Below are 144,179 nucleotides of genomic sequence, written 5' to 3'. Positions count from 1 at the left end.
CAGATTTGAAAAGTGGAGAGGGAGGTGGGAGTGATTTGGAGCGACTGCGGGATGGAATTCCAGAGACCAGAAATCCTACAGGATTTACTGTAGCTATAGTGACTGTGGACAAAAACCGGGTGCGTTGGGATGGTATTTTAAGCAAAGTTTGAGCCTCAAAGCGAACATTTATGAAAATCAAATCTCTTTTTTATATACGAGAAAAGAAGCATTCGAAATTGAACCCACTCAAAAAACAGAAACCGTTCCTAAGAGACAGGACAGGATTCAGCTTTGTTGATGCCTCCAGCGTGCTGGTTGTTATTGTACACTGCCAGAGAGATGTTTCATCTCCTTAGCCTGGGGAGACGTTATGTAACGGCAAAGTGGTATACGAACATTGCTTAAAATTACACAGTGTTGTAGCTACAAGATTAGATTGCTCATGACAATGGCTACAGGCTGCGACATCAAAAACTACAAGAGTTACACTTGCTCACTTCTTTGATATTCCCCCAGTAATGCAGCATTCGTTACAAATTGGCGGTTCGCTTACCGGAGGTAATAATCCCTCCAACAACAATAATAATAATAATAATAATAATAACAACGTGGTCACTCAGTCCACGACTGTTCATGCGACACTGCTCTGCGCAATTGACTGCCACGTTTTGCACACAATTTACAGTCACTACACTTTACAGTATTTTCTGTGAAGTGCTTTAAGACGTCTCAATGACGTGATAAGACGCTATATCAAATGCAAGGATTATTATTGTTATTAAATTGCCAAGGCACTATATTAAAAATTGTTGCGTTATCTTTCGGCCACTCAGCACCCACAAGCTGCACCTCGCTCACCAGATCTCTTTGACTAGCTTCTTCTCTCCCCACCTCCTTCATAACCTTCATTTAAAAAACGATCTACTTTAGCCCCACACTGAATAAAATAAAAATAGTCTCCTCTATAAAAATGGCCACCGGCTAATGTTTCCAGGTCATTGGGTCCTTGCTGCTCTCACTAACTGTGCAAGGTGTTGGATTGCCTTCTGAAATCCCATCATTTTTTTATCTCCTTGGTGATGATGCAGAGTTAATTGCAAACTGTGCATTCGAGATGGTGAAATGGATTCTGAGATAGCTAGTAAGCCTCAAATTAATTTCTGAAGGTTAACTGCATACATGCAGGGTATATTTAGTAATGTAAGCCTTCAACATGGCTTTTAACCCACTCTGCAAAATGAGATTTGCTTTCAGTATGAATACCATTTGCTCTGTCCTCATCCTCTGTGTGTGTGTGTTTGTGTGTTTCCCCCACCCCTCACATTAACTTTCAATCCTAAGACATACTGGAAGTCTTCCGCTGTATTTTCCTTTTTAAAGGATAATAATTAAATAATAATAATAACAATCTGTGCGTTTGATATAGCTCACTATCATGTCGTTGAGAAGTCTCAAAGCGTTTCACAGAATATACTGTACTGAATATAGTGGATTGCCTGCATTTTGTGGGCAAAGTGTGCCAGCTAATTTAGCGGCCCATGTCGTTTTGATATCTCAAAGTGCTTCACAGGATACGCTGTGAAGTGTAGTGACTGTCTATTTTGTAAGACAAACCATAGCAATTTCATGCATCTGGATTGATTAATGAGCCCAAAGGGCGGATGGAGATCAACAACAACACGTTATAATGGGGCCCCTGACTGTTATCGCACATCTGCTGCATCAAAACCCTCCTGGGAGCGACCGAGACTAACACCCGGGGGGGAGTGGGGTTTCCTGGTGGTGTGATAAACCCAGAGTGACGCCGCTGTAATGCAGGTCAGGTCAGGCACCTTTGCACCGTTGAGATCTCTGCAAATTAAAGCCTTTCAAAACACCATTGCTCCGGCTCTTTGAAGCAAAGGCAGAAAGGGCTGAGGCCCGGGCGAAGGAATGCGTTCTCTGTCAAGCCACATCCTTTGCAACGGATCCAAGCCCATGTTTAACAGGTGGTAATGCTTGTTGCCACAACAGTTCAAGTAATCCCAGTATACCGCTGTCCAAGGCCTTCCCCACTGAGCCTTAACAACCCAGCTCGCTCGGCTTAATCCTCTCCTAAGACACATTAGCCCCACGTGCTGACAGCCTGTAATTTGCAGTTCGCTTGTGTAGCCTCTATTTACTGAGCGGAAGTGGCTCCCAGAGTGTTAGTCACCGCAGCTCGCACTGTGTTTTTTCCCCTTTTCCATCGTTTTACCTCCAACTCCCTCCTGTCCATTCAATAGGTGTCAGCCTGGCTTACTTAGTCAGTAGCACTCTCGCCTCCGAGTCAAAAGCTTATTGGGTTTGAGCCCCAGGTCAGGACTTTGAATTCACAGTCCAGGCTGACACTCCAGTGCAGTGCTGGGGGCGTGCTGCTTTGTCAGAGTTGCTATCGTTCAGATGAGGCGTTAAACTGAGATTCTGTTGGCCAGTTCAGGTGGACGTTAAAGATCCTGTTTCATTACTCAAAAAGAGAAGGGAGTTGACTGTGAGGTGTAGTGACTGCATTTTGTAGCCAAGCCCGACAACCGATTTGCACAGAAATGTCCCACAAACAGCTGATCAGACTTTATCTGGGGGAATGGCGGAACAGGCTCGAGGGGCGAATCAGCCAACTCATATTTCTATGTTCTATTCTCTCTTTTCCAATAACGTCACAGGATATTTACACATCCAACTGGAAGTCCAATTCTGGCAATGATTTGCTCTTTCTACTCCACTATCCTTCCCTCCTTCCCACCCGCCCACACCGTGCAAAAAAAACAGGGCTGCACTGATGTTGGGACTATCATCTTATAATAATAATCATTGCATTTGATATAGCGCCTTATCAATGAGACATCTCAGACAGCTTCGCAGAATGTACTGTAAAGTGAATTAACTGTATATTTTGTGGGTACAACTCGGTAGCCAATTATGCATAGCGTTGTCCCACAAACAGTCGCGGATTGACTCAAATTATCATTATTATTTTTTTGAAGGGAATATCGGTTTCCTACTTACTGCTGGCTTAACAAAGGTGTGTGGAGTAAGAAAACTTGCCATGGTTTCGCCCTGCCCAGGAATCGAACTTGGGTCCTCTCGATTGCGAGGTGAGTGATCTAACCAATAATAATAATAATAATAATAATCCTTGCATTTGATATAGCGCTTTTCACGTCTGGAGGACGTCCCAAAGCGCTTCACAGAACACACTGTAAAGTGAATTGACTGTATATTTGTGGGCGAACACGGCAGCCAATTGCGCACAGCAATGTCCCACAAACAGTCGTAGATTGAAAATGACCAATTTATTATTGTTTTTTTTGTTTTTTTGGAGGGATTATTATTATTAGGCATGTGGAGTAAGGAAACTTGCCCAAGGTTTCGCCCTCTGCCTGGAATTGAACTCAGGTCTCTCACTTGCAAAGCGAGTGCTCTAACCACTGAGCTACAGGACTCCAATACATGACAGGACTCCACAAAGTCCCTCCACAAAGCTTAAAGTCCCTGACATGGGGGCTTGAACCTACAACCTTCTGCTCAGAGACGAGAGTGCTACTGACTGAGCCAAGCTGACGCTCATTAAGCCCATAATTCACAAGCCTATTCCAATCAGATGCTTAAGTTCAGAAAAAGGCAACATAGCGTAAAGCAATATTAGCAGTCACACAGCCCTGCTAGAGGCAGTAAATGAGTGCCCGAACGCTAATCCCTTGTAGTCGGTTCGTCATACCACGCGGCAAATTCTGCATTGCCCAACTCATGCAAAAAACGTTACGGTCTTTTCTTCATTACATTATCAAAGGAATTTCTCTCAGGTGCCATTCCCATCATTACAATCCGTGGTCTAGACTGGACCAAGGTTCTGTCTATAACATCATCATAATAAGAATAATGATCATAACAGTAATCTTTGCATTTGATGTAGCACTTTTCACATCGGCAGGACATCTTAAGTCACTTCTCAGGATTTTACTGTAAAGTGAGTGCAGTGACTGTGTATTTTGTAAATAAACGTGGCAGCCAACTTGAGCACAGCATCATCCCCACAACCAACTATGAAGTGAATGACCAATTTTATCTGAGGGATCTTGGGCCACGGCATCTGCGAGAAACTCCCTTCTCTTTTCTGATACCAGTGTGGGATCTTTGACGTCACCTGAACAGGCACAGACTAGGTTTAACGTCTCATCCGAAGGACGGCACCTCCGACAGTGTAGCACTCCCCCCGGCACTGCAAGCAGTTGCAAAATCACTGCCGCATTTGCCTCCAAAATGCACAGTAACTACACTGATCAGAAAAAAGAAGGGACTTCCTGCCGGCATCCTGGCTACCAGTAAAATTGGTCATTCACTTTGTGGCTGATTGTGGGATGTTGCAGTGCGCAAACTCTCTGTTAGGTTCCTCCACAAAACAGTCACCTCACTTTACAGTATATCTTATGAAGCGCTTTGAGAGGTCTTTCAGACATCAAAGGCACTACATGAAATGTAAGGATTATTATTATATTATTAAAACTCTGTAAATCCCTTTGAGACATTTCAACGAGATATGGCGTGGCGTCAATTTCAAGCATAATAATAATAATAATCCTTGCGTTTGATATAGTGTTTTATCACTTCATTGAAACGTTTCAAAGTGCTTCGCAGAATATACTGTAAATTGAATTGACAGTATATTTTGTGGGTGAAATGCCACAGCCAATTGCGCACAGCAGCGTCTCGCAAACAGTCGTGGATTCAGTGACCAAATTATTATTATTATTATTTTCTGAGGGATCATTACCACTGGTTAGCAATCCACCAATCGACCAGCAACCAGGTTCCCATTTACTGCTGGGTAAACAGAGGCATGTGGAGTAAGGAAACCTACTTAAGGTTTCGCCCTGCCGGGAATTGAACCTGGGTCATTTCGCTTGCGAAGCCACTGCTCTAACTTATATACTACAGGAGTATTATTATTAAAGAATGAGTGTGGGGGCGGGGGTTAGATAGCTCTGCTGAAGTGGTTACAACACTCAATCTACGTTTTATTAATAAAAAAAAATGAGACTTGGCATTCCCCCTCTCCGCCTTGTCTGCCTCTTTACAGACTGTGGTTAGTGCTGTTGGTCGACCTGCCTGGTATGAAAAACTCATTTACTCCTCCCGGTGGAATTATACACCTGGTGAAAGCCCAGTCTTAATAGCAGTCAGTTCACAGCGCTGGAAGGTTGGGAACAAAATGCGGATTAATTTGGAGCTCACTTAATATGTTTCTTTTGTCCCTCTACACTGTCCCTTTAAGCAGGAATTCATTCGCCAATCCTGACGGGAATTTCCAAAGGATGTTGGAAAATTCTTCATTTCAGTCTTCATTTGGGAGGTCACTTTTTCGCAGAATTAACCAAAAATTGTGCCCGGTCTTAAGACGGAGTGTAACACTCTGGCTTTGAGGCTAAAACCATGATAAATTTAATGGTGCAGACACACTCTTTCCCCATCTCAAGGCAAGATGATGGAAATTTAACACATTGAATACTCCAGTAATGTGCTGGGGGGCGGGGGGGGAAGCGATGCATTGTCAGAGGTGCCGTCCTTCCAATGAGACATTAATCTGAGGTCTCGTTTCTGCCTGTTCAGGTGGACATTGATGTTCCCATGACAATATTCGAAAAGAGATGGGAGTTTTTCCCCTAGTGAGCTGGCCTACAATCCCCCCAATACAATTGGTCACTCACTGTTCATAGGACATTGCTGTGCCCCAATTCGCTGCCGCGTTTTCCTACAAAATACAGTCAATCCAAGCACTTTTAGAGGTCCTGATGTGATAGCCGCTGTCCCAAATATAAGTATCATTATTATTACAAAGAGGAATAATTAAGACCGAGCCTGGAAAGGAGTTACCAGGAAAGAAACGGTTGAGGCCAGAAGACCGCACACATTTAAGAAACAACTCGAGCACCGGGTGCACTATAACTATTCATAATAAATAATCCTTGTATTTGCTACAAACGCCTTCAACAGCGAAATGACACAAAACGCTTCACAAGGAATCACGGTCGAGGGTAGTCTCCGCGCACGTGTGGGCAGCAAGCTTCCACAAATAGCAATGATGTAATGATCAATTTACTTAGTTGATTAGAAGAACGTAATTTCCTGTTACCGGCAGAAGTAGCCGACTCAGATTTCTTAATTAAGATATCCCGCAAAATAGATCCCGGATCATTTTTTTTATTGTGGTTCGGATGTAATTGGGCCAATCACTAAATAATCACAACAATCCTAGACATAGTATCTTTCACATCAGAAGCACATCTCAAATTGCTACATAGGATACAGTGAGTGTCAGTCTAGATGGTGTGTTTTCCAACTACTGTGGTGGAACTTCTTTGCATGAGGGCCTGGGTTTTGGGAAGGGGGAGCTTTCAACGAATACACAAAGACTAGGTTTGAGGGGCTTTTTGCAGTGAACACATGAGTGGAGAGCAAACGCATTGTAGGTCAGAATTGTATTTTAAAGGAAATAACTTGCAGGAATTTGGAGTTTGGCTGAAGCAAGGGGATCAAACTAAGTGCAACCAAGTATCCGAACGTAGCCAACACACTTGTCTGCACTTTGAGTTTCGGAGCAGAAATTAAAGTCAGCAGAAAACATAGGACTTTCCTAATGATTGGACCTAAAAACCCCTCGGTTGGCTGGCATTGGAGTGCCAGTCAGTGGAATGTCGACTTAACTGCGATTAAGGTCTCAGCCAAAAGACTGCAACCTCCACCGGCAATGGAACTCCGTCAAACATCAAATACCATACTCTGCGGTCCTACCACTGGTAAATGCAACAGCTGGCTTTGGGACTAACCTTGGGATGGAGTCGGGAGGTAGGGAGACAGGCGAGGGTCACCCCGGGAATCGGTGGAGAAAGGAAGGAGTCATATTGTGTCGCCCGTCTCCTTGGTAAATCTTTCACCTCTGGGTATTTGGGCTGCAGGTTCAAGCCCCCCCCCCCCCCCCCCACACCACATCAGGATTTTAACTTACAATTTGGGATGACACTCCAGTGCACCCTTGGGACATTATCATAAAATAATAATACTTGCGGTTGGTATAATGCCTTATTACATCGGAAAGATGTCTCAAAGCACTTCACGGGATTTACTGTGAAATGGGTTGACTGTATTTGTAGGCAAACACGGCAGCACAACACAATACTGCACAGCAATGTCCCACAAACAGCCACGGAGTGAGTGACCAATTTCATCTGGGAGATTGTTGACCAGAACACCTGGAGAGAACAAAAATCCCATCTTTTTTCGAATAAGGCCACAGGATTGGTATTGGGGTCGGTATTGGGACCACTGCTCCTTCTGATCTATATTAATGATCTGGACCTGGATATAGGGAGCACAATTTTCAAATTTGCAGACGATACTAAGCGAGGAAAAGTAGTTAATGGTGAGGAGGATAGCACCAGACTCCAAGAGGACTTAGACAGATTGGTAAACTGGGCAGAAACATGGCAGATGAGGTTTAATGTGGAGAAATGCAAAGTGTTTCATTTTAGTAGGAAGAATGAGGCGAGGCAGGATTAGCTAGATGGTACAATCTTAAAGGGGGCAAATGAACAGAAAATCCTGGGGGTCCACATAAGCAAATCTCTGATGGTGGCAGGACAGGTAGATAAAGCTGTTAAAAAAGCATACGGGATATTAGGTTTTATAAACAGGGGTATAGAATCCAAATGTCAGGAGGTTATATTGAATATTTATAAAATGCTTGTTTAGGCCTCAGTTGGATTACTGCGTTCAGTTCTGGGCACCGCACTTTAGGAAAGATGTTAGGACATTGGAGAAGGTGAAAAAGAGGTTTACCGGGATGGTACCAGGAATGAATGACCTTAGTTATGAGGAGAGGTTAGCGAAACTAGGACTATTCTTCCTAGAGCAGAGAAGATTAAGAGGGGATTTAATAGAGGTCTTCAAGATCATGAGAGGATATAATAGGTTGAACCGGGAAAAAACTGTTTCCACTGGCATGTGGGTCAGTAACCCGAGGACACCAATTTAAGATAGTTGTTAAAAGAAACAGAGGAGAGGTTAGGAAAAAAAATTTCACCCAGTGAGTTGTTCAGATCTGGAATGCATTAACTGAAAGGGTAGTGGAAGCCGATTCAATTGACAACTTTTAAGAGAGAAGTAGATGGGTATTTGGGGAGGACAAGATTGCAAGGCTATTGAGAGAAAGCGGGCCAGTGGGATTGAGTTAATTGCTCTTTTCGGAGCCGGTGCAGACACGATGGGCCGAATGGCCTCTTTCTGTGCTGTATGATTCTATGATTCTATGATAGAATTTTTAACGTCCACCTGTGTGAGTTCCCAACGTGGGGCTTGAACCCCAAACCTTCTCAGTGAGAGGCGAGAGCGCTACCAATTGAACCAGGCTACGTTTAGAATCATACGAGCGCACTTTGTAAGGTTCCTTAATTAGGGTCAGTGGAAAGTATCGCAGTATTAATCATTATTGCATTTTGCATTGTTTCATGTATAACTCAACAATTGATGGTGTAATACACTAAACAGCCACGAGGTGATAGCGATCCATCCCAGTGCAATGACTCCCAACTCTCTGCCTGGCATTTTTTTTAATGTGTGTTTTGTTTATTTAACATTGCAACCGCTGAAATATATTGTGAGTCATTGTGTAATGGTTCTTGTTTTCTGGCCTGGATGCGGTGGAGAATGGTGAAATCCACACTCTCCTCCAAGGAAATTTTCACTTTTGATCTGGAATTAAAGGATGCCAGAAACAAAACAATCTCCCGGATAGAACTGGTCATTCACTTCATGGCTGTTTACGGGCAGTGGCTGTGCGTAAATTGGCTGCCGCTTTTACCTACAAAAATACACAGTTGCTTAACTTCACAGTAAATCCCGTAAAGGACTTTGAGGCATCCTCCCGTCATGAAAGGCGTTTTATTTCAAGATCCTCATCCTCACCTACAAGACCATTCACGGCCTTGCTTCCTCCTACCTCTCCAACCTACTATCCCCCTACCTACCTGCCCGTACCCTCCGTTCCTCTGGCTCCGGTCTGCTCCACGTCCCCCGCCCCAACCGCCCTACCATCGGTGGTCGGGCCTTCAGCCTCTCAGCTCCCAGGCTCTGGAACTCCATCCCCCAGTGCCTTCGCCTTGCTTCCTCCCTTTCCTCCTTCAAGGCCGGTCTCAAAACCTTTCTCTTTGACCGTGCCTTCAGCTCCCCTCTCGACTCTCTTCCCCCTCCTCGCTCCCTCCCTTCCCTCCCCTCACCCTGACCATTTCCCCGCTCCTCGCTCCCTCCCTTCCCTCCCCTCACCCTGACCATTTCCCCCCTGCTCGGGTCATGACCCAACTGTGCAGCGCCTTGGGACGTCCTCCTGACGTGAAAGGCGCTTTATAAATGGAATCTTGTTGTTATTGTTGTTGTTGTTGTTTATCAAATGCAAGGCTTATTATTTGCCTACAAACAATCACTACCCTTTACAGCAATTCCTGTGAATCACTTGAGACATCTCAACAACGTGATAAGGCTCTGTATCAAATGGAAGGACTATATAATGGCAGTTAAGTGTAGTGACTGTGTATTTGTAAGCAGCCAACATGGAAATATAAGATCCCTCAAAGAGCCTTAGCCAGGAAATGTAGGATTTTCCTAGAAGATTGCTGGTCAGAAACTCCTTTCTGTTTTTGCAAAAGCAAACCTAGAATCATACTTTAGGATGTATCAAGGTAGTAGAACAAGAGGACACAGGTTTATAAAGGGCAATTTCAAGACTCATACCAGGAAGTTTTTCTTTATGTCGGGAGTAATCAACAACTGGAACAGAGTTGTCAGGAAAGATGGTAGTGGCCAGAACACTAGACTTATTTATAAAGCTAATGCAGTGTTTGGGAGGTGGGAGGGGGGGTGCTTTCCGGAGAGATGAGATCAGACGGGCCAAAGGGCCTTCTTCATCCAGACAGATCCTATGTCAACAGGGATTTTAAGCGTTCACCTGAACAGGCCGATGGACTTGACATCACACAGCAAACCCTTGACAATATCGCCCACCAAATGCTCCCTTGGAACGTTAACCGAGACTGTGAGATCAAGGACCTTAATGTAGGGGCTTGAACCCACAACCTTCTGAGCCAGAGGCTAGAGCGCTACCCACTGAGCTAGTCCCAAGCTACAACTCAGCTCGATCGGGAAATGGACAGGGTGAACAACTGTACAGTAATCGAAGGGTTACAGCAACAGACATTAGCTTGACAATACAGAACAGCACAGCTCTGACATTAAATAACTCTGCCAATATTTCAGACCACAACTATGTGAGGAACGCCACAGCGAAAAAAANCGTTAAAATAACAATCAGGAGGGGATAACCTCTCTCTCTCTCTCGCTCTCTCTAATTACATTATGTTTTTTTTTAAAAATCTGATAAAAGTCAGGAAAGCAGATGTTTTGCGTTGAATAAAAAGGATTTTTTTGTTCAGCAAAAAAACACTGCCTCCGAATCTGTAGGGAATGTGGAACATGCTACGTGACACCGCAGGATTTAAAACAAAATAAAGACTGGGCAAGGAAAGATGAAACCAAAGAGAGTGGAATATGTGTAGGTTATGAGAAAGGCACGGGTTTAGCTGGTTCAAGGTTCCCATTCCATTGCTTCAGTTAGTTATTCCCTTCTCCGTCTCATCAGTGTTACACGTATACAAACCACTTCAGGTGTCAGTCTGGCTCAGTTACTAGCGTTCTTGCCTCTGTTGTTAGGGTCTGGAATGCACTGCCTGAAAGTATGATGGAAGCAGATTCACTAATAGCTTTCAAAACAGAATTGGATAGGTACTTAAAAAGGAAAGATTTGAAGGTCCATGGGGTAAGACTGGGGGAGTGGTAGCTCTTTCAAAGAGCCAACACAGGCACAATAGGCCGAATGGTCTCCTTCTGTTCTGTAAGACTCTTTGATTCTATGACTCCGTAGGTTGTGGTTCAAGTCCCCGGGGTTGGGATTTTGATCTCACAGTTCAGACTAATGCTCCAATATCGTGCTGGGGTGTCGGATGAGACGTAAAGCCGTAGTCCTGTCTGTCTCTCTGTTCAAGTGAACATTTAAGATCCTGTAGCAAAGTCTGAAAGGAGAATAATTTCTCCCAGTGTCCCAGTTGACAATTCCCCCTGATAAAACTGGTCATTCATTTCATGGCTGTTTGTGGGGAATTGCTGTTGCATTCTCCCATAAAACAATAATAATAATAATCCTAACATTTGGTACAGCACCTTTCATGTCAGGAGGACGTCCCAAAGCTCAGGATTCGCTGTAAATCATTGTGACGGTGTGTTTTGTGGGCGAACGGAGCAGCCAAAATGCGCACAGCAACGTCCCACAAACAGCCATGAAGTGAATGACCAATTTTATTTGGGGGATTGTTGGCCTGGTCTCTGGGGGAAAAACTCCCTTCTCTTTGGAATAGTGTTGTAAGATCTTTAATGCCGACCTGAAAAACAACCAATTACATTTAGACAGCACTCTTCAAGCAGTGTAGCATCACAGAGTGCTGTAGAGAGGTGGTGGGGGGTTGGACACTGAGCAAGGGGTTAGGGTTAGGCATGGTCAAAGAGGTAAATCAAGATGGAAATTAAAGATAAATAAATAGAGGGTAGATATAAATATAGATGATACAGGTAAATACAGGACCTTATCATTACATCCTGGGCGGAGCTAAACCTTAAGCAAGTTTCACACTTACTCCACACTCCACTGTTTACGTAGCAGTAAATAGGAACCCAGTTGTTAATCGATTGTCAGATCGCTTTCTCGGGGTAATAATCCCTTAACAAAAATAATAATAATTTGGCCACTCGATCCACAACTGTTTGTGGGACATTGCTGTGCACAATTGGCTGCCGCGCTTTGCCCACAAAGTACAGTACATTCTGTGAAGAGATTTGAGACATCTCAATGACGTGATAAGGCGCTATATCAAATGCAAATATTATTAGCATGTTTATTAATAGTGGACCCTATGCTCCTGAGTCCCAAAGCTCATCTAAGTAGGGTGCACAGAAAGAGACCCGCCATCCGTGCTTTTCAATGGTTTAAAAAAAAGTAGGACTGCAAATTATTCGGGAAGTCAAATATTATTTTTTTTAACTCAAGGTGTTAACTGAGGAGCTTGTCGCTCAGATGCGCTTCATTGCATTACCTTGGTTGCAAGTGGGTCAGCAGTTTTATTTGTAATAACTTGTAGGATTGAAAGCCTCTAATCTGCAGTATCTCCACTGTACGAAAAGAGAGTGAAGCCAAGGAGACAGCTGCTGCCGAGTCAAAGATAAACAAAGCGCACAGGGCCCTAGGCCAAGTCTTGTTCGCTCAGTCCAACTGAGCATCTTGCCTTTTATTATAGTTTCCAAAAGGCTTTGGCACTGTACAGTACCTGACCGTGTCCTCCCCCGTGCCTTCCCAGCAGTTAGTTTGTGTTGTTTTGTCCGTGTCTTTCTCGATAGTAAATTAATTGCGGAGTCCTGCAGTGTAGTGGTTAGTGAGCCTGCTTCGCAAGCGAGAGGACCCGGGTTCGGTTCCCGGGCAAGGCGAAATGTTAGCTAAGTTACCTTACTCCACACACACCCCTCTGTTTATCTCGCATTAAGTAGGAACCCGATTGTTAATTGATTGATGGCGGATCGCTTTCCGGGGATAATAAATAAAAAAACAAAAAAACTCAATCCACGATTGTTTGTGGGACACTGCTGTGCACAATTGGCTGTCACATTTTGCCCACAAAATATAGTCATTTCACTTTGCAGTCTATTTTGTGAAACGTTTTGAGACGTCTCGATGTGATGAGGCGCTATCAAATGCGAGGATTATTATGTTCTAAAGTAAGCTTCCTTGGATCTCAACTTTCTTCCTTGTTGCCAGCCTTCCATCCACTTCCTTTTTTAAAAAGAATTGACAGACTCTGTGTCAAACAAACAACGACAAGTTTATCGATGCCTTCTCGCATTGGATAACCTCTCGGAGCGGTTAGGAACATAGGAATTGTCTAAGGCCATCTTGTTCTTTTTCTACCATCCTGGTAGTCACATGCTACAATAATGGAGAAATCACTTCCATAGGAACTCCATAGTTTCACGGGGATGGGGTTAGACATCAAATGAGAGAGAGGGAGGAAGGCGTGAGAGATGTTGCCATTGGCAAGTCCAAAGAGGTAGGATTTTAGACGAAACTTAAAGATGGGGGCATGTAGACAGAGAGGTAGAGGAAGGAAGTTGTAGGAACTGAAGGCTTGGTTACTGATGGTGGTGAGGAAGGACAGGGCAAGAGTTAACTGAGTATATTTTCTGTGTGAAACGCAGCAGCCAATTGCGCACAGCAGTGTCCCCAAACAGTCGTGGATTGAGTGACCAAACTTTTCTTTCTTTAAGGATTATTTTCGAAAGGAAAGCGATCTGCCAAATGACTAACAACTGTGTTCCTATCTACTGCTGGGTAAACAGAGGCGTGTGGAGCCAGGTAACGTGCCTGACATTTTGCCCTGCTCAGGAACTGAACCCAGGTCCTCTCGGTTGCGAGGCGAGTGCTCTAACCAATACACTTCACAAGTTGTTGTTGTTGATGTTGTACTGGACTGTTAGTCTGTCCCAGGAGTTCAAAGTCCCTGGCGTGGGTCTTAAACCCACAACATTCTGACCAGGAGCCAATTTAAAAATCCTTAATTTCATAAGTGAAACCAATCACCCCTGGCAACGTCCCAGCCATCCCAGCTTCTCAGCCTAATGCCAATTGCCCTTTTGCATGACCACATCCTACGTAATGCGGAAGAACCTTGTTTACGTTGGTGCATCATCTGAGAGACGCCAGGTTTTCCTGCGGATTCCCACGACTGTTAATCTACGATGTTCTCCCCAGAGTGCCTGTGTTGAGAGACTCGTCACGGTTGCTTTACCAACCTCCATCACCTTTGTGTTCCAACGAGGGCCACACAAACGGCTCAGGGTTTGGGCTCGAAGGAACTTGGCACTGGACCGGGCTTGAGCAATCCATATTGGGGTCCCACGTCAGAGCATCAAAAAGAGCACAAGTGGCCGTAAACCACTGGCAGACGCTTATAAACCCACTGAAGTAAAAGTGGTTTATGGCCATCAAAGACAGGAAAGAGTTTACGTAAGAGAGATTTTTGTTTTAATCTGAGGGATCGTTTGTCTGTCACTGTTGCAAATGAACGGGATGGCTTCAGGGATGGGACACACACATAAAGCTAGAAGCCAGTAAGCAAGGTCACATTGCTACGTTGGGAAATCTTGCAAGGGTTTCAATAAACAAGGCTCACACGAGACCGACAGCCAAGAATAGGCTTCTCCTTCAAAATATTTGTGTGGTTATAGAGTGACACAGAGTTTGAACTTCAGGAGGAAAACGTCAATGATCAGTTTTGACGTCGGTGGATGACTTGCCTCTCTACAACGGGCTCACAGTGTGACAGAGATCTCTCGCACACCTGTCGAAAGTCACCGCTGTCTCACTACGTTCCCAACCACCCCCCACCCGACCCCACACCCACCACTGCTCCACAGCTCAGCAGAAAACAAGGAACAACAGCACCGGTTTATAATAATGATAATAATCCTTGTATTTTTTTTCATACAGGGCCTTTGACATTGGGAGGATGCCTCAAAGCGCTTCACAGGTTTCACTGACAAGCGCAGTGACTGGTCGTTTTCAAGCGATCGAGGCAGTTAGTTTGCTCACCGCAGCCTCCCACAAAACAGCCATGAAGTTTTATAACAGCAACAAAAAAAACACGGTACTCAATCCACGACTGTTTGTGGGATACTGCTGTGCGCAGTTGGCTCCCGCTTTTCACCCACAAAATACATAGTCAATCCTCTCTACAATATAACCTGTGAAGCGCTTTGAGACGTCTCAACAACGTGGTAAGTGGCTACATTCAAATGCAAGGATTATTATTACTCTTATAAATGCAGGAATTTATTTTATATCTAGGTACATTTGATTTGGTTGTGAAGATCTTTAATAGAACGGCACGCACCCTGCACTCCCTTACCACAGGCCTAAACTCTACCAACGCCTCCGCATTAAATTCACCCCAATTGAGCTGTCCACCCTTCCGAGGTATTTGAGGACAGACAAAGACGGATAGGATAGGTCAGCATTTAATTGCAATGCTCAAGAGAAACACATTGCTGTGTGCAAATTATCTGCCAAGTTTTCTTGCAATAAATGCAGTCACTATATTTTAAGATGAATCCTGCGGAGCACTTTGAAGTGTCCTCCTGAAGTTAAAAGGTGCTGTATTAAATGTAAGGATTATTATTATTAAAATCTGACAAAACCACATAAATCTGACTCATGGCAGGAGGCCATTCAACCCACTGTATCAATGTTAATGTTTGCTTTTCCAATGAAGCAATCCATCCTAAGCTTAACTCCTGCTCTTTCCCCGCACCTTCTAATACCCTTCATCCACACGTGTTTTCTAATTCCCTTCTAAACGCATCTAAATCCCCAATAGTTCATCATAATCCCTAATCCTTGCAATTTATTATAGCACCTATGATATCGACACATTCTAGGCAACTACACGACATGTCACCTGCTGCAATCGGGAAAGAAGGATAAGATTCCTTTAGAAGGAGTTTATTGAATAATCCCTGTCTAAAATTTACGTCATGTCAGCCTGGCTCAGTCAGTAGTGTTCTCCCCTCAGGATCAGAGGGTTCAAACCCCTACATCTGGAATATGTCAGTGAGCTTCTTAGTCATCTCATTGCAAGGGGGAGGGGAGTTAGAGGTGTTGTTAGAGGTGCCATCCTTGAGACATTAAACTGGGGTTCAGAGTTCTGCTCGGCAACACACTAGATAAAATTGGTCCATCACTTCATGCCTGTTTGTAGGATATCTCTGTTGTGTTCGTCTCCAAAACAAACAGTCACTCCAAATGATAATACTCCTTACCACTGTGTATCAGCCTGGCCCAGTGGAAGCACTATTGCCTCAGAGTCAGAAACTTGTGGGTTCAAGCCCCATGTTGGGACTTGGAATCAATATAGTCTAAGCTGACACTCCAGTGCAATGCTGAGGGTGTGTTGCATTGTCGGAGGTGCTATCCTTTGGATGATAGGTTAAACTGAGGTCCCATCTGCCTAATCAGGTGGATGTTAAAGATCCCATGGCACTATTAGAATAAAGAAGGGAGTTTTTCCTGGTGACCTGGCCAACAATCCCCCAAATAAAACTGATCACTCACTCCATGGCTGTTTGTGGGACATTACTGTGTGCAAACTGGCTGCCGCAGTTTACCCGCAAAATACAGAGTCGCTCCAATTTACAGTGTATCCTGGGAAGCGCTTTGAGATGTCTGAACAATGGGATAAGCTGCTATATCAAATGCAAGGATTATTATTTTTACATTTGGTACAGTGCCTTTCATGTTGGGAGGACGTCTCAAAGTGCTTTACAGAATTCACCGTGAAAACAGTGAAGGGTTTCTGTAGTCACTGTATAATTTGTAGGCGAATGCGGTTACAATTACTGTGTCTGCGGCAGGGCTAAAGGGGATGTAAAAGGCGCTGAATCAAATGCAAGGATTATTGTAGTTACACATAGCACAGTCGGACTCTGCCGCAGAGATCGGCTGTCGCAAAGCTTACTTTTGAAAGAAAATATCCAACACTCGGGAGATTGAAGTGGAAAGCAGATGGAGGATGTGACTCATTGGAAGGCCTGTCTTTCAGGAAACCCTTCACTGCTTTCTCAGCTCTCTTACATCTTTCAATGGGATCCTCTAGGAAACTTGATATGAAAGGGGCACTCTCCTTTGAAATAGTCCTCTTTGGAATGAAGCCAAAATCCACACAGCCTTCGCCAGAGGAGAGCATGCGTGAAATCACACAGAGAGAGAGAGAACTGATTCCATCAACGTCACTGTCGGAGCACGAAAGAGTAACTGTTGGGAAAAATTGGTCACTCACTCCATGGTTGTTTGTGGGACACTGCTGTGCGCAACTGGCTGTCACATTTTGCCTACAACTTACGGTATATCCTGAACCCTAGGCATTTGTGGAACTTTATGGCGTGCATAATTAGCTACCGCATTTGCCTATACAACACACAGTCACTACACTTTTATAGTAAATGGTAGGAAGCGTTTTGAGACGTCCTCCTGTCGTGGAAGGCGCTGTATCAAACGCAAGCATTTATTATGACAGTCAGTAGTAACCGTGCAAAGAAAAAATTGCAACAAGATGATAATGAGCGATTAGATACGCTACAGGAACTCCAGACAAACTTCTGCACTTCTTTCCCCTCCCCCACCCCCACCCCAAAGATAAATATTCCGGCATCTGTCCCTGATAGCACACGCAGTCGCCCATTGTTTCTTATCTGCGTCTCGGCCGACAGCCACTCAAAAAGGTTTCATCGTAAGCCGAGCAAATCGGCTTTGTCCTCGTGTTCCCTGAGGCTCTGATAACACAGCATCTGGAGAACTCCTTTGACCCATTGTTTGGGGTTTGATGAGTAGCGCTTTTTTTTAAGGGATTATTACCCCCTGAAAAGCGATCCGCCAAACAACTGACTACCAAGTTCCTACTTATTGCTGGATAAACAGAGGCGCGTGGAGTACGGAAACTTGTCTAAGATTTTGCCCCGCCCGGGAATCAAACCAGTGTCCTCTCAAATGCGAGGCGAGTGCTCTAACCAATACACAACAGGACTCCACTTAGACTCTACATAGCCCCTAAGCTTTACTCAAACTACTACAGTAAAGTACTTTGAGATGTCCTCCTGATGTGAAAGGCACTGCGTCAAATGCAGGATGATTATTGTTTTTATTGTTATTATAAATGTAAATTGTCATCGTTGTTGGATGGCACCCAGAGTCCTGAGACCTCGGCTCCCAATGATTGGGAGGCAGGGTTCTCTAAACACCATTGTTTATTTAGGTAAAACCAGCTTATACTAACCCAAATGCAAGTTGTTTTTGCTGAGATTTCAAATCCCAAACTCTTGCTTTTCATTTAGTGCTATGAAGCGAAAACAGCTTGAAGCGTTTTTGCAGGGAATTGCTGTGAATTTCAGTGCATTTGTAGGTGAACATGTCAGCCAATTTCTTGCGCACAGAAAGATTTCACAAACAGCCATAAAATGGACGTTCAACCTTATCACGGAGAGTGGCAGAATTGTTGGCCATGACCCCGGGAGAAACTCCCTTCTCTTCTCAAATACTGTCAGGGGACAGTTCTCGATTTAACGTCTCGTCTGAAGGAAGGCACCTCCGACTATGCAGTGCACCCGGACAGTTGCAAGCAAGACAAGACAGTTGCAGCAAGAGTTCAAAGCAAGCCTCAAACTGTGTGGAGAAGACTTGGCTCCAGTTCAGTTCAGTCCTGAGCTGACTCTGTTCAAAGATCACGTTACTCTATAATGTAGCCGCACAATATTTTTAACACATCAAACGGGTTTGTGATTGATTCAAGTGCCTTTTCTCTCCTCCCAGCTGTCAAAGCACGCAACCTCTTCTCCGTTACATCGGGTGGGTTACAAACAGTGCTTTGGATTACTTAACGTTAAAAGTGTAAAGAAAAAAATCCTTTTCCAACATTCCTAGCCTGGGAGTCCAAGGGAAGAACACAGTGAAATGAGGTGGATGTATAGGTCACGGTTATGATCAAGGGAAATCACGAAGCACAGTCTGGGGATGGGCTAACTTACTGCAGCATGTTTTATTGAGTAGAAGCGAATCACAGGAGTGGAGGAGGGGGCCATTCAGCCCACCTGGCCTGTTCCACTGTCTTATTTGATCTTTAACACACTTTGAATTTGATACAGCGCGTTATCACATCATTGAACCATCTCAAAGCGCTTCAGTGGGTTCACTGTAAAGTATAATGACTTAAGTGTTTTGCAGGTGAATGCGGTAGCCAATTTATACAAATAAATATTCCATAAACAGCCATGGAGTTGATAACCAATTATATTGGTTAGGACACCGGGAGAAACTTCCTTTCTTTTTGAGTACTGCCATCAGATCTTTAACATCCACCTGGACAGAACAAGGACAGACAGGACCTCGGTTTAATGCCTCATAATAATGATGATATTAATAATAATCCTTTCATTTGATATATTTGGGGGATTGTTGGAACACCAGGATTAACTCCCTTCTCTTTTCGAATAGTGCCATGGGATCTTAAACGGCCACCTGAACAGGCAAACGGGATCTCCATTTAACTTCTCATCTGAAGGATATCAGCTCCAACAATACAACACTTTTCCAGCACTGCATTGGAGTGTCATCTTAGACTATGTGAGTTCAAGTTCTAACCTTCTTGCTATGATCTACAAGCGACAATAATAATGTTAATAATAGCAATAATCTATCAATGGGTAAAGCAGGGTCTCCTTGGAGCTGAATTGGCTCCAAGGTGACATTTTTGGCCACAGAATGTCAGAATCGAGCCAGCCCTCTGTGACGGTCTCGGTAGTTTGGTTACTGAGCCAGGCAGGTCCGCAGTATTCCAGGGCATTCCAGCACAGCCAACCTGGCTCATCGGCAGGACTTGGAAGGCCCGACCAGTCACTGTGGGCATGGAATCCTTCCACTGCCAGCAGGCTTCAATATTGACAACGGGCTTTAATACTGCCAAAATTAATAATAATAATCCTTGCATTTGATAAAGCGCCTTACCACATCTTCGAAACGTCTCAAAGTGCTTCATAGAATATACTGTAAAGTGGATTGACTGTATATTTTGTGGGTGAAACACAGCAGCCAACTGTCCCACAAAATTGAGTGACCAAATTTTTTTTTTGGAGGGATTATTATCCCCTGAAAGCATTCTGCTTATTGACTAACAACCGGGTTCCTACTTACTGCTAGGTAAACAGAGGCGTGAGGAGTAAGGAAACTTGCTCAGTGTTTCTCCCTGCCCGGGAATTGAACCCGGATAATAATAATAATAATAATAATAATAATCCTTGCATTTAACAAAGCGCTTTTCACGTCGGGAGGACGTCCCAAAGCGCTTCACAGAATATACTGTAAAGTGAATTGACTGTATATTTGTGGGCGAACGTGGCAGCCAATTGCGCACAGCATTGTCCCACAAACAGTAATAGATTGAAAATGACCAATTTATTATTGTTTTGGTTTTGGAGGGATTATTATTAGGCGTGTGGAGTAAGGAAACTTGCCCAAGGTTTCGCCCTGACCTGCCTGCAATTGAACTCAGGTCTCTCACTTGCAAAGCGAGTGCTCTAACCACTGAGCTACAGAACTCCACAATGGGCTTTAATACTGCCAGTGGGTTTTAATAGCTTCTGATAGGAAGAAACTCATGATTTTTTTTCCCAAAATAAGGGCTTTTTTTTAAATGTTTCCAGTTTTACAGGATGTTAAGTTCCTAGAATTTCCTTTAAAGTTGCTTTATAAGTGGATCAAAGCGAATTGCAAGCCCAATTTTCATGTGGTCGGCATTCTTGCTTCGACAAAGAGCACATTGAGGTTTCTCTCCCAGAGTCAGCGTGAGGGTATGCTGTGGGCACCCCGAGTGTTAGGAGGGTGGGGGATGGGTTGTGGAGGGAGTGGGGGAAAAGACATTATTGGAGGTTATATGAGTGCTTTCTATGCCCTATTCTTCCATCCCCACAACTGATGTAAAATAAATCCCAGCCATTCACCCTTATGCTGTCACGTAGTGGTTAGAACATTCGCCTCACAAGCAAAAGATCACGGGTTTGATTCCCGGGCAGGACCAAACCTAAGCCAAGTTTCTTTAATCCAGGGGCTTCTGTTTACCTAGCACTAAGTAGGAACCTAATTGTTAGTCAATTGGCAGATTGCTTTCCAGGGGTAATAATCCCGAAAAAAAAAAAATTTGGTCACTCAATCCACATCTGTTTGTGGGACACTGCTGTGTGCCATTGGTTGCCTCATTTCACCCACAAAATTTACAATCAAATCACTTTAAGGTATGACCCGAAAAGCGTGTTTAAAATTAACAAACGACTCCCACATTAAATCTGTTACAAAACCTATTCCTAAAGATAGACTGTGTGGAAAGACTTGAATAACCTGCCAGTCATTAATTCACCATCTACTGACTACCATATATTGACCGCTGTATATTGACACACCGAATATTGGCATACAGTATATTGTTGACATATATTGACCCACCGTAGGTTGACCCACAGTATATTGACACACCGTATATTGACACACCAAATGATTCACCTTACATTGTTGACCCATCATGTATTGACACACCCATATATTTTTGACCCACTGTGCATATTTCCATTGTATATTGACTCACCGAAAGGGTGCCGTACACTTGGACAGTGTTCTGAGATTCTATATTTGTAACGTTAATGAGTTAAATGTGCCAACTCTGCTCAGAAAATATGAGGGCACTGATTACAAACCTCAGACTCCTATTAAAGCGCGTAAAAAGAAATTACATGCGGAATCAATTTAGCTATTAATAGCATTTCCAAAAGATTAGGTTTAATGGCATTTCAGCCATTAAGGGCCAATACAGGATTTTCCACACATTAGGAGCAGTTAGTATTATATTGCCTGCGATGGTGTTATGCTATTTTTAGCTTTGCTTTAACTCCACATGTGAACTGCTTCAGGCTTCGTATTTTGCTCCGTAAAATCTCTGGAAAATAAGTTCTCAAATTGTGAACAGGATTGGAGGTTATGGAGTTTCATATTGGATTAGGGTTGGTAAAGTGCTCATTGGGAAATCCGGCAATGTAAACTGTGTCACACTGGGACTTTGAAGTCATCAACCAGGTGATGTTCCAGTGCAGTGTTGGGTGGGGTTGAGGGAGGGGAGAGGGAGGAGCACCGTATTATTGGAACTGCCATGTTTCAGTTGAGATGTTAAATCGAGGTCCCCTCTGCCCTTGCTTCAGCTGGTTATTAAACATCCCCTGACTCCCTTTGAAAAGAAAAGGGAGTTTCTCCCAGTGAACTGCCCAACAATCCCCTGGATAAAATTGGTCACTTACTTCTTGGATGTTTGTGGGATATCGTTGTATGCAAGTTGGCTGCCACATCCACAAAATACACAGTCACAGATAAGTGATGAGAAGAGGTTTGAGACATTTGAGGCACTCTATCAAATAAAGGATTATTATTATTTGCTTAAAAACACTTAAGTCACTACACTTTACCATGAAATCCTGTGAAGGGCTTTGAGATGTCCTCAACATAAACGTTGCTATGTGAAATGCAAAGATTAATTCTAATCCTTGCATTTGATATAGCAGTTTATCAGTCATTGAGACATTCAAAGCATTTCACAGGATATACTGTAAAATGATTGACTGTGGATTTTGTGGGTAAAATGTGGCAGCCAGTTGTGCACAGCAGTGTCCTACAAATAGCCATGGGATGAGTGACTAATTTTATTATTATCCAGGGAGGGTAGCAATATCTAATAGCTGGTTTGTAGGATAGATCCTGCTTTCTCCTTAATAGTCCTTGCATTTTCCTTGCATTTGATATGTCGCCTTATTATGCATTGAGACATCTCAAAGCGCTTCACAGGGTATACTGTGAAGTGGATTGACTTTGTGTTTTGTGGGCGAAGCAATTCATGCTGTGTCCCACTCCACAGCTTGAATTACCGCAGACTAACACCGTAATGACTATCACAGTGCAAGCATTGCCAGCTGCCCTCTTCCTAGGTCCGTGACCTTCATTCAACAGCCAAGAGGGAATCTCCCAGAACAAAAAATCCTTGTTATCAACGTCAGCGTTTAAAAGTCTTTGTTCCGATAATGGGCGTCCCATTGCCAGCTCAGATGACTTCCCGTTGACTGGGTGGCTTCCTCTAGCTAATGGCCACAGGAAGAGCGATGAAGCATCTCCTTAGCATAGGGGGGATGGCTGGGAAGTAGGGAAACGCAATAGGAAATCCTCATCCAGGGCTCAGACCATCCCCCTACACACGAACAATGTTCGTCACTAGCTCCACTGCCCTTAAATAATAATAACCATAATAATAATCCTTGCATTTGATATAGAGCCTGTTCACATTGTTGAGATGTCTCAAAGTGCTTCACAGAATATATTGTGAAGTGCATTGCCAATTGCACCCAGCTGTCACCCACAACAGTCATGGATTGAGTGACCACATTATTATTATCATTTTTGGAGGTACTATTATCCCTGGAAAGCCATCTGCCAATTTGTAACGAATGCTATATTAATGAGGGAATGTCAAAGAAATGAGCAAGTGTAACTCTTGTATTTTTTGGTGGGGAGGGATTATTTCTCCTGGAAAGTGATCCTCCAATTGACTAACAACCGGGTCCCTACTTACTGCTAAGTAAACAGAAGCGTGTGGAGTAAGGAAACTTGCCTAAGGTTTCGCCCTGCCGGGAATCAAACCCAGATCCTCCCACTTGTGAGAAGAGTGCTCTAACCACTACACTACAGGACTCCCGGTGTAAACTTCAACTTATCCAAATCTCTTCTCATTGCATCGTCACCTGTACCAACCTCCGCAAGCACATTACCCCAGTCATCGCCAGATTCCACTGGCTCCCTGTCTCAGTGGATTTCACTGTCCCCTACAAATTCCTTAGCACCTTCCTATCACTCAGATCTCCTCCTACCCCACTCCTCAGTTCGCCCCCTCTGCCCGCTTAACTCAGGCTTGCTGCATATGCTTGCTTCGCCCCCTTAATCTGTGAAGCACTTTGAGACATCTCGATGACGTGATAAGGCATTATACCAAATGCATGGATTATTATTTTTATTATTATTTAAGCATTATCTAGACGAAACTGATTTCAAGAATTAGACGTAGGGAGAACGGTTAAAAAAAAAGTTTCACACAGAGGGTTGTTAGGGTGTGGAATGCCTTACTTGGAACCAGGTTTGGGTCAGAATTCATATTAGGTTTTAAGAGGGAATTAGATAAATATCTGAAAAGAAGTGTATACATGGGGAAAGAGGGATTGTGACTGAATGTATTGCTCTTGAGGAGAGCCAACACTGTCTCATTGAAGATTAGTTTTACCCTACTGATGATGTAGTGTTGCAATAGTAAACCCACTCAGTACAAGAGGAGCCACAGGTTCAGACATTTAGCATTCTCAGGAGGAGAATATCCTCCTCCTGTGCTTTAAATTTCTATGATATCTATGATGGTGTCATTGCTTCCATTGTGCTAAGAAGTCTGGACGTCATATTCGGAGTGCGTGTAAGGAAATTGGGCAAGGGAGGAAGAGGATGCAGTGATTCAGTGAGAACCAGTGTGTGGCAAGGGTGCCAACTGCACACGAGGGAAGAAAGTTCTTTCACGCCCATTCAACTCAATGGTTTAAGTCGAGTGCTGCCTGTTTCAGGTGGATGTTAAAGATCCGGTGGCACCACTCCAAAAGAGAAGGGATTGTTGGTGAATGTCCCGGCTAACACACAAATTTGGTCATTTACTTCATGACTATTTTGTGAGACATTGGCTGTGCGCAATTTGGCTGCTGTGTTGTTTGCCTCCATAAACATGTCACTACGCATTACAGTAAACACTTAGAGATGTGCTCCAGATGTGAGTGGCATAATATGAAATGCAAGGATTATTTGTTATTGTAATTGACAGCGGTCGCCACGCAAAAGCTTTGGGACGTTGCTGACTGTAGACGCGGTGTAGGCGTACAAGGATTAAAAATAATAAGAAGAAAGCTTACATTTGATAGAGCGCCTTGTCACGTCGTTGAGAGGTCTCAAAGCACTTCACAGAATATACTGTAAAGTGGATTGACTGTACTTTGGGGGCAAAACAAGGCAGCCAATTACGCACAGCAGTGTCCCACAAACAGCCATGGAGTGTGTGTGACCTATTTGTGTTGAGGAGTATAACTTTAGCTAGGACAAATACAATTCTGTGTTAAGGCATTTCCCACACGGAAACACACCCTCGCTCCCTTCCACACCTTCTCGAGATCATATCAGACGCAAAAAGAAAGGTAGCACCAAGTGAGTCAACACTTATTACAATACAGAAGCATGGGAATATTGGGCCTCCACAGCACTCAAACTTCCAGGAGAGAGTTTTGGCAGCCAGTGCTGCCCAATCATTGTGTAAAGAGGGTGTGGGATTTCTGGCTTCTCCCACACTGAAGCAACAAGAACATTTCCCATGAATAATAATAATTATAGGTGACAGCCTGGCTCGCTTGAGTCAAAAGGTGGTGGGTTCAAGCTCCACATTAGGGTTTTTAAACTCACATAGTCTGGGATGATCAGGGACTTTGAGCTCACATAGGCTGAGGGGAGCACTGCATTGTTGGAGATGCCGTCCTTTGGATGACATGTTAAACTGAGGTTCTGTTTACCTATTCAAGTGGATGCAATAAACTAAGTCTGCCTGCTGCCTCTGGTACAGCAGTCACTCCACTCCCTCAAATCCCAAACCCGGCTGCTCAAGCTCAGATGGCAAAAACCGGCCTCACGGTTCATCGCCAACTGTGCTCGAGCATTTTCATACCTAACACCGCTCCACAACTATTTGTGGACACTGCCATGAGCAATTGGCTGCTGCATTTCACCCATAAAATTCACAATCACTCCACTTTACATTATGTTCTGTGAAGCGGTTGAAATTCACAGTCAATCCACCCACAGTATTCACTACATCAAATGCAAGGATTTTATTATTATCGTAATCATTATGTCAGGTCGCCCTTTAACCTTCTCAGCTCCAGTGCGGGGTGGGGGGGAAAGCCCCAACTTCACCAGTCTCTCTTTGCAAGTGGCAAATGCTCCAGGCTTTGGCCATTCTCCTCTCGAAGCCTTGATGAACCCAGGGTGATTTGTGCATCTCTCAATTGTGCATTGGTTGCATTCAGAGTGAAGTGGGATGCAGATATCAATCGCAGTAATGAGTGGTGTGATAACGCACCTCAGGCTCCCTTCCTACTCTTCTGCTTCTCTCGTGCCCCCTCCCTTAAGATAACAGGATTTGAACTCAGGTCATTGAAAGCTTATTCCGATGTTTGATTAAAATCAATAGAATTACGCGTTGGGCTGGGACGGTGGTAGGGCGGTTTCCTCTTGAGAGGCGAAGCCGGTGGTCACGCTTGCTTTCTGATGGCGGGCCCAGCATCCCGGAGAGATTGCCCAGAGCTCCCATTTCCTGGTTGAAGCCAAGAGGGTCGCAGCCTGCAATGTGCGCAACGGGCTTTGTTTCTGCAGAGGTGCAGGAAACGCTGTACAATATTCAGAGGCAAAAGCATACATTAAAGGGATCGCAGAAATATCCACAGCTCAGAAAGGAAACCAACCATTGACCTATTGTGTCTGGGCTGGTGTTCTCTCCCCCACTGGAGCGCTCAACGCTAATCCCCATTCCCTGTTCTATCCCTGTTGTGTCTGTACCGGAGCTAACTAGCTCCCCCATTCTGGGAACGTATCCAGTTCTCTTCTGAATGAATATAGCAATAATAATATGATTCTTGATATAGTATGAATAAACCATGTGGAAGAGAACTGTATAATAATATTAATCCTTGCATTTGATAAAGCGCCTTTTCACGTCATCGGGACTTCTCACAGTGCTTCACAGAATATATTGTAAAGTGAATTGACTGTGCATTAAGTAGGTGAAATGCGGCAGCCAGTTTGCCCACAGCAGTGTCCCACAAACAGTCGTGGATTGAGTGACCAAATTCTTTTTTTTGGAGGGATTATTACCTCCAGAAAGCGATCTGGTAATTGACCAACCGGGTTCCTAATTACTGTTATGCAATCAGAGGCATGTGGGGTAAGGAAACTTGCCTAAGGTTTCACCCTGCACGGGAACCGAACCTGGGACCTCACCCTTGCGAGATACAAATTCTGAGCATGGGGGGAGCATTTGTGTCTGGAATAGAATGCACTGGAGGGTATGTCTGCAGGGAGGCGTCCTGCTTATCTAATTCCGGAAAGTATCAGGCACAGTTGAGAGGTTTGGCGAGAGCCAAGACTTTGGGGATCTCAGAGTGTGTTTTGGGGTAACTGCTGGAGTCCAACCTGCCAAAACTGCTTAGCTTGCCATTGCGAGTGCCTTCTGGTAAGCATCCCGCTGCTTGTCCAGCTAGGACCACCCTACCCGTTAGAGCTTTGGCTTGCAGGGTGAACAAAAGCCGAGTGGGAAGAATTCCTGTTCTCAGTGATCCTTGTTGCTGTGATAGGGAGAATGTAGGATGGGTATTCTGGACATTAATCCTTACATTTAATTTCGCGCTTTTCACATCGGGACCACGTTTCAAAGCGCTTCACAGGAGATACTCTAAAGTGTGTGTTTGGTATGCGAGCACTAACAGCCTTTTGCACCAGGACCTCTCGTGTGATCGTGCATTGTGGAACCAGTGCTGCCTTGAAGCGTTGCTAAGATCAGGCTAGCAACCAATCTCCCTGCACACTTAGTGGGTAGTCTGAAAGAGCTGGGAGAAGGAGGAGGGGAGGCAGATATATATGGAGCTCCTAATCTTCATGAAGAAACAACTTTTGTCAGTAATCGCTGGTCGGGTTTAACCCTTGAATCAAGCGGCAACAAAAAACACCATTTGAGCCACATCCCTTCGAGTGTCCGTTATGTGGGGCTTAACTCTGGAGGAATCATTCAATCAAATTGATGTCGAAGGAAAAAACTAACATAGAACTGGGAAACTCGCAGAATTTCCAAACCAGACAGTGGAATCCACTTGTAGAGTCCGTCTCACAGTTATTACAAACAATGAATTAGAGGAGCAACAAAAGCGAGACGTTTAGCAGACAACACCAGGGGTAAACACACCAGGAATTTCACCCCAAACTTCAGCTCCACATGCAACCCAGCCCACAATGGCACATGGACAGGATTATTATACACAGTGTGGCACTGACTGGAATGGATGGCATTCGCTGGAATGTGAAGCCTTTAACTTGTTTGCACGCACGCATGCTTTAACAAGTAACAAGCGTTACTTGTTAAATTGAATCAGGGCCTTCTTCACAGTATCCAAAAATCTCACCTAGTGCTCGGCTGTAAGACTTTAGGTGTCCGTCTAGCTCAGCTAGTTGGACTCTCACCTCTGAGTTGAACTGTTGCAGGTTCAAGCTCCCACGACAAGGCTGACACTTCAATACAGTGTTGGGGAAAGCATGGCGTTGTCAGAGGTGCCATCCTTCAGATGTGATGTTAAACCAAGCCTCTGGCAATGTCTGTTCATGTGATGTTAAACTGCAGTACTATATGAAAAGAGAAGGAAGTTTCTCCTGGTGTCCTGGCCGACCATCCTTCAGATAAAATTGGTCGTTCACTTCACTGTTTGTGAGATATCACTGTGCGTAAATTGGCAACCTCATTATCCTACAAAACCACAGGGAATCCGGTGAAGTGCTTTGAGACCTCCTCCCGATGTGAAAGGCACTATTATCAAATGCCCAAATTATCATTTCTTATTCCTATTTTGCGAATTGTGGAAGTTTTCATTTGGAAGCCAATTTTCTGCAGTTCCTAAGAGCAGTGGTGTAGCTAGGAATGGGAACTTGAGTGAAAACCAAATTATGGTGAACGGAAAAAGACTACATTTCCATTCCTAGCTTTGCTGCTGTACCATACCTCCCACTCCCTCTCTTATCCATGCGTGGTGGGGGTGGGAGGGGATGAAGGGGAAGAGAGCAAAATGGTGTTCACATCCGAAATTTGGAGAGTTGAGCAGATTTGATGTAAGAATTATTGTAAAATCAAACCAGGATTTTTTGTATCAAGACAGAAGTTTTCGAGCACGGGAATCAATCAATCAGGATAGGAGTTGTCAACGAACGACAACCTGCACACTCCCAGTTTTATTACATTTAATTGCCCATGGATTTGCTTGGCAACAAGAGTGTTTTTCCTGGGACGGTCTCATCATTGCATGGGAGTTTGTTTTATTGTGGGTTTTTTTTCCAAGAGATAAGATAAAGCACTATACTGTAGTTGGTTAGTCACTGCATAATATCAGAAGGTTGGTGTAAAAAAAGTGTATTGTGCAGTGTGGTTGCACGCTTAGCATGTTATGGTTGGTTTTGTTGTATTATTTGGCAAGGCTGTACATGAGGTAGGAAACCAAGAGAGCCCACTTGAAAGGCTTACAATACCAATCTTAGCCGGCGAGACTATTTTATTTTATCTTAAAATTGACCTACACTAATAATAATAATCCTTGCACTTGGTACAACGCCTTTCATGTCAGGAAGACGTCTCAAAGCGTTCCACAGGACATACTGTACAGTGTAGTGACTGTGTGATTTGTAGGTGAATGAGGCAGACCGTTTGCATACAGCAATGTCGCACAAACAGTCAGGAGGTGAATGATTAGTTTTATTCAGGGGATTGTCAGCCAGTTACAAGCCCTCCAAGACTCTACCCTTGTGTTATTACTTTTGTTGCTGTAATCCCGAAATGCAGCAAATGCATTTATTCCCATTCACAGTGACAGAGTAGCCAATATTGTGGGAATACTTAGTTCAAACAAGAACACATCAAGGCTAACCATTGCAGGTGAGGGAGCAGAAGACCCTTACAGAAATAGAGCTTAAGGTTATTCTTGAAATATTGGACATGGGTTTCAAGTCTAAAGATGGTAGATATTTCAGCTGTCTGGTTTCCATGAAGTTATTGCCCTGGGAAATAAAGCAGAGCTCTGCCTTCTGAATCTCAACAGAGATCTAGATAGAGATAAAATAGAGAGAGAGAATGAGTGAGAGAAAGCAAGAGAGAGCGAGAAAGAGCTAGAGAGAGCGGAAAGAATGCTGCAGATAGACAGAAAGAGAGAAAGAGAGAGAGCATGCTGGAAAAAGCTAGAAAGTGCGACAGAGATAGAGAAAAAGCCAGAGATAGAAAGAGTTAGAGAAAGAGCTGGCGAGAATCATAGAAAGGAAGAAAGAGAGAGAGCGAGAGAAAGAGAGTTAGGGAGAGAGAGAAAGAGAGAGAGAACACTGAGCTTTCATTTTCATTAGAAAGAAACAAGATTGAGGGCAACATAACTCAAGTCTTTTGAAGCACTGAGATACAACTTGAATTGTCTATGTTTTATAATTAGGAAATTTGTTAAGAAATAACTTTGAAAAATATCTTTGTAGTGACAGGAAGTATTCCCAAATCCACACAAAACAAGGAATGGCCACAATCCATTGCTTTTTACCTATTTTTAATATGAAGGAAATGTTTGTGGTTTGTTGGTAAATTAGAAACAGGCTGTACAAAAACAACCTGTACTAGAAATTACTCAATAGTGTTGTTGGTGGATCTTTGTAGTCAAACAGAAACGTCAGTGACATTGTGCAATGGTAGAGAATGTTTTCTGAACTTTTGGAAACTAACTGATCATTGCTCATGGGCCCAGTGATACTAGATTTAGAGTGTGGTCACGCAGCCTTCCAAAGTCAAGATCCAGTGCCCGTGATACGGTGGGCAGGTTGCTTCCCCTGGCACCAGCACTATTTGAAAAGAGAAGGGGGGTGATAGCGCCCTTCAAGCGGGTAGCGTCTTGGAGCGGAGTCACAGTGACGGAGTCTGACAATGAGCCGGGGGGAGAGGGAGGGGGGAGGTTACCGTAAGCACGATCAAAAAGGCAGATCTTCAGGCTGGGATTTGAAGGTGGAGAGGGATAGCGTGGTACAGGCTGACCAGTGCAACTATACACCTTGAGCATGATTTCTGGGGCATCTGAAGTCAACTGATTCGAAAACAGAAATAAATTCAATAAATAAAAAAAATATTCTGTGGAGGTCCTGGATTTGAAGGGCTGGCACTGAGGGAGTGCGTTCAATGAACTGAGTGTTCACACAGGCAGAGGGAGGAGAGGGTCATGATGTGTACTATTATTTGTCCCCGTGCTGTCCAAGTGGGGGGCGTTAAGGAATTTGCAATTTTTTTTTGCTAAATTCTTGAAATTCTCCTCATTGTGGTCTAAATCAGAGCAGTGCAGAGTAAAGTGGAATAGTTTGAGGAGACTGTTTGAGGAAAATAAATCAGGGTGACAGCTCCCAGAAGATGCCAAGGAGCTGTATGTAAACAACAACAACTTGCATTTATATAGCCACCTCACACAAGGTAGCGTCCCAGAGCGCTTGACAGTGGTGGATCACCACGCCGAGACGGAGGGAAGGGGAGGTGACTCGAACCACGGTCAAAAAGGAAGTTCTTCAGACATGATCTGAAGACAGGGAAGGAAGGAGCAAAACAGAAGGTTTGAGCGAAAGTGTTCTAGAGATTCGGTAGTGGCTGAAACTGTGGCCACCGATGGTGGAACGGAGTGCATGAGGGACAAGCAGGAGGCGGGAGCCAGTTGAGCAGAGGCAACTGGTAGTGGATTGAGGAGTAAGGGGGTCAGATATTGAGAGAGGCAAAGGTGGGAGGGGGAGATGACTGGAGGCGCAGTTGAAGCAGTAGGCTTTTTGGATCGGAAGAAGAAGAAGAGGAAGAATCCTTACATTTGATACAGTCAGAAGGACGTTCCAACGTGCTTCGACGGATACACATTATTGTAAAGTGGAATGACAGTTTGTTTTGGGGGCAAACATGGCAGCCCTGTATCCCACAAACATTTGTGGAGTGAGTGACCAATTTTACTTGGGGGATTGTTGACCAAGACACCGGGAGAAACTTCCTTCTCTTTTCGAATAGTGACACGGGATTTTTAACGTCCACCTGAACAGGCAGACAGGGCCTCGGTTCAACGTCTCATCTGAAAGACACGACCTCTGACAATTCAGCGCTCCGCCACACGCCCCCCCCACCAACACTCCACTGGAGCGTTAGCCTGAAATGATAACAAGGAGGTTGAAACTGCAATCTTCTGATTCAGAGTGCGAGAGTGCTACCTACTGAGCTGAGCAGACACCTGCTAATGTGCCTCCAGGAGTTTCCTCCAGGAACGATTAAAGATTTGTTGCAACAAGGAATTTGTTGTGTTATTTGTAATAACACAAACCGCACTAAGTGAGCACCGGCTGTTTGCAGCTGCATTGAGATCATTGGACATATCCTAAGAAGTGGAGGAGATTTATTACTGCAACCAAGGCGTGTAAAAAATGGTTTGAAAAGTCTTATGAATAGTTCATTGAAGCTGAGAAGTACTCCTGAGGTGTAATGGTTTGGCAAACTGCAGGGAGTTTGTGGAGGAAGTGTCAAGGCCAAAGCTCTGAATCCCAATGACAAAATGCATAGGATGTTTCCATGAGCGAATGCTCGGAGTGGTGCCAGTCACTTTTGTTGTTAGCACATGCACTGACGGATGTAACTTCAGGAAAATGGCATTGACCACCTCCTGCCCTCCTAAAGGGCAGATATTCCACCCGGTGCGACTTTGGACCCTCTGTGTGGCAACGTGCTTTGATACGGAGCCAGTAACAACAAGCAAAGGAATTGGTTGCATTCCCTTGAAATCTTGCACTTGCTGGAGGTTAAGAGTTGGCCTGTACCCTCTCTTGGTTAATTAGCCCACGTAAACATTGAGCTAAATCCTCGCCAGGAGGAATTCTGAACAGATGACCCTGTACGTTCCTGGATGTGTGACTCTCTTGATCTCGGTTTGAATCTGAGTTCAGAATTCCACAAAACCGAATTGAAGCATTGCGGAATTCCAAACTGAGATCCTGGTGTAAACCACCCAAACCTACCTTACTGGAATCTCTCAGTTCCACTGGGATATCAGGAGCCTCGTTGAGCCTGGTGAGGACAGGAGCAATGGGAGTGGGGAGCCTGGTGAGGACAGGGGCAGTGGGAGTGCAGAGCCTGGTGAGGACAGGGGCATTGAACATGTGGAACTTGGTGAGGACAGGGATAGCGGTCGTGCGGAGCCTGCTGCAGAAGGGGATGATGGGTGCAGGGTATTGGCAGAGTGTTTCTCTGCATATCCCTGGCCAACAACCTCCCCAGGTAAACTCGGTCATTCACTGGTCACTGTACTGACTGCTCCCAACAGTATGTACCTAACTTCACAGCACCTGTGAATATCTTTATCTCCTGAAGTATCTCTTGTTGAACCGCTGAGACAACGTGCCAATTTCTACTTATCTCTACTGTAAATCAAAGATTCTACTTGTCTTCGTCGCCTACAAAACACACAAACATTCCATTTCATAATACGGGCTTTGAGACATCCTCCCTTGCTGCGAACGTCACGATACCAAATGCCAAGATTTCTATTATTATTCAGAGGAAACTTGATACGTACATGAGGGGTACGGGAGAGTGGATTAAGTGCATGTGGAGCCCAAAACACCAGCAAGGCCTAGTTGGGTCGACTGGCCTGTTTCTGTGATGTAAAGTTCTGTGTATTTCTATACACTTCATGACTGTTTGTGGGCCATTGCTGTGCACAATTTTTTTTTGCCACGTTCGCCTGCAAATGCAGAGTCACTACATTTTACAGTTAACCGTGAAAGGCTCCATGCGAGGATTACCAAACCAGCCGACTGCATTTTGCTCAAAAGAGGTGGCATTCCTGGACTCCAAAATCACCTCCAAAACATCCAGATGTTCAGAGAAGCTCTCACCGATCTAATCTAAATAAACTAAGCATGTTACTCTTGAAAGATTTGCCAGTAGTAATCTCATTAGTTCCTGGAATGTTCCTGCGGAAAATCATATGTTCCAAATAGCACCGCAGCAAGTACCTTATGTGCAACATTTGTGTCTGTCAAGTTTTCAGTCTACCAGGAGTAAAACTCTACTTGCCAATGGTATCCATTGTCATGGATACAGCATAGGAAAAAAAACATTGATCTCTGGCTGGGAGGTCCAGTGAGTGATCTAAAACAGAGATGTCTATGTTTTAACTACCAAATCTATGATCAACAGAAAAATTAGATGAAACGTTAAACCGAGGTCCTGTTTGGCTGTTCATTAAAGATTCCATAGTGCTATTCAAAAAGTGAAGGGAGTTTCTCCAGGTGTCCGCCAACAATCCCCCAGATAAAATTGGTTGTTCTTTTCGCGGCTGTTTGTGAGACATCGCTGTGTGCAAATTGGCTGCTGAGTTTGCATGTAAAATAAACAGTACTGCATTTCATATTAAAATCCTGTAAAGTGCTCTGAAATTTTTATAAATGTGGAGACCTGTAGCTCAGTGGTTAGAGCACTCGCCTCGCAAGCGAGAGGACCTGGGTTTGATTCCCGGCAGGTCGAAACGTTGGGCAAGTTTCCTTACTCAACATGTCTCTGTTTACCTAGCAGTAAGTAGGAACCCAGTTCTTTAGTCGATTGGCGGATCACTTTTTCCGGGGGTAATAATTCCTTCAAAATAAATAAAAAATAATTTGGTCACTCAATCCACGACTGTTTGTGGGACATTGCTGGACACAATTGGCTGCCGTGTTTCGCCTACAAAATATACAGTCGATTCACTATACAGTATATTCTGTGAAGCGCTTTGAGATGTCTTGAAGATGTGATAAAACACTGTATCAAATGCAAGGATAATTAGATTTATTATTCTGTGAAGCGCTTTGAGGCATCTCGAAGATGCGATAAGGCACTATATCAAATGCGAGGATTATTATAAGGTATAAAATTAAATGCAAGGATATTAAAAAATAATTCTTGCTTTTGGTATCATGCCTTTCACGTCAGCAGCATGTTCCAAAGTGCATCAAAGGATATATTGTAAAGTGGAGTGACTGTGTGTTTTGTGGACGAACATCACAGCAAATTTTGCACACAGAAATGTCCCACAAACAGTCATGCGGTGAATGATCAATTTTATTTGGAGGATTGTTAGAGAAGGAGAAACGCGCTACTCTTTTCAAATAGTGCATGAGATCTTTAACAACAACAACAAGATTACATTTGTATAGCGTCTTTCATGTCAGACGGGGCTTCGATTTAACATCTCATGCAAAGGACAGCATCTCTGACATTGCAGATCATCCTCACACTTCATTAGAGCGTAAGCTTAGAGTATATGAGTTCCAAGTGCCGACGTGGGTCTTGAACTCACAACCTTCTGATTGAAAGGCAAGAATGCTACCACCTGAGCCAGCTTGACACACAAAGCAGAAGTATTTTAATATATACAATGCTTGCATTTGATGTTGTCCCTATAATGTCAAAATGTCCATCTTTTGTTGACTACCAAATAGATGATCAACAGGGCAATGAGATAAGATGTTAAATGGAAATCAATGCACTTTACAAATCTAGGCAGAATGCGGTAGCTAATTTTGATAAAGTCCCAAAAAGAGCAATGAAGTGAACGAATAATTTATCTGGGGGATTGCCAGCTAGCCTTCACAGGATCTTTTAACGTCCACCTGAACAGGCAGTCAGGACTTCAGTCTGATATCTCGTTCAAAGGACAGCGTCTCCAAATAATTATGCAGCGCAGTCCTGCTACTGCGTTCGAACATGAGCCTATTCTGAGAGCTCAAAGTCACAATGTGGGACTCCAAAGCTTCACTGAACCAGAGAGATCAGGCATACTGTCAACTGAGCCAAGCTGACACCTAAGCCTACCCGTTCTCTGTATTTGCACTGCTCTGCTCCTGTACTGCTACCAGTGTGTGCGTGTATGACGGGAGCCGTTGTTAATTTGCTAATTTTAGCCCATGGTTTTTGCAACTCAATGGGGACCAGACTCCCAACTGTTCCCGTTCTGCCTGTGCCACAGCTATTCCTGCTGAGAAGCTATATGTGAAAAGTGGCCTGCGTTCACTTCAGAAGGTTGCACAAAAAACAGACCCAGTTTAACTAAAACATAGCAGCAGAATTATATCCATCAGCTGTTCATTTGCAACTATAATTGAATCTCCTCACAACCTGGTCCAACACTTCACTCAGTTTATACTCTGCAGGCCAGACATGTACTCAGTCAGATGACACAATGCAACCCATTAAAGTGAGAGATCAGGTGAGATCAGCCAATATTCCTTCACAAAAACCCCAGGCACTGCAGAGGCAAACTCAACTGGGGAGTTAAAAATAAATATTGATTAATACTTGGGGGTGTATAAATATACTGGGTGGTGAACATGATTGATGTTGGTGATAGGTTTCAATGGTATTGGGTGAAGGGTTCTATTGACATTGATTGATCGGTTTATTGGCATTGGGTGACCTGCACTGTTGCACTGTTGACACTGGGAGATCGATTGGCATTATTGAATGACTGGCAATGAGCTTTAACTAAAAACGTTCAGTACATCGAACATCTAAAAAGGAAGGCTTCATTCAAAAGAAATAACAAAGTTGCTCTGAGAAGACAGCAGGCGGCTCCATTTAATAGCCCGCTGTGTCGCATTCCCCAAGGTTGTCTTGGGCTCTGATCAACAGTGTGCATTTGTACACGTGGAACCAGCCACACAAAGCAGATACGTTGAAAGGTGTTCCAGGTGGCAGGAAGGGGCCCTGTTATCAAAACAAACTGGTCCTGTCCATTGCCACCACAGCTGCTGTTAATGAGGTTTCATTTCAGTTTAGTTTGATTTATTTTATGTTTTTATTTATTTTGTTTTATGTCAGACTTCTTTTTAACGTCATTATAACATCTATGTCCTGCCTCCGATCTGTTCACATAAATACACGTGGACAGGTGGAGAGCTGTCCGTCATTTAAAAGAAAGGCAAACTCCCAAGTGATTTTGAAGCAGGATTCAAAGTTGAGGCAAGCTGCAGTGAATGAGTGATTTGATGGTTGTGTAGAATGGTTTGCAGACAAGTTCATTAAGTGGTACAAACTGTGTGCCAGTGGGTCGCCATTTTCATTGACAAAATGCTGGTGTGTTTGGCATTGTACGGTGTCATTTTGGCTGATTGTGCTCTTCTCTGTGTGGTGGAAGGTTGTTTGTTCAAACGCACATATTGAGACTTTACACACACAGTCTACACCAGTGCAGTGGGGGGCAGACTCAGTGCAGTGGGGGTGCAGACTCGCATCATCAAAAGTGCTGTCCTTTGGACGAGATGTTCACATACCACAAGATTGGTTTGAATGAAGAAGGCCCTGATCTCGTCCCTCTAGCATCCCACCCTAGTGTCCTCCCATCAAGTGTTTTTTTAAACAGGTCCCAGTACGCTCAACCACCTTTCCTGGTAACCCATTCCAGCCGTACAGAAATACTTCCTGGTGTCTGTCCTGAAATTGCCCTTTGCAACTCTAAACCCATAATCCTCTTGTTCTATTGATTTCATGCAATCCAAAATATTGATCTGGGTTTACTTTTTAAATTCCATTCAGAATGCTATGCACCTCCTATGAAATATCAAGTTAAGCAAATCTTGCAGGCTAACAAAAAGTGAAAAGTCATTCACAACTTCATTTATCTGCGAGTGTTTTTCTCTCCATTCTTTTATGTGCTGTGTTTTTTTTTGCTTTCACTAAATTATTTTCCAAGTTTGGTAACTTGCTCTCCCAAACGTTGGTTCCCATTTGGTCTTGTGTTATAATAGCCGTCTTTCCCTCTGTTTGTAAATAACCTGTGAGGGGACGAATACTCTGACAAGGCCAATGGAAAATATAAAGTGTGCCCTGCAGCTCAGCCACAAATCTTCTAAGTGCATATTTTTAGCAGTGAGTAATCGTATAAATAATGCATCCTACCTTAATGGGGGCCTTGGCAGTTTACCCATGTTTAGATGAAGCATTCTGATATTTTTTCCGGCTTATGTGGCATAACACTCTAATCTAAGAGAAGCTTTGCCCCAAGATTTAAGCGTTTCACAGCAAAGGCATGTTTAGCGATATCGATCAAAGCCTTCTGTTCTGAAGGGTTCATAGAGTTAAGTCTCTACTTGGCTGTGCAGCAACTTGCATTCACCAAAGAACCACAAGTTTGGGGGTCAAGGCAAAGAGGAATTAGCAATTCTGCTGAGAAAGCGACTGGACTCCACTGCACGCAACTTAACCCAAAATAATTTATGTTTATATAGTGCCTTTCAAGAAAAATATAAACATAATAATCTGCATTTTCATACATCAAACATGGTTGAGATATCTCAAAGTGTGATGAACAGGATTTTGCTGTGACTGTGTATTTGTAGGCGGACGTAGGGGGTTGAACCCACAAACTTCTGACTCAGAGGCAGGAATGCTACCACCTGAGCCAGGCTGGTACACAAGCTAAACATCTCTCGAAGCAAGAGTGAAAATTGCAAACGCGGAGGTTAATCTGTACCCACACACTCCCATGAGATTAATTTGAATTTGAGGGAATGGGGATGAATAATAATAATCCTTATGTTTGTTGTAGAACCTTTCACACTGAAATATCTCAAAGTGCCTCAAATGATACACTGTACTTCAAAGTGTAGTGACTGTATAGTGATTGTAGATGGATATGGCAACCAGTTTGCGCACAGCCAGTTTGGGTGATTGTTGGGCAAAACACCGGCAAAAACTCCCTTCTCTTTCCGAATAGCACCATGGGATCTTTAACGTCTACCTGAATGGGCAGACAGGACCTCAGTTTAACGTCTCATCCGAAGGACGGTACCTCCGACAATGCAGTGCTTCCCCAGCACTGCATCCGGGTCTCAGCATTGACTATATGAGTTCCAAATCACAATACGGGGTTTGAACCCGCAACCTTCTGACTGAGCCAGGCTGACATAGTTTCCACACCCCTCATTCCCCAGTCCTTGCTAGGCTCCACTTGCTCCCTATTGCATAACAGATTGATTTTAGGACCCTCACACTCACGTATAAATCACATGCCCTAGCATCTCCCTTTTTGTCCAACCTGCTTACACTCCACTCCACTCCTCCTTTTCTCAACTGGCTCTGGCTTTTTGCACATGCCTCATCCCCTCTGCTCTCCGATCAGTGGCCATGCTTTCAGCCACTACACCCCAAGACTCTGAAATCACCTGACTCAATCCCTAAACCTTGCCCCCTCCTTGTCCGTCTTCAGTTCCCACCTGAAGACATTCCTCTTCGACCGTATTCACGGTCACCTCCCCTCTCTCCCCGGCTTGATGTCAAGACCTGCCAATTAATTGCTCTAAGACTCTACCCTGTATGAAGCGAACTATGTAAATACAAGTTGGTGTTGGTCATGTGAGATGAGTTCATTGTGTTAATTATTGATTCCACCACTTCCCCTTTCCTCCAGTCACAATGGTTGCAACCTGATGCCACATTGGCTTTCCGGGTTGGCATTGGACTACCAGTTGTTGAAATCTCATCTGAAGTCACAATTTTGGGTTCAGTTCACCCAGTGTCCCTCACCAGTCACTTGTCCAATGCCTGGATCCACAAGCCAGAAGATGAAACCGAGTTTTGAACATGCACAATGTTAGAACAGATTGCCAGCAATACAAAAGTGGAAAAAGGTAATCTACACCCACACACATCTCTCAGCCTCTGCAATGTTTACCCACATGAACTCAACCTTAACCACCAGCAGCCTCATGGACCAATTTGCCTTAACTAATAATAATAATAATCCTTGCATTTGATATAGAGTCTTAACTTGTCTTCGAGACATCTCAAAGCGCTTCAAAGAATATACTGTAAGGTGAATTGACTATATTTGGTGGGCGAAACGCAGCAGCCAATTGCGCACAGTAATGCCCCACAAACAGTCATGCATTGTTTGACCAATTTATTATTTTTTGGGTGGGGGGGAGAAATTATTACCTCTGGAAAAAAAATCCATCAATCGGCTGACAACCAGGTTACTACTTACTGCTAGGTAAACAGAGACGTGTGGAGTAAGGAAACTTGCCCAGTGTTTCACCCTGCCAGGAATCGAACCCAGGTCTCTCGCTTGCGAGGTGAGTGCTCTAATCACTGAGGTACAGGACTCCACTGAGGTTCTAGATCAGTGCTAGCGGGTGATCTGCATTGTCGGAGGTACCATTCTTCGAATGAGATGTTAAACCAAAGCCCCTCCTGTGCCTGTTCAGGTGGACATTAAGGATCCTGTGGCTCTGTTCAAAAAAAGTAGAGTAGATCCACTGGGTTAGTTCCTGTGATGAGGGGGTTGACCTATGAGGATAGGTTGAGTAAACTAGGCCTATATTCTCTAGAATATAGAAGAATTAAGGGTGATCTTATAGAAACATATAAGATTCTTATGGGGCTTGACAGAGTAGATAGTGTGAGACTGTTTCCCCTGGAAGGAGAATCTATAACTAGGGGTCACAGTTTTAAGATTAAGGGTCAGTCTTTTTGAACAGAAGGCTACCCCAGAAGGCTGTAGTTGCTCAGTCCTTGAACATATTCAATACTGAGAATGATAGATTTTTTTGAAAAAGAGAGATTAGGGGATATGGGGATAGGGCAGGTAATTAGAGTTAGGTCTGAAGATCAGCCATGATCTTATTGAATGGCGGGGCAGGCTCGAGGGGCCGAATGGCCTGCTCCTGCTCCTAATTCTTATGTTCTTATGTTCTTAAAAGAGAAGGGAGTCTTTTTCCCTGGTGGCCAACAATTCCCCAGATAAAATTGGCTGTTTGTGAGACACTTGCTGTTCGCAAATAGGCTGACATGTTTGCCTACAAACACAACATATGCTGTGAACTGCTTCAAGACGTCGTGGGACATCTTTCCGACGTGAAGGGCGCTATACAAGTGTAATTTGTTGTTGTTGTCCGCCTCCCAATGTGAAAATATCAAATGTAAGGTTTATTATTAATATTTCTTTTTGTGTTGACCCTCTGCTACACTCTCCACCAGGCTGCTTTTATTCATTACAGCAGTGTTATGGATGATGTTTAAATGGATTAATTTGAGACAGGAAATTAGCTAAACCCTGTTTACTAGCTCAGGCATGTGAGGGGCTCCCAGCCGATGTCGTCGGATACAAGGAATGAGCTGCAGGTGCATGTTCCATTCACTCAGTGCCAGCACTGGTCAGGGAGAGGTGACTGATGTAAACACAGTGAGCTCAGGCCAGAGAGCAGCCAGTCTCTGTGGCTTCATTTCCTCAGAACTCAAATCAGAGGCCCGAAATTCTACCTAGTCTTATCCTGTAGGGAGTCCCGTAGTGTAGTGGTTAGCAGACTCACCTAGATAGAATTACAGGCTCTAGACTTACAGGCTAAGACTAGGAGAAAATAATAATAATAATAATATTCCTTTGATATAGCGTCTTATCACGTCATTGAGATGCCTCAAAGCGCTTTACAGAATATATTGTAAGGTGGATTGATTGTGTATTGTGTGGGTGAAATGCGGCAGCCAGTTGCGCACAGCAATGTCTCACAAACAGCCATGGACTAACAACTGGGTTCCTACTTACTGCTTGGTAAATAGAGGCGTGTGGAGTAAGGAGTCTTGCCTAAGGTTTTGCCCTGCCGGGGAATCAAACCCGGGTCGTCTCGCTTTCGAGCGCCCTAACCACTATGCCACGGGACTATGCGCAGGAAATGATGCTAACTGTACTTGCTGCATGCAATGAGCAGGAAGTCACAGCAGCGGTTACCTGACAACCTGGAAGTCGTCCACTTTCTTCACGCTAGGTTTGTGACCCAACTACTCAGATATTGACCCCAGCCAAGCGTGCTGTAACAGGGTTGCCCTGTTGTATTATTACCATTATTTCAACAGGTTCTTTGTGTATTGGGTTTGACCCTTTTCCAATGGCGCAAGCGTTCTAAATCCTGCTCAGAGTGGTGTTCCGACATTGCCCTTCCTGAAAGCCGCACCCTGCCAAATGCTGCTCCCGTGCACTCAAGCCATGTAAATCACACAGACCCAGCCCCCACCCACCCTTCCTGAGGTGGCCTAGCCCAGCCCGTTCTGTCAGTCTCACAGCAACCTCACAAACTCCCACACACAGCGCCCTTCCTGTCAAGTCAATCGTTGCCCTGCTGGGCAAGGCTCAAGTCAGTGAGAAGAGTTGGAAACAAAGGTGGTGTCTGGCTTCCGACTGCAATAATTCCCTTCCCCTTCAGTCAAGTGTTTAGGGCTAATGGCTCTTCCTGTGGATCCAATGTATTGTTTCAAGATCAGTGTGGTCCTGAATCACCTTGCTGGTTAACTTTGCCTTTTCCTTAACAATTTCCTACTGAATGAGATGGCACTTCTTCCTATTGAATTTCCCTCCACCCACCACCTTCTTCTGCTGCTGCTCAGTTGGTTTGAGAATTCAAGAGCGGAAAAATGCGTTGTGTGATGTGATAATTAGCATTTCCCACACCTCAATCTTGATTCTATTGCAAATCAGCTCAGTTGGTAGCATTCTAGCCTCTTGGCTCCTGAGATTGTGTGTTCAATCCCCCCATCAAGGCTTTAAGCTCTCAGACCAGGCTGACATCCCAGTGTGTTGCCAGCAGTGCCAAACTTTGGATAAGTTGTTAGCTCAAGGTCTTGTCTGCCTATTCAGATGGACTTTAAATAACCTGTGAAGCTATTCAAAAAGAGTTTCTCCCAGTGTCCTGGCCATCAATCCCCAGATATACTTGATCACTCACTTTATGCTGTTTAGGGAGACATGGCTGTGTGCAAATTGGCTATTGTGTTTGCCTACAAACACACAGTCACTATACTTTACTGTAAAATTCTTGTGATGCACTTTGAAATCTCCTCCTGACATGAATGGCGCTGTATCAAATGCGAGGACCATTTTGTTTGTATCGTTTTGGATTCAATTCCAGGTGCCTGACCTGAAAATAATAACACTAGTATTTGATGTAGGGCCTATAGCATCAAAGGACACTGTTAAGTAAAGTTCCTGTGTATTTGTAGGTGATTGCAGAACTACACAACAATACCCCACAAACAGCCATGAAGAGAATGTCCAATTAATCAGTAGACCACAGAAGCTTACAGCACAGAAGAAAGACATTCGGCCCATTGTGTCAAAGATGCCGCCTCTTTGAAATAGTTATCCATTTAATCCCATTTAGCTGCCTATTCCCCATTGACTAGAACTTCAGGAGAAAATCTTTTCCTTCTCAAGTGACATCGTGGGATCTTTAACATCCACCTGAACAGGAACAGCAAACAGGACCTCAGTTTAAAGCCTCATCAGAAGGATGGGGCCTCCGACAACGCTACACTGGAGATTCGGTCTGTATCAATCCCTCGGCGAGACTGGAAAACAGAAGGGATGTGATTCAAAACAACAATCCCCCATATAAGATTGGTCATTGACATCATGGCTGTTTGTGGGACATTGCTGTATGCAAACTTGGCTTACAAAATACAAGTCACTTCACAGTAGGAGTTTACAATTTTACACTGTTCTTAATTGTTTCTACTTAAATATTTTTTGACTAAGTAAGATTCTTGTTCACACCTTATCTCACATCTTGCCCTGGACAACAATCCCCCACTTAAGATTGGTCAGTCACTCAACAGCTGTTTGCGGGGTGTTCCTGTGCACAAATTGGCTGCCGCGCTTGCAAATACACAGTCATTACACTTCACAGTAAAATCCTCTGAAGTGCTTTAAAATGTCTTGACGATGTGATAAGGCACTGTATCAAATGCCAGTATTATTAATGTTATTATTATTATTATTATTATCATGCTCTCACAGTCCCAACGGGACCTCAAACCAATAACTTGCTGCCCCAGAAGCAAGAGTCCTGTAGCATATTGGTTAGAGCATTTGCCTCGCAAGCGAGAGAACCCGGGTTCGATTCCCAGACAGGGTGAAACCTTAGGCAAGTTTCCTGACTCCACATGCTTCTGTTTCCCTAGCAAGTAAGTAGGAACCCAGTTTTTAGTCGATTGGCGGATTACTTTTCCAGGGGTAATATTCCCTCCCCCAAAAAATAATTATAATAATGATTTGGTCAACTCACGACTGTTTGTGGGACACTGCTGTGCACAATTGGCTACTGCGTTTCGCCCACAAAATATACAGGCAATTCACTTTACAGTGTATTCTGTGAAGCGCTTTGAGACGTCTCAACGATGTGATCAGGCGCTATATCAAATGCAAGGATTATTATCATAAGAACGCAATCTACTGAGACAATCTAAAAGAGATGAACAAGAAATGTTCTCTCCTTGTTCCTCAGCTCCACTGAGCACGGAAACAGTTTAAGGAATCGTCAAGAAGGGGTTAAAGCTTCCAGCTTTGTGTATTTTGGTTTTTCAAGCTGTTTCCTCCTCTTATGCAAGGCACTCAGCATTTCCAAAGATCTTGCATTGCTCCACTGAGGAGGATGTGACCTGATCGCAAAGATAGTGCCACGGGGGAAAACTAGAAAATGAAGTCACATGTGCACATGCTATATTGAATTACAGCACTAATGTTTCCATTAGACTTGGAGCAAGTCCTGGACTCACAACCATCTTTATCCTGCTTCACGTCAATAGCATTCAGTGTCGGCCTTGCTCAGTGGGACGCGCTCTTGCCTCCATTTGCCGAACTTTTGTGGGCTCAAGCCCCACTGGGGGCCTTTGAGCCTCATGCTCTAGGCTGGCGTTCCAGTGCAGTTCTGTGTCAGTAGGAGGGAGGGGTCAGGCAACCGTTCAGCACCCAGCAACGTTCCCCAAGGCCCCTTGAGTTGGATGACCAGTTTATCTGGAGGATTGTTGACCACAACATCGGGAGGTAGGCAGAGTCTCGTTGCTGCTGAGCTGGCTTTCCAAAGTGACTTGTTTGGCAACGGAATGTCAGAATCGAGTCAACTCTCTGTGGCGGTTGCGGCAGTCCAGTTCCTGAGCCAGGCCACTGTTGGTGACATCCCAGCCAGCCTGACTCATCATCAATAATTGGAGGGGCAGACCATGAGTTAATATCACTGGGAGCAGGGATTCTTCCCAGTTAACCCTGCGAGCCAAAGCTCCAATGGGTGTTGTGGTCCAAGGTAGACAAGTAGCCGGAAGTTTGCCAGACAGTGCTCTCAATGGCAAGCTATGTGGTTTTAGCTGGTTAAACTCCAATGGTTACCCAACATACTTGCTGGGGGTTCCCAAGCTTTGCCTCTTGCCAAACTGTACTTAATACTCTCCAGAATTAGGTAAACAGGGTGTGTCCCTCCAGTTTCATTCTAAACATATGTGAAGGTGTTATACACACAGGGGTCCTGTAACATAGTGTTTAGAGCACTCGCCTCACAAAAAGGACCTGAGTTCGATTCCTGGGCAGGGTGAAACCTTGGGCAAGTTTCCTTACTCCATCCAGCTCTGTTTACCTAACAGTAAATAAGAACCCGGTTGTTAGTCGATTGATGGATCGCTTTTCCGGAGATAATAATCCCTTCAAAAAAAAAAATAATAATTTGGTCACTCAATCCACACTGCTGTGCACGATTGGCTGCCACGCTTACCCCACAGATATACAGTCAATTCACTTTACAGTATATTCTGTAAAGTGCTTTGAGACATCTAGAATATCAAATGCAAAGGATTATTATACGTGGAACTCAGTCTGGTTCGAACACTGTTAAGTATGGTAATTGGTTTCCAGATGTATCAGACACCTGGCTGACCAAAACAAAGACACTATTTAAACCTCCCAGCTGTTTATAATAGTCACGGGATCATTAACTTCCACCTGAACAGACAGGACCTCAGTTTAATGGCTTGGCCAATGACACCTCCAGCAATACAGAAAGATCCAAATCGCAAGCAAGCTGACACCCAATACATTTCCAATGACAGCTATTGCATGTCTGAGAAATACATTCTGGCGATGCACAGCACAAAAACGGTACACTCATTGGCTGTCAATGAGCCTGAGCAGTGGTCTGGGGTTACCTTTTAAGCGCTCTGAGACGCTACCCTGAGTGGAGGGCGCTCTTTAAGTGCAAGTTGTTGTTGTAGCACCGAAAGGAAACTCCTTCCTTAGCCCAGATAGCCTTCCAAGCTTCCAGACAGTAATGCCACGCCCAAGACATTGGTCACATCAACAACACAATCAATGAATTGCCTAAATCTTTTTCTGATGACTGTTCAAAATCAAGCTTGGTTGGACAGACAACAACAGATTACATTTATAATGTGCCCTTTACTCAGAATAGCATCTCAGAGTGTTGAACAGTGTTGGAGTTGGAAACCAAGCAAGTGGGGAGGGGGAGATGACCACTGATACAATTGAAGAGGCAGGTTTGAAACTACTGCACATCCCTCTTATTACACAGTTCTAACCCCTTATCTTTTCAAATATCTCAATGTTAGACATCCCCTAATACTAACCTGAAAGGAGGGGAATTTCTCCCAGCCAACTAGTCCCCTGCTCAAAAACATTGTCTGTTCTATAGAGCACTGCTGTGTGAAAATCAGCTGCCATATTCACCTCCAAGTAAATATATTATACAATAATCCTTGCATTTAACATAGAGCCTTATCATGTCATTGAGACATCTCAAAGTGCTTTACAGAATATTGTGAAGTGAATTACTACGTATTTTGTGGGCGAAATACGGCAGCCACTTGCACACAGCAGTGTTCCACAAACGGTCATGGATTGAGTGACCAATCTTTTTTTTTGAGGGATTATTACCCCCGAAAAGTGATCCACCAATCGACTACCAAATGGGTTCCTGCTAGGTAAACAGGTGTTTGGAGTCAGGAAACTTGCCTAAGTTTTCACAGTATACAGAACGACACATCCCATTAAGTGCTCTGAGGCACTTTGAGACCTTTCATAGACTTGCATAAAATTACATAGACTCTACAACGTGGAAACAGGCCATTTGGCCCAACAAGCCCACACAATCGTTTATACTCGCAAGCCCCACTCTTCCTATACCCCTTCCATTCTCCCTCGCGTTTCGATATGAAAGTGTTACCCCAATGGTGAGGATTTATTATCTTCAAACGTTTTAGCCTTGAGATTGTTGTATTCGCCAACGGTTGATGAATTCAGAGATAGAGGAGGAGGGAACACTCAACTAAATCGGTAACTTTAAGTTCGCAGACCACTCCTGGTTATCAGCAATAACTATAAAGACAGATGTGCGCCCAAGAGACTCATTACTTCTGCTGCTAACATGCTAAATAGTGGGCTTGTTTGTCCTGTGGGTGGGGAGGGGAGGTGTTGTATCCGGCGAGATTGATTAAACAGGTTTTTTCAATCTAAGACGGGGGGTTGCCTCCTGTTCACTTTCCGTTTTTAGTTCCCAAACATTTTTCCCAGGTAAAACAGACGAGAGAAAGTGTGTATAGTGTGTACTGTAGTAGCTAACGACTGGAACAGGTTGCCAGGAAGAGTGGTTGAGGCCAAGACACTGGGGCCTGATTCCATTTAGGTTTGATGCTGTGATGGAAGGAGACAGAATGATTGACCTGGCAAATCCATGGCCCAGTAATAGATCTTAAGAGATGATAAGGTCAATCGTGTCTGTGCCACTGCTATCCATTTTTCTAAGTCATCTTTTTTTTAAGTCAACCTCTCTTTCCAGCTCTTACTCCACGCCCCTCAGTAGTTCCTCTGGTGAATGGTGAACCATAAGGGTTTCTCCCACAAAATACACACTGTCGCATCACTTCACAGTATATCCTGGGAATGCTTTGAGATGTCTCGACAACATTATAAGGCGCTATATCAAACGTATACAAATCAAATGTATCAAATGTGCTTCACAAATCCTCTTGACTTGAAAGGCATGGTATCCAATGCAAGGATTGTTATTGTTTATTATTAATAATAATAATACTTTGGGAGCCGTTTTTCTGTAGATTTTAAAAGAACGCTCAGAGAAATCGAGTTCACAATTAAAGTATAATTTAAGAATATTCTCAGGCTTGGACTCTCATTCTGAACGTTGTTTTAAGTCTAGAAACAGGTGGAATTTCTGCCCCAAATGTGTTTACCAGATCCAAATCCACTGTACGTCAGAGCACTGCCAGCTAAATCCCAAATGATGAAGGGAATTATGTTAACATTCTCTTCACAGCTACATGCTGGAATAGGTTTACTGATCACAATCAGGTCTAAGCACACAGTCAGGTCTAACTGCACAGTCAAGTCTAAGCACACACAGTGATCTCCCAATCATCAGCTGGACTGTAAATGGTTGAAGGTAAGATTTTCCCCCAGGGAAAGGCAGGCAGTCAGGACAGGTTGCTTTGTATGCAAACACAGTTGTCTGCCGCACTTCAGAACAATATTTTCAGATGCAAGAAGACAGAGGTACAAAAGGACACAAGTTTAGAGTTGCAAAGGGCAATTGAAGGGCAGAGAGACACCAGGAAGATGTTCTGCACATTCGCCGAGCAGGCATTGGGGTGGGGTGGGGGGGATGTGAGCAGGAGAGTGAGACTGGGGAAGATCGCAGCGGTTGGGATGGGTGAGAGTGTGAGAGGATTTGTAGGTGAGGGTGAAGGCAATAAGAACCCTTGCATTTGATATAGAGCCTGATCATGTCATGGAGATGTCTCAAAGCATTGCTTGGGTTGTACTGTAAAGTGGTTTGACTGAGTATTTTAATAAAAGGAAATTTGCCTAATAATGAAAGGAAACCTGCCTAAGGTTTCGCCCCGCCCCAGGAATCGAACTCGGGCCCTCTCATTTGCGAAACAACCACGCTAACCACTATATGCCACGGGACTCCAATATCTGATTTTGAAATAGATCTGCACTGCAGTGGAGAGCATGTGCAGTTGCTTGCTTGTGGTTCAATAAGCGGATAACAGAGTTTGAGTTGAGCTGGATCAGGCTCCCGTCTGCCTGTTCAGTCACACGTTTAAGATCCCATAATATTATTTAAAAAGAGAAGGCAGTTTCTCGCAGTGTCCCGGCCAACAGTCCCCCAAATAAAATCAGTCATTCACTCCGCGTTCGTGGGATGTTGCTATATGCATATTGGCTACTGCTTTCCACCCACAAAAGAATGTCACTCACTGCATTAACAGTGGTTATCTGTGAAGTACTTTGAGAAGTTTCAGCATCAGAGGTGCTGCATCAAGTCTACGGTTTGTTATTATTGTAGGAATTCCGTGATATTGAGAATTTGTATGAGTTAAGTCTAACCATAAGCGCAAAACCACATATAAATGTCAGGGTTTGGTATTTGAGAAATCTCTCAGATATTGTCGCCAACAACAGGTATTATGATTGGAGCTGAGACGCATTCTTATTCAGTTGTTTGCTGACATTTGAATGTGTCCTCACATGCACTCTCACACAGGCACATCCACATACTTACTCACACAGAATGCATGCACTCACTCACACGGACATGCACACACACACCGACATGAACATTCACACAGAGAATACATACAGTCACTCACTCGCAAAGATGCACGCGCACACACAAGCACACACACACATTCATGCAGACACACACTCATTCACACAAATACATAAACAGACACTCACAGAGACATACAGTCACTGACAGAGACACACAGTCATTCACACAGAAACACACACACAAAAACAGATGCACACACATTCATGCAGAAACACAAATGCACACAGACACAACATAGAGATAGACATTCACACAGACAGAAACACACACACATGTTGTAATTCCCATTAGTGTACGAGTATTAGGTGTAAGACATTGATATCAGATGATTCTCAAGGTTGGACTCAGAACCCTTGCTGAGTTTAAGCAGTGCTGAAATTGTAAATGTTTTCTTCACTTGCCTGAACAGTTGTCCATTGATGATAATTATCATACCACCGAAAACTGTGATCCAAAGTTGTTTTCAACAATTTTGCTCCTTCCTTCCCACCTACCCAACCCCCGTGAAACACTGAAAGGAAAGAGAAGAAGAATAAGGCTCAGATTCACTCCTCTTTTCACCTCCAACCAAACATTAACATTAACTACATATCTCTCCTGTTATCAGTCCCATTTATAAGACATTGCTGTGTGCAAATCGCATACTGCCATTTGCCTACAAATATGCTGTAACTTCACTTTACAGAAAACATTGAGATGGTGAAAGCACTATATAAAACACAAGGATTATTTTAAAATTTATATTATTATTATAAAAGGGAATGAATTTTGCCGGGTGTCCTGGCCAACGATTCCCTGGATAAAATCAGTCACTCCTTCATGGCTCTTTGTGGGATATTGAAGTGTGTAATTTGACTACTGCATTCGCTTACAAAATGCAGTCACTACGTTTCACAATAACTCCTGTGAAAAGCTTTAAGACACCATCCTGAGATGGAAGGTCCTATATCAAATACAAAGGTTATGACTGTTGTAAATTTGAAAACAAAATGGTGTCATGGACTGAGACTAGGTGGAATTTGGTGCCTCAGTCTATCAACCTTACGGCTGAATCCTTCCTGGCTCCACCCTACCTATCTCTGCAACCTCCTTCAACCACACCAGTCCACTCAGTGAACACTGACCTGATTAATGACCCCAGTTCAATCCGCTCACCATCGGCAGGCAGGCGGACTTTCAGCCATTCTGCCCCCACTCTCTGGAACTGCGTCCCAGAGTCCCTCCACCACACCCATCCCTCCATTCATTATAATAATAATAATAATCCTTGCATTTGATATAGCGCTTTTCACGTCAGGAGGACGTCCCAAAGCGCTTCACAGAATATACTGTAAAGTAAATTGACTGTATATTTGTAGGCGAACGCGGCAGCCGAACATTGAAGACCCACCTCAAAATATACATCTTTGACTATGCTTTCAGTCATCTTTCCCTCTCCGTGACCCTATGAGCTGCTGCCCCCAACTCAGCTGCTCAGGCAGCGATTTGATCCGTTTGCCCTTCCTCCCCAAAAATGAATGGGGCTGGGTAAATGTACAATTAATTTTACAGTATAGTCTGTGAAACACTTTGAGACATCTTGAAGACGTGACTGTCCAGCGGATTGGGATGTCTCCCCAGCGTAAAAGGAGCTATGCAAATGTAATTTTTTGTTGTTATAAGGCGCTATATCAAATGCAAGGATTATTATTATTATAAATGTAAATTGTGTTGAATCACCTGCTCAAATGATTGCCTATTGGTGTCTTCGAACATCAGATATACAGAGAAGCATTGAAAATGGGTTAAGTGGGAACAGACCTGAGAGATTATTAGGACCATTTGTTATTCAGCTTTTCCTTTACCACTTGAAAAACCTCCAAATTCCTCCCCAACTGTATTTTTTTCTTCTTCTCTCTCAAGGCAAATTGGGTTTGAGACGCTGTCTGAGACCACTTAAACCATGCTCTGATTACCTCACTGTGTGGTTTTTGTGTTCAGAATAACAACTAGGGGCCTGCTTCATCATCAGAATGTCTGCCTGCTTTCTGCACTCCACGCACTTTCTTTGAACGTTTGTGGCCAATTGGGGCAATCATGAGCAAATGAAAATCGTGTGTGTATCTGTGTATGTATGTGTGTGTGTGAGGAGACGCATTGTCTATTCAGACATCGACTCATTACGTACTAGATTTCTGCAGTAAAGCACCCTTGATCCAGTGACATGGTGGACTCATCCTTGACGTAGAGTCCTGTAGGGTATTGGTTAGAACGCTCGCCTCGCAAGTGAGAGAACCCGGGTTCAATTCCCGGGTTGGGCGTAACCTTAGTCAAGTTTCCTTACTCTGCACATCTCTGTTTACCAAGCAGTAAGTAGTCGATTTGTGGATCGCTTTCCAGGGGGTAATAATCCCTCCCAAAAAAAAGAAATTTGATCCCTGAATCCACAATAATATTAATATTAATTTGGTCACTCAATCCACGACTGCTTGTGAGACACGGTTATATGCAATTGGCTGCCACAATTCGCCCACAAAAAACAAAGCCAATAAAACAGTCAATCCACTTTATAGTATATTCTGTGAAGCACTTTGAGTCGTCTCAACAATGTGATAAGGCGTTAAATCAAATGCAAAGATTATTATTATTATTATCCTTGTTAGAGATCAGATCCCCAGTCACATCTCGTTCCCAGATGTCACATTCAACAAGCTGTATAGTGCTCCAGTTAGGCCTCACCTGAAGCTCTGGTCAACACAAGGGGCTGCCCTGGAGGCAGTGTCAAGGAGTGAAGTGAGGCCAAATACCCCAGTTTTTTTGAGGTGGGGGAGGGGACTAGATAAGCTGGGGTTCTTCAGGTGTAAAAATAGCCATCCCTTAAGGAAACCTTGTAGAAATATAACTAAACTAGAGCGAAAGTGAAATGTCAGCACGTCTCAATGTGCCTCACAGGATTTATTGTAAAGAGCAGTGACTGCGTATTTGTAAGTGAAAGCGGCAGCCAATTTGCACACAGCAACTTCCCGCAAACAGCCATGACCAATTTTATCTAAAACAAATTGTTGGCAGGACACCGGGAGAAACTCTATTCTCTTTTTGAATAGTTTTGCAGGATCTTTAACATCCATCTGAACAGACATATGGGAGTTTGCTTTAACGTCTCATTCAACTACAGTAATTCTTCACACCCCCAGCACTGCATTGGAGCACCAGCCTGAACTGTGAGCTCAAAGTCCTGACCTGAGGGCTTTAACCCACAACCTTCTGACTCAGCGGGGAGAGAGTGCTATTGACTGAAGCAGGCTGACAAATCAACAGCATCAATGTATTTCAGAGGAAACATGTTGCATACATGAGCGAGAAAGGAGTAGAGGTATAGTCGAGGGGAATAGGAGGGGTGGAGGCTCATGTGGAGTACTACCTGCAGCACAGACTCGTTGAGCCGAACGGACTGTTTCCGTGTTCCACGTCTACATAGTTATATGTACAACCTGATAAACGTATGAATTCTTGCATACCAAGGTCATGACAGGAAAACATTCCCGCAGCGGATTTACAGCCCAGTAAACGCGGTTTAATTTTAGGCTATAAGCCCAGAGCAAGGCTTCCAATCTGCTTTACCCCTCGGGTCGGGCTCTCCCCTGCCTGTAATCAATTATTAGGCACTTTTCCCTGATCTGCAGGAAGGGCGTCTCACTGTTATGTGCCAGCGTCCTGGGAACAAACCCTCTCTTATTTCCAGGCAAGCCATTGGGTGCTGCTCAAGGGATTCTTGTGAAAGCAATTATGCGCCAATCCACATTCGTCCAAATTCTGCGAAATGTTCACAAGATCACAAGATCGTTGCGGGTGAAGAAGGCCCCTTCAGCCCAATCTAATCTCATCCTTTCACCCTCCCATCACAGTGTCGAGTTGTGTTTTTTTTTCAAAAATGCATCCATGTCACATGCTAAGAAATCTTTCAAAACACACTTAAATAAATAATATAAACAATCTTGCATTTGATGTTGTGCCTCATCGTGCTGTTGAGTCATATCAAACCACTCTGTGGGATCCTTTTTTACTGTAAAATGTAGTGACTGCGCATTTTTGTGGGTGAAAATGTCGGTAGGCTAGGACATTAGTTTACGCTTCAATTATTATTATAATAATAATAATGCTTGCATTTGATACAGGGCCTTATCACATCTTCGAGACATCTCAAAGCGCTTCACAGACTATACTGTAAAGTGGATTGACTGTATTACTGGCTTTGCTCCTCTGTTTGGCCACAGTCCCCTCGTAAGTGCTTCAACTACACTGAGCAGTCTTTGGTGTGATGTGATGTGTCAAACAAACCATTACTCACAGGTCAAAAATCCAAGATGATATGACAAGCTGAAGCATCTTGGAATGTTACAATAAGTGTCAACCTGGCTCAGTTGGTAGCACGCTAGCTAGGGTCAGAGGGTTGTTGGGTTCAAGCCTCACATCGATACTTTGAACTCACAGACTTGGCTTGACATTCCAGTACAGTGCTGGGGGGAGAGCACTGCATTGTTGGAGGTGCCATCCCTCAAACTTGACATAATAATGATAGTAATACTTGCATTTGATGTAGCGTCTTATCATGTTGTTGAGAGAGCCTCAAAGCCCTTCACGGAATATACTGTAAAGTAAGTTGAATGCATTTTGTGGGTGAAACACGGCAGCCAATTGCCCACAGTGGTGTTCTACAAACAGTCGTGGATTGATTGAGTGATTACATTTTTTTTTGAGGGATTATTATCCCTGGAAAGCAATCTGCCAATTGACTAACAACCGGGTTCCTACTTACTGCTAGAATAAATCTTGACATTAAACCAAGGTCCCATTTGTCTGTTCAGGTGGTCATTAAAGGATCCTGTGCCACCATACTATACAAAATACAATTCAAAATTACATTTGTGGAGAGCTTTCCAAGTCGGGAAGACGGGGGAGAGAGAAGGGAGTTTCTCCCGGTATCCTGGTCAGCAATACCCCAATTGCGGGATCCCAGCCCCAGGATCCATTGCTGTGAAGCGCTCTGAGACGCCATCCGGCGTGCAGGGCCCTATATAAATCCAAGTTGTTGTTTTTATTGTTGTTGTTGTTGTGAACAAATTAAATGTTAATTACCAACGTTAATGGCTCACCTTGAGGTCAAGTAGTTCCCGAAATAGCGAATGAGCCAATGGAGCACTATGGGATGCAAAGTCTCTGTGAATCCAGCTGTGGAGAGTGGAGTTCAGGGAAAAAAATGGTCTTGTCACAAACATTTTTTGGGAGCAAGTTAAATTGAGCACAACTTGGACCAAAATAGCAATATTAGATTGGCCCCAAAGCTATTACTGATGTTACAGTGTGTCCGTCTGTGTTTTAAGCCTCCTCCTTAATCCTCCCGGTGACCTCTGTGCTTTTCAATAATTCTTCCCTCCTTATGAGCGCTAAAACATCTCAATGCACGCTGCAGGGATCGACAACATCAAGCATATTGTCTGTGTATCTGTAGGGGAGCACAGACAGGTAATTTGCGCGCGGCCAGGCTCGCATTGGTGTGTGACTCAACTTCTATCTGGGGCGATTGCTGGCCAGGACTCCGCAAGAGAAATTCTCTTCTCTTTTCTAATACTCTCACAGGTTCTTCAAAATCCACCTAAAGAACAGCAGACGGATCTTGGGTTTAACATACGTAAAGTACGAGCTTCAGTCAGGACGAACATTCCATTTTGGTCACTAACTATACCAATCGGATGACTGCCCCACAATAATGTAATAATAATCCTTGCATTTGAAATAGGGCTTTTATCACATCATCAAGATGTCTCAAAATCCTTCACAGAACATGTTGTAAAGTGAATTGACTGTACATTTTGTGGGCGAATTGCGGCAGCCAATTGCGCACAGCAGTGGCCCACAAAAAGTCATGGATTGAGTGACAAATGTGTGGGGTTTTTCTTTTAGGGATTATTACCCCCGGAAAACAATCTGCCAGTCGACTAATAACCGGGTTCCTGCTTACTGCTGGGTAAACAGAAGCGTGTCGAATAAGGAAACTTGCTTAAGGTTTCAAATGGCCCATCCCCACTTCTCACCCCCTCCCATGTTTTCGGTCATTTTGCTGTGTAGTACAGTGGCCTCCTCAGATCCCCTATGAATTGTGCTCAGCAAACATTCAAAAAAGGGATGCTTCTGAGCAAGAAAGATTGCTGGAAGCGCAACCAAGGCAATCACACTGTAATCACGCTGAACATTGCCTTTCTTGTACCCTACAAGACTCATTGTGACTGAATTTATCTCATTACATCAGAACCATCAGGAGACAGACAGCCCTTTCAGAAAGCAATACAAAAACTGGATTTGCTGAAGCCCCAGGGCAAGCCGTACGAACATAACATTATTAGTCCTTTTTCCTACTCAATTACAGTAGCATTTTCCAATAAACAAGGCCTTCCCATCTGAGGCAAGTGAGGAAGAGCAGTGCTCAGCAAGTTTCCCATTGGAAAGTGTTGAGCAGCATATATTTCAACCTGGCTCAGTGGGTAGCACTCTCTCCTCCGAGTCAGAATATTGTGGGTTCAAGCCCCATAGCAGGGCTGACATTCCCGTGGTGCACTGTATTGTCAGAGGTGCCGCCTTTTAGATCAGATAGTCAACCTCCCTGTGAGGTGACCATTAAAGATCACTTGACATTGTTCAAAAAGAGAAAGGAGTTCCGCCTGGTGTTCTGGTCAACAATCCCCCCCAAATAAAATTGGTCATTCACTTTATTTACTTTGTGGGGTATTGCTGTGTGCAAATTGATTGCTACGTTTGTGTACAAAATACACAGTCACTACACTTCACAGTAATACTGTGAAGCATTTCTAGATGATTTGAAACACAAAGATTAATATTTATTATACACAAGGGCAATAAATTTCCAGCAAGTTTCCATTCTTAAGATTTATTCATAATGAAATGTATCTGCATTTCACACAATCTTGTCACTTGAAAATAAGTATCATAATCCTCTCAGTGCCTATAACATCACAACTTCTTCTCAAAGTGCTTTGTAGTTAATTATTGTGAAGTGCAGTGACAGTTGTAGTCCTGGCCAACAATCCCCCAAATAAAATTAGTTATTTACTTCATGGCAGTTTGGGAGACATTGCTGCGTGCAAAATTGGCTGCCCTGTTCGCCAATAAAAATACATTCACTACGCTGTATAGTAAATCCCATGAAGTACTTTGAGCTCTCCAAGACTATGTGAATGGTGCAAAGTAAATATAAGTTGCCATTGCCCTCCTGTTATGGAAGGTGCTATGCCAAATCCAAGGGTTATTATTAAGATTAATAACGTACCAGCCATGTTACACAGAAGAAAGCCCCACAAATCGCCATGAGTTGAATGGCCAGTTTATCTGAGTGTTGGTCAGGCCACCGGGAGAAGCTCCCTCCCCTTTCTGAATAGTCAGAAAGTTGTGGGTTCAAGCCCCACATTGGGACTTGGAATCACACAGTCTAAGAAGGTGCCGTCCTTCTTTCAGGTGGACGTTAAAGATCCTGTGGCACCATTCAAAAAGAGAAGGGAGTTTCTCCTGGTTTCCTGGCAAACAATCCCCCAAATAAAATTGGTCACTCACTTATTATTATTATTATTAGTGCGATCAGATCTTTAGACATGAAAGGCGCTATACAAATGTAATTTGTTTTTGTTGTTCAACATCCAGCCGCAGAACAGGCAGACAAGAGCTTGGGTTATCATCATGTCCAAATCACCATGCGGTGACCTGCCAGGTTTTTGCACCAGACTATGAGCTCAAGATCAGAAATGGGGCTCGAACACACAACCTACTGGCCAGTGTGCTGCCGATTCAGTCTAGGGAGCCAGCCAACAATCCCCTCAAGGTAACAATCGGTCACTCACTTCATAGCGGGCAAATTACTGTGAGCAAAAATTGGCTGGCGCGTTCATCTACAAATACGCAGTCACACCACTTCACTATAAAATACTGTGAAACATTTTGAGGCATTCCGACAACAACAACAACAAATTACATTTGTATCCACCTTCCACGTCAGGTGAACATTCTAAGGCCCTGGACAGTCAGGGATTTGGACCCGAGCAGAGGGTTGGGGTAAGGGAGAGTGGAGGGTAGGGAGGGTAGGGGTAGTAGGGTGACCTAAAGCGCAGTCAAAGGGAAGGGTCTTGAGATGTGCCTTGAAGGAGGCAAGGGAGGGAGCAAGATGAAGAGACTGTGGGATGGAGTTTCAAAGGCTGAAGGCCCAATCACCGATGGTGAGACGGAGGACATGGAGTGGGCCACAGCCTGCTTAGTGGAGAGAGCGGACAGGTTGGTATGGGGTTAGCAGGTAACAGAGGTAGTAATGAGCAAGGCCGTGGAGGGCCTTCAAGGCGAGGATGAGGATTTTGAACTCTATCCTTTGCGGGGACGGGGAGCCATTGGAGCCGGATGAGGGTGTGGGTGATAGAGTCACGGAGCCTGGTGTGGGTGAGGACACGAGCTGCAAAGTTCTGGATGATCTGAAGCTTGTGCAGGGAAGAGTTGGTAAAGCCGAAAAGCAGGGAGTTGACGTAGTCGAGTCTAGAAGTGCTAAATGCATGGATGAGGGTTTTGCCCGGCTTAGGAGAGAGGCAGTAGCAGAGCTGGGCAATGTTTCGGAGGTGGGCGAAGGCAGAGTGAATTATGGTATGGATAAGACATATATCATATTTCAGGAGTTCCGTAGAGTAGCGTTTAGTGCATTCTCCTCGAAAGTGGGAGGACCTGGATTCGATTCCCGGGCAAGGCAAACCTTAAGCAAGTTTTCTTGCTCAACGCAGCTTTTTATCTTACCTTATAGTAAGTAGGAATCCAGATGTTAGTCAATTGACGGATCGCTTTCCGAGGGGTATGACACTGCTTGTATACACTAGACAAAATACACTAGACAAAATATACAGTCAATTCACTTTGCAATATGTTCTGTGAAGCACTTTGAGACGTCTCGAAGACGTGATAAGGCGCTAGATCAAATGCAAGAATTATTATTATTATTAGAATCCCTTAAAAAAAATATGGTCAGTCAATCCATGACTATTTGTGGTTCCAATTGCGCGCAATTTGCTGCTGCATTTCACCCACAAAAATACACAGTCAAAAGACTTTACAATATTTTCTATGAAGCGCTTTGAGACGTCTCAATGATGTGATAAGGCACTATATTAAATAACAAATGCAAGGATTATATCAAATATACATCAAATGCAACGATTATTGATATTAAAATTCTGCTTGGCTTTCCGCTCCTCATGGCTATCTAATAATTCCTACCAGAAAGTGATATCAATGAAAACTAAGATCCTGCACAGTTGTGATTCACAAATGAGGTCCAAAATTTTCCCTCGCCTTAGCCCAGCGAGACAGTTTGACCTTAAAATTTGAGATGGCTCAGGATTGCAGACTCTTAAATTCATCCTTTATTTGGAAGCTGTTCTTAAGAGGAAACCATCTCCCAAATTAAGACTGAACCTAAGATTTTTGTTTACCCCAGTCTCGCTCAATCTTAAGTTTAAAGGAAAATCAGTCTCGCAGGCTAAGACTAGGTGGAATTTTGGAGGCCTCTATCACATGCTGGGGACTGAACAAGAGAGGGTCACGGATATGGGGCAATGGTCTACACCACAACACAAATATCAACAACAACAACTAGCATTTATATAGTGTCCTTCAAGCGGGCTAAGTTTTCAGAGCACTGAAACCACTGGCTCCCCACCTCCGAACAGATTGATTTCAAGATCCTCACACTCACTTTCAAATCCCTTCATGCCCTGGCACCTCCCTATCTCTCTGACCTGCTTACCCCCCAACACGCAACCTGCTGCCTCCGCTCGACTGGCTTCGACCTTCTGCATGTCCCTCGTGCCCTCCGTTCCACCATTGTTGACTGTGCTTTCAGCCACTAGGCCCCTGAAATTCTGGAACACTCTTCCTCTGTCTCTCCACCTTGCCCCTTCCTTCCCCATCTTCGGATCGCGCCTGAAGACCTTCCTATTCGACCGTACCTATGGTCGCCTCGCCCTCCCCCCGGCTCGGCATCGTGCTCCGCCACTGTCAAGCTTTCTGGGACGCAGCCCTGCATGAGGGGTGCTGTCCAAATACAAGTTGTTGTTGAAACTCAGAAGTATCTCAATTCTGCCCTGAGAGAATGGGACAATGCAGAAGTCTCTCTGGCCTCACCCAGTCTGCACAAAGCAGTACTTGTATTTCTGCAAAAAAGAAAGAGAGGCCAAAAGGAACTCTACTAAAGCCATGAATGAGAGGGAAGAAAAAACTGTAATCGGGCCCATTGGCTGAGGGTATGACACTGCTTGTATACACTAGTCGCATCGAGCTGACTTGACTATTACACAATTCCAGCATGTGCGGAGTCCTGGCCTCTCAACCAGAGCCAAAGTACTAGATAAGAGCCCTTTTATTTCACCAGATTCCTCAATCGGAGCTCTGTTCCCGATCCCATTTGTTTCCCTTCCTACCCCCGCACCCCTCCCCATCCCCCATCCTCTCCCCACTTTAAGCTCCATAATTATTATTTTCTGACATCACAATGAGAAATTATTATTGAACCATAGATATTTACAGCCCAGAAGAAGGCAATTTGGTCCATTGTGTCTTTTAAAGACAGATCCATTCGGTTCTGTTTACCTGCTGTTTGACCATTCCCAGTGGCTGACACCTTTTATAATAATAATAATCCTTGTATTTGATATAGCGCTTTTCATGTCTTCGAGAGTTTCAAAGCGCTTCACAAATTATACTGTAAAGTGAATTGACTGTATATTTGTGGGCAAAACGCAGCAACTCCAGAATTATCATCAGCAACAAGTTGCATTTATGTAGCACCCTTCTTACGGGGAGTGCTTCGCGAAGACTGAATTTAAGGATTCTCCACAATTCTGCTCCAGTTTAAGAGCTCCGAGGCGCTAATCCACATAAGTGGACAGGATCTCAGTTTAAACGTCTCTTACATAGGACAGCATCTCCGACCATGCAATACCCCACCCCCCGTCTCCAACATCTGGTTTAACGTCTGGATCAGACATTAAACTGAGGTCCTGTCTGCCTGTTCAGGTGGACATTAAAGATCCTCTGGCATTATTTAAAAGAGAAGGGAGTTTCAACCTGTGTCTTGGATGACAATCCCTATATGAAGTGTTAGGAACATCAGTTTACTCAGCAGCTACAGTCAACCTGGCTCAGTTGGTAGCACTCTCGCCCCTGAGTAAAAAAAAAGTTGTTTGATCTATTTGGTAGGCAAACGCACAGGCAATCTGTGATCCCAGTGAGCAGGAAGGACAGGTTTATCAGTGGTGGGTGGGGTTGGGAGGAGAGAATGTTGGCACCTCCAACAGTGCAGTGCTCTCTACCATTGCACGTGAGGGTCAGCCTAAGCAGTCAGTTTAAGTTCAGATGTAGGGCTTCAACCCGCAACCTTCTGGTTCCCGTTCCCTCTCCCCCCAAGAGCGCTACCAATTACAAAAGGCTGACGCGTCAGAGTGCTATCATATTCCAGACATCCTTGTTATAGTGTAGTGGGACTATGAGATACGTAGTCCGGTGCTTCTAGCTGATGATTTAGGGTTGACGGGAAGTGGTGAACAATTCCCCTAGAAATGTATCAAATTGCATGGGGCCTGCTCCTGACTTGACAGGAAAGCTCATCCAGACAGCCAGCATCAATCACCCGCTACAAGCTTCTGGATACTTTCAACGGCAAATGTACGTTTTTAGTGTGTCATCCTGACGTACTGGCAGCAATTTTGACTCTGAGTCAGAAGGTTGTGGGTTCAAGCCCTACGTCAGGACTTGAAATCAAATACTCTTAAGAGACACTCCAATGCATTGCTGGTGGTGTGTTGCATTGTCGGAGATGCCGTCCTTCGGATGAGATGATAAACCAAGGTGGCAGCTGCCTGTTCAGGCGCATGTTGGAGTCCTGTAGTTCAGTGGTTAGAGCGCTCGCCTTGTAACCGAGACACCTGGGTTCAATTCCAGGCAGGGTGAAACCATGGGCAAGTTTCCTTACTCCTCGTGCCTAATAATAATCCCTCCAAAACAAAACAATAAATAAATTTCAATCCACGACTGTTTGTGGGACACTGCTCTGCGCAATCGGCTATACCGCGTTTGACCCACAAATATACAGTCAATTCACTTTACAGCATATTCTGTGAAGCGCTTTGAAACGTCTAGAAGAAGTGAAAAGTGCTATATCAAATGCAAAGATTATTATTATTATTATTATGTTAAAGATCCCACGGCTCTATTCGAAAAGAGAAGGGAATTTCCCTCTCCCCATGTCCTAGCCAATAATCCCCACAAAATCGTTCGCTCATTCCATGGCTATTTGTGGGACATTATCGTGCACAACTGACTGCCATGTTTTCGCCGACAAAATACACTGTCAATCCATGTTTCAGTATATCCTGTGTGGCACTTTGACACGTCTCAACAACATGATAAGGCACTGTATCAAGTGCAAGGATATAATAATATACATAATATATAATGCAAGGATATAATAATTCGAGACGTCTCAAAGCACTTTCACAGAATATACTATAATGTGAATTGACTGTATATTTTGTGGGCGAAACGCGGCAGCCAATTGCGCACAGCGGCATCCCACAAACAGTCGTGGATTAAAGTGACAATAATAATAAGGATGATTATTATTATCATCATCATGTTCACTAAATTTCCCTTGACTGCTCCCATGATTTCTGACATAAATTGACAAGCCAAATCTGCAGCCCTAGTTATTAAGATTGACTTGGCTTCCAGAGCTCCGTCTGTAACTCATCCCTGATAACGCTTTGTGGAAACCTAAACCTCCCCTGCCTGAATACTCCACCCTGGCTCCCTGAGAGGAAATAGCCAGCCAGGGTGGCCCACTAGCAACACAGCTGCATGTGTGGCTACCGAGCCTTGGGCTGGTTCCGATACAGTTTTAATTGGAATCTGATATCTTCAGGGTTGAAAGCGCAAAAAAAACATAAGACTTCAGAGGCTTTCTTAAATTGTTCAATGCTCCAACCTCCCGCTTCATTTCTCCCTCTCTCACACACTCTCTCTCTCTCTCTCTCTCTCTCTCACTCTCTCCACTCCCCCTCCCTGAGACTACAGAAAAAATCTTCCGCCTCTGACTGTTGTGCAAATTGTGGTTGGCTTAACGGCCAGTGAGGGGGTAGGGGGATAGGGAGGGAGAACGAGGGAGAAGGAGGTGGTAGGAAGAGATTTTTTTGGTGGGAGGGGGGTGCGGAGGGCTACCTGACGCATGTAGAAACTCATCACTGTGCTTAAGAGGATCCAAGCCAAACTAAGAATTTCATGCAGTTTGGAAATCCCAGAGATAGATTGTTGGAATGGAATGAGCACTCTCTCCCTGGAGGGACACATCCTGCTTTACCTAATTCCAGAAAGTATTAGGCGCAGGTAGGCAGGAGGCAAAGCTTGGGGACCCCAGGGTGTACGTTGGGGTAACTGCTAGAGTCTAACCAGCTAATACTGCCTAGCTTGCCATTCATAGCACTGTCTGGTGAGAAGGAAGAGAGGTGAGTTGGCTGTTGGCTGTTGGACACCTCAAATCCGTCCATCCATTTCCCGTCTGTCTGCCACTAGAGCCTTCATCTTGATGGTTTTCCCACATGTAGGCGATCGGGATTCTTAAAGAGGGTCAGTTAAAAACGAAGGGGAAACAATCTGAACAGAGAGTCCTTTATTGTCCGGAGGGCTTTCAGTCGTTCAGAGTTTTTTAAGGAGGAAACGGAGAGCTCCAGGCACAGAATTTGGGTAACTCCAGTCCAAATGCTTCTCCCCTTCCTAGCTCAATCGGGTTGCACTCACACCTCAGGCTCAGAAGGCCGTGGGTTCGAAGCCCACCACTCATCTCAGTGTCCCTCACAGTGCAGCAGAGGTTCAGTTCTACAGGGGAGATATCAAGATCCCAACCCTTTCTACCGGATTAAAGATCCCACAGTACTATCAGAAATGAGAAGGAAGGTTTGGTCCGGGGTCCTGGCTGACAGCCCCCAGGATAAATTGATCATTCACTTTATAGCTGTCTGTGGGACCTTGTTGTAAGCAAATTGCCCAATGACTACTCTAGATAGCAAGTCCCTGTGAAACACCTATCTTACAGATGCTGTATCAAATGCAAGGACAATTTAGCATTGACCAAGACGAGGAAGGACAATTGAAAACTGTGTACATTGCAGAGGTGTCAGTGTTTGGTAGCGCTCTCACCTCTGAGTCAGAAGGTTGCGGGTTCAAGCCCCAAATTGGGCCTGTGAAATCATATAGTCTAGATAGGGTGACACTGCATTGCATTGTCCGAACTGCTGTCCTTTCGATGAGGCATTAAACTGAGATCCTGTCTGCCTGTTTAGGTGAATTTTAAAGATCCCATGGTGCTGTTCAAAAAGAGAAGGGAATTTCTATAATAATAATAATCCTTGCATTTTATATAGTGTCTTATGACATTGTTGAGACATCTCAAATCTGTATACTGTAAAGTGGATTGATTGTATTTTGTGTGCGAAGTTTCACCCAATGTCCCAGTAAAATTGGTCATTCACTTCAAAGCTGTTTGTAGGACAGTGTAGCGGGCAAATTGGCTGCGATGTTCGCTTACAGGACACACAGTCACTACACTTTACAGTAAATCCCGCGATGCACTTTGAGATGTTCTCCCGAAGTAAAAGGCATCATCTTGTTTTTAATATCCACCTTGTTTTTTCACTATTTCTTCACTCTAATTCATCTGTCACACACGAGTCATTGATTCCTCCAACTCCCTTCTCCTCTCCCTCCTCCCTGGACCAATCTCCACAGCTGTTTAGAACAACACCATCTGGGGTGTCCTTTAGCAGTCGGGGACTGCAGTGGAACAGAGCCAGAGTCTTTCACATGCGGAGTAAGCTGATGTGGGGGTGGTATTTGTGAAGTAATCGAGCCAGTTGCTGAACGTGTGTACAACAAACCAGCTGCGCAAATAGGAAAGGGTGAACCGCACCCCTGTGTCACTGAGGCCGGGGCCAAATAGAGCAGAGACTCACAGAAACAAGAGCAAGGCAAGGGGTGCGTTCCTGGCAACAAGTCACCCAGTGCCAAGGGCATTAGCTGGATGGTGCCCTGGCAAAGGGGTCTACACACTCATAATCATAACCCTTGCATTTGATAAAGTGCCTTTTCACATCATTGAGACGTCTCAAAGCACTTCACAGGATACACTGTAAAGTAGATTGACTGTGTATTTTTGTGGGCAAAACGTGGCAGTCAATTGCACACAGCAGTGTCCCACGAAGAGTCATGTGAGTGAGTGACCCAATTTTATTTGGGGGATTGTTGGCCAGGACACCGGGAGAGAGAAACTCCCTTCTCTTTTCGAATAGTGCCGGGTACTCTTGAAGCGCTCTGGGACCCTACTCTGCGTGAGAGGTACCATATAAATGTAAGTTGTCGCTGTTGTAATGTCCACCTGAACAGGCAGACGGGACTTTGGTTTAATGTCTTATCCAAAGGGCGGCACCTCTGACAATGCAGTACTCTATTGGAGTGCCAGCTTAGACAATGTGATTCCAAGTCCCGAAGTGGGGCTTGAACCCACAACCTTCTGACTCAGAGGTGAGAGTGCTACCACTACCCCAGGCTGACATGCTGTGATGTTCTTTGGAGAGGAGATACTCCAAAATGGATTGTATCAGCATGGCTTTGTCTGAGGCTTGAGGTCCCAGTCTAGGCTGAACTGCAGTTCAGTAAAGGGGTCGATGGGGGTCATGGGAGGGGCAAGGGGTAGATCCAGGTTAAAGATCCCACTACTCAATTCGAAAAGAGAAGGAAGTTTCTCCCAACATCTCTGGCCAACAATCCCCCAGATTAAAAATTGCTTGTTTGCTTCCCGGCTGCTTGTGGGACCATCGCTGTGGTCGGACCGACTGCCACGTTTGCCTTCAAAATTGGCGATCACTGTGGGTTTACGGTGATTATCTGCTATTATAGGTAATATAGGGAGTGCAGGGATTATCATTACAATAAGTAAGAACTTTAAACTTGAGGTGAACGTCTATTTTACAGTAAGTAGAGAACGATTATTATAAATATTTTTGTTTGTGGGCAGGGGAATGAAGGGAGGGAAGCTAAAAAAATGACAATTTAGCCAGTGGGTTGGGTGGTAGGAATGTCAGACACTTGGAGAGATTCTCATTGACTATAATAAGGGTCTGACATATCCTTTAATTAATAGTACACCTAGGAATTGGAAGGAAATAAGGAGGAATAGAGATTTCAAAATGTTTTCTGGGCTTGGGTACATGTTTCCACTTGTTTTTATCGTGAAAAGTATGGTCTAGGGTACATCATTGTCTTTTTGCAGAGAAAGGCTTTACCAAGAACACAATGTGTTTTTCAGAGAAGATTCTCAAGTAGAAAAGGCTACAAGCAGGCTTGTCTCCAGTGTTCTCTGAAGAATAAATCTCAGAGCTGTAACCGGAAACAGATGCAAGCGGTAATCACATGTTCGAGCACTTATTGTGCAAGTGTGTGACTTGTTATTTATCGAGGAGTATACTGCTTAGTTCAAATACCTACGTCGGGTCTTTCAGACCGTACAGTCCATGCGGACTCTCCAATGCTGGGGTGAGGGGATTGGGGGGTGGCGGGGGAGTGGGGGGTGGCTGGGTGATGAAGATCCTTGCATTTTGATCCTTGCATTTGATATAGCACCTAATCAAGTCACTGAGATCTCTCAAAGCGCTTCACAGTATGTACTGTAAAGCGGATTGACTGTGTACTTTGTGGGCAAAATGCGGCATCCAGTTGCACATAGCAGACCCACAAACAGCCCATGGAGTGAGTGACCAATTTTATCTAGGGGATTGTTGGCCAGGACACCGGGAGAGAGAAACTCCCTTCTCTTTTCAAATAGTGCCATGGGCTCTTTATAATAATAAATAATCCTTGCATTTGATATAGCGCTTTTCACGTCTTCTAGACGTCTCAAAGCGCTTCACAGAATATGCTGTAAAGTGAAATAACTGTATATTTATGGGCGAAACGTGGCAGCCATAATATACATAAATTTATAAATATACATAAATGTCCATCTGGACATCTCATATGAAGGAGATGTTAGAAAGGTACCTCCAACAATGCATCACCCCCCCCTAGCACTTCACTGGAGGGTCAGTTTAGACTATGTGATTCCAAGTCTCAAAGTGGGGCTTCAACCCACAACCTTCTGACTCAGAGTCGAGAGTGCTACCAATGCGCCAGGCTGATATACTACAGTGTGCTAACTGAGTTGCCGCCCTTTGGATGAAATATTAAACTGAGGTCCAGTCTGTCTGTTCAGGTGGACGTTAAAAATCTCGCTGCACTATTCGAAAATAGAAGGGAGATTCTCCCAGTGTTCTGGCCGACAATCCCCAAGATATAATTGATCATTCATTCCGTGGCTGTTTGTAGGACATTGCTGTGTGCAAATTGGTTGCTGCGTTTATCAACAAAATACACAATGTCTCAATTTTACAAAGCATTCTAGTAAGCGCTTTGAAATGTCTCGATGAAGTGACAAGACGCTATATCAGATGCCGGATATATTCTTATTTAAACCTCTTAAAAAAATTCATAAGAAGCTACAAATTGTTGGTAAAATTGCTGGTGCCCAGATTTGACCTGGCCACAACCCACAGAGCCTAGCGTAAATACATTTTAGGGTAAATAGCTTGTTCAAAATATTTTGTAAGAAAACATGCATATTGAAATATTAAAATGCATTCCATGTTCTATAAATACTCCTTGTACGGAAAAATATTGCAGCAAATGGATTATTTGGGTTGGTTCTCATACAGGAGAGTAGTGTCTGAGTGCTTCATATAATTGCCATCACCTCTTCAAGCCAAGTGCAATCGGCTTTGCTCAGTCTCAGTGAAACACTGGAGCCGGTCCTCATGGTAGGTGCAGTGATGAGCAGGCAGGACACTCATGACAGTACAGGGAGGAGTGAAGAGAGCAAACGGACTTGTCGTTACGGGACTGATACAAATTGAAATTGACTTATTTGGGTCCCAGTTCCCCGAGCAGGTACTTTGGGCTGAATACGGAGCATTTCTTATTGACCAGATAGGGTTCAAGCCTCACGTCGGGACTTGAAATCACATAGTCAAAGCTGACGCTCCAACATAGTGCTAGAGGGTGTTGCACTGTTGGAGGTGCCATCCTTCAGATGAGACCTTAAAATTAGAGCTAGGCCATTTAGGAGTGAAATTAGCCAAAGGGTAGTGGAAATCTGGAACTCTCTTTCCCCAAAAGGCTGTGGATGCTGGATCCATTCGCTTATTCAAGACTGGGGTGGATAGATATCTGTTAGGTCAGGGTATTAAGGGATACGGGGCAAAGGTGGGTAATTGGACTTGAGGTACAGATCAGCCATGATCTTATAGAAAAATAATAATAATCCTTGCATTTGATAAAGCGCCTTATCACGTCATCGAGACGTCTGGAAGTGCTTCACAGAATATACTGTAAAGTAAATCAATTATATTTTGTGGGCGAAACGCATCAGCCAATAACGCATAGCAGTGTCCCACAAACAAAATAAATATGGGATAAATATCCCATGGCACTATTCAAAAAGAGCATGGAGTTTCTCTCTCCCAGTGTCCTGGCCAACAATCCCCCCAAAATAAAATTGGTCACTCACTCCATGGCTGTTTGTGGGACACTGCTGCATTTTACCCACAAAATACACAGTCAATCGACTTTACACCATATCTCCTGTGAAACACTTTGAGGCATCTCAACAACATGATAGGTGCTAGATCAAATGCAAGGATTATTATTGGTATATTATTATAGTGCTTGATATTGCCAAAGGATACTGACCAACAATCACCAGCAGAAATGCCCATCGATGGATATTACATCTTACAGGGCACCCTGACTCCAAGGTGTATCTACTCTTTAGAAGCACATCCACAAATCCATCTGTACCTAGGTAGGAAGTCTGCAACATACACAGTCACTGCACTTCACGGTATATCCCGTGAAGCGCTTTGAGATATTGTCTCGATGTGGAAGGTGTTATATGAAATGACAACGATTATTATATGGTGACACTTATTCTGAATCATTCGGAGATTCCACTGTGGTATCATGATCTTAGAAGGGATGGGAAGGCACACTGAAGTCCCATAACAGCCCTCATTATTAGGTTGGGTGTGAAAAATCCCACAACACTGTTTGAAAAGAAAAGGATTCTTCCAGTAGCCTGGGCAACAATGCTCTATTTAAATTGATTGTTCATCATTCAGTTGCTTGTGGGATGTTGCTGTGCGTAAATTGACTGCTGCATACACCTAGAAATACACAGTCACTGCACTTATTATGATGGGCCCCTACCCATCCCTCCCTCCACATCTTCGAACCTGTCTCCCACTCCTCTCTCACCACCACTATAACCCTCAGGAAACCGACCGTCTGCTCCCTCGATTCCATCCCTACCCCTCTCCTTACCTCCCAGTTCCATCTCCTTGCCCCTCTACTCACTGACATCATAAACCTCTCCCTGTCCACTGGTGCTGTTCTCGCCCCATTAAAAACAACTGTCATCACTCCTAACCTTAAAAAACCCTCCCTGGACCCATCACTGCTCTTAAACTTCCGCCCCAGTTCCAACCTCGCTTTCCTCTCCAAGGTCCTGGAATGAGTTGTTGCTTCCCAGCTTTGCTCCTTCCTCTCCCGCCACTTCCTTCACGAACCCTTCCAATTGGGTTTTCGTGCTGCCCACAGCACAAAAATAGCGATGGTCAAAGTGACAAATAACATTCTGTCCTTCTGCGACCAGGGCTCCCTCTGCCTCCTCATCCTCCTTGACCTCTCTGCTGCCTTCGACACCGTCGACCACTATCCTCATCCACCACATCTGCTCTCACCTCAACCTTCACGGCTCTGTCCTTGGCTGGTTCAGATCATACCTCTCACACCGCATCTTCATCTCCTCAAACGGTTTCTCCTCTAGCCTCCGCACCGTCTCGTGCGGCATTCCTCAGGTCTCTGTCCTTGATCCCCTCCTCTTCAATATCTATATGCTCCCTCTTGGTGACATCATCCGCAGACATGGGGTCAACTTCCACATGTATGCGGATGACACCCAACTGTACCTCTCTGCTTCCACCCTGGACTCCAGGACCACTGCTGTCCTGACAGAATGTCTGTCAGACATCAAGTCCTGGATGAGAGCTAACTTTCTTCAGTTGAACGTCAACAAGACCGAGGTTATCCCAATTGGCTCCCGACAGCATCTCCTCACCTCAGGCGCTAACAGCATCACCATCCATGGATGCACACTCTACCTTGCTAAGCCAGTCCAGAACCTTGATGTCTTGTTTGAGCCTCAACTATCCTTTCAACCCCACATCTGTGCCATGACCCGCTCTGCCTTCCCCCACCTCCGCAACATCGCCTGGCTCCACCACTGTCTCATACCGCAGGACGCCGAAACCCTCATACACACTTTCATTACATCGAAGCCTGACTATGCAAACGCATTGCTTGTCGGCCTCCCCAACTCCTCCCTCCATAAGTTACAGATCATCTAGAACTCTGCAGCCCATGTTGTCTCCCGCACGAGGCTCCACGACACTATCATCTCCATCCTCGCCCAACTCTACTGGCTTCCCATCACACAGAGGATACAGTTCAAGATCCTGGCCCTCACCTTCAAAGCCCTCCATGACCTTACACCCCCTACCTCTGCGACCTCCTAACCCTCTACCATCCCACCTGCTCCATCCACTCAGCGGGCTCCGGCCTGCTTCACATCCCCTTTCTCGCCCACCCCACCATTGGCAGCCGGGCCTTCTGCCACTCTGCCCCCACCCTCTGGAACTCCATCGCTCAGTCCCTCCACCTCTTCCCCTCCCTTGACTCCTTCAAGACCCATCTCCATCTCAAGACCCTCCTCTTCAACCGTGCTTTCGATCAGCCTGCTTCCCTCCTTGCCCTTCAACCCTCCCCAATCCCAACCCCCAGCTCAGATCTGAATCTCTGACTATCCAGCGCCTTTGGACATCATCCCGACGTGAAAGGCGCCACACAAATGTAATGTTGTTGTTGTATTACCATGAAGCGCTTTGATGTGGTCAAATGCCAGAATTATTTATTTACTATGAAATGAATGACAGATTGTTGGCCAGGACACCAGGAGAAACTCCCTTTGCTTTTCAAACAGTATTGTGGGATTGTTAACACACAGCCTAACAGACAGATGGGAACATCTCACCCAAAGGAAGGCAACTCTGATAATGTACCGCTCTCCCCAGCCCTGCGTGACATCCAACACTGTGAGCTCAATGTCCCTACGCTGGACTTGAACCCACAACTTTCCAGCCCTGAAACGAGACTGCTACCAACTGAGCCAAGCTAGCAATGCAGAGCAAAGTCTTACAAAGACTGGTCCAAACGCAGATGATTTCAGTGACCTATTCAGAGAAGAGTGCCTAATGCTCCCAGAAGTCCAAACATTCTTTGCCGACTCAGAGCTAGAGTTAAACTAATATCCATAACTTATCTAAATCCAGGAGTTATGAGCTATTGAAATGGTAATATAAACACTTCAACTATTCGCTATTCCCAGACCACTTTTCCCAGAAGAGAAGTTTGTTTTTTGTTGTCAGCTAATAGTTAATATTGATCCTACGGAAAAAAAAAGAGGCCCCAACTGCAAAGTTATAATCACATTACCTCTTATTAATCAATCCGACCGATCACCGCAGTTGTTGGGTTCTTATAACATCCGTTCCCAGCTCGTTCGTCTTACAGCACTCACGCCGGAAGATTCATCCTACTTAGCTTTGCACTGTTTTCCAAGCCACCTTGCCCCTAGTCGGCAAATCCGAAGTAAGAACACTCTCTGGGCTACGACGAGATGTTGACTGATACCGAAACCGCAGAAGGCAACGTGTAGTTTTCCCACAAGAACCACAGCCTCCCACTGTTCAGCTGTTTTTTTAATTCCCTCAAAAAAACAATGAGGTATGATGGCCAGACCGTACAATTTCAATCAGCCATCTACCCAGTCCTCATCTAGACTCTACATGCCACACGCAACTCAGCAATCAGTCCTTTGCCATCCCTGGCTAAGCTAACACTCCAGTCCAATACTTGGAGTCAGAGGGTTGTGGATTCGAACTCCCACGTCGGGACTTTGCAGCACTCAGGAGGAGGGAGTGGTGCATTGCATTGTCTGGCATGCTGTCATTCAGATGAGACATTAAACCGAGTTCCCGTCTGTGTTCTGTTCCCCTGTGTGTGTGTGTGTGTGTGAGTGTGTGTGTGTGAGGGGTTGAAATGAAGCATGTAATAATTATCACAACATGGGTTATTGCACTTCACTAAATGTCCTGGTTGATAAGTATTGATGGAGGGTGGGGGGGTGGGTGGGGGAAACAGCCCAACCTTCAACACAACCTTTGAACTTTGAGTCAGAAAGTTGTGGGTTCAAGCTCCACGTCCGGACTTTAAATTTGCAGTCTCACTCCAATACAGTGGTCAAATTGGCTGCCGCGATCACCTACAAATATACTGTCATTACACTTTACAGTACATCTTCTGCTTTAAGACTTCCTCCCAATGTGAAAGGCACTCCACATTATAAGATTATTATAGCATAGAATTGCAAAAAATTCTCAAATCCAGACTTGAAGTGGAAGCCGGTTTCTTTTTAACCCAAAATAAATTTCCTTTCAATTTTAGTGGATCATCATCATTTCAAACCTCTACTTAACGTTTTTTTCCCCTCTGGTGTCAGATAAAACCCATGTTACAGCAAAGGTTGCAAATAGAGACAAACCTCAATTTAATGCAGTGCTTCCAATAAAAGTTTCTTTCCAGACCCTGTCATTTACAGTCTTCTGAAATGGGACTGCACGGCAATCTTGGCTTCCACCTTGAGTTGGATTTAATTGCCCATCGGCAAGCTCACAGACACATCTCAACCACAATGTCATTAACAGTAAAAGCTGAATCATTGATTTCAGTGCCACTGTTAACTTACGGAACCGATCAAAAAACTAATCTTTGCTTTTGATATAGTACCTCTCATGCTGGGAGGACGTCTAGAAGCACTTCAGGGCATTTGCTGTGAAGTGCAGTGACTGTGCACTTGTAGGGGTATCCGGCAGCTAATTGATGCAGGGCAGTGTCCCACAAGCAGCCGTGAAGTAAACCATAGCAGCACCGTATCTTGCAGAAGGGCATTTGTTTTATTTTCTCAATCATATATGGAACCTCACTTGCACTTGTGGTGTTTAGCTATTTTGTCCATCTTATGTCTTAATGTAGGATTTATTTTGTTTAAAGACTAGTACATTGGGCAAGTTTCCTTACTCCACACACCTCTGTTTATTTAACAGTAAGTAGGAATCCGGTTGTTAGTTGATTGCTTTTCTGAGGGTAATAATTCCTTCACAAAAAATAATAATAATTTGGTCACTCAATCCACAGCTGTTTGTGGGACACTGATGTGCACAATTGGCTGCATGATTCGCCCACAAATATACAGTCAATTCACTTTACAGTATATTCTGTGAAGTGCTTTGAGATGTCTCAAAGACATGATAAGACGCTATATCAAATGCAAGGATTATTATTATTATAAGAATGTTCTTGTGTAAATTCCTTCAAATGGTGTTTTCCTTTTTCAGATGGTTATGTTTGTATTTCTCATATGATAATAATAACCTTTGCATTTGATATAGCACCTTTCATGTCAGGAGGACGTCTCAAAACGTTCCACAGGATTTACTGTAACGGTGTATTTTCTGGGTGAAAATGTTAGCAATGTGTGCACAGCAATGTCCCACGTCAGCCACAAAGTGAATGACAGTTTTATTTGGAGGATTTTTGGTGAAGACATTGGGAGAAATTCCCTTCTCTTTCTGAATAGTGCCACAGGATCTTTAACATCTACCTCAACAGCCAGAGGGGACCTTAGTTTAACCTCTCATCCAATGGATGGCAGCTCTAACAATGTAGCAACGCTCTGGTCTGCATTGGGATGTCATTCTAGATTGTACGAGTTCCAAGTCGCAACTTGAACCTCCAACCTTGTGTCTCAGAGGTGAGATTGTTACCAGCTAAGCCAACCTCACCTGCCTAGTATATTGGACATAGAGATGGCTCAACTGTACATACCTAGGGAGAAAGTTTCTCATCTCGGGACTCTTCTTTCGAAATCTCTTCTGCCAGTGTGCTTGCAGTTCAGATGTCGGAATTTGGTTGAAGCTAGATAGTACCCCTCATACAAAAAACATTCACAGTTCAAGAGGATTTATTGGAAGCAATGCCAGGAGAGGAAAATGTTCTGTAATTTTCTTATAAAATCAGTTTACGTTGAGTTATCAGAATGGGGAAAGGAATGTTGCCTTTTCAACAGTTTCATGTTTTGAACGTAGACTCACAAGCGATTTTGACTGTTATTAATGAAAAACAGAGGCAGGTTGGCCTGAGCTCAACACTTGTTTTCCCTAGCTTGGAGGCGCTTGGATAACAGAGAATGTGCTCCAGATGAGCAGCGATGCTTGTTTGGAGACATTCCTAAATTCATTCCACAACCAGACACGTCACTGCCTGTATTTCTTTAACACAATGAGTGAGGCAGGATTTCTGCCTTTGAGCACATGATTCCTTGCTGATGTGTCTGCTTTAGCAACATCCCTTCTGTTGGAAGACATCTCTTCCTATAGGCAAGAGAGCATTCCATTCCTATAGGCATAAGGGGATTCTGTTCCTATAGGCAACAAAGCTTTCTTTTCCTATAGCCGACATATTGACATACTATTTAATGGGATGTCTGTACCCCTTCTTATTCCCTCCGGCAGCCTTCCTTATCCCAAACCCTAGCTCGGCTGCAAATCATTGATTGTCCAGCACCTTGGGACGTACGCCCAACGTGAAAGATGCTAATCAAACCAATTTATTGTTGTTGTTAAACAAATTAGCTTCTGGACAGAGCAAAGGTAACATCATGGCACCTTTTGTGCAAATTGATTCACTATGTGTGTATTTAGTAACATTTAACACCAGCTCTCCATCCACTGAAACACAACAACAACAACTTGGATTTATATAGCGCCCTCCACACCGGACGGCGTCTCAGAGTGCTTTACAGTTTAGGATCCCGGGGCCGAGCCAGGGGGAGGGGAAGGTGACCAAAGGCACGGTCAAAAAGAAAGGTCTTCAGCAGAGACCTGAAAATGGGAAGGGAGGGAGCGAGGAAGGCAGTTCCAGAGCCTCGGGGCATAGTGGCTGAAGGCATGGCCGCTGAGGGTGGAGTAGAGGACTCAGGGGACAAGGAGGAGGCCAGACCCAGAGGAACGAAGGCAAAGCAGATGGACTTGAATCAAAGATTTTCAACGATGCATTATTTTAACCACAGTCAAATAATCAGCTCGAGGAAGCTTCAAAGATAATGGCACAGCAGCGGAAGTCGCTTCCAAGACGGTATCATAGGCGGAAGAATGTACGAAATGGGATCCAATCCTTCCCAGTGGGATAAAGCTGACATACACTATAACTCAGGCAAATCAACAGGAAACTGTGGGATCTGGGAGATAATGCTCCCACAAAAAGAAGCTAAATCCAGGATACTCAACAACAACAACATTCATATTGCGTCCTTCACACAGGATAGCATCTCGGAGCACTGAATAGGGAGAGACGGAATGGAGACAAAGTGAATGCTGTGAAGTACAAGCTATTCAATGGAAGAAGAATCCTTGCACTTTATACAGAACTATAAGATTGAAACATCTCAAAGCACTTTGCAGGATTTTTCTGTAAAGTATAAATGTCTGTATGTATTTGTGGGTGAATACAACGGCAAATTTGCACACAGCAATGTCCCACAATCAGCAATGAAGTAAATGACCATTTTTATCCAGGGAATGGATCGGCCAGGACACCGAGAGAAACTTCATTCATTTATTGGATACTATCACTAGCCATCTAACCAGACAGACAGGACCTTGGTTTAAATGTCTCAAACTTTGGATGGCATCTCCAACAATGCAGCACTGCATTGGATTGTCAGCATAGACTTCAAGTTCAAAGCTCCATCATCGGGCATGAATACACAACTTTCTGACTCAAAACGTGAGAGTTATCAACTGAGACAAGCGGACACCATGTGGGAAATAGGGACCAAGGATCAAATCTAGCACTGGGAATAAGATGGCTTCACAATTAGACGGGTGAAGGAAAGGAATAATGTCAATGTGGTCGTTCCCCATGAAGAAGAAGCAAGCAGGAACTACAACAACAAGATTACATTTGTATAGCGCCTTTCACGTCAGGAGGATGTCTCAAGGCGCTGGACAGTGCACAGCATTTCAGACCCCAACTGGGGTCAGGGGGGAAGAAGGTAGGGGAGGGGAAGGGGGGGGTGACCGATGGCATGGTCGAAGAGGAGGATTTTGAGGCGGGACTTGAAGGAGGCTAAGGAGGGGGTGAGGCAGAGTGATTGGGGGATGGAATTCCAGAGGTTGGGGGCAGAGTGGCTGAAGGCTCTCCTGCCAATGGTGGGGCGGGTGGGTCAGGAGACGTGGAACAGGCCGGAACCGGCTGAGCCGAGGGAGCGGGCGGGTTGGTAGGGCATTAGGAGGTCGCAGAGATAGAGTGGGGCGAGGCCATGGAGGGCTTTGTAGGTGAGGACTGGGATCTGGAACTGGATCCTCTGAAGGATAGGGAGCCAATGGAGTTGGGCAAGAATAGGGGAGATGGGGTCACGGGCTGCTGAGTTCTGGATTATCTGCAGCCTGTGGAAGGAAGAGTTAGGAAGGCCGACAAGCAGGGCATTTGCATAGTCGAGTATGGAGGTGATGAAGGCATGAACAAGAGTTTCAGCGGCCTGAGGGATGAGGTAATGGCGGAGTCAGTCGATGTTACGGAGCTGAGGGAAGGCAGAGCAGGTCAAGGCTTGGATGTGGGGAAGAAAAGACAGTTGAGGGTCGAACAAGACACCTAGGTTCCTGACTGGCTTAGTGAGTTGAAATGTGCAACCATGGAGGTTGATGTTGCCAGAGCCTGAGGTGCAGAGGCGCTGGCGCGAGCCAATCAGATGGGCCTGAATCTTGTTCACATTCAACTGTGGGGAATTTGCCCTCATCCAGGACTTGATGTCCGACAGGCTGTCTGTCAGGACAGCAGTGGTCCTGGAGTTGAGGGTGGAGGCAGAAAGATAGAGATGGAAGTTGACCCCATGTCTGCGGATGATGTCACCAAGGGAGAGCATGCAGATATTAAAGAGGAGAGGGCCAAGGACAGAGTCCTTGGGGACGCCAGAGGTTACAGTGCGGGTGCTGGAGGAGAAACCATTGGAGGCAACAAAGTGGAGACGGTGAGAGAGATCGGAATCGAACCAGGCAAGGGCAGATTCACAAAGATTAAGTAAAAAGGAGAGGTGGTGTATGAGGATGCAGTGGTCGACAGTGGCGAAGGCGGCAGAGAGGTCAAGGAGGAGAATGAGGCAGAGGGAGCCCTGATCACAGATGTTCAGAATGTCATTAGGTTTAACTAGGTTTAATGCTTCACCTTGAAGGACGGCACCTTTAACAAAGTAGCGCTCTCCCAACACTGCACTGGAGTATCAGCCTGGAATGTGTGGTCGAATCCCAACATAAACCTACAACCTTGGAACCTAATGTAGAGAGAGCTACTCACTCGGCGAACAAGAATATTGTAATATAATAATTATATACTATACATTTAATAATAACATAATATATAATGTTTCACCAACAAAATATACAGTCAATTCACCTTACAGTATATTCCGGAAAGAGCTTTGGGATGTCCTCCCAATGTGGAGGGTGCTTTACAAATGTAATTTTGTGTTGTATTCTGTGAAGCGCTTTGAGAAGTCTCGAAGACGTGACAAGGCGCTATATTAAATGCAAGAATTATTATTAGTCGTAGTAGTATCAAGAAAGCAAGGGAACAAGAAAATGCTGGGTCTCCCTACTCTTTCAGCACTGGGTGCTCTCTGGTACCTTGTCTGTACCACTAAGGCTGGGTGGTGGCGTGAGCTTCAACAGTAAATATTGGCGACTGTTAATCCATGGGGAGAGGCACTGAAGCCAAGCCATCCATCTGAAGAAATGAGTTATGATCTCACAGATTATATTCATGTTATTGTTATGTACACAATTCGAAACAGGAGATTGGAACAGAGGAATCTGCGGAACACAGTATCCACGCTTGTCAAGAGCATTCACTCTTTCAAACCATGTGGTCAGAATTGATAAATTCCCAAAGCATTCTCTGCAGATTTGGGCCTCAAAACTTTCCAAGTGGGAGAGAGAGAGAGAGAGAGAGACAGAGAGAGACAGAGAAAGAGAAAGGGAACATTTTCAAACTCAAATGGATAAAACAGGCCCCTGGAAGTGTTAAAGATTCACGCTGATGACTTCGCAGACTCTTTCTCTATCTCTCTCTCTCTGAGAGTGGAATCCTGTAGCTCTGTAGATAGCACTTGCCTCGCAAGCGAGAGACCTGGGTTCGATTCCTGGCAAATTTCCTTACTCCACATGCCTTGGTTTACCTAGCAGCAAGTAGGAACACTGTTTTTAGTCGATTGGCAGATTGCTTTTCTGTGGATAATAATTCCTTCCACAAACGAAAATAGTAATAATAATTTGGTCACTCAATCCACGACTGTTTGGCCGCCACATTTTGCCCACAAGGTATACTGTCAATTCACTTTGCAGTATATTCTGTGAAGTGCTTTGAAACGTCTCAAAGACATGATTAGGCCCTATATCAAATGCAAGGATTATTATTATTAATATTAGTGAGTTGAACGTAGGCTATTGCTGCCAAAGAAGGCCTGTCATGAAGGGGTTTGGAAAGAGAACTTGTACATTTATACTGGGCCTACTGTCTGTCCGCTGCCTTTGAGATTATCCAGGGGGATGTAGTGATTTGCGCCAAACTCCAGTATGTTGTTTGCTGGTGCACTGGAGGGATCAGAGTCCAGCTTTTCATGCTTCCTCAAGCTTGGCGAACCTAAGCACTTCTCAATTTGGCTCACTTCTATCCTGTCCTACTCTTTTCTTTTCAGTGGCCTTCTTCTCTACGGGTTACTTGCACCTTTCACCTCGGCTTCTTGTACAACGAAATGTCGACATGGCTCAGACGGTAGCGCTCTCACCTCTTGAGTCAGAAGATTGTGGGGACTTTGAGCTCACTTAGTCTTGGCTGACACTCCACTGGAGTGCTGGGGGGAGTGCTGCATTGTCAGAAGTGCCATCTGTGCCTCTTCAGGTAGACGTTAAAGATTCCGTGACACTATTTGAAATGAGAAGGGAGTTTCTTCCGATGTCCTGGCCAACAATCCCCCAGAGAGAAATAAAATTAGTCATTCACTTCACAGCTGTTTGTACGATATTGCTGTGCGCATATTGGCTGCTCTGTTTGCCTACGAAGTTCACAATCATTGCAGTATATCCTCTGATGTCTTTTGAGATGTTTCAACAATGTGGTAAGGTGCTATACCTAAACGCTCCGAGATGTTCCCCTTCGTGAAGAGCAATATATAAATACAAGTTGTTGTTATGTTGTACATCAAATGGAGTCCTGTAGCATATTGGTTTGAGCACTCACTTCACAAGTGAAAGGACCCAGGTTTGATTCCCAGACTGGGCAAAATGTTAGGCAAGTTTCCTTACTTTTCAAGTTTACAAGTTTCATGCCTCTGCAGTAAGTAGGAACCCGGTTGTTAGTCGATTGGTGAAGGGTAATAATCCCTTCAAAAAACAGACCCAGGAAGTGCTGTACATTCACACTGATGATTTCACAGACTTTCTCTCTCTCTGAATCTCAGAGTGGAGTCCTGTAGCTCAATGGTTAGCACTCGCCTTGCAAGCGAAAGACCTGGGTTCGATTCCTGGCAAGTTTCCTTACTCCACACGCCTCGGTTTACCTAGCAGGAAGTGGGAACACGGTTATTAGTTGATTGGTGGATTGCTTTTCCGTAGGTCATAATTCCTTCCAAAAAAGAAAATAGTAATAATAATTTGGTCACTCAATTTACGACTGTTTGTTGGACACTGCTGTACACAATTGGCTGCCACGTTTTGCTCACAAACTATACAGTTCACTGTACAGTATATTCTGTGAAGCACTCCAAGGCACTGTCTGGCGTGAAAGGCACTATATAAATCCAATTTGTTGTTGTAGTACTTTGAGACGTCTCAACAACTTGATAAAACACTATATCAAATGCAAAGTTTATTATCCTTCTTATAAAGGCGGGTAATTGGAAGTGAGGTATAGATCAGCTGTGATCTAATAGAATGGCGCAGCAGGCTCGGAGGGGGCTGAATGGCCTACTCCGGTTCCTATGAGCATCCAGATTAAATCTAAATCTAGCTCCAATGGTCATACCGAGACTACAACACTAGAATAGGGCCATTGCTCAACATACCTGTACATACAAAGTCATCACAAGACAACACTGAGGCCCTTCAACCCATCTGATCTCACTCTTGGGTAATCTCCACCTACCGTCCTCCCATTTTACAGCACAAAGTCGTTCCTGCGATAAAATCGCATGTTCCTTTGCAATTGATCTGAAGCAGAACAAAGAAATGGACATTTTCCCTTTTAATACAACAATTGAGGTTTACACAGCACGCTTCATGCAGGGTAGCGTCTCGGAGCGCTACACAACAACAACAGCAACAAAATTACATTTGTAAAGCGCCTTTCATGTCTGGAGGACGTCCCAAGGCGCTGGACAGACAGACTTCCAAACCCAAGCTGAGGGTCAGGGTGGGGGAGGGTGAAGGGCAGGGGGGAAGCAGGGATATCGAAAGCACGGTCGAAGAGGAGGGTCTTGAGGTGGGTCTTGAAGGTGGCGAGGGAAGGGGCGAGATGGAGGGACTACAGGCTGGAGTTCCAGAGGGTGAGTGCAGAATGGCAGAAGGCCCGCCCGCCAATAATGGGGCAAGCAAGGCGGGGGCGTGAAGCAGGCCAGACCCCACTGAATGGAAGGAGCGAACAGGGCGGTGGGGGTAAGGAAGTCAGAAAGGTAGGGAGAGCAAGACTGTGGAGGGCTTTGAAGGTGAGGACCAGGATCTTGAACTGTATCCTCTGTGTGATGGGAAGCCAGTGGAGTTGGGTAAGGACGGGGATGATAGAGTCGTCGAGCCTAGTGCGGGAGAGGACAGTGGCAGGGTTGAACACCAAGCAAGGGAGAAGGGAGACAGTAGGACCTTTTGAAGAGGTAGGTCTTAAGGTCTTAAGGGATTTAAAGATAAGTAAATAGGGTGTGAGGTAGAGGCCAAGTGTTAAGGTGGGATTGAAAGATAGAGAGGGGCAAGATAGAGGAGACGGGCGGAATTCCAGAGATTAGGGTGACTGAGAGGGTGGTGTGATGGTCCAAGATCCCACTTGAGAAAAAGTCTGGCAGTTTGCAGTCTGTTTTGGTGGGACAAAATAAGAGCAGAATTGTGCATTGAACTTTGCCTGGAGGAGGACGCTGTAGGAAATGATCTAGGTTTGCAACAAACACATAGAGCTCCCCCAGGCCCCTGGTATCAGAGTCAGTGCACAGAGCGCTTGTGATTTGGGAATTATTCCCTGTGTGTGGGAACAGGGTCTGCACAGCACAACGCAGCACAGTCATTCTTTGTTGTCATCACCTTTCCATCTCACAGGACCGAGGCAAGAGCCTGACCTTGTATAAACCTCATTCCCCCCCCACCCTTTTAAGACTCATGAATTAAGCCTTGCATTCTCTTCTACTGAAGCCTTGTTTCAAAGTAAAGCTTCAAATTATGGAGGCAGCGAGTTGAAGGGAAAGAGGTTTTCGGGCAAGATCCTGATCTCCAGCCAGATGTCCCTCCCATCACCACCACCATCGGAGCCCGAGCTTTCACACCTTCCAGATGTGATAATTATCACCGTCGAAATTCATCATATTACGTACTGCATTTTTGCACACACACAGCCCTACACACACACACCCCTCCCCCCAAGAATAATAGAGAAGCGAATCATTCACCTCACGGCTCTTTGCATCCGTAAGTGGATAAGAAGTGTGAAACGCTTCGAGAGATCCTCCCAACTTGAAAGGCATTGTATCAAATTAGAATTCCATAAAGGATCGTTTCCCCCTCCCACTGACTCCCTCCCCACCACCACCCCCGTCAATTTACTGAGGAAATTGCTAACGGCAACCCCTCCCACCACCATCGTCGATTAATAGAAAACATCTCCATCGATTATGCGTCGTATGAAAATTCGCTCTTCACATTATCAGATGGGTGTAGCAAAGCAGAGATGAAAACAGTTACTGTGTACTTGGACGGTGACTGGGTTGTTTTTCATTTTCATGGATGAATTGGGATCAGAGGGTCATGGACTGCAGCCAGAGATTCCCTGGTCCCTCCCCCTCATCTCCACTCCCCTCCTGATGGATTGTAGTTACAAAAACACACATGTTTGGAATTGAAGGCAAAGCGTTATTTTTACGGTTTGCCTGGGTTTCAGCTCTCCCGGGTTAGAAGTTAACTCAATATGTATCCAGTGTTTCAAGGCTGTCTATGCACACTTAGATAATAAAAATCTTTAAATCTGATGTAACACTGAAACGTCTCAAAGGGGCATTTGCTGCAAAGCACAGTGATTGTATATTTATGGGCAAATGCAGCAGCCAGTTTGCACAAGGCAGTGTCTCTCCAATAGCCACATAGTGAACAATCAATTTCATCTGGTGGATTGTTGATCAGGACACCGGGAGGAATCCCCTTCTCTTTTCAAGTAGAATCAGCATCTTTTCTGACTACCTGAACAAGAGGACGTAACTTTGGTTCAACGTATTATCTGAAGGACGGCACCTCCAACAATGCAGACTTTTTTTTTTTAACCGTGTTTGTTGATCTTGGGGAATTTTTGAGGCAAAACGCCGCATCGTTTAAGTGCTGTGAGACTGTACCCTGCGTGAAAGGCACTATATAATTGCAAGTTGTTGTTGTTATCGTCTTTCTTGGGTCATCAGCAGGACTTGGACGGGCAGAGGATCACTGGGGGCAGAGATCCTTCCCACTCAGCTCCTTTTAAGCCTGCAACCCAAAGTTCCAGCTAAGGTGGTCCAAGCTGGACAAGCAACGGGAAGCTTGCCAGACAATGCTTTCAATGGCCTATGTGATTTTAGCTGGTTAAACTCTCCCAATATCCTACCATATACGCTGGGGTTTCTAAGCCTTAGCTGCCACCAACCCATATCAGCACTCTCTGTAATCAGGTAAGCAGCGTGCGCCCCTCTGGGGAGAGATTGCGCATTCCATTATAGGCACAGGGATTCTTTGAGGCAAAGGTGAATATACGGTTTGGATTGTGGTTTGGAATATTCTTAATCATGTTGATGGGTTTCCGCATATGTCAGACACCCGGCCCACTGAAAAAAATGTCATTCATCATGTCGCTGACTTCCGAACTCAGGTTACAAATACTCGCATTTTACTTTGCTCATCTTTCAAAGAGTATCTCATTTTATCCCAGACTCCAGGCCCATTCCCATGTGATATACATTACACAATGATAAATCTCTGCCTCTCAGCACAACTCAACCGTGAGTGATTGCAACAGTATTCTCATTTGTATTGAGAACACTAACAGAGCCTCCCCTTATTTCGCTGAGAGAAAGAGAGAACGGAATCCCCCGTGATGTAATAATAATAATATAATAATCCTTGCATAAAGCGCCTTATCATGTCGTTGAGATGTCTCAAAATGCTTCACAGAATACATTGTAAAATGGATTGACTGTGTATTTGCAGGCAAAACCCAACAGCCACTTGCGCACAGTAGTATCCCACAAACAGTCGTGGTTTGAGTGGCCACATTGTTGGGGGGAGGGATTATTACTCCCGAAAAGTGATCCGCCAATCAACTAACAGCAGGGTTTCTACTTACTGCTAGGTAAACAGAGGCATTTGAGTAAGGAAATTTGCCAAAGTTTCTCCCTGCCCGGGAATCGAATCCGGGTCCTCTTGCTTCCAAGGTGAGTGTTCTAACCAATACGTTACAGAATTACACAAATCTACACAATACCAGTAAGGGGGAGCTGAGGAATAGGAGGCACCAGAGATCTTACAGGGAGAGCTTGATAAAGTTTACGCATGGTTTGATAATTGGCAAATGAAGTTTCACAGTAATGCATGTAGGATCCAAGAATAGGAAACGCATGTACTCCATGGATGGGATAGAACTTTCCAAGGGGGAAGCTGAAAAAAATCCAGGAGTATTAATTTACTCATCACTCAGTATGTCAAAATAGTGTTGGGCAACACATGACTAGACAGACAAGATGCTGGGCTATATTGCTAATTAATCTGAGCTCAGATCCCCAGATATCATTCTCAAGCTCGGCAGTGTGGTCGCACCTAGTACAGCTCCAATGATGCTCGCAGGTCAGTGACAGCACAGGTGAGAGACAGAGTAAAGCTCCCTCTACGCTGTCTGTCCAGCACTCCCAGGTTAGCTACAGAAAGGGTTAGATACAGACTAAATCTCCATTGTACACTCTTCCTGGTCAGGTAAACATTTTGCATGTGAAAATCCCATTTTACAGATGTCACTGCACTGATTTGTCTCCCAGCTGGAACAATAAAACAGCGTGGACCACATCAGATCAATACACACAGAAGAAGTCACAAGTGTAACGGAGATGGCAAAAGCAGGTAGACAATGGTCTGGATTCTCCAGATATCCTGACTATTATTCAGCAAGAAATCTCAGTGAAAGATTCACTCGGACACTACCAGGGATGAGAGGACATCAATTAATTTTACGGAATATACGGTGCAGAACAGGTCATTCATTCCTTGTCAGTGTCCAGACACTCCTTAATTTCTCCCAAACCCTTCTATTCCCTTCTCCCTTGTGTGTATATATCGCTTTCCTCTTGAATCCATCTATACCATCTGATTCAACCACCGCTTTAGGCAGTGAGTTCCACAATCTCATTGCCCTCTGCATGAAGTAGTTCTTCCTGTCGCTATATTTGTATCTTATGAAGAGAGACTTGAGAAGTTGTGGATTTATTTCACTGGAGCTTAAGGGGGGAATCAAACTAAGGTCTTCAAGATTGTGATGAGTTATGGCAAGTTAAATGGTTATTTCTACACGATAGTGAGTAATGAGAGGGACACAAATCTGGGATATCCACTAAAGGGAATTAAAGGGGAAAACTGACTTTACATGGAGGGTGTTTGGGATGTTTAATTCTCTGCCATAAACAGTTGTTGACCATCAATGGACAAATATAACAATAATAGTAATAATACTTGCATTTGATACAGTGTGTTTGAGGATGTCTCAAAGCACTTTGCAGGTTTCACGTGAAGTGACTGTGTATTTTGTAGGCAAACGCAGCAGTCAATTTGCACACAGCAACGTCCCACAAATGGCCAAATGGGGATTGTTAGCCAGGACAACAGGAGAAACTCTTTTTGAATGCTGTTATGGTTTCTTTAATGTCCACCTGAACAGGCAGGCAGAACCTTGGTTTCACGTCTCATCCAAAAGAACGGCACTTCCGACAATACAACACACACACACCAGCACTATTCATTTGCGTCATCCTAGACAGTTAGCTCAAAGCCCCTGACTTGGGTGCTTGAACTCAGAAATGTACTAACTCGGAGGAGAGAATGCTATTAACTGAGACTGAGGCAGGCTGACAGCTATGTCATCTGAAAGGAGAAATATTAAAGGATGTGTGTGTGAATGGCCTGTTTCTGTGCTGTAATATTCTGGGATACATCTTACAGCAGGGAGCTGCAGGCCTTACTGTTAGCGGAGACAAAACAGCATTCCAGGCAGTCACAGAAGAGTTTGTTAATTGTATTTCTTCAATTTATGTTCTTTCCGCATTCTGTCCAACTGAAATAGGCTCCAGTCCCAGCAGATTGCTGAAGGAGACACTTAAAGTCAATTAAGAGCTCTCTCGGTCAGTCCTTAAGTGCAGTTATCATAAAATTACACAGCGTTTCCTACAAGATGCTGTGATCACAGCGCCTCGCTAGCCTCTTCACATTTCAAGGCATTTGACCTCAGGCAACTCACTGTGTAAAAACAGCCGTATTGTAAACAGGAACGCTGAATGATTGCGGGGGAGGGAGGGAAACTGAATGGGCATCGGTGTGGATGGATAAATGGCAACATCTCTGGGAACTGGAAGTTGAGTAACTTGTACCCTGCTGAATACGTTACACAACCCAGGACGTGAGCGCTATGCTGTGACTTTTATGAAGGGCGTCATTTGGTGCGTATCTGGATCAAGTGCCTGTCTCATAGTGTTACGTAGTGATTACCTCTCATCCTACCAGATAAACAGCAACTCCATACTGATTCACAGTAATTAACCCTCACCTTGCCTACAAACGCATCATCACTACATTACATTCCTGTAAAGAGCTTTGAGACGTCCTCACAGCATGAAAGGTGCTATAGCAACATGCAACGGTGACTCTGTAACAGTGACGCAGCAGTTAACCCTCACATTGCTGGAAAACAGTAACTCCGCACAGTTACCCCGCGGTTAAACCTCAACCTTACGAAAGGTTGATAAACAATGACTCTGCACAATGGAGCGTATTGGTTAGAGCACTCGCCTCGCAAGTGAGAGGTAATGGCTTTTTTGATTCCCGGGCAGGGCGAAACGTTGGGCAAGTTTCCTTGCTACACGCGCCTCTGTTTACCTAGCAGGAGGTATGAACCCAGTTGTTAGTGGATTGGCAGATCACTAACAATAAAAAAAATGAATTACTCAATCCATGACTGTCTGTGAGACACTGCTGTGTGCAATTGGCTGCTGTGTTTTGCCCACAGAATATGCAGTCAATTCATCTTACAGTTTAAGCTGTGAAGCACTTTGAGATATCTCGAAGGCGTGATAAGGCGCTATATCAAATGCAAGGATTATTATTAGTATCATAGTTACACAGCAAATAAGCCTCATCCTCAAACTGCCCCTGCCCTTGCCTTTGGGTTAGAAATGGTCTTAGGCTGATAATCATTACAGTATCATAGAATTGTTGGTGCAGAGTTTGGGGAAAGCAAGTCTTAAGATCAGACTTAATTCCAAAGTCAGTTTTCTGCATCTTCTTCCAAACTGAGGCTGAACATAAGATTGCTTTTCCAAAATGCTGCACGATCTTAAATTATAAGATGGTATTAAGCCCAAGAATCATCAGTCACCTCTGACTCTTGAGATGAGCTCACTGCCTTGAACGGCACTGCCACAATTAAATATTAATAACTAATCCTTGCATTTGATATTGCACCTTTCACGTCAGGAGGATGTCAAAACGCTTCACAGGATTTCACTGTAAATTGCAGAGACTGTGTAATTTGTAGGCGAACGTAGCAGCCAGTTTGCCCACAGCAATGTCCCATAAACAGCCATGAAGTGATAGCCCATCTCCCATCAGGACACCAGAAAAAAATAACTCCCTCTCTTTTCAGGTCTTTGACATCCACCTGCACAGGCATAGATGGGATCTCAGTTTAAAGTCTCATCCGCACTGGAGCTGTTCAGCCGAGTTCAAAGTCTCGACTGGGGAGGCTGGAACCCAAAACCTTCTGACTCAGAGACTACTAACTGAGCCATCTGACATCTGTACTTGCTCACACAATTAATTGTGAACCGCATTGAGATATTGCAGCGAAACATTTTACTATCCAGGTTACTGAGTGGCACTGCGATCTGATAATAATAATCCTTTGATTTGATATAGTCATTGAGACGTCTCATAACGCTTCACAAAATACATTGGAGACTGTGTATTTTGTGGGTGAAATGTGGCAGCGCACAGTAGTGACCAAATATATATATTTTTTAAGGGATTATTACCTCCAGAAAGTGATTGGCCAGTTGACTAACAGCCACGTTCCTACTTATTGCTAGGTAAATAGAGCCTTGTGAAGTAAGGAAACTTGCCTAAGGTTTCGCCCTGCCCGGAAATCAAACCTAGGTCCTCTCGCTTGCGAGGCGAGTGCTCTAACCACTCAAATACTTGTTTAGTATCCCTGTTTGAGGCATCTCATTACCACAGACAAGTCTGTGAGTGGTAATGATGAAGCAGACTGGAGCTCCCACGCACGGATCCTTCATTGTCCATGAAGTCCATTCCCTAAATTCCAACCCACTCACCAGCTCAACACCAGAGCCAGGCTCTGTGCCACCATGACCTCATCTTGAAACCATGCTCACATTGAATAGGCTTCTCAAAATCTGCGGTTTGAACTCCCTCAGCGTTGATTTGATTCCCAGCCTGGTGGGGAGAAGGATGTAATGCAAATCCCATCAGCATTTCTCAGTCCTGTTTTTTGTCCTCTCATCCTTCCCCCGCCTATTGCTCCTTCAGTGATGTGGGTCTGATCTGACATGAGGTCTTGTCTATCTGCTCCCCTTCCCTTCCCCTCCATCCTTCTACTTCTCCTGTCATGATGCTTGACTCCTACTTAACCGACCGCCCCCGTAAACTTCCACATGTATGCAGATGACACACCAATCTACTTTGCCTCATCCAGTACCAAACTCCAGGCCGCCGATATTCCATTAGTTTGTCTGGCAGACATCAGAGCCTGGATGAGTGCAAACTTCCTGCAGCTGAATGTGGACAAGACGGAAGCCGTACTCTTTAGCTCCCGTCAACATCTTCACTCCTGCGGATCTAAACTTCTCAACCTCCCTGGGCTCTCCCTCAGACTCACCAAACCAGTGCGCAATCTAGGTGTTCGGTTTGTCCTCCAGCTGTCCTTCCTCCCCCACATCCAGTCCTTGACCAGGCCCACATTCTTCCACCTCCACCACATTGTCCACCTTCAACCGTACCTTACCCCAACGCAGCCGAAACTCTCATGCATGGTTTGTCACCTCCCGCTTGGATTACTTAAACACACTCCTCGTCAATCTCCTCAACTCCACTATTCACAAGATCCAGCTCATTCAGAACTCTGCCGCCCGCATACTGACCCGGACCAAACTCCGTACCCACATCTCACCAGTTCTGGCCCAGGCTCCACTGGCTCCCCCATCACCGAATGGATCGACTTCAAGATCCTCACTCTTGTGATCAAATCCTTTCACTCTCTGGCACCTCCCTACCTCTCCGACCTCCTCACTCCCCAATCCACCACCCAGCACCTCCGCTCGACTGGCACCAGCCTCCTGCTCGTCCCTCGCACCCTCAGTCCCACCATCGGAGGTCGCGCTTTCAGCCACTATGCCCCAAAACTCTGGAACAGTCTCCCTGAATCCCTCCACCGTGCCCCCTCTCTCCCTTTTTTCAAGTCCCGCCTGAAAATCTTCCTCTTCGACCATGCTTACGGCCACCTCCCCGCTCCCCCCACCCCGGCTCGGAGTCAGGCTCCGCCATTCTTAAGTGCTCTTAGATGCTACCCTGCGTAGAGGGCACTATATAAGTGCAAGTTGTTGTTATATATTTAATAATTATCTTTCTTATCTTTCTTATATACTCTTATCTTTCTTTGTTGTTCGCCCAGCTTAACTCAACATGGAAAAGATCACATAAGAGGTTTCAGAATAAAGAAGGCCCTTTGGCCCATTTGATCTCATCTTCCAGAATACCCACTCTACCACCACTCTCCCATCTCAGGATTGAAACAGTTTCTTAAACCATTTCCATTCTGGTGCAATGCATCAAGCACGACGGAACGCTGCCCTGCATGAGGCATATATATATATAAATACCCTATATAAATGCAAGTTGTTGGTTTTTGTATTCAAAAAGGAGAAGGGAGTTTCTCTCTCCCAGTGTCCTGACCAACAATTCCCCAGATAAAACTGATCGTTCACTTCACAGCTGTTTGTGGGGAAGTTGCAGGGCGCAAATTGGCTGCTGTGTTGGCTTGCAAAATAGACAGTCACTACATTTCACAGTAAAATCCTGTGAAACGCTTTGACATATCTCGACAACAATGATGAGGCGCCGTGTCAAATGCAAGGATTATTATTATTCCCGTCGAGTGTTTTGAGTTTAATTTGCCTCCAGTGTTTTCAGCCTTAATGTTTCCTGGTCTGAAGTCACTATACTTCTTTCCAAGTTTGACAGCTGTGAACAAATGGAGAGGGATTGCAAGCATTTTTTGTCTAATGAATAAATCCCACAATAGTGGAGGCTGAGTCTCGCAGCATCATTTTTTTTCTAATGTGAAATTATCAATTCATCTCGACCCGCACATTTAAGCACACCATTCCGAGTCAGTCCCAAAGGTGCTTTAGGAATGCAGGGAATGCATGTGTGGAACACGTCCCATCTCCAAACAGAGCCTATCTCGGGTCCGATCGATGTTAGAGAGCTCTCCATTAGCCTGAACTCAGGGCCAGCTCAGTGCAATCTCTTCCCAGCTGTAAAGCTACCTCCCAGTCCCCAGTAGTTAGCTTATGAGAGAGGCCCATTTGATCTCATCCTTCCTGAACATCCACCCTGCCATCTTCCATTACAGCATCAAGCCCTTTCTTGAAAGGGACTAAGGTCATGGCTTCAACCACTCTTCCTGCCAATCCATTCCCTCTCTGTAAAGAAATGATTCCTCGTCCTGAATTTGGTCAGAACAATTAGTTGACAGATGCCGAGGGCTTGCTCCCATAATACACGTTAAAAAAAATTAGTCTATATGAAAATAATCCTTACAATTGTTTTAGCGTCTTTCCCATCAGGAGGATGTCTCAAAGCACTTCACAGGATTTACTATAAAATGGAGCGGCTATATGGTTTGGGGCAAACACAGCAGCCGATTTGCACACAGCAATGTCCCACCAACAGCAATCAAACGCATGACTGATTTTATTTCGGACATTGTTGACCAGGACACCGGGAGAAAGAAAATCCCTTCTCTTTTCAAGTAGTCATAGGATCTTTTACATTCACCATGGGAGCCATAAGATCTTATAGCTGAACAGGCAAACAGGACCTCGGTTTAACGTCTCATCTAATGAACGGAGACTATATGGATTCCAAGCCCCGTCGTGGGCGGGCTTGAAACTACAACCTGAAGCGAGAGTGCTTCCAACTGAGCCAGGCTGACACAGAATGAGGTAAAGGCAAGGGATAGGAACTGAATAGATGTCTCTTACAGAGAGCCAGCACAGGCATGATGGGTTGAATGGCCTGATCCTGTGCTGTAGAATTCTATTTGGTAGAAATTCATCTGGGTCTGGATTTACACTCTAAAACGTGGCATTTCAAAGTGTCCAGAATTGGCCAAATTGTCGAATTCGGTTTTAACTTTGGCGATTTTTTATTTTCCGAAATTCTCAGAAGAAACTCATTGAAAATAGAATAATGACTTCAAAATGAAAGACTGTGGTTTATGAGCCTCATAATTTCTGGACACTGAAATGCCGGGTTTATTAATAGAGTAAATCTAGGTCTGATTGGAGTTTCTTCCATTATGATTCTACAGCATGAGTCAGCGGCTTCAGAGAGGAGAGAAAAAAAAGAGTTTAACAAAGAGGTGAACGTTTTATATCAGAGTGTGGACTCTCCAGTGGTCAAGGCCAAGGTCACAAGACTGGTTCGAAGGAAGAAGGCCCTTCCGCCGATCTGATCTCCAGAATACCTACCCTGCCATCCTCCCATCACGGCATCAAGCGGCTTTTTAAATGAGTCCCAGTGTCTTGACCTCAAACACCTTCCTGGCAACCAGTTGCAGTGCGATCCGAGGCTCTGATGATGACAGACTAGTTACCCGGCTCATCAGTAGGACATGGATGGGCAGACCAGTAACACTGAGGGCAGGCATTCTTCTCACTCGGCTCCTTTAAACCTTGCAAACTAAAGCCCTAATTGGAAGGTAGCTCTACAGAGACAAGCAATGAGAAGAGCTCTCCATGGCAAGCCATGTCATTTTAACCGATTAAGCGCCAACAGTTACCCCAACACACAAACTCTAAGGTCCCACATAAGTTTTGGCTCTTGCCAGCCTGTACCTAATACTCTCGAGAATTAGGTAAGCATGATATGTCCCACCAGAGAGAGAGAGAGAGTGTACATGCCATTCCAATGCACAGGAATTTCCATGTGTAGGTGACATGCATATGCAGAACTCTCAATCTGGCGTGTTTAAGAATATCCAAACCAAACTGAGATTTCCATGCACTCCACCTGCACATAGAAATTTCAGAGATAGGCAAGGTTTGGGGACCAGAGTGTGTGTTGGGGTAACTGCTGGAGTCTAACCAGCTAAAACCATATAGCTTGCCATTGATATCACTGTCTGGTAAGCTTTCCTGCTGCTTGTCCAGCTAGGACCGTTAGGGCTTTGGCTTGCAGGGTTAACAGGAGCCGAATGGGAGGATTCTCTGGCCCCTGGGACTGGTCTGCCCTTCCAGGTCCTGCTGATGAGCCAGACTGGCTGTGCTGTCATCAGCGGTGCCCTGGAATACTGTGGACCTGCCTGGCCCAGAATTATTATTATTATTATTACTACCTGTGAAGCGTTTTTGAGACATATCGAAGTTGCAGGGCATTGTATCAGCTGCAAGGCCTATTATTTTAAGACAGTGGTTCTAAGTTTAAAACCGTGGCACATTTCAGAGCTCTGGTTAATGAGAGCCTGGTAAAACCACTCTAACTAGTTTGCTTGGACCGCTGCAAAGCTCTGGCTATCTTTGACCAATCTGTCAAACAAGCCTTGCACTAAACACCTGCTGCCTATTTCCAACAGGCTGGTTCTAGGGGTGTGTAAGCAAGCTTCTTTTTTTTGCCCCACGATTATTAAACTTATTAAACTCAATGTGCCAGCAAAACATTCATTACAAAACTCCTGATAAAGAATCCCAGGAATTTTTCAAGTCTATTGGGGCAGGACGGAGGGGAGAATGCGGGACAGAGTTGGGGGCGTGGGGGGGAGGGAGTGTCTCCCAGCAACCTGGCCAACAACAAACCTTCAGATAAGGAAAACTTCCAAGCAAGAGTTGTCAAATATAAGTCACTGGAGAAAATGCACCTTGTTAAAAATACATCAGATATCGATTCAGTACATTTAAAGGGGGAAGGAGGGAGGAAGGGAGGGAGGTTGCTGGACAGAATTCAAGTGTTTTTTTCCTTCTCCTGTGTGGTTTTAAAGGTCTCTGTGGCGGAAAAAGACAGCCCTACACCAGAGTAGCTTAAATTAGAGCGTGCCATATGGAGCCTAATCGGTTTCAGATGTGGTCTCTTTCATGCCACCGTTTTAACTGTTACTCACCACTGAGTTTTCGTCTTAACTTTTAAAAGGGATTGCGATGCATCCTGTTACACTGCGCTCAATGCAGTTGTGATGTGACAAAACTAACAAGTCTGTTGAGCAATATTGCAATATCCATCCCTTGCACATACGTGAGCTCACAGTCCAGGCAGATGTTTCAACTCAGTAGTGGGGGGTGTGTGGGGGAGAGCACTGCATTGTCAGAGGGGCCATTCATCGGACATGATATTAAATCATCTGTGCCTGATCAGGTAGATATTAGAAATCCCGCTACTTAATAATAATAACACTTATATATGATATAGTGCCCTATCAGGTCATTGAGAAGTCTCAAAGTGCTTCACAAAATACACTGTAAAGTGAATTGACTGTACATTTGCCCAGGACTCAAACTCAGGTCCTCTCGCTTGCGAGGCAAATGCTTTAAGCACTAGCTACAGGACTCCACGGGGGAGTGAGCGAGAGCAACTTGAAAAGAGAAGGTAGTCTCTCTCTGCATCCTGGCCGACAACTGATAATTCCCCCCCAAACCCCACCACCCCCACCCCAACCTGCTAAAAGTTACTCAATCAGATCACGGCTGTTCATGGGACATTGCTGCACAGAAATTTGCTGCTGCATTCACCTACAAATTCAGTCGCCAAACTGTGAGAAGTGCTTTGAGAAGTTATAGGCTCTGCAACAAATACAAGGATTATTTTTGTCATCATCAGGAACGCCGGCTGTTCTGCTCGTCCAATAATGTTGCTGCTCGCACAGTGTGCTACTTGCTATGTGCCACAAGTGAGCTAATCTTGGTGTTTTTCTGAAGAAAAACAATAAAAGCTGCAAAGTGTTTTTATGAACCTTATAATAAAATGGGACAAAACCCAAAACTCCTCTTCCTAGAACCCTGGCTAACCTCCCTGAGTACTCAGAGCTTGAACTCTGCGTCTTTAACACAAAACGTGTGACTGTGACCAGTGGCTCAGTCAATTAAACCATCGCCTGGAAATAAAATGGAGTTGTGTGGAACTCAGAAAAAGTCGGAGACCATTCAGCCACATAGAGCCTATTCCGCCAGCTTCTTACATGTGTATTGGTGTCAGCTTGGCTCAGTTGGTAGCGCTCTCACCTCTGGGGCAGAAAGTTGCAGGTTCATGTCCCAAGTCTGACGTTTTAAGCAGAGGTTAACGATACCATGGCGCTAAGTGAAAACAGAAGAGTTTCTAAATCACTTATTTAATGTTTGATTGCAAGGAAATGTAAATTGTTTGTCAATATGTACGATACAATTTACGTTTATACAGCGTCTTTCACGTTGGGAGGATGGGACGTCTCAATACATTTGACTACACTAGCCGGGTATGGGAGCTGGAGAGGGTGGGGGGGGGGGGGACCGAGAAGGGTGGGGAGGGAAAAGAAGAACGAGACACCGTGGTGAAAGAGCAAGTTTTAAAATGTGCATTGAACAAGGGAAGGGAGTGAACGAGCAAGTGGTAGGAACTCGTTGAATGGAGTTCCATAGAGTAGGGACAGAATGGTTGAAAATCTGCCTGCTGATGGTAGGGCGGGGGATATGAAACAGGCGCTATACCTCAGAGACACTTTGAGCTATATCAAATGCAATGATTATTAATATGATTTTTGAGTGACTGTTCCGATCCTCACGACAGGCAAGTGTAAAAGAAGGAGGTGAGTGCATGTACATCAGTTCACTTGCATTCTGACCCGATCCAAGAGAGAGAGAGAGAGAGAGAGAAAGAGAGTGAGCCAGTTGGAGTGTGCACCTAACAATTCTTTATCACAGATTATTTTTAAATCAAATCTTTAGAAATTTTGTGTTGTTGATTTTGCCGGAATTCTTTAATGAGAACATCTAGAATTTCGAGACTCCCACTTCCAATTGCCCCCGCTCAGATTTCTTAATTAATTACATACATACACACACACACAAACATACAGACCTGAAATGAATGTATTAAAACAGTCAAATTAAATCTGAGCTAAACAACATTCTTTTTATACCTGAGGATAATGTTGTAACCATCAATTGCTGGCAGTAATCAATTATAATGTGCCCCACGTGAAGAATGCTGTATAAATGCAAGTTGTTTTTGTTCTTGTTCATTGGGAACGAGAAGTATTTGTCACAGAGAGCATTGGTTACTGGGAATTTCAGTTAATGAGACTATTACTCACTGGGAGTAACATTTACTGGGACTATCGGTTACTTGGAGTATGACTTCCTGGGACTCTCAATTCCTATGATTTGGAATAAGTAAGCAGACAGAGTGTGTCACTCTGGGGAGAGAGTGCATACTCCACGCTAGACAAAAAGAAGTGTCCATATATACGTTTCTGTAGGTTTAGATATTCTGAAACATGGTGAAGAGACTTACTGACCAAGAAATATTGCTGTCAAGCATAGTATGTTGGGAAGAGGAGCTCCATCAACTGGACATTAATCTAGATTGTAAACTCAAAGTCTCAATGTGGGAGCTTGTAACCTAAGGAATTCCAACCCAGTAGTGAGAGTGCCTCTCGGAGGGCCAGAAAGCTGCAGAGCTTAATATAATAAGCAATGAACTTTAGATGAGAGAAAATAGACAGCTGGTTGCTGGTGCTCAACGGAAATGTAGGTGCTGTGAGTTTTAATGCTATCAGCTTAGGGAAGTAAAATAATTCAAAGCGGGAAAGCTTGCCAGCAATGCTCTCAATGGCAAGCTATGGGGTTTTAGCTGGTTAGCCTCCAGCAGTTACCCCAACCCCCGCTCAGGGGGCCCTAAACCGTGGCTCTTGCCAACCTGCGCCTAATATTGTCCGGAATTAGGTAAGCGGGATCGTCCATCTGAGAGAGTGCGCGTTCCATTCCAGACACAGGGAAATTTCCAGACACAGGGAATTTTTCAGTCGCGTTTGGAGACTCGAGGAGTTTCCAGCGCCTCGGGAAGTCCTCCCCAAGTGTTGTTGTTGTCGTTGGTGTCTCAACGACATGTTAAGGCGCGATATGCTAAGGATTATAAGCGTGCCGAAATGCTTCTCTGCGTGCAGTGCGTGGAGTTGTTGTTGCTGTGGTATTTTATTTCAGCTCGTTCAATTCTTTATTTCACTTATTCCCCCCCATCCGCTCTTCCTCACCTGCCCCCCCCCCCAAAAAAAAAAATCACTTCAACAACTTGCCCTTTCACCCGTTACTCCAGGAGAATAACAGGTGAAAGTACGCCTTTGCCTCACCGTCAACAGCCGCGCTTTCAGCCAGTGAACCCCGAAGCTGTGGAACTCTCTCCCTCGACCCCTTCACCTGGCACTCTCCCCCCCCACCCCGCCCAGTCCCCCACTCTCTCTCTCTCCCCATTTTCCGCCACTGTTAAGCGCTCCGAGACGCCGTCCAGGATATGAAAGGGCGCGATGTAAATGCAAGTTGTTGTTGCTGCTGTTATTAAGTGTGTGTGTTTGTGTGTGAAACTTGGGTGAGGGGGGGAGGGGGGGGATTGGAGCTGGATGTGTGTATATATATATATGTGTGTGTGTGTGTGTGGTGTGGTGTGTGTGTATGTATATGTGTGGTGTGTGTGTGTGTATATGTATATATATATATACATATGTTTTAGGAATTAAATAAGCCTGAAAAGAGTCGGTCAGCGTTTCGAATAGGTACTGTTTATCGTAGTGCTTCACCAGTGGGATTAATATACGGTGTATAGCCGGGAGGGAGGGAGGGAGGAAGGGAGGGAGGAGGAGGAGGAGGGGGGTGGGGGGGGTGGGGGGAGATTTGAACTTCGCCTTTAAGACGCAAGTGACGATCTGCCGACCGGTTAGCGGATTTCACTATAAATGCTTTGTTTTACACCGCTTCCCATCTCACAGCTAAACCCACTGCTCTCTCCAGTCACTCACTGCAGCCCGTGTGTGTGTGTGTGTATTCTGTGTATATGTGTATATATGTCCGACTGTCTGTCTGTTTGTGTGTTCGTATGTGTTATTTTTTGCAAAACCAAAAAAAAGAATAACTTTGGATTGTGTTTTTCCCCCCTCCCCACGTTATTAAGTGTGCGGGGTTTATTTGAAGCTTGGGGGGGGAAAAAATTACAACGTTTTATATAGATAGATAGATATTATATATATATATATACAAACATATACAGTATATATATATGTGTGTGTGTGTGTGTGTGTGCATAGATTATTTTTTTTTGGGGGGGGTGAAGCAAGGAAGGAAAGGGGGAAGAGAAAGCTGTTAAATCTTGTTGCAAGAGTTTAAAGACTTTTTTTTAAAAAAAAAGAAACAAGTCAACTCGCACTTGCACTGCGCGCGTGTGTGTGAGTGTCTGCGAGTGTGTGAGTGAGTGAGTGCGAGTGAGTGAGTGAGTGAGTGCGAGTGAGTGAGTGCGTTTAATGCTTTTTTCTTTCCCGTTAGTGTTTTGGGGGGAGTTCGTCCGCAAATAACATCATTTGCCATTTCGATTTTTTGCTGTTTTAAAAGGGGAGGAGGGGGGGGGTGAAAAATACATATATATATATATTTTATTATTAATATTATATATATACATCTATCTAATATATATCTATATATCTATATATATATCTATAATCTATATATATATATAGAGAGAGAGAGAGACAAGAGTGTGAGAATGGTTAGACTTTCCTCCTCCTTCTCCTTCTCCTCCACCACCACCACCACCTTCTCCTTCTTCTCCTCCTCCTTCTCCTGGTGCTGTTGGTGTTGGCTCCTGAGCTGCGGACAGGGACCGCCGGGCGCGGCGGCGGCGGCGGCGGCGGCGGCGGCGGCGACCGCCGGGACCGGACCGGAGCGCACGACACCGGGCGCGCCCCCCGCGCCCCCGCCCTGGGCCGAGCGCGGGTCGGTGCGGGACCTGGTCCGGTTGGACGTCCCGGGCTCCGGCCACGGGCTCGGACGGGCCGCCTACCGGGTGGTCCTGGCCGACGGCCGGACCTTCGGGCTGGACCTGAGGAGGGACCCGGAGAGGGGCGGCCGCTGCCGGTACGCGGGCACCGTGGACTCGGACCCGCTGTCGGCGGCTCGCCTGGACCTGTGCGGGGGTTTGAGCGGATGGTTCGCCGTGGGCAGCCGCCGCTACCGCCTCTCCCCGCGGCGGCCGGTGACCGGGGAGGGGGAGAGGGTGAGGGAGAGCCGCGGGAGCAGACGCCCGGTTTACCGGACGCCGCCGACGACGACGACGAGAGGAGGACGCAAAGTCCCGCACGTGTACACCGAGGAGCCTCTGGTCCTGCGGAGCCCGGTCCCGGTCCCGGTCCCGGGGGGCACGTGCAGCACCGGGACCCCGGAGCGGCCCCCGGGGCACGGCCGCCCCCCCGCCCCCGGGAGGAGGTCCCGGCGCTCGGTGTCCAGGGCCCGGCACGTGCAGCTGCTGCTGGTGGCCGACCCGTCCATGGCCAAGCAGTACGGCGCCGCCCTCCGGCACTACCTGCTGACCCTGGCGGCCATCGCCTCCCGGCTGTTCGCCCATTCCAGCATCGAGAACCCCGTGCGGCTGTCGGTGGTGCGGGTGCTGATGCTGAAGGAGGGGGGGGCAGGAGCAGGAGGAGGGGGTCACCCGGCGCTCCGGGTCAGCAAGAGCGCGGCCACCACCCTCAGGGAGTTCTGCAGGTGGCAACACCTGCACCTGCACCTGCCCGGACAGCCCCGGGGCAACGGCACCCGGTCATCACCTCCACCGCCATCTCCATCTCCATCACCATCTCCGCCACCGCCACAGCACGACGCCGCCATCCTCTTCACCAGAGAAGTAAGTGCTCCCCTCACCACACCACCACACACCGCCCACCCACCTGTCCTCTCCCTCACTCCCTCCCTCACTCACTCACTCCCTCCCTCCTATCCCCCCCCCCACCCCGCGCCCTCCAAAACCTCTCCTGCATCCAGGGTGGGTGTTCCGTGCGCGTGTTTTGCGTTAAATTCAAAGACTTATTATTATTTGTGGATGTGTTTTGTATTTGTGGGTGGGTGGGGGGGGGTGTGTTGTGGGTGGGGGTGTGTGTGTGGTGGGTGGGGGTGTGTGTGTGGTGGGTGGGGGTGTGTGTGTGGTGGGTGGGGGTGTGTGTGTGGTGGGTGGGGGTGTGTGTGTGGTGGGTGGGGGTGTGTGTGTGGTGGGTGGGGGTGTGTGTGTGGTGGGTGGGGGTGTGGTGTGTGTGGTGGGTGGGGGTGTGTGGTGGGTGGGGGTGTGTGTGTTGTGGGTGGGGGTAGTTGATGGTGTGTGTTGTGGGTGGGGGTGTGTTGTGGGTGTGTGTTGTGGGTGGGGGTAGTTGATGGTGTGTGTGGTGGGTGGGGGTGTGTGTGTGGTGGGTGGGGGTGTTTTGTATTTGTGTGTGTGCCTGTGTGTGGTGTATACGGGTGTGTGTTTTGTATGCGTGTGTGTGTGTGTTATGTGTGTGTTGTGCATTTGTGTGTGCTATGCATCTGTGTGTGTTGTGCGTGTGTTTTGCATGTGGGTGTGTTTAGTATTTGTGTGTGTGTGGAAGTGTTATATTTGTATATGTTGTTTTTGCGTGTCTGTTGCGTGTTGCGGTTGTGTGTGTGTGCGTGTGTGTTGCGTTTGTGTGTGTGTGTTGTGTTGTATTTGCGTGTGTGATAATGTGTACAAAAATGCCCAGTCATTGACAGTGTAGTTGACTTTACAGTGTCGTGACTACAGTGTAGTGAAGCATTTGGACACATTCCCCAACCCCCACCCCCCAACCATCTCTCCCCCTCTTAAAACCACTGGAACAACTGCAGGGATTCCTATCATGTTAACAAAATCGATTATTATGGACATTTCTGACCCATGGAGTTAAAAGCCCATCCCCACTCTTGGACATGGATTCGCAACCTCTTTCCCCCCCCCCCCCTTACCCGCCTCCCTTTTTGCAATGTTTTTTTCCGTGTGTCCAAATAGCTGTCTATAAGTTATTTTATATATTACAATAACCCTTACATTTGGTACAGTGCCTTTCACATCAAGAAAAGGTCTCCATGTCGCTTCCGAGGATGTACTGTAGAGTGGAATGACTGTGTATTTTCTGCAGGCGAACTGATGTACCGAAGTTTGATAATATATATAATACCTGCTGCAATGTTATGATCGGAAAAGAGAGTAGTGCTGGGTTGGTTGCTGCTCCTTGGGGGTTTACAGCTGTGATGGAAATTCAGGCAAAAAAATAAAGGTCACATGCGATGCTTTGAATAGGTGAGGGAGGTAGGGTACTAATAACACTTGTCAGAAGTCTTGAGTAGCGACCCCACATAAAACAATCCTGCTTTTTTTACAAAAAAATTGCAAAAAGCTTGCGTTTAACCTTACCATGCCTGCAATTTTGTTTTAAACGATGAACAAAAACAAATTGACTAATTTGCCCCCTCCTTCGATTTCCCTACCTGCCCCCCATCCCACTTCCCAAAACACACACACACATATGTTCTGCCAAATACCTGGAATTTGTGTATTGGGACCTGATTTTTTTTTTATCTTTATATATATATTCCCTTTTTTAAAAAAAAAGGTTTTAATATCAGGACATTGGGTGAGGTGGTAGGGAGGGAGGCAGATTCTATTTCCAAAAATATTGTTCCTTTAAAAACTGCCACCTTCTCTTTTTTTCTCTCCCCTCTTTTCTCTCTCCCCTCTCTTTCTCTCTACCCCCACTTTTATTTTTCCCCTCATCCCACTGGCATCCACCTAAAACTGGTTGTTTTGTCTTTTTGTGTCCATGTTCTCACACACCAGAGGCTCGTAATTACACCCAGTCTTATGGTGTGAATCTATTTTTCCCTTTAAAATTGACAATTGGGTGAACATTGCAGAAAATACGCAGTGCCAGCCTCGATCGAGAAGCTGTTTTTGCCTTGAACAGCTCACGTATAAAAAAATAGGCTTCCAAACTAAAGGGGGAAAATGAAGAATTTTCAATAATTTCTGCTTGATATTCAATATTTTGTGAGGCCGAAATATCCTGACAGGCAAGCCAATTAGGGTGAACTTCCCCCCCCACCCCGACTTTAAGGTCAGATCTTGCCAGAGAGCAACCCGCCCCCTGCGTTAAAGTATTTACAACCACTTTTTGGCTTGCAAGCCAGCAACACAGTGCACGTGCTTGTCAAAGAGTTCTTTAAAGGGGCATTCCTTTCAGGAGCGACAGCTTCCTTTGAGAAATATCTTTGACGGCAAACACGCATTGCGATAGCAGGGGTGGGGGTCTGCGGGGGTAGGGGTGCGAGGCAAGCGGTGGTGGAGGGAGGATTGTTTGGGAATAAAAGCAAAGTGTAATTTAGCTGCTGCACGCAAAGCTCTGCTAGCTTTTCTTCCCCCCCCCCCCCCCCCCACCCACCGCCGCGCCCCCGTTTCTCAGCTGAATATAAACGTTTGCTAAACACTTTTTACAAACAAGCAGTGCCCCTTTAAATTCTGTTTACGCTCATCGAATGTGTTTCCAGTCCAGCTGTGGGTCCTTCTCAAAGGCTTCAACTCTTGTTTCTCCTCTTTCCGTGGGAAACTCTAGTACCAGCTGTAGTCTACAAACTCCGTACTCCCCAGAGGAAGAGTTGCTTTCAACCCCCTCCTCCCCCCAAAACCACTGTTCTCTTTCCTCTTTCTAAACCCATCGGAACTTCTGAAAAGTTCCAAACTTCACTTTCAAATAAAGGGGAAATTGCTTCTGTGTGGGTTTTTGTGTGTGTGTGTGTGTGTGTGTGAAGGGTAGGGAGGAGGTGAAGGGAAGTAGCTGTCACTTCGTGACCCATTGGCCTCTGAGTCAATGTTGTCTTCTGTGCCGCAGTATTGACAAATGCAGGAAAGTGTTTTTTTTTTTGGAAACGTAGCATTTTAAAATCATTCCACGTGAGTAACAGAAAATCATTCAACGTATATAACAGAGGAGAAAACAGATGTGAATATGACAAGCTTAAGAAAAAAGGTTAAAAAGTCCATTAGGATGGCAAAGAGGAATTAGGAAGCATAAAAATCGTAAGGGATTGGACAAGCTAGAGATCTTCAGTCTTTGAACTCAGACTATTCAGAGGGATCTGATTGATGTGTATCCCATTTTAAATGGGATTGAGAAAGTCAATGCAGAACAATACTTTAGGATGTTCAAGAGCAGTAGAACAAGAAGACACAGGTTTGGAGTTGCAAAGAGCACCAGGAAGGTTTTCTTTACCCCGTGGTTAATTAATGACTAGAACAGCGTTGCCAGGAAGGGTGGTTGAGGCAAGAATGCTGGGACGTGATTCCATTTAGCTTGATGCTGTGATGGGAGGTAGGGTAAGTGTACTGAAGGGATGAGATCAGATGGGCCGAAGGGTCTCCTTCATCTGAACCAATCTTGTATTCTATAGACCAGTTAGTAACGAAAGAATAGCTGAGGGAGGGATAGAACTACTGAGCGGTGAGGGGAATAAACTCACTGGAGAAAATAACCTTTTTATCCAGTCCCTTGCCAAGACTACCTTGTTTCACCTCCACCATATTACTTGTCTCTGTCCCTACATGACACTTAATGCCACTGAAACATTCGTTCACTTCTTCGTTACATCCTACTTAGACGTTTTCAACACGCTCCTCGCTCCATCATTTACAAGCTACAACTCATTCAAAACACCAGCACTCACAACAAACTCCACACGACCATCACCCAAGGCCTTGTCAGTATCCACTGGCACCCTAACTGCCAGCGGATCTGTTTCAAGGTATTTATACTCGCCTACAAATCCATCTAGTCCCTGGAACCCCCTTATCTCTCCGATCTCCTATCCTATTCCTCCACTTGTCCTCTTCACTCAGCTAACTCAGGCTTGCTACACATCCCCCGCACTCTCAGCACCATCATTAGTGGCTGAGCTTTCAGGTCCTACACCCCTTCAGTTCTGTCTCTTCGAACAAGCGTATGGCCACCTCCCCGTCACCCATTTCCGTTGCTTGGCATCTAACTCCTTCCTTGTAAAGCACTCCGAGACATCACGCTACGTGAAGGACGCTATATAGATGCAAGAATTGTAAAGAAATAGCTGAAATTCTAAACAAATACTTTTGTCAATTGTCTTTGTGGAAATAAAGGCAAAGAAAATATAGGAATAACAGACGTTGCAGGGAATGAAATCACGGCAGTCACAATAGGGAAGAAGGAGGTTCTAGATAAATGAAACAAACTTAAAGAGGAGTACAAGAACAGATGGAACACCCCCAAGGATTCTGAAAGAATCTAGGAAAGAGATAGCTGAAGTAGCAGGATAGTATTTAGAAACTCTGTAGAGAAAGATAGCGTGCCAGAGAACTGGAGAGTGGCAAATGTAATAGCCATTTTTATAAAAGGAAATTAAGATAATCCAGGAAATTACACTGCCAGTTATCGTAATGTCTGTGGTGGTGAGGATATTGGAGTCTATAATAAAGGATGGAATAACTATGCATCTCGACAATGAGAGTGCAATTAAAAGTAGCGGCCAATGGATTTAAATCAGGAAGCATTCCTTTATTTGGAGGGGAATTAACGACTGGAACAGGTTGCCAGGAAAGCTGGTTGAGGCCAGAGCCAACGACATAGGGACTAATTTAAAAGCAGCTCAAGGCTGTGATGGGGCGACAGCAGGGTGGATGTTCTGGGTGGATGGGCTCGTATGAGCCAAAGGTTCTTCTTCACCCAGACCTTGTGAAGAAATTAAGGTAATGCTTCACCAACCTTTTCTCCTGATGTGAAAGGCGCTATACAAATGTCATTTTGTTATTGTTGTTATCAACTTCTCTAAAGATGTTACAGATAAAGTAGACAAGAGAAAGGGCCTAGATATGTATATAGATTTCTGGAATATTTTTGATAAAGTTCACATAAGATACCTATGGCTAAAATCAATGCATGTGGAGTCATGGGAGAGACAGCAAAATGAACTGAGTGATGGCTAGGAAATAGAGAACAAAGTGTAGGAATAAAAGACAGCTTCTTTCTCAGACTGGTGAGAAGTAGTAAATGTAGGGATCCACATTGGGACTACTACTGTTCACCATGTACATAAATGATTTTGACTCAGATGTAGGAGGTATGGTATTGAAATTTTCAGATGACACCAAACTCAAGAGGATTGCAAAAAATCAGAAGGATGTAACTAGATGTGCAGAATGGCAGATAGGTGGCAAATGAAGTTTAATATAAGGAAATGTGAAATGATTCACTTTGGCAGGAAGATTCAAGAAACTGACTTTATCCTGGGTGTCAGAAGGGCATAGGAGCAAAGGGATCTGTGGATTCAGGTTCACAAGACCCTAAAATTAGCAACACAGGTAGACAAGGAATGCATGCAGAGTTGTTGGCTTTATTACCAGAAGAATGGAGTACAAAAGTAGGGAAGTAATGTTACATTTATATAAAACTTTGTTTAGACCACATCCGGAGCACTGTGTACAGTTCCAGTCATCACATTACAGCAAGAGTATTGTAGCATTGGAGAGAGCGCAGCGTAGGTTTATAGGGATGTTACCAGAGATGAATGGATACAGTTATCAAGAAAGACTGTGCAGGTTGGAGCTTTTCTCTCTAACGTTGAGACAGTTGAGAGGGGAACTGATGATAAAGGGGGTAGTTTACGAAAGCATTCAATAAATTTGTAATCTTTTTCCACTTCTTGGTGAGTCCAAAACAAAGGGATCATAAAAATAAGATAGCCAGGAGCAGATCCACAAGGGAGTTTTGGAGGAACTTCTATACGCAAAGGGTGGTACGAAAGTGGAACTCAATGTTTAAAACAGAAACCATCAAAGCATTTAAGAGGAAACTTTATATATGCATGTGGGAAAGAATAGAGAGGTATAGGAGAGGGGCGCAACAGGGGTGGAGTGTAGAGTATAAATGCCAGGTGGACTAGTTAAACCAATTGACCTGTTTCCACGCTGTCTGTGTAGTTCTATGCTGTGCTTGCCTACAAACACACAGTCACTGCACTTAACAATAAATTCCCTGCGGAGCAATTTGAAACGTTTAGAGCATGTGGTGCTGTATCAAAAGCGAAAGGATCACTCTTGAATTATTGATGAGGTCCCATCTGCCTGTCTATGTGGGCGCTAAGGTCCCATGGCACTATATGAAAAGAGAAGAGAGTCTCTTCCAGTGTTCTGGACAACAATGCTCCATTGAAATTTGGTCATTCACTTGGCTGTTTGTGGGACATTGCTGTGTGTAAATTGGCTGCCATGTTCACCTACAAACCACACACATTCAAACCATTTTACCGTACATCCTGTGAAGCACTTTGAGACATCTCGACAATGTGATTAGGCGCTATAAATAAATAATAATAATCCTTGCATTTATCACGTCTTTCAGAATATACTGTAAAGTGAATTGCCTGTATATTTTGTGGGCAAAATGCATCTGCTATATCAGTGCAAGGAAGGATTATTAGGAATAACTAATGATTAATGCTGTAGTGTGTAACCTGGCCATTGTGTTTTTGATCAGAACTTGTGTGGGCACAACTCGTGCGATACCTTGGGAATGGCGGACGTGGGCACAATCTGCTCCCGGGAGCGCAGCTGTGCGGTGATCGAGGATGATGGACTCCATGCGGCTTTTACAGTGGCTCATGAAATCGGTATGTGTCCCCGGGGTTTGTCAGAGGAAACGCCCTTCCCCACCCCACCCAGCCATGATTTAATAGAATGGTGGAACAGGTTATAGGGGCTGAATGACCTACTCCTTTTTCTATATTCCAATGGTTGGGGAGTCATCGATTAGTGGGGCATAGATATAAGATAGTCACAAGAAGAGCAAAAAGGAGAGCTTTTTTCACTCAGAGAATTGTTGGGATGTGAGTACAGAAGACTGTGGGTACAAAGTCCCTGAGACAAATCATTAAAGGTGCCGTCGTTCGTGGTGAGATATTGCAACCGAGGGAATCTGTGCCTGTTCGGGAGAGTGCTCTGCTCAGGATCCCTTGGCAGTATTGGAAAAGTCTCAATGTTGTGACCAACAATTCCGAAGATAAAATCATTCATTCATTTCCTGGTTGTTTGTGGGACATCATTGTGTGCAAATTGGCTGCTACGTTCGCCTACAAAATCCACAGTCAGCGCAATTCATAAGCAGTTCCCTGTGAAACATTTTGATGTTACAGGTGCCAGATAAAATGCAAAGGACTATTATTATATTAATGGGAATTTTTTTGTTATTGACTGAAGGGCATCTGCTGGGACTGTCACATGACGACTCTAAGTTCTGTGAGGAGACGTACGGCCTGACCGAGGACAAGAGGCTGATGTCCTCCATTCTGACCAGCATCGATTCCTCCAAGCCCTGGTCTAAATGCACCTCCGCCACAGTGAGCGAGTTCTTCGATGATGGCCACGGTAAGCATCCCATGTAACAGTGTGCTCTCCCATAGCGTAGTACTTAGAGCATTCACTTCTCAAGCGAGAGGACCTGGGTTCGATTACCAAGCAGGGCAAAACCTGAGGCAAGTTTCCTTACTCCACACACCTCTGTTTACCTATTAGTAAGTAGGAACCTGGTTGTTAGTCGAGTGACAGATCACTTTCTGGAGGTAATAATCCCTTCAAAAAATTCAGTATATATAATAATAATTTGGTCACTCAATCCATGACTATACACGCACTGCTGTGCGCAATTGGCAGCTGTGTTTCACCCGCTAAATGTACAGTCAATTCACTTTAAAGTGTATTCTGTGAAGCACTTTGAGACATCTCAATGAGGTGATAAGGCGCTATATCAAATGCAAGGATTATTGTTATATTAAAGCAGAGAAGATTGAGAAGGGACCACATAGAAATGTGTAAATTGACGAGAGGTTCTGACAGGGTGAATCGGGAGGTGCTATTTCCATTGGTCGCTCAAATTGGCTGCTGTGTTCACCTACAAAATACATATCAGTATAATTCATAGCAGTTCATTTTCAAAACAGGGTGGAAGGCCTTGCCCAGCAAAGTGGTAGAGGCAGAGTCCATTGTGGGTTTCAAGAAGGAAGTAGATGGATATATGAAGGTTAGAGGTTTGAAGGGCGGGAGGGGGATTGGGCAATGGCAGTGAATGGAAACCTTGCTATGTAAATCTCTGTTGATTTTAAAAATGGGAGCTTGGCTGAGTCCTGAGCCCTGACTATGTGCCATTTTTGCAGGAGACTGCCTTCTGGATGCTCCTCAGAATCCCCTACGGACCCCAGAGGAGCTGCCGGGGCAGAGCTACGACGCAGTCAAGCAGTGCAAGCTGGCCTTTGGGCCGGAGTACACCGTGTGCCCCGGGATGGATGTGTGCTCTCGCCTGTGGTGCGCCGTCATCCGCAAGGGGCAGATGGTTTGCATGACCAAAAAGTTGCCCGCGGTGGAGGGGACACCTTGCGCAAAGGGCAGGATCTGCCTCCACGGCAAATGTGTGGACAAAACCAAGCGGCGCTACTACTCGGTGAGTAATATTATCCTTTCTACCCGACATCCATGCCATGACCCGCTCTGCCTTCCCCCATCTCCGCAACGTCACCCGGCTCCGACACTGTCTCACACCGCAGGCGCCGAGACCCTCATACACGTATTCATAACATCAAGGCTTGACTCTACAATTTCCCTGCTTGTCGGTCTCCCCAACCCCTCCCTTCATAGGCTGCAGATCATCGAGAATTCTGCAGCCCATGTCTTCTCCCGCACCAGGCTCCGCGACACCATCCTCTGGAACTCCATCCCACAGTCCCTCCGCCTCACCCGATCCCTTGCTACCTTGAAGACCATCTCAAGACTCCTCTTTGACTGTGCTTTCGTTCACCCTGCTTTCCCCGCCCTCCACCCTCCCCGAGCCTGACCCCCATTTTGGGTCGAAACACTGACTGCCCAGCGCCTTGGGACGTCCTCCTGACGGGAAAGGCACTTTACAAATGTAATATTATTGTTTTATTTTGTTGTGAGTGTGGTGGTGGTGGGTGGGCAAATCCAACAGGTGTCACTACTTCGTTGACAGCTGGGTCTCACCGCCCACCCCCCTCCACACACCTGCCTCCTCTGATAATGCAGAGTTGTTCCAACACTCCACTGGAGCATCGGCCTGAACTGAGACTCATTGCGGAGTGCGCTCATCGTTATAATAATAATAATATTGACAACAATAATAATAATCCTTGTATTTAATATGACAGTTTGTCACAGCGTTGAGACACCTCGAAGCGCTCCACAGGGATATATATATACTGTCAAGTCAAACAACTGTTTTTTTTATCATTGATTCAGCGTGAAACGTGGCGATTGACACTTGCCGCTTTGTGCCATTGCAGGTCTCGGCCAACGGAAGCTGGGGGTCCTGGGGTTCCTGGGGGCCATGCTCCCGCAGCTGCGGAGGCGGTGTGCAGTTTTCCCATCGGCACTGCAACAATCCGGCGCCTCGGAACAACGGGAAGTACTGCGTGGGCAAGCGTGCCATGTACCGATCCTGCAACGTCAAGTCGTGCCCACAAACCGGTGCGTCCCTTCTCTTACGTTCGAGTAAAATTTGGCTGCGTCAGGTGCCCAAAGCAATTTAACAGTGAATAACAGCCACAAAACCGCAAATCACATTTATGTAGCGCCTTTGGCGTTCGGGAGAACATATTTTGTAGTGGTGGACAATGAGGGGTTTTTCACCCGAGCTGCATGTCGGCAACAGAGCAGGGTGGAGGGCAAGGGAGGTGGAGGAGGGAAGATGACCGAAGGCATGGTTGGAAAGGGAGCCATGAAACAGGCCAGTGGCCGGCGAGCAGAGGGAGACCAAGTAAGGCCAAGATTTATTGTTCAAGCCAGGCAACCTTACACAGAATTATGTAAGATGGTAATGTAACCATAGAGTACAATTTACACAGCGCCTTTCACATCAAGGAAACATCTCAAAGTGCTTGACACAGCTGGCTGGGCACCCGGATTGGGGGTGAGAGGGAAGTGGGTGGGAAGGGGAAAGATGACCGAATCTGCGGTCAAAATGTAAGTCTCGAATCGAGCCTTGAAACAAGAGGAGGGGGGAAAAAGCGAATTGAAGGAGACTCCGGGATAGAGATCCAGAGAGCAGGGGCAGAATGACTGAAAGCCTGCTCGCTACCCCTGAAACCTAAGCTTGTGTATAAACAGACTTCAGACCTGATGCTCTCCCACAGGAATCCAATATTTCCGATAACCCCCGTGCCGCCCAGCAACAGTAAAATAAAATACATTACAGGCACGTGTTTTTTAAAAAGTTGAACACCGACTGATTGAAACTGATTGTTTTCACTGCCCAAAGTTCAAGAAATTATTTTTTACACGTGCAGAAGGAGGCCATTCGGCCCATCGCATCTGTGCCAGCTATCTGAAAACGAGGGAGAGGGAGGAAATTCATGACCTTTTCCTTCCACAACACACACATAGACAAACACAGATAGACATAAACACACACAGAGACACATACTTAGGGGTTAATGGAACAAGTGAAATGACTGGCTTGTATCAGAGTCTATGAAAACTTTTAAAAGGGAATTGTTTGGAAATAAAAGATTTTTTAAAAATAAAAAGAACCAGATTTCAAGCGGGGTAGCATCTCGGAAGGAGGGGAGGGAGCATGTGGGGGAGTCGGAGGGACTCTGGGATGGAGTTTCAGAGAGTGTGTGTGTGGTGGGGGCAGAATGACTGAAAGCTTACCCACTGATGGCGGATCAGATAGGACTGGGGACATGAATCAGGTGGGTACTCACTGAGGGAACTTATCAAACAAAGCATTTGTTATTTGGGAACGTGCATTTGGAAAGGTGTTAATAAAAATAATAAACCTTGCATTTGGTATAGAGCAACCTTGAGACGTCTCAAAGCGCTTCACAGAATATATTGTAAAGTGGATTGACTGTGGGCAAAACACGGCAGCCAATTGCACACACCAATTTCCCACAAACAGTTGTGGATTGAGTGACCAAATTTATTTTTGGGAGGAGGGATTGTTTCGCCCAGAAAGCGATCCGTCCATCGACTAACAACTAGGTTCCTATTTACTGCTAGGTAATCAGAGGCGTGTGAGGAAAGCAAACTTGTCTAAGGTTTCGCCCCGCCCAGGAATCGAAACCCTGGGTCCTCTCGCTTGCGAGGCGAGCGCTCTAACCACTATGCTACGGGACTCTGTTGTGTTAATGCGTGCAGTGTGGTTGCGATCTGAGTATGCAGCAAAGAAGGTCCAGGCTAGCGAGGAGACGAGGGGGTGGAAAGGGAAGGGAGAGTGTCACGCTCCCCAATGACTCCAGAGCTTGTTTACATTCTTTCAAGATTTGGTGGTGGACAGTGTTTGAGTCTGCTGCTCAATCCTGTTGCTCTTGGCAACCCGACGCTGCACAGTGTCTGAAGCGGAGGTGCCAAAAGCTGAAAATGTTTTTTAAGAAAAAAAATACACATAAATTTTCCAGTCTGCTGTGTGCATGACCGCACTCCACATTCGCGTTACTATGTGTGTGGGGTTTTGTTTTTGATGGAGGCATTTCATTTCCAAAACAGGGTGGAAAATATATATTTTTTTAAATCCGTGTCTGTGTATCTGTCTCTGTGCGTGTATCTCTGTGCGTGTCTCTGTGTGTGTGTCTCTCGGGAAGGGGTGCGTGTGTCTGACGGGGTGCGTGTGTCTGTCGGGGTGCGTGTGTCTGTCGGGGTGCGTGTCTGTCTGTCGGGGTGCGTGTTTACCTTGAAGGGCACCATATAAGCGCAAGTGGTTGTTGTTACGGTCTGTAATGCAACCATCAAAACTAACTGGCGGGCTCTAATTGTATTTATATTTGGGTTCCAGGCAAATCCTTTCGTCACGAGCAGTGCGAGGAGCGGAACGGTTATCAGACCAATGCCAAAGGAGCCAAGACATTTGTGGAATGGGTTCCAAAGTTTGCTGGCGTCATTCCAACCGACATGTGTAAACTAACCTGCCGGGCCAAGGGCACGGGTTATTACGTGGTGTTTTCTCAGAAGGTAAGGGCGTGGAATTTCAAGCCAGAGAGTTTACAGGGTGAGTGGGCGGACAGACAGACAGACAGACAGACAGACTGACGACCTTACTCATTCTTCCCCTGCAACCAGATGTCAGCCTTGGTCAGTCTTGCGCTCTTGCCTCCCGAGTCAGAGAGGATGTGGGTTCAAAGCCTCACGTCCTGGACTTTGGGTTCACATTCCAGATCAACGTTCCAATGCAGCAAAGGGCTGAGTTGTTGGAGGTGATGTCAATGGATGTGGTTCAGCGGAAAAAGCCAAAGTGGCCTTGCTTTTTTTGGGTGGGAGTACTCCGTAGATATATATTAAAAAATCCTCAGCGTCTTCTAACTTCAAGCCAACTTTAAAATATCCTTGTTGTCAAACCTCGCCCGGGAGAACCAGCCTGTGATCTGCTAACCCTGGATTCACACTCTTTCCCCTTCCGCACTTCTTACTAAATCCAAGTGTCAGCCTGCCTTGGTGGGTAGCATTCTCGCCTCTGAGGTACAAGGTTGCGGGTTCAAGCCGATGCTTTTGCACTCTTTAGCCTGACACCCTGATGTAGCCTTTGTCACCTCCCGGCTGGACTATTCAAACGCCCTCCTCACCAGTCTCCCATCCACTACCATCCATAAAATACAACTCATTCAGTCCTTGCCATACTGCACTGGCTCCCTATCCCAGAGAGGATCGATTTTAAGATTCTCACCCTTGTATTCAAGTCCCTGCACTCCTCTGGACCTCCCTACCTCTCTGACCTCCTCTCTCCTCAAAATAATACCCGTTGCCTTCGTTCCTCCGGGTCTGGCCTCCTACTTGTCCCCCGAGTCCTCCGCTCCTCCCTCGGTGGCCGTGCCTTCAGCCACTATGCCCCGAGGCTCTGGAACTGCCTTCCTCACTCCCTTCGTTTCGCTCCCTCCCTTCCCATTTTCAGGTCTCTGCTGAAGACCTTTCTTTTCGACCGCGCCTTTGGTCACCTTCCAACACCTCCCCCTGGCTCAGTCCCGGGATCCGTTACTGTAAAGTGCTCTGAGACTCTGATCGGGTGGAGGGCGCTATATAAATCCAAGTTGTTTTTGTTGTTGTAGTGCTGGGGGTTGTGGAGAGCACTTGACTGTCAGAGATGCCATCTTTTGAATGAGGTGTTAAAAACAAGACCCTGTCTGTATCTATTCAAGTGGACATTTGAGATCCTTTTTGCAAAGAGAAGGGAATTTCTCCCGGTGTTCTGCCCAACCCCTACCCCCTCACCCCCACCAGATAAAATTGAGCATTTGTTTCCTGGCTGCTTGTTGGATTTTGCAGGGTGCAAATCGCTTTCCGGGGGATAATAACCCCTTCAAAAAAATAAATAATAATCATTTGGTCACTCAATCCACGACTGTTGGTGGGACACTGCTGTGCGCAATTTGCTACTGCATTTCACCCAAAAAATATACAGTCTATTCACTTTACAGTATATTCTGTGAAGCGCTTTGTGACATCTCAATGATGTGATTAAGGCGCAATATTGAATGCAAGGATTGGTATTATTATTAAGTTGTTATTGTATGAGCTTCCCCTGCAATGAGTTTGGTGGTGTAAAGGTTTCTCGAGTTGAGCTCTTGTATCCTCTTGTTCGCTTCCACTGCTGAGATGCTTATCTCCTCTGTCCCTCAGGTGATTGACGGCACTGAGTGCCAGCCCTACAGCACTTCAGTGTGTGTGCGGGGACGTTGTGTACGGACTGGCTGCGACGGCATCATAGGCTCCAAGCTCCAGTACGACAAGTGTGGCATGTGCGGGGGGGACAGCTCCACCTGCATCAAAGTCGCCCGCACCTTTACAAAGAGAAGGTAATATTAACCCCTTGGAACTTGCCCACACACACACACACACACACACACACAGTCACTGCGCTCAACACTAACCACTCTGAAGGCCTTTGAGACGTTTCAGAGTGATAAGGTGCTATAAAAACACAATCTCTTTCTCACTCTCTTGTCTCTCTTCCTGACCCTTTTCTCTCTTTTTCAGTTTGCTCTTTCTCTTTTTCTCTTTTTTACATTTATATAGCGCCTTTCGTGACAGAAGGATGTCCCAAGGTGCCAGACATTTAAGGGTTTAGCACCGGAGCTGGGATTTGGAATCAAGAGGGCTGGAGGGAAGGGAAGGTGGGAAGATGACCAAAGGCACAGTGAAAGAGGAAGGTCTTGAGACCGGCCTTGAAGGAGGCAAGGGAGGGGGCGAGGCAGAGGTGCTGAGGCAGACGTGCTCCGGGATGGAGTTCCAGAGGGTGGGGGCAGTCGAGCTGAAACCGCCAATGGTGGGATGCGCAGAGCGGGGGACATGGAGCAGGACAGTGCCCACCAAGCTGGTGTTAAGAGATGACAGAGGTAAGGAGGAGCAAAGTCATGGAGGGCTTTAAAAGTTAACGCGAGGATTTTAAACTTGATCCTCTGAGGGATGGGGAGCCAGAGGAGCCAGGCAAGGATGGGGCTGATCGGTTCACTGGCCTTTAATTGCCATAAAAAGCTCGGAAGCCACCATGGTAAACAGATAACGATATGCTTAAGATAAGATGATGAACTGTAATTGTCAGGAAGGGTAGGAAACTACTTTGTAAACAGCAGCAATGAAACGTTTGACCCCTGATCCTTTCCCTCCCCGCAAAAAAAGTCCTGAGCGACTCTTTGGCATATCCTGCATTTCCCTTGTGCCCGTTCCTTTCCTCAGAACAGATTCTCCATTTGGTTCACCCGGAAAGCCTGCTATAGTGCAAGTCTGTTGTAGCTCTCTTCTTTATAACTGGTTTGCTCACATCATGAGGACCTGCAGCCTACACTACACTGGCTTGTGCCACCTAGCCTGCTCACAGTCGTAATAATATAATAATCTTTGCACTTGATACAGAGCCTTATCAAATCAGTGAAATGATGCAATACTGCCTGCTTTTATACAGCGCCTTTCACGTCAGGAGGACGGCTCAAAGCACTTTGCGTACGCATTCAAGCCGGGCGGGATGGAGGGTGGGAGAGTTGAAGAGAGTTGGGATAAGGAAAGATGATAATTTTGCATAGGCAAAAATGCAGAGGATGGTCTCGTGGCTGGCATTAAAAAAAGAGGAGGGAAGGGGTAAATCAGAGGGACTCTGGGAGAGCAAGGTCAGAGTAGCTGAAAGCTCGACAGTGGGGCAGATCAAGTGGGGGAGATAATGAAGTCAGGGTTCACTGTAGAGTCGCAGGAATTGGCGGAGAAAGTGGGGGGATGGGGGTGGACAGGACCTGGAAGGACTTGAATATGTGCACAAGGATCTTGAATTTGATCCACTGGTGTCCGGAGGTGCTTTACAGTAAAACCCAGTGAATGGCTTTGAGAAGTTTCAACAGTGTGATGATACGCTGTATCAAATACAAGGATTATTATTAATATGTATTATTTTTCGCTACTGTGATCAGCCCAACCTTGGAAAAAAAGCATTCATTCTAGTGGAATGACACAAAATGATTCCTTAATTGCCATTTTGCCAGCGCTAACTAAGATCTGGATCTGAACAGCATGTGCTCCAGACAGCAGTAACCTAGGTTCCTGTTTGCATTCCTGTCTACATTCTCTCTGTCTCTCTCTCTCTCAATTTCTCTCTCGGGCTTGTTTAAACAATAAATGGGATTAAGTTCCACCTGGATCTAGATTTACTCTATTAATATCATTTCGGAATATCCGTTGTTTCGCCCACAATGTATACAGTCAATTGACTTCACGTTTATTCTGTAAAGCTTTGAGACATCTCAAAGACATGATAAGGTGCTGTATCAAATGCAAGGATGATTATTAATTATTATTATATCCAGAATTTGGCAAGTTATTCAATCCAACCTTTTTAAAAGAAATTTACAGAAAGCCAACTTCGGAATTATTGCTGCATTTATCAATATGTCCGACTGGAAACGGGTTGCCAGTAAGGTTGGTTCCTAGAACTATGTCCACCGCCCTGCCCACCCCACCTACAGGCTTTCTGCCCCCACCATTTGGAACTCCAACCCACAATCCCTTTGCCTCGCCCCATCCCTTGCCTCCTTCAGGACTTGTCTCAAGACCTTTCTCTCGGTCACTGCCCTGCCCCCACCCCTCCTGATCCCAACCCCCAGCTCAGGTGCAAATCCTTTACAGTCCAGCGCCTCAGGCCGTCCTCCCAAAGTGAAAGTTGCTATTCATTGTGATTTGTTGTTGTGGTTGAGGGCAGGGGACGCATTTAAAACACAGCTTGATGCTACTAATGGGTGTGGAGGGTGTGGACTGGGAGGATGGTAGCACGAGTGTTGTGGAAGGGTGAGATGAGATGGGCTAAAGGGCTTTCTTCCTTCAAGCTGATCTTGATCTTGTGATAAAGCTTTCCACCAGAGAGATCAGTCTGCTGTTGACCCAGTTTAGCCCTAGTCAGGCACAAGGAGCTCAAAATTAGTAGAGTCCTGAAGCATAGTGGTTAGAGCATTCACCTTCAAGCGAGAGGACCCAGGTTCGTTTCCCAGGCAGGGCGTAATATTAGGCAAGTTTTCTTATTCCACACACCTCTGTTTACCTAGTAATAAGTAGGAACCCGGTTGTTAGTCAATTGGCAGATTGCTTTCCAGGGATAATAATCCTCAAAATAATAATAGTTTGGTCAATCAATCCACGACTGTTTGTGCGACACTGCTGTGTGCAATTGGCTGTTGTGTTTCGCCCACAAAATATACAGTCAATATCACTTCACAATATATTCTGGACTTTGAAATGTCTCAACGACCTGAAAAAGCGCTATATCAAATGCAAGGATAATTTATTATTATAACCAAGATGAATTTTCCTGCAATTCTTAAGAGCTCTTAAATTTCTAGGTGTAATTTCGTGCCTCAGAACCTCATGCTGAGGCACTGCAGGCAGTTTTCTTTCCCATCATGACTTTTCTCTGCCTCAATCCTTCTCGTCCCACTTCCTTCTCCTCCAGCATTGGCTATACAGACGTGGTGAAGATCCCCGCCAAGGCAACGCACATCAAAGTCCGTCAGTTCAAGCCCAAGGGGCAGCACAGGTTCACGGCCTACCTGGCGGTCAAGCGTAAGAACGGGGAATACCTCTTCAACGGCAAGTACATGATCTCCACCTCCGAGAACATCGTGGACCTGAACGGGACGGTGCTCAATTACAGCGGCTGGAGCCAGCGGGACGACCAGCTCCACTCGATGGGCCCCGGGGCATTGAGGGAACCTCTGATTGTCCAGATCCTGGCCACCGATCCCGGGAAACCCTTGGACGTCCGCTACAGCTACTTCATCCCCAAGAAGCAAGCCTCGGAAGCTGAGGGGAATTCCATTGGGTCGCTGACCAAAGTGGGGGCCAGGCAGACCCACCAGGTCAAGTGGATCACGGGCCCGTGGCTGTCCTGCTCGCGAACGTGCGACACAGGCTGGCAGACCAGGACTGTGCAATGTAAGGACTGGCGGTCCAAGCTGACCAAGGGGTGCCCACTGTCCCAGAGACCCTCGGCCTTCAAGCAGTGCTTTTCGAGGAAATGCTAAAGAGTTTTAACGGACTCCTGTCTTTTTGGTCGTGTTTCGTTTGCTCTTTTGGTTTCATTATATTCCATTCCGTTCGTTCCCTGTGTGTCCAGAGATCTGGCGACGGATGGAGGGCTGGATGGAGGGGAGGGCAAAAAAAAAATTGTGGCTTTTTTTTCCCCGCCCCTCCCTCAACCCTTCCCCCCCTCCCCAACCCCCCACCCACTCGCCCTCCCTCACCACAACCACCACCACCGTCAATGTGGGGTGTAGGTGGAGAACAACCCAGACAATGAGAATCTGCCTCATTGTTGGACTGCGGCGATGTGTGGATGCACTGCCTTCTGCACTCCAGAACACCTTGTCAGGGTGAAGATGCGAGCGTAGACAGGAAGGATGGGGTAGGGAGTGGTGATCTGCGGCGTGAGCACTAGCAAGTAAAGGTGATTCCAGGGACCCCAGTGGGACATGTCACCTGCCCCTTCAGCTGCGTGATTACAAGGAGCAGCATGAGCCATTGCCCTCGCGGCAACCATGTTGCATCGTACAAGTGCAATTTGTTTTGTGTGCACGGCACTGGAGTGTGCTCAGGGGATAATGAGTTGACTGCTGGCTCCCAGCCCATCGCCCTTTCAGCTGTAAGCAATCATGGGTCTTCTAGGGCACAATCTGACCACAGATCCTCTTCATAAGGGGATTTGCTATTCTTGCAGCATGTGTAAGCCCCGAGCAAACACAGCGGTATACAGCTGTGTTTGCTCGTGGCTTATATATGCTGTAAAATGCACCAGTGCAATAGGGATGATTCCTGTTTCTACCACAGATCCCATCCTGGAGCCCCAAAGTCCCACTAGATCTTAGCCTGACCGCCCTATGTGTTTTGGGGGTGGGGGGGAGCGGGGTTGAAAAATTTAAGGTGGGAAAATTCTAGAAATTACAGAGAATTCTTAAATCCCATTTAATTTCAAAGCTGGATATTCTTGGGCCCTGAGACAATCCTAAACTGGATTTAGGAGTCTTCCATGGTTCTGCTCTTTCTAAAAAAAAAATGAAGACAAAAGAAATGCCTTTTAACAAGGATTTCAGAACTCCGAATGGGAGTGGGTGGTTAAAAGATATACATCCTTCCTGTGACAGCGTAGAGTTAATTGGGGAGTGGGAGGGTATCCTCCTTGTAGAGGAGGTAAACAGGGTCTCTTTGGAGCTGAACTGGCTCCATGGTGACATGTTTGGCAACGGAATGCCGGAATCGAGATGGCCCTCTCTGGCGGTCTCGGTAGTCGGGCTCCTGAGCCAGGCGGGTCCGCAGTATTCCAGGACACTGCTAATGACAGCATATCCCAGCCTGGATCATCAGCAGGACTTAGAAGGGCAGACCAGTTACTGGGGGCAGGGAATCCTCCACAAGTCAAAGACCCAACGGGTAGGGTGGTACTAGCTGGACAAGCAGTGATGGGGGGAGGGGAAGGGTGTTGAGAGAGTGGTGGTGGGAAGGAAGAAAACACAGCACTGATATAATTTATTTTTCTTTTGAACGACTGTCATGTGAAATTGATGTGAAACACTTATTTATTGTTATTTAATATGAAGTACCAGAAATCGGAGGGTGAACGGTTTTATCTTTTTTTCCGTCTCGACGATTTAAAACAGGGAAGCACCCCACACGGCTCTTTCGTCAGCGTTTTAATTTGTGCGTCGATCCCTTGCGTCAGGCGTTTTCAGCCTTCCGCTGTTCAATTTTTGTTTCAAAAGAACGTGTGTGATTACGTGGTGCACAGCACTGGCTGCTCTCTGTGTGCTGTTGTGACTTGCGCTTTCCTTGTGCGTTCTCGCGTGTGTGTAAATCAAACGAAAACTTATTTCCATTGACTTCCACCCCAAAGCGGTACAATTTCCCCTGGCCTTCCCTTTCACCCCTCCCCCCGTAAAAGCGTAAGCGAGGAAATGCGTTAAAAGTATTCTGTAATACCCAAAAAAAAGTAACAATTATTGTGTAATGTGTATTAATCCTGCGACTTTTTTACCACATCAGTAATACCCTGTAATGTACTGTAAAAAGAAACACATTAACTTTCATCCTTTGTGTAACGGATGCAGAAATTCACCTTTTTGATACGTGTAAATTACATATTCCCAAACCTGACCCTTGTGGTCTCACAACTTGAAACATCCTTTTGTTGTCTTTTACGCTTCAGCTTCAAGTACATTTATATACATTTGCCTTTGGTATAGCACCTTTCATGTCAGGAGGATACCTCAAAGCATTTCACAGGATTCGCTGTACAATATTTTGACGGCTAACACAACAGCCAATTTGCACCTAAGCAACATCCCACAAACAGCCATGGAGTGAGTGACTAATTTTATTTGGAGAGCTTGTTAGGCAGGATACCGGGAGAAACTCCCCTCTCTTTTCGAGTAGCGCCATGGGATCTTTACCGTCCTTCTGAACAGGCAAACAGGACTTCAGTTTACGTCTCATATGTAAGTAGGCACCTCTGATGATGCAACACATCCCCAGCTTAGACTTGTGATCACAAGTCCCGACGTGGGTATTGAACCCACAGTCAGGCTGACACACATAGATAACAAGTCACAAGTACTAGCATTTATACAGTGCCTCTCATGGTCAGACCCCACCTGAAGTACTGCGTTCAATTTTGGGCACCGCACCTCAGGAAGAATGTATTGCCTGAGGAGGGTGTGCAGCGCAGGTTCATCAGAACGATACCAGGGCTTAAAGGGTTAAATTATGAGGACAGGTTGCATGAACTTGGTCTCTATACCCTTTAGAAGGTTGAGGGGTGATCTGATTGAGAGTTTTAAAATAATAAAGAGAATCGATGGGGTAGATACAGAGATATAGGGGAATTCAGAACAAGGGGGCATCATCTTAAAATTAGAGCTAGGCCATTTAGGAGTGAAGCAATTTTTCACCCAAAGGGTAGCGGAAATCTGGAACTCTCTTCCCCCAAAAGGTTGTGGATGTGGATCCATTCACATTTTCAAGACTGAGGTGGATAGATTTTTGTTAGGTTGATATCAAGGGATACAGGGCAAAGATGGGTAATTGGAGTTGAGGTACAGATCAGCCATGATCTTGCAGAATAGGCTCGATTGGCTGAATGGCCTACTCCTGTTTCTATGTGGGAGCACTTTCTGAAACGCTTTGCACATTGCTTGGACTCCAGCAGTCACCTCCCAACATGCAAACTCCGGGGTCCCTCAAGCCTCAGATCTTGCCACTAGGGGCCCATGGTCTTTAAAATTAAGATTGTGCTGAAATTAGAATTAATTTAGTCTCAATTTGAAAAATCACAGTGCCTAGGAGGAGGGGAAGCACTGCATTATCAGAAGTGCCATTCTTCAGGTAAGGCAGAGGTAAGTTTCAAAACCTTGCAGTATTACAAAATAATACTTTGATGTAGCACCTATGGGTTCCAAATCCCAACATGGGGGCTTGAAACCACTACTGACTACTAACTCAAAGACAAGAATGCTGCCAACTTAACCAGGTTGACACACAATGATATTCAAGCCCAGGTATATTTCGTACTATATGAAACCTAAGATTCTTACTTTGTTCACAATAAAAAATACATTCATTTGATACAGCGCCTGTAACATCTCAAAAGCTCTTCACAAGAGTTTACTGTGAAGTGCAGAGACGGTAATTTGTCAGCAAGTGTGGCAGCGAATTTGGCACATGAAACAGCCAATGGAAACAAATGACCGGTTGTGTCTGGAGATTGTTGGCCAGGACTCAAGGAAAAACTCCCTTCTCTTCTTGAACCCACAAATGAGCACTCGGCCAAAGGAAGGCACCTTGGACCGTTCAGCTGTCTCCCCAGTAATGCACTGGAAGCGCATTTTAAAAATCCCGATATAGTGAGGACTTTAACCTGCAATCTTCTGGCTCAGAGATGAGAGTGCTACCAACTGAGCCATTGTGCTTGAGCTGGTGAAAGAACCCAAGCCGTCATTGCCAGAAGGGTTACAGAGAGTAACAGACCTGAGAAAAAGAAAAGGGCATCAGAAACAGAGGATGTGAAGACGCAAGCTGACGTTTTAGCTTTGAAATTACAGTTTGCACGGGCCAAAACAAGAGGGACATTTATAGACTTGGAAATTGTCACTAACTCCCATCAAAGAAAAGTTTTTGGAGCCTGGGTGGTGGAGAGTGTTGAGGGTTTTTTTTCACCCAGACTTTGGGGACAGAAGGATGGAACATAAATACAATGTTTCGTAGCAGATTTGATGGCATATTGAAAAATTATCCAACGACATGTGGGAAGTTGCATTCTTAAACCAAGGAGGTCTTCCCCCCCCAATCTTCAAATTCTAACCAGTCTTATCTTGTGAGACCCTTTTTTGTCTAAAGACAACATGGGACTCAGGAAAATGCTTCAATCCGGTTCTGGAAGCTGGTTCCTTTTTCTTAGAGCTGTGGAACAACAGGGCTTCTGAGTTGCGAATGTTCTTTAATTCTACAGTAACAACAACAAATTACATTTATAATAATAATAAAAATAACAATTCTTCCATTTGATATAGCACCTTCTCCCGTCGTTGAGACATCGCAAAGCACTATGCAGAATATACTGTAAAGTGATTATACTGTATATTTTGTGGGCAAAACGCGGCAGCTAATTGCACACAGCAGTGTCCCACATACAGTCTTGGATTGAATGACCAAATTATTATTTTGTTTTTAATTATTTTTTATCCTTTGAAGGGATTATTACCCCCGAAAATGCGATCTGCCAATCAACTAACAATTGGGTTCCTACTTACTGCTAGGTAATAGAGGCGTGTGGTGGCAAGAAACTTGCCCAACCTTTCAAACCCATGTCCTTTCGCTTGCAAGGCGAGTGCTCTAAACGTGAAACTATAGGACTCCACAGTATTTAGGACTGTGAATTCGAGGCAAAACGACCTTGCATGCCAGGACTGAGTGGGATTTGGGACCCCATATTGCTGTCCGCCTATAATTGGCAAAAGAGTCAGAGAGGTGAAGTGGAGAATGTTTTTTATCCAAGAGAGTTGTTACGGTCTACAATGCACTGATGGAAAGGGTGGGGGAAGCAGATTCGATAATAGCTTTCAAAAGAGAATTAGATAGTTACTTAAAAAGGAAAAATTTGCGGGGCTAAGGGGATAAGAGTGGAGAAGAACATTTCTTTTAAAGTACCGGCACAGACACGATGGGCCAAACGGCCTACTTCTATGCTGTAGGATTCTACAGAACTGCCAGTTACCAGCTGTACCAACTCTGTTGGCAACAATTGAGCATCAAGTACAGGTACAGGTACAGTAGCCGGGCTCATGATTAGGCAGAGTCAACGTGGCTTTACAAAAGGGAAGTCATGCTTAACAAATCTTTTAGAGTTCTTTGAGGATGTAACTAACAGGTTAGATAGGGGGAAACCAGTAGATGTGGTGTATTTAGATTTTCAGAAGGCATTCGACAAGGTACCACGTAAAAGGCTGCTAAACAAGATTAGGGCCCATGGAATTAAAGGCAATATATTAGCATGGATCGAAGAGTGGATAACGGGAAGAAAACAGAGAGTAGGGATAAACAGGTCCTTCTCAGATTGGCAAGATGTGGAGTGCCACAAGGATCAGTGCTTGGGCCTCAACTATTTACAATCTATATCAATGATCTAGAAGAGGACATAGAACTTAAAATATTTAAATTTGCGGATGATACTAAGCTTGGTGGGAGAGTAAGCTCTGAGGATGACACAAAAAGGTTGCAAAGGGATATAGATAGGCTGGGTGAGTGGACAAGAAGGTGGCAGATGGAATATAATGTGGGAAGTGTGAAGTTATTCGCCTAGATAGCAAAAGCAGAAAAGCAGATTATTTTCTAGAGGGGGAGAGACTAGATAGTGTTAGTGTTCAAAGGGATTTGGGTGTCCTTGTACACCAGTCACAAAAAGTTAGTATGTAGGTTCAGCAAGCAACTGGGAAGGCTATGAGGATAGGTTGAGTAAACTAAGCCTATATTCTCTAGAATATAGAAGAATTAGGGGTGATCTTATAGAAACATATAAGATCCTTATGGGGCTTGACAGAGTAGACAGTGTGAGACTGTTTCCCCTGGAAGGAGAATCTATAACTAGGGGTCACAATCTTAAGATTAAGGGTCAGCCTTTTCGAACAGAGTTGAGGAAACACTTCTTCACTCAGAGGGTAGTGAATTTATGAAATTCTCTGCCCCAGAAAGCTGTAGATGCTCAGTCCTTGAACATATTCAAGACTGAGATTGATAGATTTCTAAACGTAGAGGGATTAAGGGATATGGGAATAAGGTGGGCAGATGGAGTTAGGTTAGAAGATCAACCATGATTTTATTGAATGGCGGGGCAGGCTCAAGGGGCCAAAGGGCCTACTCCTGCTCCTAATTCCTATGTTCCTATGTAAGCTGAATAGCCTTTAAAGACCAACCTTGTGTAGTCCCATAGCATAGTGGTTAGCGCGCTCGTCTCGCAAGCGAGAGGATCCGGGTTCGATTCCTGCGCGAGGCTGAACCTTTAGCAAGTTTCTTTACTCCACACGTTCCTGTTCACCTAGCAGTAAATACGAACCCAGTTGGCGGATCTTATTCTGGGGGTAATAATCCCTCCAAGAAAAAGAAAAAATATGGCCACTCTATCCACGACTGTTTGTGGGACACTGCTGTGCGCAATTGGCTGGCGCATTTCGCCCACAAAATACAGTCAATCCGCTTTACACTATATCCTGTGAAGTGGTTTGAGGCTTCTCTACGATGTGATAAGGTGCCATATCGATGCCCTCACACTTACGCATCCCTTTGTGTGAAGAAGGCCAGTGATCCATATTTCTGCTTCAGAAGGTCTTGGCTCTCGGTCAGGGATGAAGCCACTCATCAGGACTTGAGCTCACAATCTAGGCTGATGCTGCATTGAAGTGCTGAAAGAAGGATCGCATTGTCCAAGGTGCCGTTCTGTGGATGAGACATTGAACCGCAGACCAATGCTGTTCAGGCTGATATTATCGGAAAAGAGAACAGAGTTTCTCTTGATGTCCTGGCCAACTATCCTCCAAAATGAATTGGACATTCACTTCATGGTTGTTTGTGGGATCTTGCTGTATCCAAATTGGCTGCTGGGTCTGTCTACAAATTCAAATTAATCAGTGATTGTTTGACAGCAATTCCCAGTGATGAGTTTTCAAATGTTTTGATGTTATGCGCGCTGTATCAAATGCAAGGATTATTTTATTATTACAACTGCATGAGACCTTTGGTCTGTCCTCCTTGGGGAGAGGTAAGCAGAGTCTCCTTGGGACTGAGCTGTCTACAAGGTTAGTTGCCTAGCAATTGAATATCAGAATCAAGTCACCCTCTGTGATGGTTTCCAGTCTTGTTCCTGAGCCAGACGGGTCCGCAGTATTCCAGGGCACTGCTGATGCCAGCACAGCCCAGGCTAGCTCATCAGCAAGACCTGGAAGGGCAGACCAGTCGCTGGGAGCAGGGATTCTTCTCACTCAGCTCCTGTTAACCCTGTAAGCAAAAGCCCTAATGTGTTGAGTGGTCCAAGCTGGACAAGTAGCAGAAAGCTTACCAGTGTTCATGATTTTAGTTGATTAATCTGCAGCAACACATCCTCTGGGGTCCACCAAGTCTTTGGCTCTTGCCAACCTATACCTAAATACTCTTTAAGATTAGGTGAGCTGGGTGCATCCCTCTGAGAAGAGAGCATATTCCAGACAAATGGAAATTCAGATCCATATATGGCACACTCTGTAATTTGGTTCAGATAGTCTTAAAAACAACAATACATTGCATTTATATTGCATCTTTCAAGTCAGGAGGACATCCCAAGGCACTGGACAATAAGCGGTTTGCACCCGAGCCATGAATTGGGATCGGAGAGGTATGGAAGGTAAATGGGGATGGAGGAGGGAAGATAACCGAAAGCACAGTCAAAAAGGAAGGTCTTGAGACGGGCCTTGAAGGTGGCAAGGAAGAGGGTAAGGCAGAGGGGCTCCCGGATGGAGTTCCCGAGATTAGGGACAGAAAAGCTAAAGGTCCAACTGCCGCCAGTGGGAGCGGTCACGGTTATGGTGGGGGACTCGAAGCAGGCCAGTGCCTGCAGAACGGAGGCTGGGGACAGGTTGGTGAAGTTTTAATCGGTGGCAGAGGTAGGGAGGAGCAAGGCCGTAGAGGGTTCTTTTTCATCAAACACTACGATGGGTTTGCGCGAGTGCCTGATACCCGGGTGGCCAAAGGGATCCGAGATCCAGTGGTTGCAGCTGTCCATGAGCTTTGGTTACATCATCTGATCTTTTACTGCCACCTATAGGACACTCAAAAAGCTGCAGCTCTAATTCCATTTGACTTCCTGAATACCTTGTCCAGGTTCATTTCAAACGAATTACCTGCTCGTCTCTCTGCGCGACTGACTGATTGACGGACTGAGCCAGGCTGACACTTCTTGCAGATTGCGCCTGATGTGTTGCTTTGGGAAAAACCTAACCTATGTGTTCCCAAACGTGGCGCCACCTGCTGAGGACAATGCGATGGTACGACAGGACTTTTCCCGGGATGCAAAGTGTAGTGACTGCGGCAGCCAATTTGCGCACAGCTATTTGATTCACCTCTGGAATTTCCATGGAATTCTCAGTTGGATTTGGATAATCTTCAGCATGGTGATGGGGTGTCAGACACCCGGCTGACCCCCCCCCCCCCACCGCCCCCCCCACCCCAAAAAAAAAGATTGCCTCCACATCGCTGTGACCCTGATTCCGCCTGCGCTACCATCAGAGATATGAAACTCATCAAGTCTGCGCTGGTGTTTTTCTCCACACAAGCCACCCTGTGTAATCCCACTCTGTATCTCCCTCCCCCTCACCCAAAATATCTAAATGTGTGAACTGCACCAAAGTTCTATATGCATCAAGATTTTCGTTCCATCGACACATCTTAAGAATGACTATAAACAAGGATCATATATTATAATAATTGCACAATGTTCGCTCCTTCTTTCCCCACGAAGCTTCATGAGCCCCCCTCCCCCCCCATCCTTGCCCGGCTTCACTGGTTCCCCATTACCTAGGCTCAGAGGATCGAGTTTAAGATTCTTGTCCTCATCTTTCAAGCCCTCCATGGTCTTGCTCCACCTTACCTCTGCAACCTATTAAAGCTTCAACAACTTGTCCGTTCCCTCTGCTTTGCAAGTACTGGACTGTTCCACATCCCCCACCCAAGGATTGTTATTATTATTACATTTGGTGCTACAGTATTAAGATAGCGCCACTATTTTGATCAGCGATGCAGAGCAGATAACAGGAGCTTGTTAAATTTAGCTAGGGTTTCTCGCTCCAGTGACATTCCCCTCCTTCTCCTGCACACCCCTCGTCCCTTTTATTGGATGAAGTATGTTACTAGATGCTGGATGAGAAGTAGGATCAAACCCTCAGTCTGACATCCTCCCACACGTACATGCAGAAACATATACACACACACATAGATGCGCACACACACACACACATGCACATACATGCACAAACATACACACACACACGCACGTATATATATGTTCATGTTAGACAAATAAATCCACAGACCAAAATACACATATGTACATATACACACGTATATATACACACGGACACACACAACACGAACACACATACATGTATGTGTGCGGGAAGGACATCAAGGGTGGCAAGAATTACCACAGGCCCAATCGAGATTGGATCAAACAGAATCAGTGGAACCAGAAAAGCACTAAGCAGTGAAAACATTAAGGTAAGCGAGGAAAAAGCTGGATTCACAATAGAAAAAGGATAGGTTCGAAAAACAGGCGGGCCAGGATGGGCCGAATGGCCTTTTTCTGTGCTGAAGATTTCAATGTTCCTATTCTGTGTCCACAAACACACACATACACACACAGACACACACATAGTAATAATCCCTCAAAAAAAAATTGGTCATTTCAATCCATGGCTGTTTGTGGGACACTGCTGTGCGCAATTGGCTGCCGCATTTCGCCCACAAATATACAGTCAATTCACTTTACAGTCTATTCTGTGAAGCGCTTTGAGACGTCGAGAAGACACGATAAGCGCTATATCAAATGCAAGGATTATTATTATTATTATTATTATAGTCAATTAGCCTCACTTCCTGGGCTCACACTAATGATTGACCACTTAGGAAAGGTACAAAGGTGGGAGCCTGGCTGGACCTTGTGTAACTCTACCTCAGCATCATTACATGACTTCGGAGCTGGTAGTGGGGGCGTGCTGGGGGGGGGGGGGGGGGGGCGGAAATAAGAGATGGCAATAAAAGTGGGGGGGAAATATCAGGAAATGTTGTGAGTTCATGGACCCAGGCATTACTGAGCTGGATGTGCGGTTGAGGACTGCCATCTGCTGGCAGCGTTGTACCAGTGCCACTTCTTCCGCTCTTAACTCTTAAGATACCCAACATCATATCTGTGTTCAGTAAAATGCGGCGCGTGCAAAATATCATTGCGCTGTAACAAAAAAGCCTGACTCGTGGATATTTAGATCATAATGTTCTTGAAATTAGCATTGATTTTCTGCCCCCCCCCACCCACCCCCCCCCACCTCCTAGTTTTATGTTGTGTTTTAGGATACCCGTTTATGTTTCGAGTTATCCCTCAACCACTTTCTGAAACCCTTACCCTCAACTTCCTCCACTTCAAACATACAATTTTAGTGGCTATTTTATTGATATGAAAATTAACCGTTCATTCAAATTATGCCCCCCCCCCACCCCCACCCCCATCACCCCCTCACCCCCCACCCCCGCCCGAGAAAAAAAGGAACTAACACCGGCAGAGAGTGGTTGGGCTGAGTGGCTGTTTCTGTGTTGTATATTCTTTGTAAAATCTTTGTTGTTTGGGAAGTGATTAGCGAAATTGGACATTTTAAAGGGTTACCTTTAATATTGGCCATAATCGACATTTTGGGGGGGAAAAGGGTTAAACTGCTCAAGGGTTCTTTCTCTCTCTCTCTCTCTATCTCTCAAAAGAAGTACATGTTTATTTTTGAAAACAACACATAAGGCCCACTCATAATACTTCATTTGTGCTTACTGTGAAATTTTGATGAGTTTGAGCGTTTGAACCTCAACGCTTTAACAAGCGCCAGATCACTCTTAAGGTGGCGATTTGTCTCAATCCACAAACAAGGCACCAGCGAAGCTAATAAATCTCAGTTAGAGAGTAACTGAACCCAGCTGTTTTAACGTAACAAAATAAAACAATTATGCCCCAATGTATGTGTGAAGGGCTTTGCTCTCCTTCAGTTGATTTATGCGCCCCTTAAAACTTGACACTGTATCAAATATTTAAAACGAGTTGAATGTTGTTATCGCGCACCGTGAAAGCCAATGCAAACTTGGCATGAAATTCATAAAGTCTTATTAAAATGTCTTTTTCTTTTAACACTTTGAAAGTTTTTTTTTTGGGGGGGGGGTTAAAAGATGTGCATAGAGCTGTATTGTGCCCCCTTCTGTGCGCATATAACACGGTTCCACCTTAAAAATGACTTCACGCCGGGCATTTTTGGCTGAAACTCTTTGAAAATTGTAAAAGTTGGGAATTTTATACAAAAAGTGTTTTTTTTTCTCTCTCGTATTTTTACCCCCCTCCCCCCCCCACCCCCCCAAAAAAAGAAAAACTGCAAGGAAAAGCCAAGGTTTAAAAAGGAGCGTGTGCATGTGAGAGAGAGAAAGAGAAACAAATGATAACGACTTTAAAATCCGAGAAAAAGGGAAGTTTCATTCCCCCCCAAAAAAAATGTTGAGCTTTATTTCAAAAAGTACACGACCACCACCGACCCCCAAAATAAGACTCATTGCGCAATTTAGCAACTGGTTTGAAGTGAAATCCAATCAATAATAACGAGAGAAAGCGGGAGATCCAGTATTTTTTTAAAAAAAGCAGATTCCCTTTAGTAGTTTATTCCCAATTTACACTTCACATCGACATTTGGAAAGATTAATATATATATATGTGTGTGTGTGTGTGTGTGTGTTGGGGGGGAGTGGTGGTGGTGGGGGGGGGATGCAAATTAACATGAATCCTGTGAGTTACCAGTTAACTGATAAAGAGAAAAACTGGGGAGAGAGGAGGAAATAGGGGGAAATATATATTTTTTTAAAAAATTAACCTATTTCGAAATATCTTCCCTTCTGCCCCCCCCCCCCCAAAAAAAATATATATCCGAGAGCAAGGCAAGGAGTTCTGTGTGCTGAGTTGATGGATGATGGGATGGGCTGGGAGCCAGTTGGCCTGATGACTGGGTTACTTACGCTCAGAGCTGGGATAGGCTGTGTAGATTGGGGAGGGGGTGTGTAGGAGTGGGAGGGAGGGAGGGAGAGAGAGAGAGGCCGGGATCAGGGGTAATGATCCACTCACTCACTCCCTGAGACTCACAGTCGGGGCTGTATATATAAGGAAGCAAACCCCCGGACCGTAACACACTTAGTAAAGTGCTTCTCACCGAACAGACACATACAGTGAGTGAGTGAGTGAGAGACAGAGAGAGAGACACAGAGACACAGACAGACACAGAGCAGAGGGGTTTTTTTTGAAAAGAGAGAGAAAAAAAAATCTGAAGCAATTTTTTTTAATAGATATATAATATATATATATATAACAAAAAGAAAGTCGGTGTGAAAGGAGATTTCTTTGCCTCCATTCATTTGCAACCAGAAGCCAAATCAACGAGAGATAAGACGGACAGAGAGAGAGAGAGAGAGAAGAGAGAAGAAGAAAAAAAGAGGAGAGAGAGAGAGATCTTAGTGGGATTTTTTTTTGCAAAAAAAACCCTTTTTTTTTCTTTTTCTTTTTCTTTTAAGCGACGATCGAGGCAGAAGAGAAACTTTTCTCCCCCACCCACCCCTCCTCTCCTCCTTTCCTTCCCTCTCTCTCAAAAAAAAACTTTTTTTTTTATTTAAAAAAAAGAAAAGTTTGGATCAAAACTTTTTCTTTACCCCCTTTCCACCTTCTCCCCTTCTCCTGCTTTCATTTCTTCTCTCCTTTTCTTTCTCTCTCTCTTCCCCACCCCCACCCAAAAAAAAAAAGAGAAAGAAGAGCCAGGAAAGTTATTGGGGAGATATTTTTTTTTCCACCACCACTTTTTTTTTCCCCCCCTCCTCCTTTTTCCAATTCATCCCTTCAAAATTTGGGAGTGAGTCGAGTTGGGGAGTCGAGTCGAGTTGAGCTGTGGGGGGTGTGTGGATGGGGGGGTCGAGGGGCAGAATTTCCCTCTTATTTGTGAGTTTCTTAATTGTAAATTAAAAGAGAAGATAACCCCTTTTTTTAAAAAAAAAGGAAATCTCCTTTTTTTTTCTCGTTGACCTCCTTTTTTTTCGTTGCAAAAGTTTTTTTTTGGGAGGAGGGGGTGTGCAAAAAATATATATATTATCATTTTTTTAAAAAAAAATTGGCCCTCCCCAAAAAATTCCCAGTCACAAAGCGATTTATTGTTAATTAATTGTTATTATATTTTTTATATATATATATATATACTTTACGGGGGGGGAAGGGAGCAATTTATTTTGGATTATTATTATTATTATAAAAACGACAACGAGGAGAGAAAGGAAGAGAGGAAAGTAGGAAGAAAGAGAGGAGAGGAAGAAGGAAAGAGGAAAGGAAAGGAAGAAAGAGAGGAAAGGAAGAAAGAAAGAGAGGAAAGTAAGAAAGAAAGAGAGGAAAGTAAGAAAGAGAGAGAGGGAAGGAAGAAAGAAGGAGAGGAAAGGAAGAAAGAAGGAAAGAGGGGAAAGCAAGGAGGAGAGAAAAGAAAGACAGGAAGAAAAGAAGAGAGAGAAAAAGAAAAAAAAAGGAAGAGAAAAGAAAGGTGGAAAGCGGCAGCAACAGCAGCAACAGCAGAAGAAGGAGAAAAAGAAGAAAAAAAAGAGGAGGATAAGAAGAAGAGAAGAGAAGAGAAGAAAAAGAAGAAGAAGAAGAAGAAGGGGAAAAAAAAAGCCATGGACAGCCGGAGTGCGCGGCCGTGGCTGCTGTTGGTGGCGGCGGTGTGCGCGGTGTCCGGACAAGCGGCCGAGAGCGACTCCGGGAGCCACTCCCCGGGGCGCCGGGACCGGGACCGGTGGGACCAGTGGGACTGGGACTGGGAGTGGGTGACACCGGTCAGACTGGAGGCTGAGACTGTGCGGGAAGGAGAGGCGGGAGGCGGCAGCGGAGGCTTTGCTGACGGTCGCCTACAGTCTAAGCGCCTTCGGGCGGCGCTTTGTGCTGCGTTTGGAGCCGGACCGCAGCTTCGTGGCGCCGGCGGTCACCCTCCAGCGCTTGGGGAGCCCCCGGGCCGGGGCCGGGGCCGGGCCGGGGGGGGAGAGGCCGGGGCCGGGGGGGGAGAGCCCGGGGCCGGGGAGGAGAGCCCGGGGGGGGGGAGAGCCCGGGGCCGGGGGGGGAGAGCCCGGGGCCGGGGGGGGAGAGCCCGGGGCCGGGGGGGGAGAGCCCGGGGCCGGGGGGGGAGAGGAGGAGGAGCTGCGCCGCTGCTTCTACACCGGCACCGTGGACTCGCTGCCCGGTTCTCTGGCCGCCGTCAGCCTGTGTCGGGGCATCCGAGGGGCGTTCGTGGTGGGCGGCCAAGAGTACGCCATCCGCCCCGCGGGGCAGAGGCAGAGGGAGGGGGAGAGGGGGCAGAGCGGCCAAGAGGACGCCATCCGCCCCGCGGGGCAGAGGCAGAGGGAGAGGAGGAGGGCAGAGCCGCAGCTGCACATGGTCGGCAGGAGGCGGAGCAGCTCCGGCGGCACCAAGTGCGGGGTAAGTGCCCTCACTCTCTCTCTCACTCACTCACTCACTCTCGTTCCTCACTCACTCTCGTTCCTCACTCACTCTCGCTCACTGACTCACTCACTCGCTCTCATTCCTCACTCACTGACTCACTCACTCGCTCTCATTCCTCACTCACTCACTCACTCACTCACTCACTCTCGTTCCTCACTCGCTCTCACTCACTGACTCACTCACTCGCTCTCATTCCTCACTCACTGACTCACTCACTCGCTCTCATTCCTCACTCACTGACTCACTCACTCGCTCTCATTCCTCACTCGCTCTCGCTCCTCACTCGCTCATTCTCATTCCTCACTCGCTCACTCACTCCTTACACACTCACTCCTTTCACTCACTCACTCCTTACACACTCACTCCTTTCACTCACTCACTCCTTACACACTCGCTCACCCCCCACTCGCACGCTCGCTCGCTCACTCACTCACACACACTCACCCCCCACTCACACGCTCACTCACTCATTCACTCACTCACACGCTCACTCACTCACTCACACACACTCACCCCCCACTCACACGCTCACCCCCCACTCACACACACACTCTCTCTCTGTCCCTCACTCATTCACTCCCTCTGTCCCTCTCATTCATTCTCCTCACTCTCTCACTCCCTCCCTCTCTCTCACTCCCTCTCTCACTCATTCACTCTCCCTCCCTCTCACTCTCACTCCCTCCCTTTCCCTCACTCACTCACTCACTCACTCACTCACTCCCCATCTGCAGCCGCTGCTAACTCTGCAAACCTTTCATGCAAACACCCCTCCACCACTATTTTAACAATAAGCCTTGCGTCTGATATAGTTCCTTATCTCGTCTTCGAGGCGTCTCAAAGCGCTTCACAGGATATACTGTAAAGTGAATTGACTGTAGATTTCGTGGGTGAAACACGGCAGCCAATTGCGCACAGCAGCGTCCCCACAAACAGTCGTGCATTGAGTGACCACGTTATTTTTATTTAATTTATTTTGCGTTCTCTCTGTATATATTTGTATTTGCCTTTTTCTCTCTCTATATATTTTATTCTTTGCAAATTCTTTAAACTCTCGTGTGTGTGTGTGTGTGTGTGTGTGTGTATATATATGTGTGTGTGTATTTCCCTTTCCTTCCTTTCCCAAAAGTTATTAAAAACTTATCGCAAACTCTTAAAACCTTCTTGCAAACCCCACAATTCGATAATCTTTTTCCTTCGTGTTCCCTTGCGTTTTTTTCCCAAGATATCCTTTTTTTTTATTTCTTTACCTCTTTCCACCCATCCTCCTTTGCTTTCCCCCCTACCCCCCCCCCCCCCCAAAAAAAAGTACGATAAATAGCATGATCTAAAAGCCTCTCATTCTGTGCTTCGCAAACCCCCCTTCTTCTATCCCCAGTTAGGATTTCTTTTTCCCCTTTCTCTCCTCTCTTTCCCTTTCTGTCTCTCTTTTGGCTCGGTGAATTCCTGGACAGGAAGGTTGGGTCAGTTCCAGGGAGGGAGAAGAGGGGAGTGACAGTCTTAACAGTCATCAGCTGCATAGACTAGCGTCACTCAAGTTTCTCTTTCTCTATTGCCCGCCTCTCCCCGTCTATGGGGGAGAGAGACCTCTCCCTTGTGCACGTTCCCCCATGTAAGGTTGGGCGGGGTGGGTGGGCTGGTGCTCAGTGCGCATTTAGCCCATGTAAGGGGGTGGGCGGGTGCCTGTTCTCGGTGGAATTTTTTTTACCCCAGTTAAGGTGGGGGGCGGTGGGGGGGGCGGGGGGCTCGAATGCTAGCAGAGCTGCCCCAAGTCCTGCGAGCCCATGCCCTGACTTCACATTGCAATGAACCGAAAAGGGAGGAAGTGGGGGTGGGGTGTGGGGGGGAGCTTGTTGTCAGCGCTTTATACGTTTGCCACTTGCTCGCCTTATTAATAACCGGGTTTCGCTCTCTTCCACCCTCCTCCCCCCCCCCCCCCCCCCCCCACCCTCGTTCCGTTGCAGGTGAGCGACCAGGACATTCCAGAGCGTCCCCAGGAGCCCAATGTCGCGCACGAGCCCAGAGAGTCGTTGTCGGCGACGGAGCGGAAGCGCAGAGCCAAGCGCTTCGTGTCCTCGCCGCGCTACGTGGAGACTCTGCTGGTGGCCGACCAGAGCATGGCCGAGTTTCACGGCAGCGACCTCAAGCACTACCTGCTGACCCTGATGTCGGTGGCCGCTAAGCTCTACAAGCACCCGAGCATCCAGAACCCTATCAACTTGGTGGTGGTCAAGATCCTGGTCATCTACGAGGGCGAGAAGGGCCCCCAGGTGACCAGCAACGCAGCCCTCACCCTCCGTGACTTCTGCTCTTGGCAGAAGCAGCACAACCCCGCCAGCGACAGGGACCCTGACCATTACGACACAGCTATCCTGTTCACCAGGAAAGTAAGTAACAGTACAATAGCGCAGAATAAATATATATAGATATAGTGTGTATGTATAGATATGTAAAAACCTATTATATGATAATATAATAATAATTCTTGCATTTTATAGAGCACCACATATATATATATATATATAATATGACTTGACTGTGTATCTTGTGTTAACACGCAGACGAACTTGCAGCCAACAATTCCTACAAAGCATCTTTTGAGGATATGTGTGATTTTTTTTTTTGGAAGCTGGTGGGAAAGGGAGAGAGAGAGAGTGCGTATGTACGTACGAGAGAGCGAGAGAGAGAGAGGGGCTCTTAAGTAAAAGTTTGGCAGAGTTAATACAGTAGACAACCTGCTCACTCTCTCTGCTATTTTTTTTCTCTCGCACGCGAGATGTGTACTGTGTATTTAACTGCTAAATGGTCCCCTTGTCTCCAGGATCTGTGTGGAGCCCAGACTTGTGATACCCTGGGGATGGCTGACGTGGGGACAGTCTGTGATCCCAGCCGAAGCTGCTCTATTATAGAGGACGATGGGGTTCAGGCGTCTTTTACTGCAGCTCACGAACTGGGTAAGTGTTTTTCTCTCTCTCTCTCCTTCCCTCCCCCACCATCCTGACGACCTTTCCTCCCCGCGAGCCCACATTTCCTAATCGCACGCCGAAAGCTCCCAACGGATTGTGGTTACGACTTTTTTTTTAAACAGCAAATTAAAATCCTTTTCCTTTTTTTGTTTCCTCCCTGTGTGTGGGATAGAATGAAAGTCGCTGCCTTTCTCCCACGCCAGTTAGCCTACATAATAAGAGTAACAACAACCCTGGCATTATTATTATTATTGTTACAAATTGTTGCTCTGTGTGTGTGTGTAGATATATGTATGCGCTGCTACTTCCTTGGTAGAAGTTGCTGAGAGCAAGAATCCGGTTACGGAGGGTTTTCTGAATCGGCTGTCAACCACTTGGCCGAGAGTTAACTCTTTATTGCTCCGCAAAGTTCTCTTTATTTGCGCTCAGCTGTGTCCGTCATTCAGTGCTGTGTGGGTCGGGCTCGGATCGAGACGCGCACGTGTGTGTGCGTGTGTGTATACGAGGTGGGTGGGTGGTGGCGGAGGGGTGGCGTGGGCGCATCAGGAGAAAGCGTGGGAAGCAGCTGCGGGAATATATGGCCCAGGTCTAACCCCCGCCCCCAGTTGCGGGCGCAAGGTCTTGACCTCCGGAGCCAGGCAGGTGTGCAGCTCGTACATCTGACGCACATCTGGAGTCCAGGGGGGGCAGTGCGGTTTGGCAGGTGGCCGGCATTGAGGCAGGTGCGCAGCAAGTTCTGCTGAGGGGGGGAGGGGGGGAGAAGGGGTTTCCGGCTCGGAGACCGTCCAGCAATTCGAGCGGACGGACGCTACCCTCGTAACTCAAACAGGACTCCTCCTCTCTGCCCCCACCTCCAGGCCACGTGTTCAACATGCCTCACGATGACGCAAAGCAGTGTCTCCAAACGGTCGGGCAAACAGGGATTTCCCATTTGATGGCGTCAACGCTTTCCAACCTGGACAGGAGCCAGCCCTGGTCAGCCTGCAGCGCTTACATGGTGACTTCCTTCCTGGATAACGGGCACGGTAAGCATCTCTTCTCCAATAAACCTTTGACGTTTCTCTCTGGCCCCCAAAAAGTTTTGTTTTTTTTTTCCAAGTGGGCGGCTTTTTCTTCAAGTGGGCGACAACCTCCGTTCAGAATACAACGCAGAACCTCCCGGCGGGGCGTTAGTTTAAACAAATGGGCCCTAAATAAATAGTGTTTCTGCAAACTCATGGTCTACTCAATCCACGACTGCTGAGTTTCGCCACAAATACACAGTCAATCCACTTTACACTATGTTCTGTGAAGCGCTTTGAGACGTCGCAATGACATGATGAGGCACTATATCAAATGCAAGGATTATTAATTATCCTGTTAGTATTTTAACCCTTCCCTCTTTGTTTCCGACCGAGACAGCCCACTTGCTATATGAGTGATGGGCGAATTTTAAGTAAACTTTAATAATGAGAGGTGTTTATTTTTTCTCTTTTTTTATAAAATATATATATATATGTGTGGACTCGGGTAATGAATGATCTTACTTTTCTATAGATTTTTTTTCAGAAAGAATGCGTTTTAATTAATTATAGGTGATTTATATTAAAAAAAAGCTAACCAAAAAATAATTCTCCACTGCTCTAGCTTTCTGCACTCTGGAGGGGTTAACACTGTGCATGTTTGGGATACACTTTATTTCCCCTCCTCCCGCCCGGTTGCTTTCCGCAACCTTCATGTAGTTGTTTATTGTCCAAGGAAAGACCTTTGACACAGTCACTGCAATCGAGCCTGACTGACTCCTCTCTTCACCCCATCTCCCGTGTACAGAATCCAAGTTTTTAAAATCCTTTCAGGTCCTCGACAGCGAACCCCCCCAACCCCCATCCATGTAACCTTCTCCTGCATGCAACACTCCCTCTTTTCCAGCTCTCTTCCACTGCTCATTCCCCCTCCTTCCTGCACCACTGACGCTATCTTGGCTGAGGTCAACCAACCAGAGCGTAGGATTTCACAGTCACTACACTTCAAAGAAAGCTTGCAAAAAGCTTTTGAGAAGTTCTCGACTTTAAAGGCCGTATCACGATTCTTCTTTTTTTTCTAAAATGGTTAAAAACTTTAAAAATTATCTGACACACTACAAATAGTCAGTCGCCGCACTCTACAGTAAATCCCTGCAGAGCACTTTAAGATGTCTCAACAATGCAATAAAACACTACAATATTAATCCTTGAATTTGATATAGCGCCTTATTGAGTCGTTGGGAATGTATTGTAAAGTGGATTGACTGTATTTTGTGGAAAAAGCCTGGCAGCCAATTGCGCACAGCAGATTCCCACAAACAGTTGTGGATTGAGTGACCAAATTTGAAATTTTTTTTTAGTTGGAGGGATTATTAGCCCCGGAAAGTGATCTGCCAATCGATCTAACAACCGGGTTCCTACTCGCTGATAGGTAAACAGAGGCGTGGGGATTGAGGTTTCAGCCTCCGCCTTGGAATCGAACCCGGGTCATTTCGCTCGCGAGGCGAGTGCTCTAACCACTACGCTACAGGACTCTACTATATCAAATGCAATTGTTATTACTTGTGTTTAGGTGAGTGTTTGCTGGACAAACCACAGAGCCCTCTGCAGCTGGCCAACGAGCTCCCGGGCAGCACATACGACGCCGATCATCAGTGCCAGATCACCTTCGGCGAGGACTCCCGGCTCTGCCCCGACACCAGCAACACCTGCTCGCTGCTGTGGTGCACGGGGAATGCCGGCGGGATGCTGATCTGCCAGACCAAACACTTTCCCTGGGCCGACGGCACCCCCTGCGGGCAGGGCAAGTGGTGCATGGAGGGCAAGTGCGTCAACCAGACCAGCATGAAGGAGTACAATGTAAGTGTCTGTGCCAGTGTCGCACTGTCCTTTTAATTGGGTGGGGGAGGGGGGGGGATGTTTTTAATTCCTTTTAGGATGTTAACGCTTCACGGGATTTATAGCGTCTGAGGTGATAATCCCTCCCAAATTTTTTGCCATCTTTCAGTCCACGATGGTTTGTGTGAAATTGGCTGACGCGTTTCGCCCACAACCTATGCAGTCAAACCCCTTTACAGTATATTCCGTGAAGCGCTTTGAGATGTCTCAATGACGCCATACAGCGCTACATCAAATGCAAGGAGGAGTATTATTATTAACCTCAACAAATGACAAATTGCGTTTGCTTAGCGCCTTTTCGTGTTGGAAGGACATTCCCAAGGCGCTGGACAGTTGAGGGTTTGCCCCTGACTGAGCTGGGTGTTGGAATCGAGAGGGACAGAGGGTAGGGGTGAGTTAGGGGTGGCTGAAGCCATGGTCAAAGAGGAAGGTCTGAGACACGCCACGAAGGAGGCAAAGGGAGAGGGGATGCCTTATTGAAATGATTGATTGATTGAAAGCATTGCTGGCAAACTATACAGTTGTTTTGGACGAGACGTCGAACAATTTTTTTTTCCCCCCTCTTCTTTTCCAGACGCCGGTGAACGGGAACTGGGGGGTGTGGGGCCCGTGGGGCACGTGTTCGAGGACGTGCGGAGGCGGGGTGCAGTACTCGTTCCGACACTGCGATCGTCCCGTCCCCAAGAATGGCGGCAAGTACTGCGAAGGCAAGAGGGTGCAGTACAAGTCGTGCAACACTGCAGAATGCCCTGACAGTAATGGTAAGACTCCGAATTTATCCTGTCTTATGTTCCCCCTCCTCGACCAAGTTCTTCCCTCTCTCCTCCCTCCCCCTCCCCTCCCAATAATTCAAACCAACATCCCAACAACTCTCCTGAGTGAGAAAAGGTCTCCTGGGCTCTCCTTTGGCTCTTCTTGTGTATCTTATATCTATGTCCTCCAATCGCTGACTCCCTGACCATGGGAACAGGAGCAGGCCATTCAGCCCCTCCAGCCTGTTCCACCATTCTATTAGATTACGGTTGATCTGTACCACAACTACTTTTACCTGCCATTGCTCCATATCCCTTGATCCCCTTACCAAAAATCTATCCACCTCAGTCTTGAAAAATTTTAATTGATCCAGCCTTGTGGCGGGGGGGGGGGGGGGTGAAAGTTCCAGATTTATACTCCCCTTTGGGTGAAAAAGTGCTTCCTGATTTAGTTTCTCTGTATCTACACTATCAAATCCCTTTATTATTTTAAACGCCTCAAATGGATCACCCGTCAACCTTCTAAACTGAAGGGTAAGGGATCAAGTTTATGCAACCTGGCCACCTAATTTAACCCTTTAGGCCCTGAAGAGAGGCCAGTGTAATGGTTTAATGGATCATTTCAATGCATCTTTTCTTTCTCTCGACTCAGGCAAAACATTCCGTGAGGAGCAGTGCGAGGTGCACAATGACTTCTCCAAGTCCCCTGCTTTCGGAGGCATGCCCGCTGTGGAGTGGGTCCCCAAATACACTGGCGTCTCTCCCAGAGACCGCTGCAAGCTCTTCTGCCAAGCAAAAGGCACGGGCTACTACTTTGTGCTTCAGCCTAAGGTAAGTTTCCACAGCCTCTCCCTGGTCAGTCTCTTCCTGGTTCATCTTCTGAGTGTGTGAGCCCAGAGCGCCCCAGCTTGGGTGACTCTGTACCGCTTCTTGCTTCTGGGTCAGAAAGTTGTAGGGTTCAAGGCCTGATGTTTGGGGACATGGAGCTCACATTCCAGGCTGAAACGTCCGTTGAATTCACCTGACCTGTAACGTAGTGGTTAGTGCCCTCAGCTTGCAATGAAGATTCCCGGGCAGGGCGACACAGTAGGCAAGTTTCCTTACTCCACACTCCTTGTTCCAGCAGCAAGTTGCAACCTGTTTTTTAGTCGAGTGGCAGACTGCTTTCTGGGGATTATAATCCCTCCAAAGCAAAAGAAAAAAAACCTAAGATTTTTGGTCACTCAATCCACAACTGGCTGTGTGCATTTGGCTGCAGCGTTTCACCCACAAAATATACAGTCAATTCACTTTACAATATATTCTGTGAAGTGCTTTGAGAAGTCTCTACAATGTGATCAAGTGTAAGGATTATTATTGAATCATGGTGGCGCTGAGTGGGGGGGATGAAGAGAGTATTGTCGGTGGGGCTGTTGTTCAGATGAGGGGTTAACAACAGTAACAATGCCAGATGCGAAGGCCGTCTAGTAAAATCACCCTCCTCCTCTCCTGACAGGTGGCTGATGGCACCCTGTGCAGCCCAGAGTCCACCTCGGTCTGCGTTCAGGGGCAGTGTGTGAAGGCTGGGTGTGATCGGATCATCGGCTCAAACAAGAAGTTCGACAAGTGCGGGGTGTGTGGGGGCAACAGCTCGACCTGCAAGAAGATCTCAGGCTCCTTCCTCCTCTCAAAGTAAGTCCAACCCAACTACCGCTCACTGTTTGCAAGAACAGATTGCATGTTATACAGGGCCTTTAAAGTAGGGAGGACGTCCCAACTTGCTGGAGAGTCAAATGGTTTGCACCCCAACTGGGAGTTGGGTGGCAAGGGGGTTGGGTGGGTGTGAGAAGCGCTGAGCAAGTCCGCTGCTTGCTGATGTTGATGGGTGATGGTCGCGATTTGTCGGGGAAGCAGGGGACGATGACACTTGACCGTCATCCTGACCTTGTGTTTTGTTTTTCTCTTCTTCTCCCCCACCCCCTTCCCAATTTTTCCTGGGACAGACGTGGGTACCAGGAGGTGGTGACCATTCCAGCCGGAGCCACAAATGTCGACATCAAGCAACGCAGTGCCCGGGGCGAAAGGCACGATGGAAACTATCTGGCTCTGAGGAAGACCGACGGCACTTACCTGCTGAACGGCGGCTACACCTTGTCCACTCAGGAGCAGGACGTCTCGTTCCACGGAGCGACGTTGCGGTACAGTGGTTCCTCGGTCCTGCTGGAGAGAGTGCGCAGCTTCGGGGCTTTGTCTGAGGCCCTGGTGGTGGAGGTGCTGACGGTGGGCAAGTCCTTGCGGCCAAGGATCAAGTTCACCTACTTCGCCAAGAGGACTCCATCCCAGCACAGCACCAAGACCGGCCCCAGAAGAAAGGAGTCCTTCAACGCCATCAGGGAGACGTTGACCTCTGAGTGGGTGATTGGCGAGTGGGGCGAGTGTTCCAAGACCTGCGGCCTGGGCTGGCAGAGGAGGTCGGTGGTGTGCGCAGACCCTCACGGTCGACCCGCCCCCGGCTGCCGCAAGGAGCTGAGGCCGGACGGGTCGAGGCAGTGTGCGGAGACGCCTTGCCCACGCTGGGCACTGGGCGAGTGGTCAGCCTGCTCCAAGACATGCGGCCGGGGCTTTCGCAGGCGGGAGCTGGAGTGCGCGGGGGGCCGGGGGCAGAGCCTGCCACAGGACAGCTGTAACCAGGCCAAGAGACCCCGGCGGCTGATTGACTTCTGCAACGTTGGGGTGTGTGGTTGAGCTTCCGATGGATGGACAGACAGACGGATGGGCGTCTGGGAACAAAGAACAAATTTCTCTAAAAAGTTTTTATATTTAATGTTGAGAGGGAGAGTGGAACCCTCTTTCTTCTCCCCCCACCCACCTCCCCCACACCACCCCACTATACACACATACCAATTTGCACTGAAGAGTGAAGGAATTCTCTCCCCACCCCCACCCGATAAAGGTCAAAGAGTCAGCTTGCAGCATGTTTTTTTTTCCCCCCCCTTCAAGTTGGTGCCAAATTGTAAAGGAGCAGTGAAGCAGGGTGGGGAGGGGGACAGGGATTAAAGAAGGATCTTTGATGTCCCCCTGGTCATAGAGTGATACTGCTTAGAAACTGGCCCTTCAGTCCCTGTGCCAGATAAGTTCAATAGCCTTCTTCGTGATCTACAACCAATTCGCTCAGCAGCAGAAGATTGCAGTGAACGGAGAACCCCTTACGGTTTTTTTTCTGGGGAAAGGAGGTCGGGTGGCGACACTTTTTTTTATCAACCATCATCGAAGGAATGTCCTGCGATCTTGATTGATGGGAAGGACGGGAGGAAGGGGGAAATCCCAGGAAGCCAAAGCAAGGGACCTTTTCAAATAATCTCCATCAATGATTCTCTCCCGAGTGGTTATTATATATAATACACACAGACACATACACAAAGAAGCAATTCAGTGTTTGGCCTCTCCGGTGGCTTGTCGGGGTGTTCAGTGAGGGCAGCCGAGTCGTGCAGACTGACCGGGGGAAATCGCGGGTCCGAATCCCCATCTGTCCAGAATTGGCTGCTCTTGGCTGGGACAGAGGTTGGCTTCGGGCACCCTCTCCTCCCAACCTCCACCCTGTGTTAATAGAGGAAAAACCTCCCAACGTTCCACATTCCTGATCTCTATTCAATGCTTCCTTCCACTTGCTGCACAGCATGTGGACTCCAGTTGAGGGAATTGGTTGTGGTTTGTCTACTCACCACAACAAAACAACAACTTGCATTTATATAGCGCCCCGCACGCTAAATTTGAATTCCATCTCGTTACATTTTTGCTTCAAAGTAGGAGGGGTGGTGGAAAAAAATTCCCACTGGCCTCTCATTTGGGGTGGGGTTGGGTGTGGGGTGGTGGGAGTGGAGTCTCGACTTATAGGCTAAACTAACAAAATTACTAGCCCCAGTCTGTAACTACCTCAACGATGAAGGGCAGAGATTGTATAGATTTCGGAGAGTGGAAAAAAGCTTAAACTACGTTACACACAGGCTGCTACACATTAAAAAAAACTACCGATTTTTCCAACCTGCAGAATCAGAATCCCATAAAGAATGTATATACAAGCGGAGACTTGAGAGGCCAGAGAAACGGACTTTTATAAGTAAAGATGAAACAAAACAAAGAGAGACTATTTAAAATCCTTCTGTGAAGGACTTGCTGTGTTTTATTTTGTACAAATTCAAATTAAAACCTATTTATTTTTGTAAAAGCTTTGTATAATATAATCTCTAAGTTATCGCTTTTTTAAAAAGAGAGAAAAGAGCATTTAACAAGATCAGAACTATTTATACATTATATTGTGTCACTAGGAATATAATAATAATAAAAAGAATCAATGTTTGTCAATTTTCTTGTGTTTGTCCATGATGTTTACAGAGATAATGATACTTGCACTCGATACAGTGCCTTATCATGGTTGAGACTTCTCAAAAGTGCTTCACAGGATACATTGTAAAATGGATTGACTGTATCTTGTGGGCAAAATGCTGCTGGCGGTTACGCACAGCAGCGTCCCACAAACAGCCAATTTTATTTGGGGGAATTGTTGGCCAGGACACCGGGAGAGAGAAACTCCTCTTTTCGAATAATGCCATTGGATCTTTAATGTCCACCTGAAGGGGCTTTGGGTTAACGTCTCATCTGAAGAATGGCACCTCCCAACAGTGCAGGACTGCATTGGAGTGCCATCTTAGACGATGTGATTCCAAGTCCAGACGTGGGTCTTAAGTCCTGACTCGCAGGTAAGAGCGCTACCACTGTGCCAGGCTGACACACACAGGTGATGGGATTTGTTCACTGGGTGCTTGCGTTTAGTGTTGCCTATTGAAGGTCACTGAAAGTAACATCTGATATGTCATCTGGAACTATTATTTTTATCCATTCAGTGTGCAAACATTGGGAAATTTGTTGATTCTTAACCATGTTGATTCATATGTATATATGTTGGACCTTAAACATCAACGAAAATCTGTGAGCTCAAAATCCCGAATTGGGAGCTTGAACCTACAACCTTCAGAGTTGAGGCGAGAATGCTCCTGACTGAGCCAGGCTGACACATGGATAATAATAATAATCCTTGCATTTGATAATAGTGCCTTATCACATCGTTAAGATGTCTCAAAGCACTTCACAGAAAATGCTGTAAAATTAATTGCCCGTATATTTTATGGGTGAAACGCGACAGACAATTGCGCACAGCGGTGTCCCACAAACAGTCGAGGATTGAGTGTCCACATTTTTTTTTAGGGTTTATTACCCCCGGAAAGCAACCCGCCAGTCAACTTAACAACCGGCTTCTTATTTACTGCTAGGTAAACAAGAGGTGTGTAGGGTGAGGAAACTTGCCTAAGGTTTTGTCCAGCAATCGAACCAAGGTCCTCTCACTTGCAAGGCGAATACCCTAACCACTACCCTACGGGACTTCACACTACTCTCCATATGAACACATAACCTTCAGACTTGGAGGTAATAGCGCTACTGCTTTAGCTAGGCCAACACACAAGTGATGTAAGACAAGGAGTGAGTCTGCTGGTAATTGTAAAACGCACTGTTTGCAGCCTGGTTGGGAGCCCAGATCTCTTGCTGAACTTGTCCTTAAAACAGAGTCACGCTTTATGACTGCATTGTATTGCTGGCAAGCTATCCCAGCCAAGCCCCACTTCAGGACACGAGTGCGTGAAAAGTAAACAGGCCAGTAATCTCGGTTGAACTCGCTCGCTCGCTCGCTTACTGACAATCAGTTTTTAGTCCGGGGCCAAAAAGCACCACAAAATACCAGGTAGCCAGAGAGATAATAACAATCCTTGCATTTTGTGTAGCACATCATCAAGACATCTTAAAGCACTTCACAGTAAAATAGTTTGAATGTATTTAGTGGGTGAAAGGCGGCAGCCAATCTTACACGCAGCAATGTCCCATAAACACCTATGAAGTGAACGACCAATTTTATTTGGGGGGATTGTTGGTCAGGACCCCAGGAGAAACTCAGTTCTCTTTTCAAATAGCACCGTGGGATCTTTTAATGTCTACCTACCTGGTCAGGCAGACAAGACCTCGGTCAATATGGCACTTCCCCTCCGGACTCCCAACATTGCATTGGAGCATCAGCCCACCTTATACGGGTTCCTAGTCCCAACATGGGGCTTGAACCCATAACCTTCAGACTCAGAGGTGAGGGTGCTACCAACTGAGCCATCAGATGGGATCAACAAGGCCAATGATAGGACGAGGAACCATTTCAAGGGTGTCTGATGAAAAACAGACACAATCTTACCCTTGGTGATGCTACATTTAGAAAAGTGGGGCAAAGTTTACCAAACAATCCCAATGTATACACTCCTGAAGCTCGGGATTCCATCTCGGGTTAACCCTGCAGGACTTATTTTGAATTTTAAATTTTTACGGTCGATGCAGAAATGTGGGAAATCATTAATCTCATTCTGTTTCTTCCCCCAAAACACCCCACCCCACCCCTGCAATTGTGGGTGGTAAGGGAGGGAGCGAGGCAGAGGGATGGAGTTCCAGAAGGTGGGGGCACAAACACCGATTAGTGGAGCGGGCCAGTGCCTGCCAAGCAGAGGGAACGGACAGGTTGGTAAAAGATTTAGTAGGTTTAGTGACTCTTAGCAGTGACAGCACCACAAGCTCTGAGCTGGACTGAAACAAGCCACTGTGAACCTTAGGTTATGAGAGAGGATTGGAGACTGTCCACTGGCCACAGCACCAGAATCCGATTAAAGGAGGAATTCGGGAAAACAGATTAAAATTGAATCCGACAACAACATTAAGCCAAGCTCCCACAAGGTCAAGGTTCCATCGCCCGCACACCAGGCTTGATTCTCTTTGGAGAGTAGGGAAAAAAAGCAGAAATGTTAACCAAATACGAGTGAGAATCCGGGTGTTCCTGAGTTTCACAAACTTTGGGGAG

The 144,179-nt window shown here is 45.6% G+C and overlaps 2 protein-coding genes and 1 non-coding gene across 3 annotated transcripts; all 3 read left to right on the top strand.

Annotated features, from left to right (window-relative positions):
* Positions 1-34,093: 34,093 nt before the first annotated feature.
* On the top strand, positions 34,094-34,166 carry trnaa-cgc. Its single transcript has one exon. It is a non-coding gene; the product is annotated as a tRNA-Ala (tRNA).
* A 46,122-nt stretch (positions 34,167-80,288) lies between these two features.
* LOC103185193 (A disintegrin and metalloproteinase with thrombospondin motifs 5) lies at positions 80,289-115,960 on the top strand. Its single transcript, XM_042334025.1, has 9 exons — positions 80,289-80,381; positions 97,111-98,133; positions 104,828-104,960; positions 105,547-105,714; positions 106,500-106,783; positions 107,640-107,823; positions 110,132-110,307; positions 111,967-112,142; positions 115,274-115,960. Exons 1-9 carry the CDS (start codon positions 80,289-80,291, stop codon positions 115,842-115,844), a joined length of 2,808 nt encoding a protein of 935 aa, XP_042189959.1. The 3' UTR covers positions 115,845-115,960.
* Positions 115,961-129,822: 13,862 nt separating this feature from the next.
* On the top strand, positions 129,823-140,197 carry adamts1 (ADAM metallopeptidase with thrombospondin type 1 motif, 1). Its single transcript, XM_042334024.1, has 11 exons — positions 129,823-129,981; positions 130,322-130,448; positions 130,512-130,618; positions 132,604-133,026; positions 133,461-133,593; positions 134,463-134,630; positions 136,180-136,466; positions 137,080-137,266; positions 137,910-138,088; positions 138,753-138,928; positions 139,240-140,197. Exons 1-11 carry the CDS (start codon positions 129,823-129,825, stop codon positions 139,979-139,981), a joined length of 2,688 nt encoding a protein of 895 aa, XP_042189958.1. The 3' UTR covers positions 139,982-140,197.
* The last annotated feature ends 3,982 nt before the right edge of the window (positions 140,198-144,179 follow it).

Source organism: Callorhinchus milii, unplaced genomic scaffold (genome assembly GCF_018977255.1).
Source record: "Callorhinchus milii isolate IMCB2004 unplaced genomic scaffold, IMCB_Cmil_1.0 Scaffold4, whole genome shotgun sequence".
Classification (NCBI taxonomy): domain Eukaryota; kingdom Metazoa; phylum Chordata; class Chondrichthyes; order Chimaeriformes; family Callorhinchidae; genus Callorhinchus; species Callorhinchus milii.
The sequence above is the reverse complement of the archived record's forward strand: the minus strand, read 5'-3'. Positions and strand labels throughout refer to the sequence as shown.

Coding starts and splice junctions, on each gene's coding strand:
- LOC103185193 (XM_042334025.1), top strand. CDS start 80,289: ATGATAGAGTCGTCGAGCCTAGTGCGGGAGAGGACAGTGGCAGGGTTG. Junction 106,784..107,639: donor CCAAGCGGCGCTACTACTCG/GTGAGTAATATT, acceptor GTGCCATTGCAG/GTCTCGGCCAACGGAAGCTG. Junction 112,143..115,273: donor CGCACCTTTACAAAGAGAAG/GTAATATTAACC, acceptor CTTCTCCTCCAG/CATTGGCTATACAGACGTGG.
- adamts1 (XM_042334024.1), top strand. CDS start 129,823: ATGGACAGCCGGAGTGCGCGGCCGTGGCTGCTGTTGGTGGCGGCGGTG. Junction 129,982..130,321: donor ACTGGGAGTGGGTGACACCG/GTCAGACTGGAG, acceptor CCCGGGGCCGGG/GGGGGAGAGGAGGAGGAGCT. Junction 138,929..139,239: donor GGCTCCTTCCTCCTCTCAAA/GTAAGTCCAACC, acceptor TTCCTGGGACAG/ACGTGGGTACCAGGAGGTGG.